This window comes from Anas acuta, chromosome 11, assembly GCF_963932015.1.
Source record: "Anas acuta chromosome 11, bAnaAcu1.1, whole genome shotgun sequence".
In the NCBI taxonomy this organism is placed as follows: domain Eukaryota; kingdom Metazoa; phylum Chordata; class Aves; order Anseriformes; family Anatidae; genus Anas; species Anas acuta.
In genome coordinates this window covers 18,212,773-18,356,951 of record NC_088989.1, presented here as the reverse complement: position 1 = coordinate 18,356,951, position 144,179 = coordinate 18,212,773, and the positions used below count along the sequence as shown (strand labels likewise).

General features: G+C 39.1%; 4 protein-coding genes across 23 annotated transcripts in view; 3 read left to right on the top strand and 1 right to left on the bottom strand.

Moving 5' to 3' along the window:
• The window catches only part of IQSEC1 (IQ motif and Sec7 domain ArfGEF 1), a 341,882-nt gene extending 324,321 nt beyond the window's left edge, over positions 1–17,561 (top strand). For 14 of the 19 annotated variants that reach the window (XM_068694437.1, XM_068694436.1, XM_068694434.1 and 11 more), the window contains 4 exons: positions 2,691–2,864; positions 4,099–4,275; positions 11,442–11,491; positions 12,810–17,561. In XM_068694437.1, coding sequence (XP_068550538.1) covers positions 2,691–2,864; positions 4,099–4,275; positions 11,442–11,491; positions 12,810–13,415 — 1,007 coding nt within the window. In that variant the 3' untranslated portion in view covers positions 13,416–17,561. The remainder of the gene's footprint in view (positions 1–2,690; positions 2,865–4,098; positions 4,276–11,441; positions 11,492–12,809) is intronic. The other 5 variants (XM_068694438.1, XM_068694435.1, XM_068694442.1 and 2 more) reach the window with 2 other exon arrangements.
• Positions 17,562–25,010: 7,449 nt separating this feature from the next.
• On the top strand, positions 25,011–45,687 carry ACAD9 (acyl-CoA dehydrogenase family member 9). Its single transcript, XM_068694456.1, has 18 exons — positions 25,011–25,197; positions 25,965–26,058; positions 28,505–28,606; positions 31,169–31,275; positions 32,595–32,695; positions 33,807–33,885; positions 34,689–34,863; positions 35,447–35,520; positions 36,993–37,068; positions 37,765–37,835; positions 38,212–38,331; positions 38,982–39,110; positions 40,386–40,465; positions 41,039–41,165; positions 42,866–42,943; positions 43,751–43,879; positions 44,950–45,022; positions 45,393–45,687. The coding sequence occupies exons 1-18, from the start codon at positions 25,072–25,074 to the stop codon at positions 45,491–45,493; spliced, it is 1,842 nt and encodes a 613-aa protein (XP_068550557.1). The 5' UTR covers positions 25,011–25,071; the 3' UTR covers positions 45,494–45,687.
• On the bottom strand, positions 43,147–127,445 carry CFAP92 (cilia and flagella associated protein 92 (putative)). The gene is made up of 20 exons (XM_068694453.1): positions 127,304–127,445; positions 81,898–82,207; positions 81,444–81,640; positions 79,817–79,879; positions 77,871–78,078; positions 76,326–76,457; positions 72,741–72,822; positions 67,772–67,935; positions 65,546–65,644; positions 62,857–63,041; positions 60,377–61,263; positions 58,420–58,614; positions 54,948–55,245; positions 52,925–53,089; positions 52,035–52,247; positions 50,387–50,516; positions 49,079–49,260; positions 47,579–47,778; positions 46,416–46,546; positions 43,147–44,796 (listed from the first exon to the last, which is right to left on the bottom strand). The coding sequence occupies exons 2-20, from the start codon at positions 82,130–82,132 to the stop codon at positions 44,756–44,758; spliced, it is 3,807 nt and encodes a 1,268-aa protein (XP_068550554.1). The 5' UTR covers positions 82,133–82,207; positions 127,304–127,445; the 3' UTR covers positions 43,147–44,755.
• On the top strand, positions 86,465–143,393 carry EFCC1 (EF-hand and coiled-coil domain containing 1). Of its 2 annotated transcripts, XM_068694454.1 has the most exons (8): positions 86,465–87,236; positions 88,573–88,979; positions 125,257–125,402; positions 127,400–127,532; positions 127,836–128,001; positions 135,228–135,386; positions 138,683–138,752; positions 140,334–143,393. In XM_068694454.1, exons 1-8 carry the CDS (start codon positions 86,538–86,540, stop codon positions 140,465–140,467), a joined length of 1,914 nt encoding a protein of 637 aa, XP_068550555.1. In that variant the 5' UTR covers positions 86,465–86,537; the 3' UTR covers positions 140,468–143,393. The 2 variants fall into 2 exon arrangements, with proteins under 2 accessions (XP_068550555.1, XP_068550556.1); XM_068694455.1 differs by lacking the exons at positions 135,228–135,386; positions 138,683–138,752.
• The last annotated feature ends 786 nt before the right edge of the window (positions 143,394–144,179 follow it).

Genomic DNA, 144,179 nt, shown 5'->3' with positions numbered 1-144,179 from the left:
TTTGCATGGTACACAGGGAGACGGTCTGTTTGACCTGACTTGATGGTTTGCAGTCCAAACCTTGACATGATAATGCCCAAACCTGACATGATAATTTGGATACAGTTCAGTGTGGCATTCAATAGTTCCTGTGCTTTTCTGTTGTGGAAGGTGGGTAATTTTCATTTGTTCTTGAGAATGTGTTCCAATGCTCATTTCATTCAAAAGAATTTGCTGGTTGTTTTGAGTCAAAGCACCTGGAGATTTCAAACAGTAGAAGTTTGTAGAGCTCATAGCAGTGATGTAGTGTGCAGATTAGTTATATCTGTATGCTTTCATTTTTTCTTTCTCTCTCTTGTGTACATATTATATAATATAAAATTCACTTTTAGAGAGGAATGCCAAATACTTCTATCATGGATTCTACTCTAAAAGAAGAATACTTATTTCCTCTGATGTCAATTAAAAAAATAAATAAATCACGTAAGCATGCCAAGTAGAAACACTTTTATTCTTTTATACTAAAATATCCCCAGTGTAGGAGACCTGTGAGACTAGGTTTCATTCCTCCCATTGAACCGTGCGCATTTAACTGAGACATCCAGTAGACATACTTGTGTTCCTCAGCTAAGCCATTCCAGAAGGTGAATCAGTGAGCTGAGTGTACATCTGGTAGTGGTGGCCGCTAGCTGGAAGTGCAATGTAGTGTTTTTCAATTGGGAAAGAGAAGTATTCTTCCCTTCTGGTTTGTAAATTTCATATTCTCTGATTTCCCAGTTCCCAGCAAGCTTTGAGGTATCATGGCAAGAACCATAATGCCATTCAGTAAATCTGTTTTTAGCAGCTGTCAGGATAAGCTGATTTCAAATGAATAACATTTAGTGTCATTAAAGCAGAAGCAGGAAAAATACTGTTTTGGCTACTGGTGTGGAGTAGCAAAGTGCTTGATGTTGAAAGTAGAATTCAGTTATGTTAAGGGGTGGGTGGGCTCTAAAAGGAAAAATAGTGACACTTATCTCTTGTAAATAAAGATGAAAGTGTATTTTACGTTTTTGGTCAAAATCACTGAAAATACACAGGGCAAGTAGATCATTTTATAAAGAATATATCTTAAACCTATAAATACTTATGTAATACTTCCTGATGCTTAATTAATATGATGTAGAGAAGTATCATCTGCTAATGAAATATTTTGTTTGTATAATATGTGAATTTTTCTTATTGCTTTTGCTTGTTCTTTTGTGAAGGTAGTCCATGTGACTTTGAGGTTACTGAGTTTCTTTGCTTGTTGAGTTTCATAACCATCTTTATCTCCACAAACTTTATAGAGGTTGCTGCATATCCATTTCCAGTGTTCAGCAGATGCTATCCGCTTCTGTTTCTTTGTTTAGCAGCAGACCCCACAGTATTTTTGATCATTTGTCTGTATTCTGAGCAACAGCAGCTGCATACATGTCAAGGCAACTGTCTTATTTGATTGAAGGTAGATGCTATTGTCACGTGTTGAGGAGAAGCAGATCAGCAAGAATTTGCCGTTGTGCAGGATGCTAATATCAGACCCTGGCAGAAGCCCCCCCCAAAATCTCTCATTCTTGTCTGTGTCCCTTGAAGCTTGTGGTAGTTGGCAGGTTTTTTTCACCTGAAAAAAATGGTAAATTACCTTGTTTCACTTTTTGTTGTGTCTCTTTGATTTTGAAATTGTTATCTTTTTTTTTTTCTTTTAAGATAAAAAAAGAGTAATATTTGCATTTGTTAGTTAATATTTTCAGTCTATGTATTGTTGAAGCATAATGGCTTTGAGGGAAGACACTATCTAATATCACCTCCTGGTTCTTGAGTAAGTGAATTTTTAGTACATGGGAGAAGTTGGACTTCAGGTTGAAAAATTAATTAAATATTTGGGAGTCAGGCAGTGAATAAAAGTGAATTGGGATGAATGTTTTGAGTTGTTCTGACATCCTGTTTCTACAGGTCTGTGATTGAAGCAAAGGCTGATTCTGGTTTTTGTAGCAGAACATATCTTCTCTATATGCTGTCTTTCTGTGAATGAACCTTTTATCTCTACTACGAAATATTTTTGAACAGCTGTTAAAATCGGTATTCTTGAATGTCCAGTTAAAGAGACAAGAGAGTTTACTGAAAATTCTGCCTTTTATGTGATGATGCCCACAAAATGGGCCAAAAAGGGCAGGGGGGACGATCACCCTCTTACTTCTGTGTCATGTAATTTCATAGATAATTTTAAATTAAAAAACAAAAAGCAAAGAAGGATGTCCAGGAACAAAACCTAATAAGAAATATTAAAAGCTGTACAAGCTAGTGTGTGTGTCTGTCTTCCTGCAAATGTTGGGTTAAAAATACAAGACAGTTTCTAGTACTTAAGTACTTGAGATGTATTAGAGTAGTCTTTGTTCATAGTTTATTAAGGCAGGTAATGTGATCCATTCCATGAAACAAAAATCAATCTTTTTTTTTTTTTTTATTCCTAGGACTTTTCTTTTATACTGTGCATTGTACCTTGGGGGTAACAGTTGAATAAGGACTCTCAATATTTATTCTGTATTTTGACAGTTAAACAGTTCCAAAATATGTTACAGATTTTCATTCTTCTGTGCCCATTGACTTTTACTTCCCTGATTTTGTCCCCTGTATGAGTTAGAGAAATGATCAGAGCTTCAGTATTCATGTTTTTTCTTCACTATTTCTTCTAGATTATCCCAATGGTATACGGCTCACATCAGCTGTTCCAGGAGCAGATATCAAAGTACTAATAAATTTCAATGCACCAAATCCTCAGGACAGGAAGAAGTTTACAGATGATTTGAGGGAGTCAATTGCAGAGGTTCAAGAAATGGAAAAGCACAGAATAGAGTGTAAGTACAAAGGTACATATAATAGAACATTTTCAAACTAATCAAAATAAGAAAAGTTTTAATGTATGTATAACCAATTAGAACTTTTCAAGTGTTCAAAAGAATGTGAATTTTTTTTTTTCTGTGGCTTTGCTTCCAGAAAGAGGAAAAAAACAATTATCTCTTAAGCTCCATTTCAGTTAATTTACCATTATTTAGCACAGTGTAGATGCAGTGGAAAGTTAGCATGAAGAAACAGTAAATAGCAATGAGCAGGGGGGAGGTGGATTTGTCATTTGTTGTATAATTACAGTAAGAATATTAGGGATAATTTCCATGGCTCTGAAATTTTTAATGATGGCCCTTCAAAGAAATTTCCACTGAATTTGTTGATGTGATGGAGGGAAGGGCTGCCACCCAGAAGGACCTGGACAGGCTTGAGAGATGGGCTCATGCAAACCTCAAGGAGTTCAACAAGGCCCAGTGCAAGGTCCTGCGCCTGGGCCAGGGCAATCTCAAACACAAATATGGACTGGGCAGAGAGAATGTATTGAGAGCAGCCCTGAGGAGAAGGCATTGGGGGTGTTAGTTGATGAAGAACTCACCATGAGCCAGCAATGTGCACTTGCAGCCCAGAAATCCACCTGTATCCTGGGCTGCATCTAAAGAAGCGTGGCCAGCAGGCCAAGGGAGGTAATTCTTCCCCTCTGCTCTGGTCTTGTGAAACCCCACCTGGAGCCCTGAGTTCATCTCTGGGCAATCCCAAGCATCAGAAAGGCTTGGACCTGTTGCAGCAAGTCCAGAGGAGGCAACGAGGATGCTCAGAGAGCTGGAGCACCCCTCCTGGCCATGGCAGGGGTTGGGACTGGTTGGGCTTTAGGTCCCTTCCAACCCAAACCATTCTATGACTTTATGATTCTGTGAATTGTTCTTCACTTCTACATCTATATTCCCATATTCTCTTAATTAGGTGACTACCATACAAATCCATATGTTTTGCTGGATGTTATGTGGCAGTCTAACCATGGAATTTTATCTGATTTTATCTTCTGATTTTCCAGCAGAGGAATAGCCTTTGATCCTTCAGGTTGTGCTATTAAGTTGTTAGTACAGAGCTGAAGTTCCTGTCTGGCATTTAACTGCCAAAATGAACTCGTACCTGTTGTTCATAGTAATACACTAATACACATACGTAAATTGTGACATTACTGTGTGCTTCACTGTAGCCAATAACTATGAATTGCAAAATCATTCTCTTTTGTTTCAGCTGAGCTAGAAAAGCAGAAGGGGGTGGTGCGTCCAAGCATGTCTCAATGCTCCAGTCTGAAAAAAGATTCTGGCAATGGGACACTGAACAGAGCTTGCCTGGATGACAGCTATGCTACTGGGGAAGGACTGAAAAGAAGTGCTCTGAGCAGCTCCCTTAGAGACTTGTCTGAAGCAGGTAAGCACTGCCTTTGTTTCCTTGCACTGAATACTGCATGCAAAGATGTGTGGATGATGCATATAAGGCCCAGCTCGCAGTGGGCTTTGAGAACTAGTAACACTGAAACTTCAAACGTTCTTAATAGCTCCTCTCTCATAGTTTGTGTTTAATTTCTGTTTTTTGTTTTTTGTTTTTTTTTTTTTACCCTTGTTCTATTGAGCAACAACTATTTGAAAACATTTAAACGATTAAATTGCTATAGATACTTAAAAGGAGACTGAAGGCAGAGGAAAAACTGTAAGTGTTTTATAGAAAAAAATGGTTGACTTCTGCTAGGAGTAACCCACTTAGTGTGCTTTTCTCTTTTTCTTCCCCTTTGCTTCTTCCCCTTGATAAAAGTAGGATGTAGGATTAGGAAAAAAAAAAAGGTCTCTCTACCACAATAATTGCTTTCTGTGTATTTTGTGCTCAAGTGTACCTGTGTTACCACATTGATGAATGAAATTGAGTGAAGCCCTACTAAATTGTCCAGAGCTACGTAATTCAGTTATAGTGTCCCTGATTCTATTTTATCATTTTGCAACACAAGATAAAGTTCATAATTATTACAAAAGAGGTTGTTGTGAAATACTGTTGCCAATAAAATAAAAGAAGCCCTCCTGAACAAGAATACTGATATCCTACAAACCACTGACGTGTCTAAGATTTATTAACTGAATAATATAACTAAGGACTGGAAAGGAGTGGTGGTGGGACTTCCTAGCTAAGGAAAAGCTGGGGAAAGTTTGGTATGTTTTATTTTGTGATTTGCCTCTGCAATACACAACTGGCATGCCCATGGTAATACAGACTACCACGGGTAGTAACCTTCTGTTTCAGTGTTAAGCATGATTCCTGTCATTATGCAAATCATATCTGAACACCATGCCCAGTATTCTGAAAGTACTTACAGTGACAGTAGCAATTTTTTCATTTATTTTTATTTTTGAGTTCATAGTCTATGTTGCATACTCCGATTTGTTCTTTTAAATGCAGTGATGTATGTACAGTGCCAGTATAGTCATACTTTCAATGGTATGTATATCTTTGGTAGTAGACACTATGTCGTTGTTTGTGTTTGTTTTTTGTTTGTTGTTTTTTTTTTAAGTGAAGAAAAGATTCTAGTTATACTGCAATAAATACAATTTTTGTTAACTGAAATTATAGCCTGTGTTTTGTGGGTATGTGTATATGTATACAAGTATGTAGAGAGTGAGTTCTTTCAACTGTTTTATTCTCAATTTAGACTTTCATACTCATATGCCCATTTTCTTCATTTAAAAGACTTAGGACCTTGATCCAAAATGAAGTTGAATATTTTTGCTTGATTGGCTTCAATGGATTTTAGATCAAGTCACTAGTCTTCATCACTGTTATGTCTCAGATTTGAGGATACTTTCATCATCCCTTTTTGTTGTTTTGTTTTTATTTCACTAGAATGAGAACTGCCGTATTGTTAAATATGTGAGTTCAGTGGGTGTGTTTACACATAAATGTGATTCCTGATTAATTTTTTTCATCCCAAAGGAATTTTTCATCCCAATCATTCGAACATTGCCATGTATTTAAATTCATTTTACGGGTTTTATGCAATAAACAAGTATTCATAACCATGAAAACATCACATTTTAACAGGGCATGCATACAGTTAGCATGCTTATTACTGAAAATAACTTTTTTCCATTATAAAAAATAGATATCACTCACAGACTGGAGGGTTTATCAATGAGTTTGTTAAACCCAACTAAACTTAATTTTAACATGAAAGAGTTGAGAATTATGGAGAGTTTCTGTTTGATCTTGTGCAGTGCAACAGACTAGAAAAATGACATAACTGTTACTTGCTTTATTTGGTATAGTAATTTTAATGTGACTATACATGCTTTTTCCACCTTTCCTCAGAGAACATCTTGAGTGTGAGGTTAATTTTATTTTAATAGGGAGGAGATGATCTACAGAGAAACAAAGAAATCATTTTCAGTTAGCAAGATACTGTGTCCCAGCAATTATAGCATAAAGTTACTTCTGTAGTGAGTTCCTGAGCAAGGCTGCTTCAGTTATTCTTTTTGTGCTATGAAACACTGCACAAAAAGGAGGAGGAACAAGAGTAGTGGGACTGTTTGTGGTTGTGTGTCTCTGTAGGAAAAGATTATTAAAGTGAGTTTTCAAAGGGGTGCTTTCTACATTAAAAATAAAAAATAAAATCTAATCAACATGAGAAAACTGCCTGGCTGCATATTTATGCAGTAAGGCACATAATTACCAACTGAATATTGTGAAAAATAATTGAAACATTTTGAGGATTGATTCAAGGAAGGAGAAATCTGATTGAGCAACATTTTGGTTGGATGGGTATTTGACAAAACTGTTAAAAAAAAAAAAAAATTACTCTCTGCCAGATGTCACAGTAATAAATGGTGGCTGTAGAACCAGACTTTAATTTTTTCTGGTGGAAAACTGTGTGGCTTGATGTTTAAATCTGATGGATGTCATCAGTACCCTGAATGATTCTCATCCCTAAGTTGTAAACCATAAGGAAAGACAAGATTTTTCTGTCAGGAAACAAATGTCAGGAATTGTTTCCTGAGGTAATTTTTCCCTGCATTGATAGCCATTGTGAAAGAGATGTGAATGAGGGCCTGTTGATTTTACAGATAGCATTGTTCATTGTGGGTTGACAATTACTTCCATGCAATAAAAAGCAGAATGGCAACTGGCTGATCAAAGATGTCAATGTGACAAAAGTACTTAGTGCTTTATTTTTTCTCAAAAGAAAAATAGACTATTTTTTATTACACATTCTTGAGCTATAGTTGGGGAAGAGTTTTTGTTCTAAGACCTGGAATTAGATTACTTAAAAATATCAGAAGAAAGATAAATTTCAGTGCAGTTATACCTGAGTTTTGTGAAATCCATTTGGATTTTGACCTTTTCACCACTTACTCGATATCCAATTACTTGACAAGGTTTAAAGGAAGGTGTGGAAGCGTTAAGTCCCATTGTAGCCATTAGTATGTGAGAATGATTTTGTCACTAAGGTAGAGCCTGGAGGGAGGATCAGGCTGTTTGAGTTTCTGATCCTGTGTGTCTGTCAGGTTACTTAAGTGACTTTAGGCTAGTCAATCTGAGTGCTGGTGATTTTGAGTTCCCGGAGGACCTACTAATACTTTCACATTGGGCTTGTAGTGGTGAGCATGTGTGGAAATCAAACTGTATGCCCCCCATCGCCAGTCTGAAAGGTGGTGATAATACTCATTGCATTGGCTGAAAAATTAAATCATTGGAATCTGCACAGTAGTGCAGGGTGATATAACGACTGCTATGAATATAAATTGCGCTTGTCTCATAACCTTCTGAGCTGTCTCAAAACATTCACAGACCAGGAGAGACCACTTTTAAAAACAGAAACAGAAAAATAGTCTAAACACTAAAATAATTCAAATATACATAATAGTATGTATATTGGATGTGATCTCATTCATTGATCTTTAACTTTTAAAAACATTTCTGTTTTAACACTTAAAACATCCACCTTCAGGAGAAAAGTAAAAGCCTCTCTCTCTCTTAAATACTATTTTGCTTGTTTGTTTATTTTAAATAGTATATCCCAAATTGTAGTGGAAAAGATTATGGAACTTCTGTGCACCATAATCCCCTTAAAAAGACTCTGACTTCATGCAATGACAGAGTCCCTTAATCTGTTACATCAATCTGTGATGGGCTGGTGCAATCCCTTGGCTCCTTCCTCATTTGATGCAGGCAAGGTTACTAGGTTATCTTCTGCTTCCTCTCTCATGGATTTTGCTGCATTGCATAGGATAGAGTATACTAGTGTTCGATTCCTCCCTTATCAGAAGAGCTTTCTAACCAGGAAGAGGTTGTGCCTGTGTCTTTCCTTGTCACTGTTGTTATATTTCCCTTTCTTCAGTGGAGTAGCAACAGTAATGAACAGGTCATACAATTTAATGATTTTAATAAAATAGATTTGTATGAATCTAATTTTTTGTGATTTGCCTATGTCAATACCAAATCATTCTCCAAATGTTGTATAAAGACACCCCACTCTGTGTGCAACCACCTTTGTATCAACAAATTGTATCTTCTGTCTTATGGAAAAGACACTTTGCTTTTCCAGTGAAGGAGTTCAGCGAGGTGACTTGTAATTATTGTCTCCTCATCTTCTGGAACTTAATCAGTATGCTAAGAATAATCTGTGTAAGATGCCAAGAAACTATTTTCACAACTGATCTGTGATCTCAAGACCATACCTGTCTCACCCAGAAAGCACGATCAAAACCTTAATGTTACAAAGAGGCTTTTCTCCCTGAGAAGTGGTCTCTCTGGGTTATGATCAAAGTATATTGTTCAGACAATTTTGAGCCACTTATGTTGGGTAGTACCCATTAAGTCTGTAGCTAGATTGTGGCAGATTCTGCTGCTGCTCTGAATACCAATTTCACAACCTGTGCAGGGTAGAATAATGATTCATTGCTTAGAGAACTGCTAAATTAGTTTACTTTACCAAAACCTCAATTTAAAACTTTTTTTTTTCCCAAAATCTTTTTCCCAAGACCTACAAGGCCAAATAATAATATTTTTTCGTAAGATATCAATGTACCATGTAAGCCAGAGATATTTCTGACACATAATATTTGTATCTAACTTCAGTGACTTATTTGAATGAATCAGAAATGCTTATAATAACTCAAATGTTATAAAAATAAATTAAAAACCCACACTAAGTAATGTCCTTAATTTCACATATGACAGAAGTGGTCTTCAGATTCAGTAAATACCACTTTGCTTTATATCACAATAGTTAACTAGTAAGCTAGTACGGAGTTATGCTTACGTACAGTTCTAGCAGAGTCACCTCACCATTTTCTTGAAATGCAATTTGAATGCAGCAGCTCTGGAGAGACATGTTTTAGATGGGATGCCATCTCCAAGGCCAGAGAACAGTCTCGTACATGTATAACCATACACTGATAGGGCAATGCTCCGGAGGATTTAGTTAATAGCTTTCATATCATGCTGTAGGCCAGTACAGAACTGGGTTCAATTTGTTTTCGAGAAAATAAATGAAGCCCTCTCTCTATAGGGATAATGCCTATCTGAGTGAAATTACAGGCATTTAAAGTAGGACTTCCTATTTGTTCTTGCCTTGTACTTCTTTGTCTTGAAATTATTCTAAGCAAAAATCCATCTGTCTCTTTCTGTCCTTTTATACTGTGTTCATGGTTATTTTATTAAAGTACTTTGACTCCTGCAACATGCAAATGACGTTAGATATTCCTGTTTTCCTTTTTTTTTGGTGGCCACATCTAATGATTTATGGCAACTGTCAGTCTTATTTGCAATATTGACTGCTAAGTTAAGAGGTGGCTATCTTTCTGTGGTTTTGTATCCGCAAAGTGAGAGTTAGTTGACTGTTAATCAGTAGTAATCCCACAAGCAGAGCGAAAAAAGATCGAAGCGTGACTACAAGTAAAAATAAAGGATTATTGAAACCAGTTTTTCTTGGAGGGTTCACACGATAGCACAGTTATGGTTTTGGTCAGGCTAAAACTTGCAGCAAGGAGTGTATGGCCTGGCAGGTTTGCTCAAAATTCCAGCAAATTTAAGAGCTTACTAACACGACCACAAACACCTTTCCGTGCATTTAATGTCGATGCAGGGGGTGTACTGGAGGATAACCCTCAGTGGGAATGAGAGGGGGGTTGCAGTAGCCTGCAGAGGTCAGTAGCTTTTGAGAAACTTGTGTAGCAGGGCTGCCTCCCATGACCAGCAGCGTCAAAGTTGTGCTCATAGCTCCAATAGGCAATAATCTTAGATCATGCTGATCTATAAGGCATATGGGTAGTCTGAACTGGTCCTTGAGAGGCCTTATCAAGAAAAAAGTTGAATCTCCCAGGAAGTGCTTAGAAACCAGTACTAAAATTCTTCTCTTTAACTGAGATACGCAGCAGATACTAAGGGGCTTCAGGACTTCCAAAAATGAAGTTCTGTGGCTTATGGGGTCACGATGCCAAAACCCTCACATTGCTCTCCAACACCGCCTGTTAGAGTAGAAGATTCTGAAGGCAGCTGTGAGCCAGTGCAGGGTGGAGATTCTTTGCTATTTGGCCTTGCAGGAAAACAGCTGCATTGAGAGAAATTCTGTTTCTAAAAAGACAGAGCTTTTAGGGAAGTTTTGAGAACCACTACTCTTCAAAGATTAGCACTGTTTAAACACCTTACCAGTATTTTGAAACTTCCAAAAGCATCACTCAACAAGCTGGCTTTTCAAAAATGTCTAATTCCACTGCAGCCACGTGCTATTCTCTCTCCTTTGAAATGAGAGTGAAAATCTGGGATCCTGTGTCCTGTATATAGGCACTGAGGCATTCTGGCTCTTTAGGCAAGCAGCCCGGAGTTTCATGTATAGTTTTAGGCAATGGACTTTGGCAATTTGAGAATGTTGGAGCAAACAACAAATGCATCAAACTTAAATACAAAGCACTGCACAGCTAAACAAACAAAATCTAGCCATAATATCAAGACAGATTCCAATTTTATTAATTAAAAATTAAGTTTAGTTTCTTTTAAACATCATGAAAAAAGGTTATATGAAATCCACTGAGGTTCAAACTTGAAAAGCAAATGATGAAACCAATGCCCCTTAGCCTCCCCCCACACTGAAGTTCAGAACATGCCAATATTAAATTATGCATTTAAACTAGTACCACCCCACAAATACCTATCAGTGCTACCAATCTTTAAAGAAAGCTTCACAACAATTAGATACCAGGAAATTGAACAATTTAAAATTGTTGCTGGTCAATATCATGACCATACCTCTAAATATGGATGTTAAATTATGTGTGTTTTAAGAGTTGTACAAATTAAAAAATCACACCCTGGTAATGATAGTTGATTCACAACCTTTTAAGTTGCCCTCAGGTACAGAAACTTAATATAACTAATGGCCTTTAAAAATCTAAGTTTCTGCCTTAGTAGCTACTGTGTAAGTCCAGTGCAATGTTAACCCCCTGCAGCCCCTCTAGTTGCATTTAGAAACTCCTGTAGCAATTCAGGGAAAGCAGCTGTTTTTCACCTGGGTCTTGTCTGAGTCTCTAATCTATGGTGTTGCATGTCCTGGGCAGGCAAGCGTGGGCGACGCAGCAGTGCAGGATCGCTAGACAGCAATATGGAAGTAAGTAGGAAGTTACTGATGTCTAGCTGGATGTGATGATGTGCATTTCAAACCTTTCTTTTATATACATATTTTTTTGCTCTTTTTTCTTCTAACATATAACCTGCCTGCCTCAAATAAAATGCATGCCTAGGCTACTCACTTTGTATTCTTCCAGCTTAAAAAGCACTGACAGCTTGTTTTAGACCAATGCCATTTTTGGTTTGAGCTAACCTTGTTCCCTTTGTTCCTGCAAGCATGGTTAAATGAATATGACGTGTCCTTTTGCCACCATTTCAGTCTGGTCCCAGCTTAAAAGCCCACTTGCTCTTTGTTACAAAGTACACTGTTCTTGCTGTTTGATATTTAGCTAAAATTATTGACGTTCATGCTCAACCATTCCCATTGCTTATTTTCTAGTTAAATTGCTAAGTGTATGCAGTCATGACACCATGGAATTGCACAGATAGGGCATGGGAGGAAAAAAATAATGAGACAGGTGAATTCAATGTGGATTTCATGAGATTTCATTCATCTTCAAACCATTTATATATATTGTTCATGTCTCTGAATTCAGCTTGCAGATTTTTTTTTCCTTTTCTTTCTTTTTTTTTTTTTTCGTTTGCTTTAGGTAGACTGCAGTTTAAATCTAGCACACTTTGCATAATAACTGTTGTGTCCCATAGCTCTTTACAAAATATAAACCCCAAACTTCCAGAAACTAAATAGACTATTCCAGGCTAAATAATAAAAAACATTGGACCACAGGTCAGAAAAACACAATCACATAGAAATGTTAGTGACAAAAGTGGTTTGGTTCTATTTAACACATACTTTAGAGGCAGGCTTGAGAAGCAGCACTGTGGTATACAGTAGTAACAAACTACTATAAAAAATTAAATACTGTTTTGAAATCTGAATTGTAACTGTAATACTTGCTGCTGTTTATTTAACTATTTAGGTTGAATTTAGCATAGTTTTTTTGTTTGTTTGTTTTTTAAAAAAAGCAAGTATGTTTTCTTTTTTTTTAAGTATTTTAAAATGTAATTTTCATTTAAAAACACACTCCTTAGTATTACGTCATGTTGCTTTTTCGTGACATTTTTGTTATTTAAAGCAATAGGTTTCAATATTAAAGTATTAATGCTTATAAACATCCCAAGAAGGGCACAAATACCTTATTGGCAACTTAGAGAAGGTGGAAGTAAAATTTTCCTAGAACTCTTAACATAGTCCACCCATGTGAGCACTGAAGGAGGAGTTTGTGGGTCAGTGTGAACTTTTTATTTTAAACATTTTAAGATTTTTTTAATTTTTATTTCTATTAATTTCTTTTTAGGGGTCCATCATTAGCAGTCCTCACATGCGCCGAAGAGCTACATCAACCCGAGAGTGTCCATCTCGCCCTCACCAGACTATGCCTAACTCCTCCTCACTCCTAGGTTCCTTATTTGGTAGTAAAAGGGGAAAGCCTCCTTCCCAAGGTCATCCACCATCTGGCTCATCACAGCAACCTCCGCACCCTCCAGTAATCCCACATCAGCAGCACTCACAGCATCCTTCCGCCATGCATCATGTAGGGCCAGCTGAGGGACAGACGCAGGCACAAGTGCACTCTCACCATTCGCAGTACTGTCATATGCAGCAGAACCCACCACCTTACCACCACCACCACCACTATCACCCTCCCCAGCACATCCAGCACCCACACCAGTATCACCAACATGTGCCACATTCCCAGCATGCGGCACACTCCCAGCATACTCCTTACATGCAGCACCCCCATGCACAGCATACCCACTCTCCTCATCCTCCGCTGCCCCCTCCGCACCCAGGGCACTCTTCTCATCCCCAACACACTCAGCATCACCATGGACCTCCACCACCTCCGTCCACTTCAGCCAGCACTAAGCCCAAACACAGTGGCATCAGCACAATAGTCTAGAACATATTGACCCTCCTAATAACTATAGTTTTAAACACAGTTACAAAGGCACTTACAGGAAGCAACAAATAATATTGTCATTTTTTACCTAGACAAACAATTATGTGAGCTTAAAGGCTTGCTGATACTAAGTAAAATAATTCAAGTTAGTGCAATCAGTACTGGTTTTACTTACTACTCAATAGACACTTACCATCCAGTTAGTTCTTATTTTCAAACTGCCTTGAAAACATGCTGCTTGCTGAATATGAGTAAAGCTACCTTTTACACCAAATCCCTTGACAATTTTACGTGCATAATAAAATCTTAGTCTATGAAAAAAGGAAAAAAGTGATACAGAACCAAGTGTTGCATTCTTGCTCTTTTATTGTCAATGGGCAAAAAATAAGTAGACCTGATATGGTTGATGAAAGTACGTAAGTAAACTTTATATAATATAAATATATACATACAAATATATATATACTGTATAGTTAACATTTGTGCTTGGAAAGAAATTTTTTCAGTCCACAAAACTAGCAATATAGACTTTACAAGGAATTCCACTTACTTGATAGGACAGTATAATAGATGAATAGCGTATGAAAGAGTAGACCAAAAACACTAAATGTTAGAAACAAATTTCAGACATTTCAGTATTTTCATTAGAAGTCCTCAGGACTTGCTAAGATTTCTAAGCAATCATTACTAAATGTGCCAAGTAACATAGCATTTAAATGTTGTAGTCAAATACTGCTTTGTATAAATCCTTATTTTATTAACATGATAATATCATACGTAATCAGTATTATAACTGCTCTGCTATTTCAGGTAAGCAAACTCGTTAAGATGCAGTAATTATACCATAGCAATGTAGGATGACCATGTACATGGTCATCTTCAAGCATTGGTCACACAAATTCTTAGACACTTTAAAGGCTGTGATAACTGTGAATTTACATGATCCACATTTCTTTTGTATGCATATGATTTAATGAACACACATGAAGAGTTACAACAGGTGCATGTATACACTGCAAAAACATTCATCTCAAACATGAAAATTGCAAACTTCCATCCTTTTCAGCTACCTTGCTTCCTGTCTACCATAATTCGTTATTTTTAATCCCCCAATTAAGCTGAATTCTAGTGTGAGAGTGTTTCCAGGTGGAAGCACTCTGAAATTTGAAGGTTTGTTTTAGAATTTAGTATAGGGTTTTTATATATATACATATATATATATATACACATGTAAATATATATGTGTGTATATATATATATATATATAAAATCTGTAATTCCATGTAGCCATGCACTAGCAACAAAGTGGCTTTACCATTTTTACTCATCACATTTGTTAGTTTGAAAGTACCTAGCACTCAGCAGGCTGAGTTTATGCTCAAACCCTCACTTTCATAGTCCAGTTAGTTGCAAGACATCACATAAAAACAGGCTGTGCTGTTGTTGCTTATGTGTTATAATCAAACCATTTGCAAATTTATAAAACTTTTATCCCTAAATACTGTACAAAGTTATACATGGCACCTACTTTGTAGTTTCAGCATTTTGAGCCACTGCAAGGACTTTACACCTAAACAGTAGAGACAAAGGAATTGCAACTGCAAAACTGTACCAGCCTAAAAGCAAACCTTGAAGAGGACGAGCAAAAAGTTCCAGTATGAGATGGGTAAAAGTAATAATAATCAGTCAATTTTTTATTTAATAATATTTTTCAGGAGTAATGAGGAAATCACATTGAAATTGAAAGAAATTGAAATGCAAGTAAGAGAGTAACTTTTCATTTGGTCTTGCTCATGGAATCTCTAATATTTGGGGTGTTTGTAATTTTTTTCCCCTTTCATACCATTGATATCACAATACCAGCAAAACTGCAAACTGAGCACTTTGTTAACCTCCACAGAGAGCAAATACAGCAATCTAGAGTTTAGCCTTCTGTTTAAAGCTGTCCACGTTTGTTTCCCACATGTGCAATATGTTTTCCTGTTCTGTCCTTCTTTAAATTATCTTCATGAAAAAAACAAGTGATTACATTATTATTTTTAAGTATCACTCACACTATTCTAAATTCTGCGGCTTACCTTAAGAGGGCTCATACAGGTCCCCTGAGGCTCTGTTCCTTGCAGTTTAAAAAAATATATACTGTTCTTAGAAGGGAAAGTAGAACTGTCTGCATGTCATCAAATGTTATTAGTGTGAGGCTACACTCTACATATTGTATATTTGCAAAATATATCAGTGTTACTGTTGATATTAGTTGAAGTAAAGTGATAACATATTTCAATATGTAGACTTTTCTTCATACATCTGTACCAATAGTAGAGTCTAATTGTAATTTATAGGTTGTTCCAGAAAAGATAAAAGAGTCATTCAGGTACAAGCATCTTTCAGAAACTGCATCATTTAATTGAAATGGAGGTAAGAATGGTCCTCTTCACTGAGTGACAGTCTGTACTTGTTTCAGATGCAGAGTTATAATGTAAGTAAAATTGCCTGTGTACTGTATAAATGCAGAATACGCAGTAGCAGTTGAGGGGAAAATCTGACTCTAGCTGGGTTACTTAGTTAGCAATGAAGACCTTAAATGTCCCAGATCTGCATTTGCTTTGTTTCAAAACCCCTTTCATTCATTTAAATTAGTTGCATATAAATACTCTATACTTATACTGTAAGCCACATTTTAATGCTTGGCCACGGTTTTTCCACATGCAATTAATTAAATGTTCAGAAGTTGTTACAAATGTGCATGCAAAAAAACATTTGCACATGATTTCATGTACACCTGGGGAAAGAGTATGCCTACCTTATAGGTGCTTTAAGTTACATGTGTAAGATCACAGACCATTTTGAGAATAGTTTAAAAAAAAAAAATGGTCATATAAGAGCACAGTAACTGTAAACGCGATTTCAATATAGTGATGAGAAACTGCACTTTTTTTTTTAATTGTGTTTTTACGTACTTAAAACAAACAAATGTGTCTTGGTGTTAGAATAAGTCTTAAGAACTTTGCTGCTTATCTAGGGTTGTAGTATAACCTCTCTGATTCCATCCTTGGTTAACAATTGCTTAGAACAGTGTGGATCGTGCCTAGAATAGGAAAATGATAATACATTAACACTGTGTGGTTAAGAAAAATTATTTATTTTTTTAGCCTGCAGGCAGGAGTAGAATTGAGAGGGTTTTTTCTCAAGTGCCATTGCCAATTAATACTGGTACAGAACTGCTTGGAGTGACCATGGTTCTCTTTTCCCATAAAAAAATGTGGCAAAATAGTAATGCTGATTTGAAAAAATGAAAGGGAAGCCTAAAGAGTGAAGGTGTGGCAACTAAAATCTTTTCTGGGACAACAATGAAATATATATTTGGGGTTTTTATTTTTTTAAGTTAAGAATGAAATGTACAACAATGTAAAAACAAAACAAAAAAAAAACAGTTCATCCTAATATAATGTACGTCTTGTATCGCTAAAAAAAAAAGTCTATCATACAGTGTAGAATGATTTTCCCATCATGTACTGCATGCAGCAGAAGCCTCTTGTTTCTTGATAAAATGAGCTGAAAGACAGTCAGCAGATATTTAAACAATGAATCTCTAGATGTTGACTTGCTGTTCCATATGAAGCTGTGTGTTTTCTGCAGTTGAGCATGCATTTTGCTGTTCCGTTGTAAAATATCATCGCACTTCTTGCCTGCGAAATGGATTATTGTGTATATATTTAAAAGAAAAGTGAAACCAATAACAAGATTAAATTTGGAAAACAGAAAAGGGGGTGGTAAAAATGGGACCAAGTAGGGGGAGTAGATAATTCTCTAAATTGTACATAGTGTGTAAATTAGTATTACTTTAAGTCTGCAGTCACTTGGAGGTTGCCTACAGTACCTATCTCCTGCTAGGAACTTACATCAGCTTTGAGTTGTATTAAACTGTTAGAATTAGGTCTTGAATGCAGACTGTTACAGACTTCAAAAAACATTACACTTACAAGAAGCTTCTGTTCTGGGGAGGCTTGAGACCCCTTTTGTAACTATGGGGAAGAAAGGAGTGCTTTCATTTTAATATGCATTCTGTTTGTAAGTAGTAACAGACCCTATTGATGTAAAACTATAACTGTGATCATGTGGAGAAATCAAATAAATCATTTAAAACTATTTGTTTCTCATTTTGTGTACTCCAAGAACTTCAGCTCTTCAGACTTGAAGGAAATTCCTTCTGGAGTCAATTGGAATTTCTGCTACTCACTTCAAAAGGGCCAATGTTTCAGTCTTCATCTCAAATTAAAGATAAGTTGATGGAAATAATGGTTAGTACTGTGGAGACTGTGACCACTTCTCAATAGGTTTTGATTTCTTTTGGTGACGCTGTAAATATATTTAGATCCAAAGAACAATAAATGGTAATAAATACAACACCTAGATCTGCAGACAATGAGAGAGAACACAGAAGTGGTTCTTGGGAATTTGGTAATATTTAGTAATATTTACCAAAACACTTTAACATTGAAAAACATGAACCGGATTTTGAATCTTTTTAAATATGAGCTGTCCAGCATGTTAAACTGATCCGATTATTCTTTTGGCTATCACATTTCCATAGGAGTTCATGTTAAGATGATTGTCTTCCCCTGACTCTTAAGTGTTTCAAGTTTGTCCTTCCCAGGAATACAGTCTTTCATTTCGTAATTGTAACCTACATTCTTTGGATCTAACTTTGAGAGTATTCATCGCGCCCATTGGCAGGGAACATCATACTTCAGTAAGTGATGTAACTGGTTAAGTGTTAGCCAGTTGTGCCCATACTTGTATTTGTTTGCTGTGTCTTAATTTACACCACTACAGAGGCATATTTGCCTCACATGGCCTTCACAGTATTTGATGTTACACTTATGCAACTTACTTTAGGTAATAACCTGTGACATTTTCAATTGTTTTTATACTACTTTTGTTGATTTCCTAGATTTCAAGTGGATTACAGTGTGTCTAAAGTCTCAGTTAAAACTCATGGTTAGCTGTCAATTTAAACTAAGTATTATGTTTGCTTATTTTTTCTCTGAATTTTAGGAGATTCTTGAATTGTTTTGAGGGAATAGTCAACTATGACCTATATCTGAATGGCTGTTATTTCAGAATGTACATCTTGATCAATGATTTTTTTTTTGATAGGTAAGTACCCATTTATCACTAGATACTACCAACATGTCATCTCCTTGAGCTGTGTGACTCTCTGGAGGATAGCTGATGCAATCATACAAGCATTCTGTTACTGGAAATAGAAAAAATTGCAGTGCTGTTCTTTAATGGTCCTTCTATTCCTGTTTTAGAAACTGATTTTAAGAATTTTAAGACATCTGTCTTTGGAGAAGCCAAGTACTCTGTCTTCTTTAATCTCTAAAAGCCTCTAAATATTGCTATTATAAATAATCTGTCTTTATTTCCTGATCTGTCTTAAAAGTGGGATGTAAATAACGTCTCTAAATAATGTCTACCTAAACTAAGACAAGAGTGAAAGCATTTACAATCTGGCACTATTGAAGAAAATGTAAAACAGCTAAAGAAACCTCTGCATAAATTGTCATTTGTGGGATAGATGGGCACCAGTTGGAGTAATGCTAGGTAACTTAATGAAGAGAAGAATGAATGTAGGTTAAGCATGTGATAGTGTAATGCTCAGTGATTTTTTTCTTAATTTTAATATCTTTATTTGTGATGCTCATCTTAAATCTTGATGGAATTGCCTTCCTCTAATCTCTGATAAAACTTGTATATACATACCTAGTAAAAAGCGCCTATATTGCCTTCTTACTGAAGATGGCCAATGTAACCCTAAGATAAGGAAAAGACCCAGGTTTTTTGTCATGACTTGTAATTGGGAAACACATCTTTTGCAAGTCAGAAGTCTAATGTTTGAAAACTTTTCCTAAAAATTGTTCCATATTTGTCCATTGTCTTTGTATGCATTTGTCAATAATACATTAATTACATAAATGAATTTTCATGCAATAAGAAGCTACTTCAAGCTCTTCTATACAGCATCTTTTTAGCAGGGGGTAACTTTCAGATATTTTATGTGTTATTTTAGTTCAAAGAAAGAAATCCAATATTGAAATGACAAGAAAATGAACTACAGATCTTTATATGTTTTAACGCGAAGATTTATGCTTTATCTGTGTCTCTTCAGGTTTTTGTTGATTTTACAATCTGATGAATCATGAATTCTAACTTCTTTTTTTCCAGTTTGCCTTGATGGTTGATTTTTTTATTCATAAAGTTCATAAAAACAGGTGTAGTAGCATTTTAGCGTATATTTATTTGGAATATGTTAAACAGTTGCTTAATGTTGAACTCATCAACTATGACTTGTGCACGTGAGATTTGGGAGCTGCAGTTTATGTTATTTCGATTAATTTAATGTAAGTATGTCCTGAATATCTTCCTTAGTTGTAATGGGCACTGTTGTTTATCCTTCAACATTTTAGGCTGAGCTTGAAACACTTTAAGCCAACTTAATGTCTTTTCTGCAGTTACTCAAACAACTGTCAGAATTATGATGCTGCTAGAATTGTGTGATAAATTATGCTTAAGCATGGGTATGTACTGACAAACGTATTTGTATAAGACAAACACTGTTCTTACCGTAACATGCAACAATATATCTGTACTGGTGTTATAGCTGTATTATATACACCTTTTCCAAAAGGAAGCATATTGGATTTTTAGATTGTTTACTTTAGATTGTTTTTCTTAGTGATTTTAGCCACCATACTTTGTTGATATAAAATTTGATAGAAACATCTAAAATCCCAAATGATGAAATAACGATTTATTTTAGATATATTTTAGTAGACTTAATTTTTGTTTCCTTCAAGAATTACAGCCAAATCCTGAATTACTATGTAAAACTAAGTCAACTGCAGGATGAGACTGATTGTGAATGTTAGGAAGACCTTAAATTAAGATCTTTGCCTGAAGTAGCATGCTAAATCTAATTTAAATGAAAGTTGTGTGGGTGAAGCTGACTTGAAATCATCACTCTTCCAAATGCTTAGATCTGTTATTTTTGCCATATGTATAAATGCGTGCTTTTAGGATAAAATGTTATGAAAAAAAGATCCCCTTTATTTAGCATTTTGCAATAACTGAGATGTGAAATTAGCATCATGGTTCACAAGACACAGCCAGCTCAAATAAATCACACAAGCATACAATTTATCAGGTGCGTTGTAAAATGGCAAACACAACTTCAGTGTTCATTTGTTTCTTCACATTTAAACTCAGCAATTTAAACAGATATGTATAATGAGCAGAGAAAAAATTAATCCACCTTTAATAAGATGAATAGAGTAAATTCATTCTAACTAATGAAATGTTATGCATGCATAGTGAAAAATGCTTTGTCTCTACAACTTCTCATTTTTGCTACAAAATAATACCTTAATGTGCTTGACAAAGAAATGTGATTTCTTTTTTCATTTTTCTTTTTTATTTTCTTGTCTAGGGGAATAAAAAGTGCAAGGACTATGCAAGTGTTCTGAGTTATTCAGCAATGGTATCACAATAAGCCAAAGCTTGAAATTAATTAATTTCCTAACTACCATAATGAAATTGTTTTTAATTAGGAAGCAATCTGACTTTCAGACATTCGGATCCAGCTGTACTGAAAATGTGCAGCCTTTCCTATGCGCGTGATCACTGAGCAGGAGCACATCATTTCCCAAAGCTGTCCAAACCAGTGGTCCCTCTCCCTCACGAGGTCCCCACGTGCCACGTGCTGAGCTCTAGGTCACACAAGGGAACAGGAGAGAGAGCATGGTGACATTTGTGACTGCACAGAAGGAAATACTGTGATGGGGTGATTGAGGAGAGAAGCAAAGGAGCATGACTAATGCTGGATACATGACCTTGACAGGACTGTGCTTACGCAGGGGGGTACAATTCCTATGAGCACCTTCCTCCTCGATAAGCTCACCATATGCTCTTGATTGATCATTAACTTCATGTTATTGGCTGATACTCCTTTATATCCCTCTTCTCTGACAACAGAGAAGAAAAGTTTGTAAAACACTTTAATTTAACATTTTCATCCTGTATGTTGGTTCTTCATCTTTTTGGTAACACTGTCTCTGCTTCTAGCTCAGACCTTAATGTGCCAAAAAAATGGCACAATAGCCATAGTTTGAGATGCTTCTATTGTGCTGCAAAACTCATTTGATAAATCTTAGAGTGGTGACTCCACAGTGTAGCCCAGTGGAAAGTTTGTACTGAGTATTCAAAGTTGGACAGCAAAGACAATTTTGTAACTCTTCATTATTTGAAGTAAAGTACTTTAGAAAATAAAATTCTTGGATGAGATAATTTAATGCCTCATTTTAACCTAAAATGACAGAGCTAATCGGTGATTTGCTTGTAAGTGCCAGTGTAACTTGTGAGGAATCCCTTTCATTAATGATATGTATCTATTTCTTTTTTCAGGTACTTCTTATGATAGCCACAGTACAATAATTCTGGATGCATGCTAACCTGGACAAACGTATTATGCAGTGACAGTGTTAACATCTGTATTTCATTACTTGCATTACTTCCACAGCATGTGACTGGGAACCAAAGTGGAAATACTGGTTTCTGCTCTCACCTTTCCCAAGATTTAATTTGTAAGCCAACTTTCTTTAAAATATTCAGAGACAGGAGAGATGATGCAATGAGTACATCATCACATGCCCACCCCAAAAGGAAGACAATTATGAATTTCAAGTGCAAAAACTTTCCTACTGTCTGACTGAAAAGGAGAAAACAATAATTTTATAAAGAGAGGAGTGGCTACTAAGAGAATTGTATCTATTTTCCTGGCAGGACTGCAAAGATTGACAAATATTTTTGTAAAGCAATTTAGGCCTACAGTGGCACTTTTTCAGTAAGTAAATTATCCACCTCTCAAATACCTAAATACTATATTATCTAATACCAGTTTTTAAGTAGTTAGTGAAAAATAAGGTAGAGTAAAAAGGAAAATAAAATTGTAGGGCAATTTCATGATACTCATTTACTGATCTGTATATCTGTTGTGTTAATTCCTTCTCAAGAAAGCAATTCTGTGTGGAATAGACTGAAATGGACATCATTGCGGCAATCATGTTGTTTACAAAACGTGAGTTCTGGAGAGCTGAGTGGCTATCTGTTCCAGGAAGGTAGTGATAGTGAAGAGTGGTCTAGCAGTTTCAAAGGAAGCTGAAATTATATGAACATGTGGATGTATGGCTGAGTGGCAGAGACAGCAGAGGTGAGTTTTAAACAAAAGCAGGAGAAGTATGTTGGGCACATTGCTAAATCAGAAGGGGGGGAAAGGGGTTTTAGCAGCATATTGTGCAGTTCAATGCAGTTTGAAGATGTTTATAAGTCAGAATAATGGAATTTAGTCTAATGGAGAGTTGCAGAGAACTGCAGCTGCCAGGAGGGCACTTTCAATTGTGTGTACAGAGAGTGTTAGCAAGAATTGCAGGAATGGGACAAAATAAAACGGTGTGATACAATACTGATGTGGACTTGATTTCTCAGTACGGAAACAAAAAGGATTCTCTGTCTGCAAGTGATAGGGCTTCTAGTTTCATGCTGTGGATCTGCTGTCATCCGCTGTGATTTGTTCAGCAATTGGAAGAAAAAAATTCTTTACAGGTATTTCTTCTAGGATATGATCACAGTCCCATTCTCATACTTAGCAAATGAATGCAAAGGGTAGAGCACTCAGATGTTTCAGTTCTTTTGAACTTCCCAATGAGGCTTCTTTTTTTCTGTTGTTTCCCAACTGCCTAGATATGTTTTCAATGTTGTGGATCATATTCTTCAAGCAGTCTGTTAGTGTGCTCTTTGTTTATCCTTCCTTTAATGTTGCTGGATCACCTCCACCAGTACTGGCCAGAACCAGTCTGACTTGTCTCAGTAGAGGCTGGCCTCATCTTTGTTATTAGTTTTTGCACTTGCATCCTTACCATATTTAGTGTGGGGAGAATGTCACCGTACCCAAACCTCCTCTCCTGACCTGCTGAAGGATGTCTTAGCTACCACCACCTTTATCTAGAAGTGGGTTGTGGCACTAATGTGGCAGCATTCTCTCTTCAACACTTCATTTCACCCTGGTGCCAGCTTGCCTGGTACAGGTTCCCTCAGTGAGGTAAGGTAAGAAGGTGCCTGCTCCCTTAACCCCGTGTGCCAGGAGGCTAAGCAGAGCCTATTCTCTCTCACTATCCATGCCAGAAAACAACTGCAGATATAACCACCCTATAGAGACAGTAACATGTTACCACCCCACCCTGATTGCATAGTGCTGGAGCCATCTCAGTGTTCCCCACCTTTTTTTTTTTTTGACAAGGCTAGACATTGCCTTGTGCTGTTCCATCTTTCAGTACTGAAAGAAGTTTGACAATTTCACTTAACCAGAACCTAACATGCGGAGACTAGAAGCTCAGGATTTTGGTAGTTGCCGCTCCTGTATTCATAGCCATGAAAACATGAAGGTTTTGTAATCTTACAGAGAAGCAGGGTCTCTTTCTATTTACAGGAAATACAGAAATAGCTACTTCTGTAGCCTTTCCTATCTATTGCTGTGAAGCCCTTTAGCAGAGGGCTAGCGAAGGGGGCTAGCTCATCTCGTAAATAAGGTATCCATGTTCCGTACAAAGACAAGTAGTTGGTACGGGTCACATTACGCTTTCAGAGGCTGTAGCAAAATGAGCACCAGGGACTTGCATCTTCTCCCCAATTAATATTTACAATTAATGGAAGTCAGGAGCCTGGAGAGGAAAACCCTTCTTGGTAAAGCTTTGTTTGTATCCTCAGAGTGCTCTATGTGTTTGGACTTGACAGCGTGTGGCTGACTCACCAACAGCGTGAAATGTTCCTTCCCTCTTGCCAGACGCACGGCAGTACGGCCCTGCGTGATACCTCCAGCTGTAGCCGGGCTGCTGGCGCACAGGGCTCCGGCACATTGCTCATCTGCTTGTGAATGCTTCGGGTTTGAGGATTCTCACTATGTGCTTACATACAGATTTAGATATATATATAATACATATATATATATAAAATACTATATATATACTATATAGCATAGTGTATATAGTATAGACTATATGGTACATAGCCTGTACTATATATATGCTTACCCCTTCCCTCCCCCTCAGTCCCCTCGGAGTTATTCCTGAGCATCTGGGAGGCAGCTGCAATGGCAATTTGTTTGAATTACGGCATTCAGGTTTTTGCATTTTTCAAGTCACAAGTAAGTGAATTCCATTGGTCTTGTGTGGGCCTTTAATACTCGTTCTTTTGTTCAATTTCTAAATGTCAGTTTCTCAAATTCTGAGTACTTGAAAGTCTCTTGGGGAAGCAAGCTGAGGGCAGAGAGGATGCACTGGTGCACACGAGGTGCAGGCAGCGGTGCGGCCCCTCACCCCCTGCCCCGCCGGTGCCGGTGCCGGTGCCCAGCCGGGTGCCTGTGACCTGTGGCAGCGGCAGCGGGGGGGGGGGCGGGGCGGGGCCGCCGGCTGCCGGCCGTGTCCCGTCCGGGCCCCTCCCGCCCCACGGGCTGCGCACGAGCGCCCCGCCCCTTCGCGCGGCCCCGCGGAGGCTGCCGGGCCGGGCCGGGCCGGGCCGGGCGGGAGGCCGCGGGGTAGCGGCCATGAGCGGGCTCCTGCTGCGCACCCTGCGCTCCGCGCTGCGCGTGCCCGCCGCCGCGCGCCCCTTGCGCACCGCTGCGCCGTGCGCCGCCTTCGCCAAGGAGCTCTTCCGGGGCGCGCTCAGCAAGGTGAGGGGCGAGGGGCGCGCGCCCAACGGCCGCCCAACGGCCGCCCAACGGCCGCCATCCCCTCGCGGCCCGGCCCGCGCTGCCCGGGGCTGACGGGGCCGCGCGGGGCCCGGTGAGGCCGGGGGGGGGGCGCGGCCGCCCGGCGGTGCGGGGGGGTGCGAGCAGCCCGCAGGGACGGGGGCAGCGCCGCAGCCTCCCGGGCCCCGCCGCGCCCAGCGCCCACTGCCCCCTGGAGCCGCAGGCGGCGGGTGCCCGGCCTGCTGGTGGCACCCGGCCTGACCCCTGGGGGGAACGCGGCCGGCGCTGCCCGGGCCGGGGCGCGCCCCGCTCCTCAAAACGGGACGGGAACGCGAGGAGCTCGCGGCACGGGGCGATGCCGGGCGGCACGGACCCGCAGCGCGCTGCCAAGGAGCCGTGTTCATGGCCTGGGCTTTGAACGTGTCATAATTGTAATCGATCCTGATGTGAATGAGTCACCTGTTGTTTTTAATTCCAAAATGGGCTTATATTGACAAAACTCGTGGTTAATAAAGGATTTTTGTATCCATGTAGTCCTTAAAATCTCTTTATTTTCTCTCTAATGCTTCCAATTTGTTTGGGTGCGTAGTGTACTTGAATCCTGTACATCTCATCAGGTAACACTTTTGAACCTTTCCCACAAATCCAGATTTTCACAGTTTTTAGAACCTAGTATTTGAAAGGTGTATGTTCTTGGACTTTAATTCCAGTTGCATGATTCATGCTTTTTTTAATGTCTGTTATTTTAGGAAGAAGTTTTCCCTTATCCAGAAATTAGCAATGAAGAACTACAGGAGATCAACCAGTTTGTAGGACCTGTCGAAAAGTTCTTCACTGAGGAAGGTATAATTATTAGTTTCTTATTTGTGCAAGTGATTCAGTGATTGCAAAATGATTCAACCATAGCAGTTATAATTGTGTGTTATTGTTATAATTTAAGTCATTTTATGCGTTTGTTGCCAGTCATAGTGCTTGGTGATGCTATAGGCATGTTGATTCATGGGTTTTTCATATAGACTACTTGGATGCTGATGAAAATAAATAAATCTTGAAAACAAAAGAAAATGAAAAATACAGAACAAGAAGGGAAGTGAAAGAATTCCAAGAGGTAGGATTTGAAATTGTTTAGCTTGGTTGTATTATCGCCATTTGCTACTTACTGTATTGTATTTCTTTTGTGAAACTTTTTACTTGTACTGTAGTGAACCTGTTCTCAACAAAGCTTTGTAGAGATAAATGGAGGATCTTTGAGAAGCTACGAAAAATCAGAAGTATTTATCATTTTTCAGCTACAGAGTAATGATTCTGCCTGGGAAAACTCATATTAGCTGTATGCATTCCAGATAGGGTTGCAGGGTGTTTCTTCTATTAGTGCTGGAATAGAGGAGCCAATTCGAGAACAGTTGTAGAAAATTGCTTTCTACAAACAGCAATTTCTGAGATAGTTAAACAGTATTGTCTCACATCTCCTGCTGACAAAGCCACTAGGTCAAGATTGCCAAACACTGCAGGAGTATGAAGAAGCCAGTGGTTGTCACAGGTGACAGTTTATGAGATATGGGTAATTTTAACAATAATAATGTAGCATTGCTCACTGATGGTAAATTAAGAATTTATATAGATTACATTTTGGGGGGGAACAGGATTCATTGAGTGAAAAAGATGATATTTAAGGGAGGATTGCTCATCTTTGTTTGATTTCATTGCTATTTTTGTTTAGTTACTCAGGGTAATTTATGTGTACAGGATAAAAATAGGTTAGGAGAGCAGCCCTAACCAGTTACAAACTTGATATGGTTGGCATTGCATAAGGGGATTCATCTCAGCAGTTATTCTAAAGCCTAACGATCTGCAGACACTGTAGACAGAGGTCTGTATGGGCATAATAGAGGAAGAAATCATTAAAAAAAAAAAAAAACTTTCTTCCCCAAAACAGTTGGTGACGTTCCACAGATATATATTATATACAGTATAGCGAAAAAAAATTACTGTGGAAAAACATTTTTCTATACATATCTTTTCTTTCTGAGTAACTTCAGTCAGAAGTGCAGCAGAATGCTTAGCTGCGTCCCTCGGTTGCATTTCATACAGACATGACAGCATCATTTAACTGTGGTGAACGTCAGTTTCTTTAGCAATGTGCTGTTGCTTCTGAAGAGTTACTTCTTTTTGAGAACTTTTTGGAAAGATGGCTTATAGTCCTTTTGCTGCAGCTTGCATCCTACCCTGGCTGCCTAATATGATTCTTGTATATTTTCGCTGTCACCACACAGAACTGCCCTGGTAATCCCTCAAGAATTTAAGTAACTCGTAAGAACACGATTTTTGTAATTAGTCCGTTTGCATACTTTTGTTCTTCTTTTAATCCTAATCCTTTAAGCTCCAGAAGAAAATCCTAGAAATACCAAACAGAACCAGCCATATTCTCTCCACAAGCTGTGCACATAGAAACATTTGAGATAATGATGTAATGATCAAATCTTTCCCATTTTCAAGTCCTTTTCCCATATCTGTCATCACCATATCATTACAATCTGTATGCCTGGGACCTTCCAGTTGTTTCTGACTTTCATGGTGTCATGAGGTGAGACACTTGTGTGTAGATTCCATAGCAAATTAGTTTTTTCTTAACATCTTCAGCTCATTTCACGAATAGACTAAAAAACAGCCATTGTGAAAAGTGATGGGCTCAGGTTAATTTGCAGCACCCCTCTCCTGAAGGACGAGGCATTCTGGAAATGCTTTTTTTTTCTGGAAGCAGAGTTGGGACTTCGGGTGGAGTGTTCAGGACTTACCTCAGTGGTCATGTTCAGAGTGCAGAAAGTCGGTAATACACCTTGCTGGGAGGCAGACTGGTTGGGGCCCCAACCAATCTGATGTACTTGTAATCCTACAGAAGCTCGTTTAGGGATTGAGACTCTTCCAACTGCAAGGGGATGTTGAAATAACAGCAAACACTAGAAAGAGCAACTCTTGTGAAACTGGGGATGAGATGTACATCTGTATCTGGTGCAACAGGCGCCGTGTCTTTTTACTAAAGATGCTTTAGTAAGACTACAGGGTAATTACAGCGGTGGGGAGGTGCAATGCTCCAGCAGCCCCTTTATCAATAGGTTATTTCAGTTCTTCAGCTCTGGGCTCTCAAACTGGTATTTAGGTTAGAGGTCACAGGGCTGCTCACTCAGAGACACAGTGACCTGGGCTCTGATTTGAGAACATTGCAGTCTCAGCGATTTTTTCTGCATTAAGAAACAAGGTTTTTAAATTGTAAAACCGTCTGTATCTGCAGTGGACTCCAAGAAGATTGATCAAGATGCAAAAATCCCGCCTGAAACTTTAAAAGGATTGAGGGACCTGGGTCTCTTTGGCATGCAGATTCCAGAGGAATATGGTGAGTAAGTGATCAAAAAGAATAACTATCTGTATCTTTTGTGTCTTGCAAAATGTGTCTGTACTATCCTGCCTGTAGTCATTTGGCTTGGACGTCCACATCAGGAGCTCGGGCTTCCCCTCTGGTGAACAAAGAGATGCAGGCACTGACAGGTGTCAGCTGGCTCCTCAGGGAGCTATGGATAATCTTAGCTCAGGCACCTAAGTTAGACAGCTAAATTTAGATGGTGTACATTCCCCTCGGCGTAGCATTTTCCTTTCTGTTTGTTTTCTGGATGCAGCAGAGTAGCGTGATGTTTTATGGGACTTGCAGTACTAGCTGATGATTTCTAAAATTACACCAGGTTCAAACATGGAACTGATCTGTCAAAGCTGTCAACTGTCATTCACAGATAGGAATGTTTGTTTGACCATACAAAGGTATCAGAGTATAATGATGACTTATTCAAAGTACAGCTTTTCTATAAAAACTTTTTGTGCAGTACTGAACAAAAAGTTTATGTCCTGAAGGACATTATAGTATAAATTGGGGTCAAAGACATGAGTTACTCACTGGATTACCCCTTAAACTTGCAAAGGCATTTTTAAGAAAATTCTAATCTTATTCTGATGCATTTTAAAAATGGGATTGAAACTAATACCTAATATGAAATATGTAAAGTAAGATCCTCGCATTGTCATATTGTCTTTTTGAAGAAGACAACTTTGTCTTCTGAGTTGTTCTCTTCAGAACTGTGATTGCCCAACGGCAGACACTAGTTTCAGTGGTGAGGACACCTAATTTTTGAAGAGAATAGTATGAAACAATGTATTTGTGTTGGTAATTGCACTAATACTGCATAAAGCTGGAGACACACCTCGGTATTTATTTTCTGTAAAGCCATACCCTGTTTTTCATAACATTTTTTCATTTGTTGTTTTATTGTATTAGGCAACATAACTAGTGTTGCTGTGCTGCACTGATTTCAGTTATTTAAATAAAGCTACTTTTTTACTGCACCATAACTAATACACTGCTAACAAGGTTATTTCCCATTTTCTGTTGTTTAAACCTGCTGTACTTCTGTTGGTGGTGCCTGTCATATTTTAAAACTCTTCAGTCGTACATAGGAAGAATACCATACCATGAACTAATGGGTTGTAGTAGTGGTGTATTTGTTAGAAGCATTATAAAGTGCAGAACTTCAGTGGGAAAATGGAGCTCTTGTAAATCATAACAATGTAAATCATGTAATAGTGGCTCTCTTAAAGAAGTAACAGTGGGACTTGTAATTAATGTAAGGGTGCTGTGAAAGAAGAGGGTGTAAGAAGCACTGATTTGAATGAATGGCAGTGAGGAGGCTTTGCTTTTTTATTTATTTGACATACAGAAAATAGTAGCACCATTGAGACATCTGCTGAAATAAGGTGTCAGATATTTATACACACTGATAAGGTCCCCACCCAGCCTTCTCCAGGCTAACCAGGCCCAGCTCTCTCAGCCTCTCCTTGTAAGAGATGCTCCAGGCCCGTCATCATCTTTGTAGCCTCCACTGGACTCGCTCCAGAGCTCTGTCTCCCTCTTGTTCATTACCCTGATTTCTGCCACTGTCAAGTAAAGAATTATTAACCTGGACAAAAGATTCTCTTGATTAGATAGAATTGTTTGTTCAGCAGTAATATATACAAGAGTCTTAAGCTATGGGGAGCAGGACTTCTAATGCTGAAAACAGAAAGTCCTTGAACATTAGACTCATACAGATGTGACTTTGATTTATCCTTCTGCTCTTTTCAAGCTCCTTACAATTAGTCTCTGTATTTGCAGCAGCAGATCACGGAAAGGTGGTGCTGGGGTTGAGTTTGTTTCTTGATATACTCACATTTTTTTGATTAAAAATGTCTTTTGAAGTGTTGTATTTTATTCGCCTTTAGTACCTGTTTAGAAGTCCGCATGGGGAACTGTTCCATGTCAGTTCCGGGTCGTTTTCTGCCCTGTTTCCACTGCAGCTGGGTGCAGCCGGGCTGCTGGCGCTTGTCTTTGTGTCGCTGCCAGAGCCTGCCCCGACTGAGACATGCCCAGCACTGCTCCCTCTGCTGCTTGGTCTACAGCCGGGCAGCTGGGAGGCTGCACACGGGTTAATTGTCTGGGTTTGTAGGATCGCACGGAGATGTCACAAAACATTAGTTTATGCTGGAAGCACAGAAATTCAGAGTAGAGCAATTTTTACACCAAGTCTTTTACCATTTTCACGTGCAGAGTGTTTAAACAAGCTTGTTTTCTACCATTTGCTGGATTATGCAGTGTTTGCTATGGTTGCATGCATGTGTGCTTGAATACAAACAGACCTGCTTTTTGATGAGTACTAAATTCAGCACAACTCAAGAATTAAAAAACTCTCGGTTTCTAAAATGTGTTTTCCTGTCACAACTGCAGCAGTGTGGTTCTTTTTTGTGGATGTTGTCTATGCTAAGACATCCCCCAGTTATATTTTTGATATTTCTGTACTTGAAAGGGGTTTTTGGGGTGGGAAGGGGCAAGTTAAATCCTAAAGTATCTGCTTAGAACAAAACACATCTGTTCCAGGTGGTCTTGGCCTATCAAATACCATGTATGCACGCTTGGGAGAAATCACTTCTCTAGATGGATCCATCGCAGTTACACTGGCAGCTCACCAAGCTATTGGGCTGAAGGTAGAGTTCTTTTATGTCAAGTAGTTCTTTGCATCTGCCATAGAGAAGGTGAGGTGAAGTTTGGTTAAGTACAGGGTGAGAGTGTTGTGACTAATAATAAATAAGAATTAAATGATCCCAAGTTCTGTAAATTGAGCCAGCTTGATAAAAACAGCTGGAAGAAATATGGAAAACAGTAAAATATCAGTAGTAGGGCTAAAATTACAGGAAGGTGGTGCAGTCATGCAGAGAATTCAGAAGGGTGCAACTTTTTCCAGCTGAATGAGGCTGCATATTATATTATGGGGGGTAAGAGATGAAAACATATCCAAGATCAATGTGTTGTAGCCAACACATGGATTTTAAACTATTTTTCTGTATAATATAGCCTGAGGAACCTAACTTGTAACAACTTCATGGTGGCTGGGTAGTAGTATTCTGAAGCTTGAAATAGCACAAAGGTCTTTATAATAACAAAAACATTATTCTTGGAATTGAGTGGATAATGCTAATTAAAAACAAGTGTTTATTCCTCACTTTGCTTCCCCATCTGTAGAAGGGGGATACTGAGCTGACCTGATCTGTAAAGCGTTCTAATGAGGACTGTAGTGTAAGCTGTGACGACTGTTCCTCTTGCTGTGGCCAGTTTGGGTCAGTTGTGGTTAATCCTTCCTAAATATGCAGAGTACTTGTATCTTAGCTATTTAATCATAAGAAGTCCCCTGTTTAGAAAGTAAATACAGCTCTGTACAATCAGAGATAATTAAAATAAGTACACTCAGAAAAAAAAAAAGTTGAATGCCTTTATAATGAAATAATTGAGAAATTAGGCAAATCATGTGTTCTGTTCTCCGATTAAGAGCTTTTAAAGTTGATGCTCTTGATTCACATAAAGTCATAATGAAGGTATAACAAATTATGGAACACTGTCTCGGTGCTTGTGCCTTTCCAAGCAACAATTAAATCTTCATTTACAGCATAAGTATAGTGACACCTCCCCTGGAAGGCAATCTTAACAATAAGCCATTTCCTATGGGCATTTGAATAACTATTTGCTGATAACTTTGACATATTTTGAAGTCAGTTAAATAATAATAATAATAAATATTGTTATATAATAGGATTATAAAAATATGTTATATATATATTATATAAAAAATTAAAACACTGCCTATATATATAAATATTATATATATATAATAATTGTTTCTTAAACTCTTTAAATATTACCTTGTAATACCATATAATTTGCAAATTAATGAATAACTTTGAACTTGTCAAAGTTTGTCAGCTTCCTTTCACACAGTTTGATGCTGAAAAGTTTTCTATTAATTGTTTAGGGGATTCTCATTGCTGGCACTGATGAACAGAAAGCAAAGTACCTGCCGAAACTGGCATCTGGGGAGCACATTGCAGCTTTTTGTCTCACTGAACCTGGAAGGTACTGGTTTTGTAATTATGGCAAATTTGTAAAAATAAATAATAATAAAAAAATTAAAAGGGTGCTTCAGAAAGCCAACACTAAAATGGTATTTTTTTATTGTCTTTGTTGCATTGGTTGTTTGGTTACTGCGTTAAATATTTACTGTTTTGCGCCTGTGTCCTCAGTGTATATGTCAATAGCTATTTTTAAAATCACGCATTGTGTTCATGGCAGCGTTCATGAAATCACTAACTGGTGTTTGATTTTAGCTGCATTAATTTTCACAGTTGTTCCCATCTCAGCTATTCATCCACTTAATTTCTGGTATTGCTGAATATAAATTAAAAGGATACTTTATGCCATATCTCCCTAGGTGCTAGTTGTAGCACACAGAGCAGTTGTTTTTAGAGCTGAATTTTAGAACTCTGACCCTATTAAAGAATCAGACGAGATCTTGGTGTGCCAAGAACTTAGCAACTGTCTTCAGCTGAAAGCCCAAAGTGAGCCATTGTGGCATTTTAATTTGTGCAAGAGGAAACTTGCTTCAAGGGGGAGATAATTATGCACTTAGTTATGTAATAAGGTGATGATTGAAGAGAGTGCTTGAACTTTCAATCACAGAACATAAACTTTAATTGCTTTGTTGTAATTGAACATCTAATTCTGCTCCCATGGAAAGTATGTGATGTGCCCAAATGCTCACGGATAAATACTGTCACAGGTTCGTTTATTTTTAATTTCTGTTGAACCTTTTTTCCCTTAAGATATACAACTAGAGTAGAGTTTTAAACTTGATTGTGATTTAGGATAACATTCAGTGTATGGTCAAATAGCGCCAAGTGTAGCTCAACAGAGTTACTTGTATGGCATTCTGAACACTTGGGTCAGATTGATAACATACATGTTAATCAGCAGAAATGGCCCTGCAGGGTAATTTAAGTAGATTTCATCAGAACTATTGAATCTAGTAAGTTTCCTTATTACTAAAGAACTAAAATTTTCATAGTACTTTTTAATGCAACTGTAAAGACTCTTTTTTTAAAGGATGGGAAGAGGGAAAAATATAGTTCTGTTTTTTAGAGCATATTTATTTCTTTAAACCCTAACCAAACACTTGTTTGGCTTTTAGTGGAAGTGATGCTGCATCCATCCAGACAAGAGCAACTCTCAGCGAAGATGGGAAGCACTTCTTACTAAATGGCTCCAAGGTATCCACTCACAGAGTGGAAGTACTACGGTTCTTCTGTTACAAGCTTATAGAAAGCACTTTTGTCTTTTGCAGCATTATAATTCATTAGTTTTACTAGGTAGGACTCTAGCTTGGTAACTGCGTCAGGCTTTTGGGATTTCCAAACTAGCGAAGGATGACCATGTTAAAAAGACAGCACGTTGGTTTAGGACCAAACAGAAAATAAAAATACACCGCTCAGGGAATGACTTTGATGGAACCTGGTGAGCAAGATAGGAAAACATCCTCTTAAGTTCCTTCTCTGTTATCCCCAGGTCAGAGTGCGCAGGTTTTTAGGGAGGGTTAGTTAGTTAGCTCTCCTCTGTGGCAGCACAGGTGAAGAGAAACCTGAAACAATGTTTTCCCCTCTTTTCATTTTTCATCATGCTAGATTTCCTAGGTATTTTTGAAAGGAAAGTTGACAGTGCTGCTTGGAACATTCTTGCTAAAAGCAACTGGCAGAATATGCTCTTGAAGATACACAATGTACTGGATACAACAGTGTTTGATACTCCTGAGGACTTGATCTGTTATTGATATACTTGTCTATGATGTGAAGAGATGCAACCTGTGTCCTGCTTTGTAGTATTTTTCATCAAAGGTGAATTATATTGGGCAGTGGATGTAGAGGCCCTTGTACCCCTCGTGTGCCATAAGTGACAGGATGCACAAGCTTTTGTGAAAATGCACCAGATCTTAATTTAATTGAACCTCTTTTTTAACCACTTGAGAACAGTGGTTACAAAATCAGAACAAATATTTTTCTTTTTTCTCTCAAAACAGGTTTGGATATCAAACGGTGGCCTTGCGAGTATTTTCACAGTATTTGCTAGGACAGAGGTTGTTGATAAAGATGGACAAGTAAAAGATAAAATTACCGCTTTCATCGTAGAGCGAGATTTTGGCGGAGTCACACATGGGAAGCCTGAGGATAAGCTAGGGATTCGAGGATCCAATAGTAAGAATCATTTAAAATTGTTAATAGAAATTGTTTTAATATTTTAATGTTTTAATTTCTTTAGGTTATCTGATTTCAAAGGCAAATTAGTCTTTTCCATATAAGTTTCATGTTTCTTTACCTAGCTTTTCTTCGGAGTCCGTCCTAATGCCAGCTCTGAATTAATAAATCCGTATTTATGGACACCTGAAGCTGCACTTTCATGCAGTAAAAGAAATAACTCAGAAGATGAAGCAACCACTTTAATTTAGAATTAAGTTTTCTCTGTCAGCTTACAGATGATTGCAGCTTTTGACAATCTATCATTTGAACTTGATTGCTGTATCAATTCCATAAAAGTCAAAACTGCAGTTCTCTGTTTATACAATGTGCATTAATTGTATTTTGAATATTTCACATCAGTAATTGATGTAAACCACAGTCTTTTCCCAAATCTCAACTCCTTTGGAAGTTATCATAATTCTGTCATTCACAGTGCATTAGGAAAACTTTTTTTTTGTTGTTATAAAAGTCAGTTATGTTCCAGAATGTATTTTAAATATTTTTACATCGTAATTGAACAACAATTTACGCTGTGTTTCAGCCTGTGAAGTACATTTTGAAAATACAAAAGTGCCTATAGAGAATGTAATTGGAGAAGTAGGAGGAGGATTTAAGGTAAGCAGGAAATAATAATTTTTAAAAGTCTGAAGGAAATCTATTCTTTCTTAACTGTACTGAAGTTTCCTTATGGGTAATATCAACATTGCCAAGCTGAAGAACACCAGGGGAAAGACTTCTCAGTTTACCTTATGTGCTTTGTATTAGCTGGTTTCACCAGAACATAGCGCATGAGCGTGCCGTAAGTTCAGGTTCATATTTATTTCTTAATAAAATTGTACAGCAGATTCTGTTATTTGCTTGGCTTTTTAAGATGCTTTTCATGGTATAGGAAGCATACTGTTCTCTTCTGAAAAGGGAGGATTTTTTTTCAACAGAACTTCTGAACTAAACTCTTCTCTATTTCTACAACCAGAATTGTGGACTGTGTAGAAAAGGAGAGAAAAGACTGTAGCAGGAAATGGTTTGAGCAAAGTCCAGACCTGTCAGGTGGTTTCCCAGGATCAGATTATAGCACAAGAAAAACTGGGAGGTCACTGAAAGGCTGTCTCTGGCACTGGTTCCTCCGCATTGCACCACAGAAATGCGAAGCATTTCTTAACACTGTTCACTTTGCTGTTGTAACCTTTCTCCAAGTATGAGTTGCAAAGCTGTTCTTAATGGTCCTGAGTTTTCCTACGCCTTCAATAGCAGGCAGCTCCAGATTGAAATGCTAAATAGAATAATTTCCTTTGATGTAATAAACATATGAAAAGGTAATTTTAATAGTTTGTTCTCCATGGAATTACCACAAGTTGAGAGGTAGGAACAGTGACTTTTTGCTGGAGTCCTTAAGACTCTTCGAAGACTCTTAAGTTCTCTTTGAACTAGGTCACCTGTGTTTTCTTTGTTAAAAAAAAACAGCAACACTAAACTTAAAAATCTATTTGTGTGCACTGTGGAGCTGTATTTGTACACCTTTCGCTCTCGCTCCCTTTTCGTGTATGTTGCTGGAAGACTCAGCAGAATTTTGATGGTGAATGATTGTTTAAAACAGACATATATCCAAAAATGTCGTTTGAATGCACCCAGGCATCTTATTTCACCAAAATTCTGCTTTCTGTAGGTAGGAGGTTCTTTATTTTGCTCCAAGATTACTATTTGAAAAGAATGAGTTAGTTTTACCAGCTTTTTGGATGGCTGTTACAGTCTGTCCACGTATGGCTGGCATAGATAAGAATAAGACTAAGGTGGGACTGTTGGATGTAGAGATAGAACCGAGTAAGGATTCAGTGGATCATCAGTACCAGAAAACTACTTCAGGTATGAATTGGATGTAGTAGATTGTCTTAAATGCTTAGTTCTAAAGCATTTCTGTTGGGATGCTGAATGCTGCACTGACTAGAATCAGGGCTGGTTTCACAGGATAGGAAGCGTAATCCAGTGATGAATGAAATCCAGGAAAAGCACTAAAAACATGAAGCTAGACAGCAGTAAAAGTTTTGTGGCAACAACACAGCCTAAAAAAAAACGTTCGTTTTTTTTCACAGGTTGCAATGAATATCCTAAACAGTGGAAGATTTAGCATGGGCAGTGCCTCTGCTGGAATGATTAAAAAATTGATAGGTAGGTGCATTGGGTGTTTTGGATTGCTGGATGCAATGCAAAAAAAACAAAAAAACAAACAAACAAAAAAAAACTGATTTTCATAAGATATTTAACAGTGCTAATTCAAAATAGTAACACTAGTCTTGATCATAACATCACTGTTGTTAGTCATAGCATGCTTTGACATCTTTAAAATACTAGATTTTCTTGTTAAACATTGTGATTAAAAACCTGTAAAACACTGAAGATTTCAGTTGATACATTGTAAAGCTCTTGCCTCTGTTAAATTCATTCTGCAGTAAAATACATGTATTCTCAATAAGTGAACAGCGTATGTAGTGCTGCTTTTAGACCCTATAGAGTCTTTTAAAACTTCAAATTGGCTCAAAGCTTGCATACAGTAACAGGTAATAAAATTGTCTTATACCAACAGTTACCCAAAATACTAACAGGCGTCTCTCACAAAAAAGCAAATTATTAGCACTAAAACATGCTTCCCACAAAAGTACAGGTTTACACCTTAGACTTGTGTTGTAAAGCCTTTGGCACAGTATTCCCAGACTTGAGCAGCACTGTCATTCTTAGGGTGCTTTTCACATTGCTGAAGCAGTAGGGGTTGGTCAGGCCATAGAACACTATGTACAGCAGGCATGAGATGTCACAGTAACAGTTGTGCTGTTCTGAGATGGATTTTTTTTTATTTTCTTTTTAAAGAAATGACAGCAGAGTATGCGTGTACCAGAAAACAATTCAATAAGAAACTGAGTGAATTTGGATTAATTCAGGTAATTAAAAAAAAAAAAAAAAAAAAGAAAACCTAAATGTCTGTGCTTTGTTTTGACTAGTGCTAGGATGTAGATTATGTTGAGGTTCTTTTGGCTGTACTGGTTTAAAAAACTGCTGGAGGTATTGAATTGATATATGTTTAGTGCAGACTTCTGTATGCTGATCTTTTAAATAATTTTAAGTGAATGATAAACATGCAAAGTATTTTTTTAAGCATTGTCATGATTGTTTTGCAGTAGCACTTTTTATTAAACATTATTTTATTAAATGTATAAAAACTGCAGTTATGCTCTTCAGTTTCAAACTTATTGCAGACTTAGCTATGCATTTCTGCATCTGAATCAATGTATAAACCCTCTCACCACTATTTGACAGGAGAAGTTTTGTTTTATGGCTGTGAAAGCATACGTAATGGAGAGTATGGCTTACCTCACTGCAGGAATGATGGACAGGCCAGGGTTTCCAGATTGCTCTGTGGAGGCAGCCATGGTCAAGGTAATGTTATTGAAAAACTTGCCTATGGCCTTAAGCTAATGCAGACTAACACCTTTCCTGTTTTGCAGTCTACATTACAAATTGCTTAGAGGCTTGGGTATTTCTTACAGACATAAATACAGAAACTTCAGCTAGATTTAAGAACTAAAAAAAGACATTAGTTTTTATTTCCCCCACATTATAGATTACCTCAGATTCAAAGCTTGTGTCACTATACAGAAAATAAAACCTGAATACAACAGGTTTGGTATATTGTAGTCCTCTTGAGTGCTGTTTTTATGCAGCGTCACACTGCTGGAAATAGTGCTAACAGTTTTGTTTCCAGCTGCAGACCTGGCTAAGGAGTTTGAGTCCTGGCTTGAACCCAGAATCAGTTGCAAAATACAGAGTGAGGCAGGCCCACTCTGATGGAGCACCACAATTTAAGGGATTTCTGCAGTGTCAGCCAGGGGACAGATGCTGCTGGCTGGCAAAGCAGCCTTAAGAAGAGCTCACAGATGTTCATCCCCCAGTGATGGTCCCTTACGGTGTGGGGACGTTGCAGTAATGTCACAGTCCTTCTAAAGGTCTATCTTGAGGCACAGTAACAAAGCTATGTCGTCTGCGTGTACTGTGTGAAACAGGGTGATTAAAATACTGTTCAACAACAGGTGTTCAGCTCTGAAGGTGCTTGGGCTTGCGTAAGTGAAGCACTGCAAATACTTGGAGGCCTTGGCTATATGAAAGATTACCCCTATGAACGCTTTCTCAGAGACACAAGGATACTGCTGATTTTTGAGGCAAGTATGAGTATACTGTTTTACCATAAATTGAAATTAACTTGCTCACCTTCTGTGAACCTGAGGTGAAACAAATCCAGCAGAGTACTCACTTAAATAGGTCTTCATTCAGTTAGTTGTGAAGTCTGCTATAGTTTGAATAACACTGAAGAGCTATTTTTTCTTTGGAGATAATATTGTCCTATAATAAACTAAGATCTGATGGATTTTATAGATTAACCACAAAGTGTGAGCTTCTCTAGGAACCGACACTAGCAAGTGTTTGTATGTTTATCTCACACAGCAAGGAAGAGTCAATTTCATTATTGATTAAAGAGCAAAACCAGCTAACCTTGAGTATCATCATCCTATATTGTGGGGGAGTTAATACAGTTTTGACGGATATTTTGAATGGTAAAACCAGAAATAAGCAGCACCTTTTAGACCTGTTGAAGTAGAGAAGACCTTTCATACTGGACTGACTATAGGAAGACTTGGTTAAAAACAAAACCAAAAGCACTAGAATTCCTGTAATTCATCTCATTTTCATACTAATCCCAATAGTTCTGTGAAGTTATTTTTCAGCCATGTGTAATAATGTATTCCAGAACATCAAATTTGTACAGTCTCATCTTTATTTTCTGGTTTGCTTTTGTTTTCCAAGCAGGCACGTTGAGCAGTTTTACAGTTACAGAACATATAAGTGTTCCTTTACTGGAACAATCCAGAACTTAATTTTTCATCAAAACACATTTAGTCTGGTTTCTTTTCTGTTTTTACATATGTGTGTGTAATAGTGAGAGGCTTGACATCTTCACAACTAAATGAAGTCAGCATTTTATAACTAAGCTAAAACAGAAAGGACAGTAAGCATGTATGGATGGAGAAAGAGTACTTTTTGGTATTAACTAAAACAATGGAACATTAGAAAAGGAAGACAGGCCAGCAGACCTGCTTGGAAAATGTTCAGAAAATGTTCATTAATATTGTAAGCCTTAGGTAAGTAAGTGGTTAACAAAAGAACCTCTCTTTAAGACTGTACATAGACCTAAAAAAAAAAAAAAAAAAAAAAAGTCTTTAGTTTACTGTTGCCTGCTTCCAGTGTCTATGCCCTCTGCAGCCATACCTCCTCTAACCTCAAGGAAAAGCAGAGCATGTAAGTTATTTACTGAAAGCAATTTTGAAACAAAAATATGCATAAAAATATTAGCACAGCACATCTATTATTTTTTTTTGAAATACTAAAAATATTTTGTACTTGATACTGATTTCAGTATGTATTATGTTTTCTTACAGGGCACAAATGAAATTCTGCGACTGTATATTGCTTTGACGGGTATGCAATATGCAGGCAAAATCTTAACTGAAAAAATTAAGTATGTTCTTTTTTATTGCTAATAGTTTTTATTGACTTAGACTGATAATTGCTAAGCCATAGATAAGGGGGAAACTGTAGGAAAAAAACTGCTGTATTTCTAAATATATTGTCTAAAGGCAGTTCAATGCATAGGGGTCTTTTTTTTTTCTCTTTAATTGACAATGGCCAAGATTCCTAAACACATAAAACAATTGTGTCTTACCTTCTAAGGCCAGCTTGTATAAAATACTTTCTTACAAGACCAGTAATTAAAATTGCATGACTTAAGATTTTATAAGGAAGTGTTACTGGAAAGGCAGCTATAGCATACCTCTGGAGTGTATATACTGGTCTCTCTCTAATTTATTGTACAGTTGAAAGGAACTGGGTGTGAACCATGTTGTATACTTTTAAGGCTGTATAGTTGTTCTCCAGACTTCATGGTAAAATGGACCAAATGACGTCATGCTAGATAAACTGTAGATGTTTTGGTAATGTTTTTAAAATTTCAATTGGTTATCTGAACCACCTGAAACTTCCCTTGCAAACCAGCAAATATATTTTAACAGCTGTTGTTTACCCAACATTTTAGAGAAATCAAGAAAGGAAATGTAGGAGTGGCGCTCGAGGAGTTTCTGAACAAACTACGGGACTCGATGGGTAGAAAAGTGGACTTTGGGCTAGCTGGTGACCGTGGCCTGGTGCATCCCAGCCTCCAGGTAAAGGGGTGGGAGAGGCAGGAACACAACACTCCTTGATAAGAGCCAGGCACTTGTCTTTCATATTTGATTCCCTTTGCTGCTTGTCACAACTTCATAGCCTGTTTATGCCAGACAAAGTATATGCTTACGTGAGATTTACAAACTTAAGCAGATTTTTATATTATTTCAGGGATAACGACTTGAATGTTATAACTCTGTATTTATACCAAATCCAGGTTTAGATCTATTTTAAGTAATTGATATATAAGTTGACCCTTCACAGTATTGAAGTCATTCCTTGTAATGGTTGGTTGCTGCTGTACATAATAAGCTCAGTTACAAGATACAATGCTTCTTCTTTCTTTTCCTGTTTAATAGTAATATAGTTTTGGTGAACTACATATATACTTGCGTAATCAATTCTTAGGGCAGAGAAGTAAAAAGGTACTTCTGTTTCTTTTGTTAGAAAAAAAGTATAAGGTGTGTTCTGAAGAACTGTAACAAAATGGTATTTTGCAGTATACGTGTCCTCTAGGTCAGCTATTTCAGGCACACAGGTAAGAGGATTTGTTAGGATTTACTAGTAGTATTCTGTGCACATAAGGAAGCTCAACAGCTTACTCCATCGGGTAAATACACCGTGTTCTGCAGTGCCTCCAGTGTACACGTGTCAGTTAGTTTAACTATAGTGATGCTGACCTACCCGATACACTAGATTGGAACTTCTTCTGAATACCTCAAACCTACATACTTGTGTTCAGATTGCAAGAATTATCATAATGAATTAATTGCATTTAAGTATTAATAAAAGCCAGATACGACACTGGAATTTTTTCTAACTCCTTACTACTAGAATTTGAAAATATTGATGAATTCATCCAATAGTACCACATAACCTTCACTTTCAGGGCTTTTGTGACCTGCAGCATGTAAAATGAGAATTAGGGTTGTTGTGCAGAACACGTGGAAGATATCTGTCGGATTATTATTTGCATAAGCATAAAGAAGACTGTATTGTAAAGTTACTGAAGTAAAAGCCAGAACATTTTAAATGCCTGTTTTATGGCAAAAGAAAGGTGCTTTAACTGGCTTTCAATGGGGTGAATATTAAGAACACAGTACTTGCCAAGAGAAAATTCTGGCTGGTTTTGGCTTTCAAGATAATACAAATGCAGCTAAGCAGTGGTTTTCTCCTCAGAAAAGATTCAATATTTTTTAATTCCATTCCTTTTATGTACATAGGCAAACTTTCTCTCCTTTGTAGGTGAGAAGATACCAAATGATTTAAGATTGACTTGAATGGAAATTCTAGTTACTGACTAGAAGTTGGCATCATTACCTTTAGCAGAAAATTGAACTTCCATGTTTGAGGGAAAAGGTGGTCTTTCTTGTGTTGGGGCACACACATCTAGGGATTTCTACAGCATTGCATTGCCTGTTGGTTGCTCACATTCCTATATTCCTTTGTTCTGATCACTGTGCAGGCAGAGTAACTACTTCCTCATGCAGCAGGTAGGCTCATCCAGGTCAAGATTTTGGTTTATGGGCTGGGCAGCATAGGAGAAGCTCATACTTTCCAGTATATGCTTTGCCATGTATTTTTGTTCAGAAACATCCCTTTTTACAGTTGGATTTGTTTTTTTGTTTGTTTGTCTTTTAACCTGATGAAATTGTTTAAATGTATGGAATATCTTAAATATGTATATTCTGTCTTATAGGAAAGTGGCAAGAAACTCGAGGAAAACGTTTATTATTTTGGAAATACAGTGAGAGGCCTACTAAGTAGGTTTGGCAAGGTATCAGTAGTGTTTTTTTTCTGTTATCTTCAAGTTGTATCTTTGAGTTTTTCTTCAACCACGTTGGCCTCACTAGAATTTAGACTGGACTGTGTTGATATGACATGGGCTAGGATTTCCTTTACACACCTGGTTTCCATTGACTATTAAAAAAATACTGAAATTCTGTAATGGACAATTTACCTTGTTTTTGTTTTGTTTAAAAAAAAAGTCTCTGTGAATTAGCTGTTTTCTTCTATCTCTGTTGCCACAAATCCTGCCTGCTGCAGTGACTATTTAAGTACTTTAAGTACTTTGTTGTATGCAAGCAGTCAGTGGAAGCCATTTCCACTTTCCCAAATGAAGAGCTATACCAGCACAATTTGAATTATGCTTATTCATTAATATTCTAGAGCACGTGAATCTATAATTATGCCATTCAAAGTGGTTTAGTGAAATAGGAGAAGCCAAACTTAGGATACCCTGGATTTTTGAGAGTTACCTGATGTGTTTTGAGAATGCTTATCAGACTACACCATGGAGCATGGACAGATTTTTTTTTTTTTTGAGTAGACTGAATATTTTGGTACTTGAATTTCAGTGATTTTGGTGTTTAACAAAATGGTTTCAAGACACAGCATTTTTACGGCTAGCTGCAAAGGCTGGAAAAGGTAGAACATAGTTAATTTGTAAATTACTGACTTCGTAGGGGTAGAAAATCAATGTAACAACTTACCTGTCTATACTAAATAAGGATGAACATAAATACAAACTATGGAAAAAATTATTTGATTGAAGTCTGCAAGTTAATCATTTTTATTCTTCTAGACAATAGTGGATGAGCAGTTGGTTCTGAAGAGAGTGGCAGATGTAGTTATTAATCTATATGCAATGACAGCAACTATATCCAGAGCCAGCCGGTCTATCAGTATTGGCCTGAGAAATCACGACCATGAAGTAAGTGTACTTTAATAGCAGTCATATCCATTTATCAGCTACACTCCATGCATCATGTACCTTAACAAAACAGAATTTATAGCTATTCTGCCTCGTTATATTTTTTGTTGTAAGAGGCACTGCGTATCTTCAGACCTTGCCCTGAAACATTACAGCCTGCATACATTTTACAAGTCTCTAACCAGCTGCTTGTCTTGATTAGCCAACTTTTCCCTCAACTCTGAAAGATGCTTGTTGCCTTCTTTGCTGCACAAGCACAATGCTGTTCTAAAAGTGTGCTAAACTATCAGACGGTGCATGCTAATGACTCAGACTTTGCAAAATTGCAGTGACAAATAGCTTTCATTACACTAAAACTACACACTGTATGTTAGGAATTTGTATCTATTGCAGCAAACTCTCCTGTAAATGTGATACTGTACCAATTTGTTTCAAAACTAATCGGTGCAAGAGTGCAGTAACGACGCCAATTACCTGTCATGTGAGCTGTAATGTTGTCCAAGTATTTAAAATATTTTAACACACATCTCTGAATGAATTCTGAATTTGCATGTTCTCTTAAACCTGCTAATACCATGCTGTTCTTCCAAAATGCTTTCTAAAAATGCTTTATAATTAGTAATAATGTATAACAAAAACAGTATTTTGTCACTAAATGTCTTGAAAGTAAAGGGAAAGAGTTTGACAGCAGGTGATTAGGGTAGATCATTTAAAATTTCATGTTAACAATTCTGCTACATGACAAGTAAATTTGCTACAATTAAGTGTGGAAAAAAAAATCAGACTGATTAAACCTCAGTCTTCAGTGGTCTGGAGACTTACTTCAGATTTTGTGTGCATGTGCCCCTTCTGGATTTACTACCACCTGTCTTTTCATCAGTTTTGAGTGAGGTCATCCCAACTCTGAGACTCAGTAGCTGTGGGAAATAAATAACAACTAAGCATAAATTATTGTCTTACAGGGCTCCATATCAGAGATACAAAACTAAAGATTCAGAAGCTAAAATATTTTTACTGCATAAGTTTGTTCATTTAGTAGTTTTTAATTGAGTTTTCCTACTCTTTCTCAGGTGCTGCTTACAAATATCTTCTGCACAGAAGCATATTTCAAGAATAATTACACCATGGCTCAATTACAAAAATGTAAGCTCTATAAAATATATAAAGTATTTTTTGTGCTCTTACGGCTTTTTATCTAAGCAAAAGTGGGTATTTTTGATATGACTAACAGAATTTTCCGCAGCGAGGAGGAAAACAGGATCTATCAGTAATAAATTCTCCTGTAAAGAATACATTAGCTAACAATCAGGTATTTGACCTATTTGTCTCTAAGTAACCATTTAGATACTTTTACTGTGAAAGATTCAGTCTGCAATAATCAGAATCTTTTTAGAAGATGCTGAAATTTTCTGCCACTGAAGTTTAGATACTTGTCTCCTAAAATCCTTTTTAAAAGAAAATTAGAAAAGCTGTATACTGTACTTAAGTTACCTTTCCTTTTGCTTTTCCATAGATGCAGAGGAAAATCTGGATGACTGCATTAAAAAAGCTGCAAAGCATGTGCTAGAAAAGAGAGCCTATACCTGTTCGCATCCACTGGACAGGACATTCTGATTACTTCACTGACAGCAAATTACTGATGAATGTAAAATAAACAGCAACTAATTTTCTGTAACTCAAGTTTTTGACACCTTAAAAGTAACTATTTCATGAGTTTACCAAATATAATCAGCTGTATCTGTGTAAAATAAAACTAAAACCAACTTCATATAAAGAGGATAAATAAATTTTATTTAATTCTCAAATGATCTCATTAGAGTTATGTCTGTTTCTTTTGATGCTAAATAAAAGCAGTTGAGATTCAGATTGAAATATGTTTTTCCTGGAAGGTGATTTTTTTTTTTATTTTCATCTTTAAGCTTAAATCACCTACTTACTGGAAGACCATTTACTTATGACTTTTGCTTGGAGGGGACATAGGGAAGTCAACTTGCCCAATGCAGTGTGAACAGCAGGGCCAAGTGCAATCAGCATTGCCTTGTCCAGGCAAGCTTTGAGTCTCTCCAAAGATGGCTGTTGTGCTGTCTCAGCTCTCGTTTAGAAATTATTCCCTGTACTTATCAGAACTTCCTGTTCTGTTCTCTCATGGCCCCGGCCTTACACTTACTTAGCCATTGTTGTTTGTTGTGTTGTTTTTTTTTTTAATAAAAACAAACTTTAAATAAAGATACGTTAGATATCATCTAAACAAATGTCATGACAATACATTTTTCATAAACATTATTCAAACTCAATGCCTATTTACACTTTTTTTTTAACCTAGCCTCTTAGTAGTCTCCAAATACAGTGTAGTTACCTCCTACCTCAGCAAGTCAGTTTTATCCTGTGACACAGGATAAACACTTAAGAAACTGTCCTACTTGGCTTAGGGAAGTATATGCTGGCCAGATTTCATTAAGAAGGCAATTATTTTAGATCACAGGTACATTTACCAATACTCTGGCATTTGCTAAGTGCTTTCTGTTTACCAAGTTACCTGTATCTAGAGTAACAGCTGGCTCTGGCATTTCATTCTGGAGAGGATCTTCCTGTTCTGCCCTGTAAGCAAAGCGTCCTCTTGCTGATTGGTCACGCTTGTAAATAAGCGAATGTTTATAGCAAAATAAACTGGAATGGAAAAAAAAAAGTCACTCATATTAGGCTGCATCCTTTAATCTACAGGTCTCTAAATTAACAATTGTGACACTTCTTCAGCAAACAAACACATTTACCAAACTCCACTGGATCTGTTAAATTTGTGGTACTACCCAACAAGCTTGCCACACATATCAATTACTGTGTTACTTCATTCCTGTTGCTTGACTCAGGAGCCATTGCTCAGTTCAGTCTGCTGTTGAACCTACTAGAATATCAGGTTCAGCCTCACAACTAATGAGCAATCGGTTTGCAAGTTGACACCTAAAAAGCTGACGTCTGACCTCATTTAGAATGACTTACAGGAAGTGTGGGAGTCTGGAAGAGTACAGCAAAAACAATACATGCATGAAGCACAGCAGTATCTTAGAAGATGGGCTTGCATGAGAGCAAAATAACAAATAATCTCCCACACTAAGGAATAATACACGCATTAAACCATTTCACATTCCTTCATATGTAATGAGTTAGTAACTAAAAGTTTCCTGTTAATTCTAGATTTGTTTGATGGCCTAGTCTAGAAAGGTCAAACATGAAATGTGTTCAAATGTCTAGCAGTGTAATTAAACTATAAAGGTAAGAATTGCTCGGCCAGAACAAGGCTTTGTATTACTTAGATTAGAAAGGCTGCAGACCACAGCCTCCACTGTAGTCTCACTTAAGTGTAAACTGAAGTGCCAGTGCCACTGACAGTACTGTGGGAAGAGCCGGTGACTATGTTGGTACTGCACAGTGACACCCAGGGCAAGTAATGACCAGTGGCAAACTCTATTCCTTGATTATGGGGTTGGACATCAAAGGTCAGCCTCCCAGAAACACCAAGCTGTCTCCTACAGAACTGGTTCCATTTGGATACACCCTAAAATTAATCAACCTAGCCATGTATACTACACTATCTTCATACTGTAACACCTGACATACAGTATGTAAAATGATTTGGGAGCCTTTAACATAGTAGGTCCCTTTTCCCACATTCAGTGCTTTCTAGCAATTAGGTTGGCTTACTTGAAATCTGCTCCTTTGAGTTTTTCAAACACCTTCCGCTCTCTGTTGTGGCACGGAATAATATTCTTGCTCCACTTCAGGCTGTGCTGACCTTCAGGGCCTGGTACAAAGCCATAACAGATGCTCTTCCTCTTGCCTGGTAGAACGGCCACAATGTTTTGAGAGGGTTGATTGTCCAACACCGACAGGGCTGGGATAGGCTAGGATAAGAAAACACACTTGGTTCTGGAGGGCCTCCACTTCCCTTTTTAACCCCTCTCCCTCCTCACTTGTTTCTTAGCTAGTAGACCACTGGTAGTTCTTGCCTTATGAAAGGGATGTTTTCACAAATCAACAATTTTGTAACAGGACAGAAATGTCATCCTGTGGGCTACACCAAGAAGCCTTGGAAATGTGTTTAAGAAACACTGGCTATGACAGACTTGTATGTCTGATAGCCATAAGTAGAATGTCATGAAGTGCAAGCTGTAACTTATATAAAATAATAGTATTATTTATACACAGACTAGCATAAAAAAGGTTGTGTATTGAAATTACAGGAAACAGGCAGAGTCCAAGATGAACACATTTCATATTTTGAACAGCCAAATCAAAGCAGAAGGCAGAGCACAAAGCAGTATTCAGTTCAAAGCCTGACACTAACCTGAGGAGGCCAGGCAGCTTGCTGCTGTGTCCATTTAATACAAGAACTGGCATCCAGAGTATTATTTAAAAAACAGAAGGGGAGGCATCAGCCTCAGAGGTTTAACTCTGCTTGTGTTATGGACATTCTCATAGTTTCTCTGGTTTTTTGTTTTGTTTTGTTCTTTTCCTAGAGCATTTGTAGCCAACAGTTTCACACTCTTTGATCAAAACTGGCTTTAAAAGCATGCTCAGTGTTTGGTTCAGTCATTTATATGCAAGTAATGACTATGATTCAGCCAACAAAAGAACAGTTAGGTGCAGGCCACCCATACAGCTTTTCATATTTATGAGCACAAATCCTTTCATCTTCCTAAACTGAGGTGTCTGTGTGTGATTTTTGCACCACCAGGCTGATATGCAATGCTCAGGAAGTCTATACAAAGCTATGGTAATCAAGAGAGCACATGGTGGGGCATTTGGCATGCAGCCAACAGAAGTCCCTTAACCCCTAGATTTCGTTAGAGGACAGTACAATTTCTTTTAAAGCTGCTAAGCCAGCTGGCAAAAAACTGTTCTTCCTTCCTCGCCCTCTGCATGCGGACAGGCAAGTTAGTTAACTGACCAGAAATCCTCCCCCATACTCCACTATCTCTGACTAAAATAAAAATAATATTATTTTTCTGCCCTGTCTGATGTTTTTCTAAGACTTTTGTAAGGTTGAGTCAACCAATCCGATCAGCATCAATTTAACAAATATTTTTACTTCAAAAGCTACTGTGCTAAATTGTCATTATCTGCCTGCCACAAAGTACAGGAGTGCTGTTGCTGCACAAAGGTAGGTGCCAAGATCAGTACCCACAGGCAGTCACCCTTTACCTTCAAAATTAGTCCTGGCTTCCTGAGTGAGAATTTCCGAGGTTCATCTTTCAGAAGTCCTTGGAGCTTCTGTAGCTGACAACTGGCTCTTGGCCCGCGTGTGGATAATTCAGCTGCAGCAGAGAAGCGGTGAACTTTCAGCTTGGTATCATCAAATGCAGTTTGCACAACCTGAGTAGCATCTTCACAAGGTCAACAACAGATTGTAAAAGAAAAAGCAGACAATAGAAAGCAGTTAGATGGAAAAGATAAAAACTTTTAAATGTTTGAACAAGGATGCTAAAAGCTTGCTATTGCCAGGAACAACCTTTCTCACAAGGATTCAGACAGAACAGCTGATAATGGTATTAGAATGATGGCTACTGCCTCACAGCAAAGACAATTCACAGTCCTGTAAGCTCCATGAAACACATGGAAGTGAAATTAATCCTGTCTAATTTCAAAAGCATTTCTCTGACAGAAGCACTTGAGAAGAACTGCACTAACCAAGCATTTTGCAAGTTACAGGGTAATGTACCACCAGAAAACTTGTCAAAGAGCAACAATTCCAGTAACAATGATAAAGCTATTATTTTCTACACTCCAGTGACTCTCAAGGGGTTCTGGACAAAAAGATACACATGGTCAACTTTTCAAAATACTTTTGAAACACTAGAGTACAATTCTAGTGTTCTAGAATTAGTACCAGATACTAGTTCTAGTATTCTAGAATAGTAGCCTATTCTATTTCTAGAAATAGAGTATTATTACATTCATAATTAAATGCAAATTTTTCTTTCACTGTTTACAGGTGAACAGGGGGTTACATACACCGACCACTTCACCAACGCACACACTCCAGGCTGCTGTGCTGATAGCAAGCAAATTTAACTGGCTTGTCTCAGGCCCCTCTGGGCTCATTTTCTGATATTGTCATCTGTGAGGTAGCTTTTGTCTGAGCTTGATAGCAACAAAAGCTGATTGTTACCAATCCCTACGTACAAAGGAAGATTGGGCAGCCAACAGATCTAGCTTTACAGAAGAATAAGCCAAGAAGGCTCTGCACCCTTCTGTCATCCGATACTGTAGACAAAGGAGCTCAGGCTAAGAAGTTAAGCGATTGGAGGGGTAAAATTGGGGTATGGTGAAGGCCTTACATCCTACGTTTCATTTGCTTGATAGTGGACATTTTTGCAGTCCATGGATCTCCCTGATAAGCCTCTTGGCATTCACACGTCTTTTAGATGGCAGAACTGAACAGGCTTCAGGACCGTATGTCAGCGCTTCAAGTTGAAAGCTTTGGGATGAGCAATTCAACAGACACGTTACCTGTCAGTGGGGCTGTGGTCACGGGTGGCTTTGTGTAGAGATCAAAATCAATGTGCCGTTTGTCCCAGCTCCATCTGTCTCGTGACAGCACTGGTTCCTTGTTAGCATACAGAACATTCGCCTGCCATTTCTAAATTAAATTTGAACCCCATTAAGTAGCCAGGCTAAAATCACAAGGGAGGAGTCACAAAAAATAAGTTAGCTAGATTTCTGGGCGATGAGCTAACAGGTGCCAGACTTTGCTACACAAGACCACTCCTCTCTGCAAGCAGCTTTTCAGCTTGTTCTGCGTACACTACAAACGTGGCAGGAATATTCATCCTCACAATGGTGAAACACAGCTCAACTTTTTGTGGCCCTCTGACTACTTGCTGATGAAATACAGGTTAGATTAATCAGACTAAACTATCCTTCCTAAAGGAATTACTTACTACAAAGTAATTCCCACTCTGTTGTTTGCCCCGTATTTTCAATGTTTTACCTAAAACTGTGCAGCTAAAGAATAGCTGAGCAAGTGCTGAAACTGCATGGCAATATTGTAGGAAACTAGACAAACTCCAAGAACCTGTTTACCTCCCACAGATGTGACAAATGAGGCACACATTCTGTGTTTGACAAGAAAAACAGAAATGTCTGTAGAAGCAATGTATGGAAATCAGACTGCTTCCAAATGGGATCCTAGTTTTCTGCTTTTGTTTGATCCACCTTTCTGGTAACACATAAATTCAGAATCAAACTCCATTACCAAAACAATGCTGGTCATGTCTGTGAGGTCCCTGTTTGAGCAGAGGGAGCCTCCTTCCCACTTTCTCTCAATGTCACGTCTGGCACTGATGCTGCCCAGCTACTGACACTGCCAGGTTACACTTAGTGTCATTCAGGGTACGACATCAGCTCTCTTCCCCTCTCTAATCCCACCCATAGGTGCCAATGGTCAATACCAGGCAACCCTTAATCCCACACCAAACGTCACAGTCTCCCATTTACTTCAGTTCAGTAACTCTGGAGTCAATCAACGGCTCCTGCACTGTAAGCCTGCTACTCATTTTGCTACCCCCTTTTCAGCTTGTCAAGTTTTCCATCCTGTACTGCCCAGCTTCCCTCCTCTGTTTCACCTCTTCAACAAAAGGCACCAAAAATTACACCACACTAACTTGTTTCAGTTACTCTTGATCAGCGAAACTTCTCTCCCCATCAAGAGAAGGTACATTCCCCAGCACCATAGGACAGAAGAAAGCACTCTGTTTTCATGAGCTCTTTCACTTGAGCTACACTCTAACCTTTTTGAGAAACTATATTCATTTGTAGGAAAAAAAGTGTGGTAAATAAAGTCTGAAAAATTAAATGACCCCACTTGTACATGTAAATCAAAACATCATACACTCTGTTAATACATATTAAAACCCATTTAATACTGGCAAATAGGTTTTGTGTACATGTTCAGAGCATAATTTGTGTATCCAGACAACCACCTGGGTGAGCTAGGTTCTGATGTTCCCAAACTGCAAATACAGGTGTCACCCTCAAAAAAGCTTGCCTGGGCTGTATCCCTCAAAAGCAACTTCCAAATGCTAAAGCAGTCTACCTCTTTCAAGTATCCTAAAACGCTTCAGTTCACTTTGGACAAGTCATTTAAGTTTATTGTTACCTGGCTTAACTCCTCCAGACGTGCTTCATCAGGCATCCGAGGGTGCAGGTTGCTTTCAATACTGCTCTTAAATCCAGGAAATACAAATCCATGTGGTGACAGCCACATGCTCTTGGATTTTGCAAAGGATTCCTTACAGGCAGCAACCACATCAACTGGGTCAAATGTAGCTGACAGGTACTCAGGACAGTAAGTGAATCTGTTCTTTGGTTCCTACCAAAAAAAAAAAAAAAAAAGGTTTGTTTTGGTTAATGTGAACTTCCCTTTGCTGGGAGAGGAGAACATTTCCCTGAAAAGTACAATCTAAGACAGAACCAGCACCATTTTGTTACTTAAGGCTTCTACTAATCATAGATCAAAATTATACAGGGAGAACCATCATGAAATACTCAGAAAAAAATAATTCTTAAATTTTGTTCTATTATGATCCAAGAATCAATTTACTATCAGGTGTTTTAATGGGATCTCTGAAAAATAATCACAGAATGACAAAAAAAAAAAAAGCAGATAAAAATGTGACAAAAGCAGATAAATGTGACTCTTCAAATGTATTCTTAAATATATTCTCCAAATCACTTTATATTGCATACTTCAACATTGCAATTACTCAAATTCTCCCACTTACAAATGTGTGGGACTCCAAACTGGAAAGATTACCAAAGTCCACACTCAAAATTAGAGTCCAAGTCATGGGGAATAGACAACCTGACTATAATGCACAACATTAAGAGCAGAATTTCACACAGCAAAAAAGAACACCACATCTGGTGTACCAACTTCCCACTCTATGTACTAATACAGAAGTTACCAATGTATACCTATTTAATTCATCTCTCCTTTAACACTGAACATGTCAAGCTAAGATCTTCCATTTACATGTCTCAGTTCACCTTTGCCATTTCTTGGCGAAGATGTTTCTTTGCAAGTTCTGCAGAATTCAGGCTCTGAGAGCTGTAATTATGAACAGATTTGCCATCAACAGGATAAATCCTGAAAGCTTCAAACTTTGTCTTTTTCATCTTTCCTTTAAGTTGACATATTGCATCAATGTTAGCCTGCAAATAGAGATTACATGTGAGTTCTGCATGAATTGGGAATGCAGAGTGCGACAAAAAAATTACAAACAAGCAACCAATACTGTAAACATTAAAAAACTTTAAAAAGACATTAACATTTTAAAACCCTACATTTATATATTTACTGCTCAAAAGTTCTTTGTTATTAAAATAATCAATAAAAAGACTTTATTTAAAAAAAAAAAAGCATATTTTTTCCTACAGATTAGTCTCTCGTTTCATCCTTGCACATGATGTGCTGTGAGACATTAGTCAGTGCATTAGCAGTGCACTGGAAACAAACACTCACAAGAGAATGACTTCTACTGCAGATCTAAAGAGCTGCTCTGGAGCAGATGCTGGTCTTCGTCAGATGAAATAAGATTAGTTCTTTCATTTCTATGATTTTATTAACACCCCAGCAATTCCAGTTACATGTATAACAATATTCATTATGACTCTTCAAATTTCTCTGCTGACACGGTGTAGTTAAACCCTCATACCTTTTCGTTCACTTAAGAACATTATTCAGCTGTGTTTACTGCAGTTATGGCTTTGAATTCAGACTTTGACACAATAGATAATGACAGCAAAAGGGGTAAACTGCATTTTGGATATCAGCTCCCTGTGACAACAATGAAAAGCTCCCTAATCTATTCAGTGCTTTAACTTGAAAATATTTTTTTAAATCAAAAAGTCTGAAAATGTTACTTTATCAGCTATTAAGAGTATTTCATATTTTCTCATCTACAGAGGACTTCCCAGTCCTCTTTCTCTCTTGATTCAAAAGCATGTTTAAACTGAAAACTGGTTAAAACACGTATACTGGGAAGGCTGCAAACTTCAGAGAAAAAACAAACAAACAAACAAACAAACAAAAAACAAAATTACCTTACATATAACCTACATAGAATACTTGGGCCAAAGAGTGCTGCTGCTTGCATCCTCCTGTGATGGTATAAACACAAGTACCAGGAACAGTTAACTTAAGATTGTTTTCTTTTCTAGCCTCATCTGATACTCCTTTACCAACTGACCAAATGTGAAAAAGGAAATACTCGGAAGTTAAATGTCTCTCAGTAACTCCAGGACAGTACCCTCATGTAGAAGCATAGCTTTTGATGTCAGGGAAAACCTCTTTGTATTAAAAACATTCATGACTATTCTTCACAAACCATGGGATGGCTAGAGTCCTCATCTAAGCAATGTACAAAACACTTCAGACTCCCTAGAAACATACATTATCTTTCTTCTTGGATGTCTGTTTGCACAGGAAAGGTTTTAGTTTCAGTGTGTTTTCCCTGAGGCAACAGGAGGCTGCTGGTAACAAGCCAGAAGATGTAATAAAAGTCTTCAAAATTTCTTTAAAATTCAACTCTGGCTGCAACTGCTGGTTTTATTTAGTTATTCGTTCTGGTTGTCCAAACACAAGTAGGTCTTTTTCAGGGCAAGAGAAGGAAACAGAATTTTTATATGGGCTTAGCTGGCCTGGTTCCACACAGCAGGTGAAGCCCGTGTAACACACTAAAGTACACTGGGGGAGCTATGGAGAAGAAAAGGACAAAGAAAAATAGAAACCAATCTCAAAATGAAAATGGCAAATCCTTTAAACAATTAGTTTCCTTACCACTCACACACCATCTCCTCTCTTTACTTTAAGCACTAGAATTGCTTTTCCCCTTGAGAAATGGTTAATATGCACAAAAATTTACTGTGCACTTTTTAATAATGTTGTTACAATACCTACAAAGACCTCAGAAAAGTTTTTAAGTCTAATGAGCCACTGTTTCAAGAGAAGGAGGAGGTGATTAAGGATATGAAGTTTCGCTAGGCTTGCTTCTCATGCCTCACTACTCACCCTAATGTGGTTTCTCTCAGAAGACATTTTTTCTGCCATTTCTTTCTTCCACTGCACATACTTTTCATTGTAGTTGTCTAATGAAGAACATACTGTCTTTTTCTCTCTGCTAAGTTTTCCCAATAGTATACAAGCATCAGAGGAAAACAAGGGCACAGGAGGTTTCTGAGTGAAGAGGTCCTCATCAGGTAATGGTACTCCATACTCTTGACTCAAGACTGTGATCATTTCTGCTGAGGGCAGCAGGTCCCCGTGAATCACATCCCTCAACCTCTTACACTGACAGAGGTAACTGAGCCTACAAACAGACATCAACACGTTATTAGTTTACAAAATTTTTACTGCAATCAAATCATTACAGTTAAAATTACTGGGAGAAAAACAACACAACCTTCTTGAAATATCTGTTACGAAGTTCAGGTCAGCTCAGTCATGCTAGTATTTGGCAGCAACAAAGAAGGTTAACAGTTAAATAAAACTATGAGGAAGAGTCTAGGAATGTTGCTGACACTAGAATTAGCTACAAGAGAAATGATTAATTGCTGAATTTCTCTACTCTCCAACTGGAAAGGCAATAAAGCAAACTCTTCATGCACACTGGTTCTAGTGCATGATCCATACTTATGCTGAACACCCACTATATCTACCCTGCCTTGCCTCTTTTACATCTCATTCTGATCAACATTTATCCTATGTGCTATTCATGATATTTACCTCACACGAAAGTCACATTTAATTTCTTTTCAGTAAATTTGGCCTGCAAAGCCTAGCATTAATGCGAAGGTGGTTCTAAATACACGACAGCTACAGAACACCATGCACACACACTCTGCACAGAGTCACATAAATTCCCAGTCTCTCTGGCTCAGGCCATAGCAAAGGCCATGAAATAGCAATTTAGCTGATAACTCAACATAATTTTAGGATTGCTTCCTAAAACTGGAAGTTTATTCACTCTTTTCTTACATAACCATTTATTTCGGGAGAGTAACTACAAAGATCTGCATTGTAAAATTGCCTCAAATGCATTACTTCCTTATCATTATTTCAGAGCAATATATACAACTAATGAAATACATTAATTTCAAAGTTGCATCAGCATTAATAACTGAAACTGAGTTTATATTAGTACATAAAAACCGAAATTGACGACTTTGCACATTAAACATGTTTGTTAGTGTTTTTGGCTAATGCTAGCAGAAGAAAATGTATCAAGAAGCAGCAGTTTCTACTCTGCACACATTAAAACACGGACTGACCTCAACAAACTGAAAAAAAAAAAAAAAAAGCCATAAAAAAGCTGTCCTGCAAGTTAGAGACTCTCTTGAACACAGTTCACCATCTGCATATGCCAGTGAAGAATTTGTTTGTATTTCTTTGCATAATTACTGACACAGAAGAACGAGGCTATGGCAAAAAGGACTGACGTGCTAGAAGCCTGGCGGCTGTCTCTTCCACTCAGTGTGGCAGACACAATTCACTCATCTGTGATGGCAGGTTGCTGAGAAGAGTGTGTTTCTAGAAGAACACTGTTCTTAGCTACTGAAGTAGCTTAACTGCAGCTCTCTGATTTCATAGCAATGACTGCTATGAAGTATAGTGATCATTCTTGCAGCCTCACCTCTTTCTATAGGAAAAATAACCACTTGCATTTAAAATTACTCCATCCACCCCAAAACCTTTATTTTCAGAGCTGGAACCTCACCTGCAGCTATCTAGCAAGTTGTGCACAGCAGTTAATGTGCTGAATTTTTTTCCCCTGAAAGGAGATACTGCAATAAAATTCCAAAAGGAAATTAACCACCAAGTATCTGAAATATGCAGCATTACATTATGCTCTACCTCAAATATTTATTTAGCCAGTACATAGCTAAAGAAAGAAAGGTATCTGCCAATCACTGCTGAAGGGAAAAAAAAAAAAAATAGAAAGGACTTTTATGAACACCACAGTGATGGCCACCAGTCACCTTTTTACTGCATTCTTTTCCTCACTATCTCCTAGAATAAACTTGAAACAAATTACAGACGTGAAAAGGTTCACCTGCTATGCGCAGATCATTAAAATGAGCGAACTTCAGAACTTTAAGTGTAAAGTTAGAGGTTTTGCTCTTTGTTATCTCAATGAAGTTAAATTTCATTAGTCATCAGCAAATAAATATCTGTAACATATGTGGGTCAGCCAACAGGCAGAAACAGACAGGTTCATTAAACGAGCCTGCCAAATCAAAGGTGTACCGCATTTGTTTTCCAGCAACTGCCTAGGCAGTGTGACATATGCAAAATACAACTTGCAGTAGGTGGGTAATCTAGACATACCACACATTACTGGATTAGTTTTAATAAAATGCAAGTATGTGGGAGGGCAAATGGGAAGGATGCTATGAGTTTGCATGTATATTAACACATTAACTATCACATAACATCACATTAAAATATTTTTTTTATGAAATCAGATTGATGTCTAGGAGACATTTGCTCTTTTTTGTCTCAGGACTGAATATCCCCATTTATTTCCTACAACCTTTGCTGAATTTCAGTTCAGAAGTTAATTTAAACAAGCCAGTCATTTAATAGCAAGAAAGAAGGCAATCACAGTACATCTCTGCTTTCTAAACTCAAATTGCTTATAACAAAGATGGATGGGACCTTTTCCTACCTCTCAATAGATGTTTCTTAATTTACAAAGAAACAAAAAGACACGCACATAAAACTTCTCATAGATTTATAAATTATATAGTGTATGCACGCGTGACTTCATCCACTCCTTTTTAATCCATCTCACAAGACGTAATGTCAAGATGTTTTAAGGCTCATAGCTGCAAACAGTTGCATGCTGACAAAGTGAGCAACATGGCAGAGATCCAGCAATAAATCATGCAACAAAACTCCAAAAGAGAAAGCCAGGAAGAGGAAATAGATTCTCTTCCACTCACGTTGAACTCTTCCTTTCTCCAATTACCTTACCAAAACTATTGGTACCGTTGATCCCCCACAAAGCAGGAAATTAAGAATTCCCCACTTAGTTCAAGTGACTTTCTGGATCTATCAAGTCCTCCTCCTTTACTCAGTCCTATACCACCTTCTCTGAGAGAACAGAGCAGAGAATAAAATCCTTACCAGCTGATGCCTCTGACACCAGAATTTTCTTTCTTCTATTTCTGTTACAGTCAGGTATGTTCTGATCACTATCCTTCTGATAAACCCCTCTTCTTTTCTTTTGTATACACACACACACACACATATATATATATAAATACTCACCACTATCCACTTAGCACTACATCGGTATTTAGTAAACCATGCTCTTCTGACTTACCATATCTCATCTAGAATCTGAACTACCCATCATGCCCACAGATTGCTTTCATCAGGGAAAAAATGAAAGAATATTACTATTTATGTGAAATATTCACTCTGCTTTCATAATATTTCACTTTTTAATTTCTTCACTACAAATCTAGAAGAGTCATACCTGGACAAGGCTTGGAAACATGCCCAAGAAATCATACCTCTGACATAAAGCAGAGGCTGTTTTACTATAGTGAAGAGGGGCATACAGAGGCAGAAATGATAAAAGATAGCTTCCAGGTCTGTATACAGGCGTTGACTGAAAGACAGTTGTGAATTATATAGTATTTCCAGTTGTCCATCTTCATGTCTGTAAGTCCTGTAACAGAGTACCCCAATGGCAAGGTTAAATCCATCAGCCCGTATCTCAGGTTTCCTCAGTTCTACAGTACAATTACTCTCTCTCATGAAACTGCCTTCCTTTTGTCCTTTCCATGGAATGTCTTATTCTACAGCCTTCCCTTCGCATGAACTGTTCTGAAAAAGTTACTATGGACAAAATCATAAAGACAATATCAAAATCTTTATACCATGAATGGTTTGAACAGGTTTTCTTTTTAAACCACATCTGAAAGGAAGCTCATCTCAGTTTCATCAGTGCTATGCTCCTTAACAGCCTTATTATAGCTATACAAATGCATTATACAAATATTTCTACTAAATATATCAAGATTCACACTGCAGCAGTAAAACAAAGCATCAGTTTAGGTTACAGGTGACCACTCACAAGATGTGACTTTTCATGCAATAAATAATTTCAGTAATTGCAGTGAAGTGACTTGCAATGGAAAAAAAAAAAAAAATACCAGAAAGCTTCAACATGTTACAGTGCTATATAAAAAAGATTATTTTTTAAACATGAGATGTGAGGGAGACCTTCTTTTTGAATTTCTCATATTTTCCCTAAACATAAAGGTAGAAAAAGCTTGAACTCCAGCTTCCTCATCGTGACTTTGCTTTAGATCCTATGAAGTATTAGCAAACAATGATAGATATGATAGACGACAGATTTCCCACCATGCTCTCCCTTGGCCAAATTCAACTAGAAGTGTGTTTGTGTGCCCAGGACAGAGGTATGTGATGAACGCAAAAAGCACAGGGCTCCACATGGGTGTAAGTGATGTGAATTACGTTAAAACAACACGTGCTATGGTAGTTGGGCGTGTACTTTGCACATTGTTTCTTTAAACTGTACTGCCTTTACTGTTCAGATGCATCCTCAAGATGTGAAGTGCATTAATCTCATTTTTAAAATAGAGTTTAAAGGTGTTTTTTTTTGTTGTTTTTTTTTTTTTTTGTTTTGTTTTGTTTTCAATCATTCTCCTTGCTTTCTCTTCCAATTACATGTGAAAAATTGCAGAGTTCACTTTGAGAAGCAACATCTTTCAGCTGCCTGTTTGGGTTTATAAGTACATTCTGTACCTTGTATCCATGCATCACTATATAGTTGTGATAATAAAACAAATTGCCTAAAGAAGATAGCTGTTGTGAAAGATTCTTTATATAATTTTACACATTTACTTTGTCCTCTACCACTACTCTCAAAGAAACTAGAAATTAGAACATTTCATAATTAACCTTATCTTCTTTCTTATGCATGCATACTGACTTATTACTGTAGCTAAGAGGAAGTACTACTAATAATTCAGTACACAGTTTTACATAAATTATCACCAATAAACATACATATCATCTTTATCTTCTGTTCTTTTATGTACAAGAAATATACCTCTCAATTACAAGCCTCAAGTCTAAGAACATTCAAATTAAACTTTTGAGGTTCATACCAGCTCTGAGCAAAATAATGGCCAGGATGAAAAAAAAAATAAAATAAAGAAAGGAAGATTAGGACGTTTTTGTTTAGAATTGTCAGACTACGGTGTTGTTCCCACAAACCATGTAGCACCTTAACAAAAAAAGTATGCTATGCCTCGACAGTTTTGAACTAGTCACTGAGACAGACATTAAATATCAGCTATGTACTTGACCATGTATCTTGTAAAGAAAGGGATGGGAGAGGTATAAATTAAATTAAAATCCCTGAATCTAAGGAAATACCCAATGAAAAACTTCCCTCTTACCTTTCAAAGTGCCTATCCCAGAGTCTCTTGATTGCCTTGTCTTTTAATCCCTCCAAGACAAAGAGATGAGTTGATCCATCCAGTAAGTGAAAACCAGTAAGAACATCCAACTCAGAAACCTTCTCAAGTGTGGTTTTCAGTATTAATGCAGCAAGAGCCATTCCAATCCTGTGTACAGGATAACTGTGCAGCTGGAGGGCATTAGCATTGATTTCTGTAATCTCTTCCACCAAATCATGTAATAAAGATGAATTACTGTAGCCAAAAATGTAGATTATATAACCATATGGACAATTTGTGACTTGGACATCAGCAATTTCTGCATGCATTCCCAATGGCACTGCTATTTCCACTCGTACTTTCAAAAGTGAGTCTGATTGTAGATAATGTCCCATAGGTAATAGAGAAGTATCAACAGATTCTGTTATTTTCTCATTTTTATCCTCCTTGTTGAAAGCACCTGTATTTGGAACTGAACAGCTATGAATGGGTGCACTGATAGCCAAAAACTTTTTACCCAACAATAGATCTGTTAGGCTGACTTTAGCTACCCCATGTGGATGCCACACTTTGCTCTCCGTAAAAGAATTATAGATCGTAGATTTGAAAGCAGGGAGGCTCACCTCACCTACTTTTTTATCTGCTTGATCCTCCCCAAACAAGCACGGCATTTTTGTGTTGTCTTCCATGATTCTATCCCGATCATGAACTTCAATTTCCAAAGGTGGACCTCTAAGATACCTCTGTAATTCCCCAGGTTTCATTGTTCCTGTTAGAAGTACATTTACATCTTTAAAATAAACGTGAGTTCCATGGATTTGCCCATGAGTTTGATGAGGTGGAAAGTTGTGAAATCTGTATTTGCAGTAGGTGGGAACACACAATCTCTAAAGAACAAAGAATAGGGAGAAACAGGTTATTTGCAGATTTTTGTTTTCCTCTTTCTTTTTAACCTCACAGAACCATCAGCTTTTCTTCTAGAGAAGGTAGGGGGGCAAACTGTGTGTTTCAAGGTAGCAAATAGGTCATTCTACATGCCTGGATCTTGGGTTTTGGGAATTATCTATGCCCTTCATTTGCTTGTCCTTTTTTGCTATTATCCAAAAACAAACAAACAAAAAAACAGTCGCCTTGTTTCTAGATCATTAAAGAAGCATGCAGGAGGGAACTGCAATGGTTCCTAGATCTCCCCACCTTCCACCACCTCACATTCATTTGTAAAGTTTGAGGCCTTAAAATAAATGCTTATAGCTTTAGTTAAGAAAATTCAACAGTTACCCAAACATACTATAAGGAATGGACAATATGATCTCTGTTATTAGGCATTTGGTTACTCATTTAGGGGGTAAATAAAAGGATCCATTCCACAACACTCATGTTTTTTCCATTTAAGCGTTCATCAGCATTCCAGCAGCCTGCACGGAGCGAAGGCTCCTTGTCAAGGGCCACCCTGACAACTCCTGGCTTTCAACAATTCATGATTTCACCACATTTGGCAAGGGAAACAGTCAACTTCTGTGATCACTCTGCAGACTGCAGAAACTATGAAAGATTAGAAACCATGCAGTGAAATATTTTCCCTGTCACATTTCATAAATGCTAGACCAATTTGCCTAGTCTGTCATAAAAAAACAGCAATATGAAATTATATCACAGAATTACACGCACTTTTATAAAGTTCCTGACTTTAACATTATTATACTATTTTCACTAAAACAACAGAACACGCTATTAACATTAAGAACCAGGCTGATGCAACCTGAACTGGATCTTTCATATACTGTTGCCTTATAATTCCACCTTAACTGGAGAGTCAATGAAACAGCTCCTGAAATTAACAATCTTTTAATTTTAATCTCACTTTCACATCCACTATACACGATATTCAGACAAGAGCCATTTTTTTAATAGCATTTCTTTAAGCCTAAAACCCCATACTTTTGACAAGAAAACATATTTTCTATCTCACCACTTAAAATGTACAAGCATAAGACCAAAACCCTTGGACTATATTAATACCAATATAGACCTTTTTTTTTTTTATGCACAGCATTTTTCAAAATGTGAAATGTTTTTGTTTTGTTGTTGTTGTTTTTAATCCAGTAATATTTTTAACACAGTTGTTGTTCTAGACGAGCCAATCAACTTGTCAGCAAGTGGTTTTAGGCAATACAACACAGTGACTGAACTACCTCTCTGGCTTACTCAAGATCCAATGCTCAGAAATCGAAATATGATTACTATATATAAATTATTATCCTTGGAAAACACAAGGACTGTTTTTTTGTTGCCAGTGCCTGTGATACACAAGCGCTAATCTGGCCACATCTCTTTCAGGAAATCTTAGTCACATTACCCAGTGTTGTTACTAGTAAGGAAAGCTCTCTTTAAAACTATGTCCATATTTGAAGCAAAGATACATGAGGGTAATAAAGGATAACAAAGGAATTCCTCCAGAAAGAAATAATAGTGTATGTTACCTGCAGCACTTCTATTGGTACAGGGGTGTTTGGGAGACAGGTAGCCGAATAAATCTTTATAACCAGTGGGTTCAATTCATGTCTTTGTCTTTCAGACAGAAGAGGTGTTTCTACAGTGAAAGTCACATAAGCATCTAAAACTATTGGATTGTTTTCTTCCAGTCGACTGATCACTGATTTTTCTCCTTTAAACATACAAGATGAAATACCATTAGACAAGCAGTCCCATCAAGGCATCAATATGGGATTGTATTAGTAAAAAAACCCTCCACTGAATCTGTATTAAAATAAAAGTATTATCTTAACTGCTTTAAATATTATCCTTTACAGTGAGGAAGTAAATAGTCTCCAAAACCTTTAGCACCCCTATTTAAGCTATCTGTTGAAAGCACACAAGTTTCTTTTTGAAGATGCAAATCTACAGTTCACATAAACGTAAATATTAAAGCAGTTCCAAGACTCTTCATCAATCAAACTCTTTGTTAAAGAAGCACCTTTAAATTCTTTGCTTCTGATGGTCATTGCCACTCACTATTTCAAGACACATCGAATTTAATTTTTCTCTTCTCTTCCCTTGCTGCACAAGTAACAGTATCTTACCTGTTAATACTCTGCTAGCCAAAGACAAGGTCAAATTCTAAAATGTGCTGATGCATGCAGCAACCTCTGAAGATGTATGCTTATCTTTTTCTTGTATTCCTGTATCTAAATCAGATGTACATTATGCCACATGTTTTTAATGAAGTGGTTCTGGGCAACTGGATCTAGGTGGCCCTGCTGGAGCAGGAGGGTTGGACAAGACAACCCCCAGAGGTTCCTTCCAACTGCAACCACTCTGTGATTTTATGACCTGCTGTTTCTTTGGAGGATGAAATACACACGTATTGCTTCTCTGAAGGATCAGAGAACACAAACACTGTGAACAATACTGTGGAGTATTTTAAGAACTGCCAAAACACAAGCTTACATGTTTGGCAGGATTTTTATTACATTACACAAAGGAGTAATGCAACAATCCTATTTAGAAAGTAGCATAGCAGTCACCCAGAACACTTCTCTGCAGAAGCTTCTTCCCAAACCTCTACTCAGAAGTACATTTACTTAATATCCTATTCAAATAAAATACAAAAGAGACTTGAATTTTGACTGTTTTTGAGTTCAATGTATGTAAAAGCACATTCCAACAATGCTGTCATGAAAAAAAACACAAGATTTTTTTTGCCAGCCCTCCGAGTGTTGAAATACCTGACTGTTGCACAGTACACAGTGAGCTGAAACACTAGCATAGAATGACTGCATCTGGATCCACTTGGGCATCTACTAGTGGTTGTGAGCTACCCTGTACTTCGACTCTGAGGTAGCAGTGATGTGCTACACAGTGGCAACCCATCCCCTCTATCACAAAACATTATTGTCTGTAGATCCAAAGGTTGGATTGTAACTATGACCAAAAAAAGTTAGTCTCAAATGTGGATTATGTGAAACACCTCAAGTAAATAAAGCTGCACATCTATCTAATAGCATGTTTCTGTTACAACAATGTCTGCATAAATCAGAGTATTCATATACTTCAGTAAAGGGGTAGTAATAGAGAGAAATGCGAAAAACGAGTCTGAGAAACTATAAATCTACCCCTGTATCAGCAGGACAGAACTACAGGCATATGCTATAAGAAGTTACTAGGCATGGTTTTTAACATCTTTGATGCTATGGAACGTAAATAGTGACTCAATCTAAAGTTTTTTGAGATGTCTGCCCCAAACCAGGTATTAAAAAAAAAAAAAAAAAAAGGGGGGGGGGGGGGGGTGGAATACTTAGCCAGTTAGATTACCTTGGCTATTTTCTCTCAAATTCTATTCCATGATTAGTCACCCTGGTGTTACAAGAGGCATGGACCACAATGCAGCAATGTCACAAGCTGATCTTTCAATCTTATGAGGAAGAGCTGTTCTTAGAAACTAGCACAACACTTCTTCATACCAAAACATATTTCTTCCTGGCTGAGTGCTGGTAGGCTTAAAATAAACAGAAATTGATCTGATCACTCACTTAGATGCCAACACAGAAGGATAAGAAGAAAGGGTGTTAGACATGATGAACAAATGGAGAAGTCACCAGATTTTAAAAAATAATAATACAAAATTGTAGCTCTATGTGACTTCAGTTCCTGTAGATGCACTTGAGTTAGCCATTATGAAAGCTGTGTTATTGCCACAGAAACGGCTTCACCACAAGTGGCTTTGCTACCTTCATATGTACACACAGCAGCTCATTCTTTGCTCTACGACACTTAGTATTTCCGTCTATATGCATAGAATAAAGGGGAGATTTAATTCACTGCACACCAAAATAGCATAACACATTAATACTGAATGTTAACCTTGTTACAATCAGAAAGTCACAGAAATAACCTACTTTCCTCTAACCAACATCCCAATTCTAACACGTTCTGAACAGAACAGGATACAAGAACTTACATGGGCACACTGATGTCAGCCTCCCCCAGATCAAAACCAAATCCCAAATCTTTCTTAACCTGCCAGCTTTGAGACAAACTATGAAATTCTCTAAGGATCTTTCCAAACAGTTCCCAGCAGCCAGACCCACCAGCATAGGTGCTTCCAAGGCAGAGGCATGCAGTACACCTAGCATGCTACTCCCTGCCTGCCTCTTCATTGCAGAGTGATACCTGAGAGGAGAGGCATGAGGTCCAACTGCAGTGAAGCAACATCGTATTTCTTTGCTGTAGTAGCATCAATGTCTTCTTTAGCAGCAGAACCTCTTCTACCTGTTAATGGAGGACAGGGTTAGACTAAATAGTAAGGAGGAAACATCTTGTTGCCATCACTCAAAGAAAGAATTTAAAATTTACTGTAGTAGTAGGGTGACACTGAGCTATGCCACATTAAACACTTTAAAACTGACGTAGGCTATTAATTCAGTATGTTTAAAACTCCACTGCACAATCCACTGTATTATATATATAATCTCTACTTCACGAGAAATTGAGATTTGCAACAGCAGGCATTAAAATGTCATGGTATTGCCAAAATTTACCTTTGCCACCTTACTACTCTTCCCTTTCATATATGCATTATTGTTTCTTGAAACCTGTACTTTTTGACTCCACATCTACAAAACAGAAATGGTGCCACTCCTTTACCTCGCAAGTGTATCATAATGGTAAACTTATCAATTTTCATAATTTACACAGATGCTAAGCAATTATTCCCTAAAATCTTTTTGCCCACATTCAATCTTTACCCAACCAGTAAAAGCACAACCAATCCCAGCCACCACTTATTTAAATCCTATCCTCAGATGCCTTGCTCAACAACTTAACTAAGTAAGCACAGAATTTCAGCAGAGGTAGCTTAATCATAGGAAAAAAAAAATGCAGCAAGTGAATGCAGCAATTTAAAATGAAAACTATAGAAATATTACTGCTATTGGTCTTGGTTTATTGTTATTCCTATAATAAAAGGAATGGAAGAATGTTTTAATTCCTTCACTTTCTCTTTTTTTTTTTTTTTTTAAACACCTAAATGGAAAGAGAGAGAGGAATGCAATGAGTTTCTGAAGTTTTTTTCCCTTTTAATAACAACAGTTATGTGACAAGAAGTACTAGCACTACAAAAATTACATTGGTGAAAGAAAAACAGTGCACTGAACATAAGCAAAATGATATACAATACATAATATATACAAATATACAAAATGAGTTAGACAACTCCCTGTGCTATGTGTAACCATTCATCAAAAGCTTGTAAATGGAAAGTTCCAACTGCCTTAATCATGAAAAGAATAGCAAGTGGAAGTTTGAGAGAGAACTGTGTAGAACAGATCATTTAAGGCATGGGTCTCCAGTGTCATGGGAAAGAAAGACCTAACCAGAGCCACAAAGTAAACAGGGCAGATGTAGTTCAGGGTTCAGCTCTTCAAATAAATTCCTGGGCTGCAACATGAGCAGCCTACCTCCATTTGTGCGCAAACAGGAAGCCTCCAAAATGCCTGCCTATTTATCTGCATGCCCTGTTTTGTATTAGCGTTTTCTTTCCTGCTCTCCGGAAGGTCTTCATAAAAGCAGGAGCACCAAACTCGGCCAGTCAATGGCAAGAGAAAGCAGTCATCAAGCAGAGATTTGGTTGACACTACTGTTGCATTCACTTATCTTGACAAAACTACAAGTGAGTGTTATCATTCCTTCCCAGTGACGCTTACTGATAAGCTAATGTTTTTTTTATAACGTGTACCAGGGCAACATGGGCAGCAACCCTGTGATGCCATGATAGTTCTTGGCCAGACAAGCCTGCTATTTAACATAGGTGATTCAATACATGCTTTAGTACCCATTGCTGCTGTGGTTATCACCTCCTCCTCTGTCTCAAAGGGCCTTAGTCAACTGTAAGCTACAAATGAGAGAACAAAACATCACTCAGCAGGACTGTGCTTTTTCATTTAACAGCATGAACAAGCACTGGAAATAAACACGGGCTGTAAACCACAGATGACTTCTTGTGGTAACAGCAACACAAGTGATACGAAACAACAGCTTGTTAAGTTCTCAATTGTAATAGCTGTTATAACTCCAACATTAATTTTTAAATGCTTTACAAGTTTCATCATTGCACACCTGAGTCCTTTGCAAATACGCATCACTTCACCCCTGGAACAATGAAGTGGTGGGAAAAGCCCATCATCATCCCTGCTTCATAATACTAGCTAAGGAAACTGGAAGTTTGATTAGCCATCGGAGAAATGCAGAAAGCTAATGGCAGGACTGAGGCTAAAACACAGGTCCTGTAACATTCACTTCTTTGTTTTAACTTTGAATTCCTTTTTAAAAAAATAATATGTAAACAGAATCCCATATCTACCTTTTAAAATCTAGTCCATAATTCCATCCAGAACTTACCATTAACGACAGCTATTTTGTCTGCTTGATACATCAGGCTTCCCACATTATTGGTTGTTTTTTCAGCTTCTTCTGAAATTATATTTCCTGGAGGTCCAGCGACTGCTTTCTGCGTCAGAAGTTGGGCCTCATCCACAGATCTGTCTTTTGCAAATATCACACCTCTGAAAACATGAAAAAGATATGGTTATTTAAGAAATTAAAAATAAAAAATAATAAAAAAATAAGAATAAAAAAAATAAAAAAGAAATAAAGCCCTGACATAGTGATGATTTCACCATTAAAAAAAAAAAAAAAGTCAAGTCTAAAAGAGTTCAACTGCCAGAATATAAATATAAAGGTGACAAAAAAAAAAAAAAAAGACAGCAACAAGATACATGATCTTTCTCTTTTCAGTAAGAGACCAAGTAAGTACCTGAAGAGATGCATTAAGTAAAACACGTCGTAGTACATACTGCAATGCTTTACTTACAGATTTTTCTCTGCATCTGCTTTACTCTTCAAGGAAAGAGAAATGTGTCTATTCCTGTTCACATTTGGTATACACTGATACAGTTAGACCAGAAATCTGGAACAAACACAGTTTTGCTCTAGTATAAGAACAATTGTCTTCTTAGGGGACAACACAGATAGCAATGCTTTTGCTTAATTGTAGCATTAACCAGCTTCCTAAATTTTCATATCATCAGACAGCACTGTAAACGGTTCTTCAGGAGAAATTACATATTTTATTCCCTACCAATCTGATGTGTTGCTGCTGCTGAAAAGCGAGGATTAATCAGAAACAATAAAAAAAGTTGTTTAAAACATAAGATTCTAATTGCATTTTAAATTTCCTGAATAAACAATTTTGTTGTAACTGTCTCCAGTTCTCTGTTATATACTGCAATACAGGTATATATATAGTTATATATTGTGTATATATATAGAGAGAGAGAGAGAGTTGTAGGGTAGCAGCACAGGACACCATGGAAAAATTGTTTTACATGTGAAGGGCACATTCAGCTCTAAAGATTCCTCACAACATGGCAATAGCTGTTACAAAAATTATATATATATATATTTTTTTTTTTAAGACTGTTTAACCTAACGCACATTTTATTACTAATAACATAGACTACCATGTCATCTAGTCATGTCCAAGTAAAACCAGAACTACATTCTTGGGACACAAAGTATAAGTCTCCCTGACTACTGCCTCCATAGCTTCTCACAATGATTACTCTAAAGATTTCTGGTGTTAAAGACTATTTTCGGTTTATCATATTTAATCTATGAATCTGTCTGTATAGCATTTGCTTTAAGATTTATTAATATGTGCAACATCTTCCATTTATCATTGACATTAAATCATTAATATGTCTTTTATTCCTCCTCCTCTGAGGGACTTTAATCTCGGAGGCCTAAGTTCTTCAGTTGCTTCACAAACTTTATTTCAGTTCAGACAGACATGTTCAGTAAGCACCGAATCAAGACTGTGGAAATAAAGCTGGGAAGACTGCATTTTTATAGCACTAAAAATAAAAATTCATTATACAGATTAAGTCAATAATTTCCCACATAACTCTACCTACCCTTAAAGATGTTTCCTAAAGGATCTTAATAATAGCTGGGAGTGGGGAGAGAGAAAGCTTTTTGTGTGTTTTTGCACCTCTAAAAGTGATCAACATTAAATATAGTTTTCTAAGATCTTTACATGCTCATAAAAAATACTGTCAAAAGCGTTTATGTATGGTTACCTAAGTATTGAATGACAGACCATCAAAATAATTGCTTGGGGAACAAAAATCTAAATAAAAAAAGTTTACATGTGGTTTTAAAAGTAAATGACCATCCTAAGAGAAAAACAGACATGCTAAAATTAAAATCAATAAGGCCGTTTCTGTTGTATCAATAAAAGATAATCACTGCAAAGGGTCTGAGGCCCTAGAGACCATCACAATATATAAGAACTGCCAGGTGTTGGGACTAAATGAAGGAAACTGTACAGTGCAGTTCATGGAGGTAACTCAGAATTTATTGCATTTGTTGGAAATCTCCCCACTGCTCACTGAAAAGGCATACAGGATATCAGAACATATGTGGGCATTTACAACAGTACTGAGAATTTTTCTGGAACCAATTTGACTAATTTGACCAATTATTGTGACTATCATACTTCCTTGCTGTAGAGTTTTGACATAAAATGAGGGACGAGGGAAAATAATTCTTTAGAAAAGGAGACTCTTTTCCAGATATGCAAAAAATCGGCAAAACTTTCCCAATATAAAATTGGTAAAATATAACCTTCTGGATCTCAGACTTGCTTTCAGAGTAAGTGTAGGCTGTCTGTCAGATAACTCACTAGTCCTTCAAAAAGAATGATCATTGCTGTAATAATAGTTCTTTGAACATGAAGCTGGAAAGAAACATCATTCTTAATACAGATGGAATAAAACTGTTCAGTTATATGACAGAGCAATAGTGATGTACAATGAGATAAAATGTCCATTCATTTTATCCTGTTTGAGCTTCACTTTCAACAGATACTCTTTTCCAGAAGAACTAATATCCTGTTAAATATTCCTACATAGCTCATGTCATTAGATTGTAACACCTCTAAATATGTTTCCAGTAACCATTTTTTTTTGTCTTTAGAAGTTTTAGAAATAGCATTCTATCTAAAAAGTATTTATATTCCAATTAATCTGTAGTGAAAATTAAATTTGCATGAAAGCTAAACACACGCTCCTGATTTTGCAAGACACTGATCTCATTTGTTCTTGTTTTACCAGAATGTTGTTACTAGCATGGCAGATGGTACAAATACAGGGAGGCAAACAGCAGCACAAGGTACACTTTAGGAATTATACTGGAAAAATATCTTTATATCCTATCAATAAAGATGTCTACAAAATGTGCAGCAAGTCCAAAGGTAAGGTAATGCCCTGGATTTCTACATTAAATTTTACATAATACGGTCACTCATTTTTGAGCAGGAATGATGCCTTCATGGGACACAAAGCAGCAAAAATTCACACTCAGAAATACATAGCTAGATTTCACCAACACTATTATTGGAATAAAATACTTATTTTCAACAGCATCAACTCACATTTGTGATTTCTGAGCACCTCTTCCCATAAGCCATTACAAATAAAATCCCACCATGAAAGTTTTTTATATTTCTATTATGACAAACAGATATGTAAGATATAAATACAATAGCCCAACTGATTCTGGTAGCTATAAAGCTTCAGAGGCCCACCATACATTTTATCATGCAGTCTAACAGTATTTATTCTGATATTCAAAAATATACTGCCGAAGGAAATAGCTCAATTAAGAAAGTCTACAATATGGTAGTCGTGAACAGGGAGTGTCTATTTAGTTGCTAAGCAGGAACTGAGAACTGTTAAAAACAGAAGAGGCAACAAACTAACGGTTACTGAAGGTGATGTAGAAAGGCATTGATTGAGAATCAGCACTCTCCCAAATCAGACAACACAGCACCTTTGTCAAACACCATCCAGTAGCTAGCAGCTCAAAAGAATACAAGAGAAAAAAAAAAAGAACCTAAAATATGGTGGATGGATTTTCTAGATGTTGTGAGAATTTTTTTTAAGGATAGTTTTAGACTTAAAGGAAAACTATCTGAAATATACCAAAGTTTTTGCTTCTATGTTCAATTTAACATTCTTGTAGAATTTTTTCATCTCTACAAATGCATGTTTCTTTTCTGCCACACAAAACCCATACCATCTGAACTACAAGATTCACTTACAGATGAACTGAGTTCATAAAGCTGTGCTGAAGGCATTAAGAGTCCTTTCACTGACTTCATTATCTTTTGATCAGGGTAACCTGACTAAATCTTGTTCAGGAGAAATTCTTAAACTTGCATAAGAGTGTAAAATGAGAAAGCACATCACAGAATACAGAATTGTATTAGTTTGTGCTATTGACACCAACGCATTTTTTAGAAGCAGATTGTGACCCTTGAGAAAGTACTTAGAGAGGGTTGGTTTTTGTTTATGTTTTTTCAGATGACATTCTGGATTATGTAATTTGAGAAACACCCTATTCATGATTCATTTCTATTTCAAGTGCAAAGTTTTCCACTACAAATAATACCCAAGAAAAGCATGGATTTTTTTATTTTTTTTTAAAGTTACGTTTCTCAAGGCTTGAACCCTTTAACCTTTCTATAATTTTAGAAGGTTGTATGCTGATTGTTAGAAATTTACCACTGGAAACAGTTATTGTTTGTTAGAAGAATGAATAACTGTTCCTAAAAACAGAACAGAAGAAATAAGGAATTATGCTACTACAGCACTATAAACTCGGGATTCTCTCACTTCTTTTGGAAAAATAATGTCATGTTTATATCAACTTAATTTAGAGAGGACTTTGATCCAATATAGATTCATAGCTATAGCACTGATTCACTGAGTTCACAAGCCAGCAAAGCTTGCTTTGCTAGCAAACTTTTACTGTTGAGCTTACTTTACTTTCAAAAAGAATTAAGTACCCTGAACAAACCCCTCACAGCTTCCGCTGCCAGCCACTTCTCCACACCTTCAGTTGAGCAACTAGTGGTAGACCAGCTCCCAGTTTCTCCTCCATCTAGTCTCAGTGACTATCTTACCCCACAGATCAGAAGTTACAAGATACAAGTAAACAGAAGAAAAATATGAACAAACAGGTAAACTAAGTCTGCTCTTTTATGTATTTTTTTCATAAGCAGCTACTTTACCCCAAATACACTGTAACAAGTTTGATGTATATCAAAAGGGGCATTGACACTTTTGCTCCTCTCCTACCATCAGCAGGCATGACTGCAAGAAGTACTAATGCAACAGTTAACCACTTCTGAAACTATGGTATAATTATAGCAAGGTTAAAAAAAAAAAAAAAAAAAGAAACTGAAAATCATTTACATATGGTCAACTATAGTTTTAACACATTTTCCAAAGTGCAACATTCTTACCTCACTGTAAGGACATCATCTATCTTTGAAGGATGTGGTAAACCATAACTAGATGCTCCTGCTTCATCCCAATCTGTTTCTTCTGTGGAATTAAAACAGGTTTCACACTTGTTAATAAGTACTCTATGTTTTGTTAACTCACATAAGACTAAGAAAAGCATCTGTAAGCTCTACTAAATAACAGCAAGAAGCCTTATGCAAGCTGTATTTCTAACTCAAAACTATGATCCATTTATTTTTTGTGTTCGTGTCAAGGATATGCTTTTCCAACAGCTATCTTAGTGAAAAAAATAATAACAATGATAATATTCCCAGTGTCCAGATCTCTTACACAGAGCACATGTAGAAGTGCCCTGACATTTGTTCAATGTTCATATATGCCAGAAGTTTGGTATACTGTACCTCACTTCAGATGTCATTTATAGAAAAGCAGTCACAGACCTAAGTGTTAATTACTCAACATCTAGCATCACAATGTATCAGCCTTAATTAGAGTGAGATGTATGTCTTAATTACAGTAAGATTAGAGCAAATCAACACTGTATGAATGGCAAGAAGAATCTGCACTTAAAGAGCTGAATAAATTCCACACTATAAAGAACAAAATTTGCCACTATTTGCAAGTAAGAAAAAATGGAGCAATGGAATATTAGGTTTTTACCTACTATATAAACAGGACATTGAGGAATTATAATTACTTACCTATTTTACACAGCACAAGTAGTTGTACACCAAATAGTGCACACAGTTTTTCAAGGTCAATGAAAAGAAACATAAAGAGACCTTTAGAACACTCCTTTCTTCCTTAAAGTAGGATGGGTTTGCATTGAACCAAAAAAATTGGATTTTTCGATTCGTCTGAACTGTAAGCTAGGTTCCTGTCCTTATCTCCCTGAACACTTCCTACCTTTGCAGACTTCAGCATTTGGTCCACCAGTCCTCTCTGGACCCATCACTAGATGGCACTACTACCAAAATGCAGATACATTCTGCCAGCCTAATTACACCAGGAATTCACCTGCTCCTACTTTGATGAAGCATGCCATGAATCGTTAGAAAAACAATTTTAAAAGGCAATGAGATGAAGCCAGTGACACAGTGCTCCCCAAAAGCATACAATGAGACTTTCATCAGATACTAATGTAGGAGGAAATCATGTTATCAACTGAATCTCCAGAACCTTACTGCAGTTACCTCTGGAGAATTCTATCTAAACACTTGGCAAGTCCCAAGATTTTCTGTCTGTAGATCAAACAAAATTATAGACATAACACACAGAGAGAATTTAGGTCTTAGTTTTATTTTCACCATTAAAATACAAAATTAAGGAAAAAAAGTGTTTTGATCCCATATGCTTTCTGAGTTCACAGCAGAGTACTTTGCACAGTTCAACAGTGCCCAGGCACAAAGAGATCACAGGGGCCAGCTCTCCAGCTAAGGGACTTAACAGGGCCCCAAGAGAAACAAAGGAACTACCAGCAGCATTTAAGCTTTGGCTACAAAAAACACTGCCACTAGATGGAGAGTTTTTCCCCTTCTTTGCTTAAATGATGCTGTCACTGCTGATCACTACACCAGATACTTCTATTTCTATCTAGCTGGCCAAGCCCCTATCCATCATTTATCAGCAGTCCTGGCTATCGGGGGAGGTCCCAGCTGACTGGCGGCTAGCAAATGTGACGCCCATCTACAAGAAGGGCCGGAGGGCAGACCCGGGGAACTACAGGCCGGTCAGTTTGACCTCAGTACCAGGGAAGCTCATGGAGCAGATCCTCTTGGGAGTCATCATGCGGCACTTGAAGGGCAAGCAGGCGATCAGGCCCAGCCAGCATGGGTTTATGGAAGGCAGGTCCTGCTTGACGAACCTGATCTCCTTCTACGACAAAGTGACGCGCTGGGTGGACGAGGGGAAGGCTGTGGATGTGGTCTACCTTGACTTCAGCAAGGCTTTTGACACCGTCTCCCACAGCATTCTCCTCAAGAAACTGGCTGCTCTTGGCTTGGACTGGCTCACGCTTCGTTGGGTTAGAAACTGGCTGGATAGCCGGGCCCAAAGAGTTGTGGTGAATGGAGCCAAGTCCAGTTGGAGGCCAGTCACTAGTGGCGTCCCCCAGGGCTCGGTGCTGGGGCCGGTCCTCTTTAACATCTTCATCGATGATCTGGATGACGGCATTGAGTGCACCCTCAGTAAGTTTGCAGATGACACCAAGCTAGGTGCGTGTGTCGATCTGCTCGAGGGTAGGAAGGCTCTGCAGGAGGATCTGGATAGGCTGCACCGATGGGCTGAGGTCAACTGTATGAAGTTCAACAAGGCCAAGTGCCGGGTCCTGCACCTGGGGCGCAATAACCCCAAGCAGAACTACAGGCTGGGAGATGAGTGGTTGGAGAGCTGCCAGGCAGAGAAGGACCTGGGAGTGATGGTGGACAGTCGGCTGAATATGAGCCAGCAGTGTGCTCTGGTGGCCAAGAAGGCCAACGGCATCCTGGCTTGTATCAGAAACACTGTGACCAGCAGGGCTAGGGAGGTGATCGTCCCCCTGTACTCGGCTCTGGTGAGGCCGCACCTCGAGTACTGTGTTCAGTTTTGGGCCCCTCGCTACAAGAAGGACATCGAGGTGCTTGAGCGGGTCCAAAGAAGGGCAACGAAGCTGGTGAGGGGCCTGGAGAACAAGTCCTACGAGGAGCGGCTGAAGGAGCTGGGCTTGTTCAGCCTAGAGAAGAGGAGGCTCAGGGGTGACCTTATTGCTCTGTATAAGTACATTAAAGGAGGCTGTAGCGAGGTGGGGGTTGGCCTGTTCTCCCATGTGCCTGGTGACAGGACGAGGGGGAATGGGCTAAAGTTACGCCAGGGGAGTTTTAGGTTAGATGTTAGGAAGAATTTCTTTACTGAAAGGGTTGTGAGGCATTGGAACGGGCTGCCCAGGGAGGTGGTGGAGTCACCATCCCTGGAAGTCTTCAAAAGACGTTTAGATGTAGAGCTTAGAGATATGGTTTAGTGGGGACTGTTAGTTTTAGGTCAGAGGTTGGACTCGATGATCTTGAGGTCTCTTCCAACCTAGAAAATTCTGTGATTCTGTGATTCTGTGATTTGCAGCAGCATTGCAGCAGTTTCTCAACTGGCACAAGGAAAGATCAGGTCACTAAACTGCATAAAATCGGGATTCCCACTTATGTCAAAAATGTATTTTCATACTCCTCCACGCACTAGCAATTCAAAGGAAACAACATTCTGCTGATGGACCTCAAGTAACTACCAGCAACAGAGAAACAAGAATCTAGAAATTTATGGTCTACACAAGCTTCTAGATGTTAACGCAATCACTTACAAATGTGAAGCAGCAGAAAAACCCTCATGCTTTTTTCTAGTGTCTCTTGAAAACGTTCCATGAGCTAAATCTCTTCTGTGTCCCAATTCTCTTCCAAAGCTATTAAAACCTTGCTCCGACTATAATGTCCTCAGACTTACTGCAACACTTTGCTCCCTCCGTAGATCCCTGAGTCCTGTTCCTGCTCACCCATTCCTCAAGGTGCCAGTTACATTCCCACTCCCGTTCAGCCCACAAAACAGTTCCAGCTCTCATATACCTTTGACAGGAAGGGCTGAAGACTCTTTCTGTGCTTTGGATTTCTTTGCTTCTTTAATTTTTGTGCAGCTGGGTGGTGGCTGACTCTCTTCAAATAATTTTCTTTGCAATAGCACTGTGTGTTTTACCCCACCTATCAGGACAAGGAAAAAAAAAAATCTGTGACTGGGACTTCATTGCTTACTCTGCTTGAGATACTCCAATTTTGAGCAATTATTTTCCCCTGGTACATGTTCCTCTTTTCCTACTCTGTAAGAAACCACTCCAAGATTTCAATTCTGTTAGTCTGGAAATCAAAATCAGCAGGGTTACCTCAAAGCCCACAGAAGAATCTAGCATAAAATGTTCCCCCTGTGTATTATAAAACAATGCACATTTAGAGGAAAATGTTGGGGCTGGTGAGGTTTGCAGCAACTCCCAGAACACTGGGCTTGCACACAGGGCAAACAGCCCCAGCAGTGTGACAAGTGGGACCTCTGCATACACACTCCTCTGCAACAGCGCAGCTTGAGGAAGGAAAGCTTTCAATTCTTTGTCTTGCCTTGCCGCCATTGCTAATCTGTACAGCAGCTGTTCAGAAAAGAACAGCTACAAACGAGTTTCCACTCCTCAACAACAGCTACTGAGGTGCTCAATCTCTCTTACAGACACAAACCAAATGTTGTCAGAAGTTTCCATCAATTGCAAAGCCCATTTGCTCACAAAGCCCACCACATCTGAGCAAACATTGGTTAGTATCAGTTCAGTTACAAAGAAACCCAAGCCTGTATTAACTGGCATTTGAAATCTTGTAACATCACCAACTCTCAATCCATTTATACATACGGAAAAGAGAGTATTACAGTACTCAACTAATAAATTCAGCATATTTTAACAGTCAAATTAATTTCAACAGTAGTTCAGACTCTTCAGAACAAAGGATACCCTACTTCGTACATATTTTATCTTATGGTTAGTTAACATAATAAAGACTGAGATCTCATTTAATACATGTCCATAAGGAGCTCTAACAAGGTCTCTCTCCTCTAATTAAATTAGCTTAACTAATAAATCAACCAATAGAAATTAGCTCAATTACAAAATAGTTGTATTTGACACCACTGACCTACAACCAAAATTGGCCAAAATTTAGCCATAGATATAGAGTTGTGGGGGGTAAAAAGAGAGAGGTGAAACAGAAAGATGTGCAGCACAAAAACACAGCTGTACAAGTTTCACTTCTCAGGACAACTACAAAAAAAAAAAAAGAAAAAAGAAAAAAAAATGAAAAAAAGCACACTCACTGCTACCACTACTATCCAATAGTCTCAAATACCTCTTTAGTTTACAAAGATTTAGATGATAGTCCCAATTGTATTTTTCTGCTATCAAAATTTTCAGATACTGATACATTCATTAAAGTACATCAAAGTACAAACAAGCCAGAATTATTTTAGTGAGAATGACATATGAATAATAATCAAACAATCTCATTGACGACTTATTAATAGGTGCAGTCACTGTTTTAACACACATTTTATAACATGTCTGTTTGCACTAGACTTACCAACAGCCTCTGCATCTCTTTCTAGTGAGGAAAAAATGCTTGGTTTGCTAAGCCTTGCTTTTGAGGAAACTTTGTCCTTGGCATCCCAGAGTTTTAAAGTTATTTTGTGATCTCTTAGTTTTATTAGATATTCGTTGGTGACATTGATATCAGTACTATGGTTCCATGATATCCACATCTGGTCATTTTCAAACCATGGCATAATAGTCTATGAAAACAAAGATGAAAGTCTTTACAGAAGCTGACCAGTACAGAGGAAATTATATTCACATGCTGACCACTGTCACCACTGCTCTCAAAGTATACATTGCTTATTTCTCCAGCTCATGCTGGATCTTATGTGTATCCCCTTTCTCTGTTTCAGAGCAGCATATTTTGCTGGATTCATACAAAGCAGTCTTATCAAGCCAAAGTCTGATATGAGACATGAGGTAAGAAAAAACAGCCATTAACTGTTGTTCAGCATGACATGGCAGACTGAATGCTTAAAGAAATACTATGAAAGCTAATATATACTCTTTAAAATACAGAATCAAAGCACAAGCATCAAACTTCATATATAATATGAATGCTGGTAATCTCTATGAACAGAACGCTCATCAGAGTTGCCACTATAACATATTTCAATCAGAAATTTCACAGGAGAATTTTGTTTAATAAGAATCTCAAACTTATACTCAGAAATAATCAAAGTGGGCCGTTAGCCTGATTGTCATGCAAAGACAAAACCCGAGAGCATACAGTACTAGAAGATCTCATCAAATCTACTTTGTAAATACGAGAATATACGATATGGTGAAAATCCAGTAAGTATTCATGTAAGAGAAAAAAACAGAACTTTATTCTTAATGTCATTTTACATGTCATCTTTCATGCACATAGACACATATACAATGTGGACAGATAGATTCACTTGCAATTCTGTATTACAATGAAACTGGGGCTGATGTGCCAAGACAGTCTTAACTTCTGAGGTCAGTGTGCTATTCTGCTAAGTCACAACTGTACAGTCTCAAGCTAGCAATTCTTATTTACATTTATCCATTGTGATATGTTTGGTATTTTTCTTGACTGTTCCTTTCTCTTCCCTCACTTGTGTTTTATTATACTACCAAAATAAGCCTCAGTATGTCACCTAACATGGAGAATACTTCTTAGAAAAGTCTACTTTTTGTTTCAGAGGATGATTCTTTGCCATCCAGATACTTCTACCTCCATTGCTTTTTCTCCTTCAGAACATTGCTTTTCTTATGCTTCTTTTGTAAGTTATTCATGCTTCAACAGCATTAGTTACATAGTTAACATGACTGTACTAGGATGGTAAATATACATGTTTACCATATAAATATATATATGCCTAATAAACAAAAAAGATACGTGTGTTATACAGATTGTTTTAAGTCTGTACTATAGGCTAAATATTGACTGGCTTGTTACATGACATTTTACCTCTACCCATCCCCATTTCAGAGGAATTTTCAGTTCCTGCTAGTATTTTCTGAGGTCAGATTGCAGCGTATGGGGTTTATATGTAAACAATTTACTGTGTGTCCCTCATCTTTGCACCCCTTGAAAATTCTGCTTCAAGTAAGCTATCCTTCAAAGCTGGAACTGACAGTTGGCAAGGATATACACATATTTTTTCCTGTTACAGAAGACTTTAATTAAAATAAAAATGAACAAGAAAAGTTCCTTACCAGAAAATGTCAGAATTCAAAAATGAAAGATTCACAGTCACTTAAGGTTTAGAACATAAATGACTTCAGTGAGGATGATGCCTTTTCAAAGGTCAAACAAGTATTTCTGTGTGCACTTGTGTTACAATTAGAAGATAAAACTATGATGGAAACAAGATTTCTATGTTATGTGAGCTATTAAATAAATATATACAAGAAAAATACACAATGCCTAACTTATTATTAAAATTATCCTATATGCTCACTCACTGAGGAAGTTAGCCCAGCTGTCAGTTTCTTTTCATGACGTTTGGATTGAGCCCCTGGAGCTGTCTGTTTACAATGAAGAGAGAATAAAACTCCATGAATAGGAAAAAATGGAAAACAAATGAAGTTGTGTAATAACAAAAAGAATAATATATAAATGTAATCTCAAAGGTAAGAAATATGACAGGAGATTACAACAGTGGATAAATGGAAACAACTTAGCTTATTATATCAAAGTAGACAACAATTAATATCAGTGTTTAAAAGACATTTGATCGATTATATTTCTAACAGAATGCTGATATTTACACAGTGTTTCTACATACTTAAAAGTTAGGCACAGTTGGCAAGAAAAAGACCTGACCATGTTACGTATCATACCTCAAGTTCTAGGAATGGCGTGTGACTCTTAGGTTGTATTCATTGCTGATCAATGATAGGGAAGTGAGAAGAGTGGACAGTCAATTTAAAAGTGTAAGGCATTTTGACTAGCAAATTATTTTATCTATTAATTCTTTGTTAACTGATTCACTCTTTTCCTACAGGGAATTAACACACTCATTTCAGAAGGCAGTTCTTCCAAAATTGTGCTTTTGCAATAAAAGCTCTGTGACCTGTACAAAAACTCTGGCTTACTTTATGTTCAAACTTTCCTTCTTATGTTCATTGAGCCATAATAATAGTTCTAAAATGAATTAATAGAATAATACTACAACCAAACATGTACAATAGTGACTTAACTAATTGAATCATCAATTCTGAAAACACAAGTAGTTTTTACTTGCAGAATTTTCACCAAAATAATAGAACCATGTTTGTTAATAGTAAGTAACAACTTTGTAGCTGGCTTTTTTTTTTTTTTTTTGGTAGCTGGTTTTTAGAAGACAGATGCAACAAACCTTCCAATCGATAATTGGTCATTAAGATTTAGGCAAATAGAATGTAGTCTCAAGTCTTCTAAGCCATGTTTATTCAAATAAATTCAGATAGTAGGATACAATGTTTGAAAAGCAAGTCTTTTTTCAGATGATTTTAGCACTGGCTTTTTAGAAATAATTTCTAAAAAATATAAAGCATATTCAGCACAATGTATCTAATTTTTATGTTCACAGGTTTGAATGCACAGGACTCAGATGTGTCTGAACACACAAAAAAAAAAAATGCAAAATTCTTCAAGTACCTTAAGATCTTTTTCTCCTCAACAAAGATCAGAGGCATAAATTTCAGTTTTTCTTCATTTTAATCGAATGATATTGAATATTCATGATATTTATCATAATTGTTGGAATATAAGTAGTTGCTTTTGAATTATTATGTTATTTATTATCTTGGTACTTAAAAGTTATAATCCCAACTTAACTGATAATCTAGGGGAAGATAAAAGTATTTTTCAGCAGATAAAAATGCTTTGAAATGCATCAGCCTCTTACTATAAATTTAAGAATTTTCTGCTCATCCAGATTAGGAGCATCAAGTTCTAACCTCATTATCTGTCTCTGTATCTGTGAGTGCAGATAAGATCTAAGCAGTTGTTAAACCAATATGCAACTAAAACAGTCCGCTGTTGAAAACATTCACCTATCTCCTATATACAAAATTTAGGATTACCCTGTGTTACAGTATCTTTTACCTTGGAATTACGTTCTGCAAATAGCTTTGCAACCGTCCCAAACACCACCAAATCCAGTTTTCTAGGAACGTGATCGTCTGGTAAAAGGAAGTACTCCACGTGATAGCAGCGTTGCGTTCTTAGGAGAGCTCCCGATTCATCGGCTGGAATTCTCTTTCCTTGCTTATCAGGCGGATTGGGTATCTTCTGATTTTGCTCTACAGAGAATATTGAAGTTATCTGGAAGTGCCAAATGATATCAAAGATGATATTCATGATATTAATGCTGTCTGCAATGATCAAATGGTAACAGGAGTTCAAAAGTGCATTTCTAAGCTCCTGAGAGATCTACCCAGGAAAATCCCAATCAACTAACATCTTATCTACCACTACCTCCTTAAACCACTGAAGACTGCCACACAAGTTAGAGAGTAATGAAAAAGGTTTCCTAGGAACGTCTGCATCAGGTACATACTTGTAGCCAAGACAGGGACAGCTAGTGAGACCGTGAAGGTGCAGGTGACAGTGTGTGAGCCATCAGGTTCCAGCGAGCTTTCCTCTGACGGGACACTCCTGCCGCTTTCACCCTCTGTGGCCAGAGCACCACCAGCCCCAGGCACCCCTGGGCTTTCAGGCTCCAACTGTTCAGATGTGCTTTTAGAGCGGGCGGTGTTCGGGTCTGCCATCTCTTCTTCATTTTCTTCCTCCATCTCCTCTTCCCCCACTGCCTTCTAATCCTCACACTTTTGCTTTGCCGTTGCGTAGTCAGACAAGCGGCTCAACGACTACGAAAGGAGAAAAACAGTCTCATTTCAGTGCTGCCGTGCAGAATGAATACAAACCCCTACAAGAACCTCAGCAGCAGCAAGGCAGGGTAGCATTAGGTGAACCACAACGTTCCCATTTCGAAAACTTTGTCGAGGCAGGGACACCCCCAGACGCGATGGAGCCGCCACCAGAGCCCTCAGCAGGCGGCGGGGCCGCCCCCACCCTTGCCCCAACGGCCGCGGGGCTCGGCCCCGACCGTTACCCCCGGGCCCGGCGCTCCCCGGCAGCCGCCTCAGGGAGGGCAGCGGCGGGAGCGGCCTGAGGGAGGTGGCGGCGGGCCTGGCCCCGGCAGGGCCGGGTGTGGGCGCGTCCCCGTCTCGCTCCGCTCAGGAGCATTTCGGTGCCTGCTCCTAACAGGAGTCAGAGCCTTGTGGCCGGGCCCGCACTGTGTCTGCTGCCTGCAGCCCGCACCAGCACTGCTGACAAGCGCACCGGCTGCGCACTCCTCAGGGACTGACTGCAAGCCGTGTTCTGGTCTCACTTTACTATTGCAAACTTGCCCTTTTCCCCCTTCATCTACTCTGAAATTTGTTCATAAAAGACAAACATCTACCCCATGAGCACCACTAAATAAAAGTTGAAAGCAGGGGATTTCTTTTTCTCTCAGTAAAGTAGAAGAGCCTTAAACTGTTCCAGATGCTAAATAGCTAAGAAATGTCAACTAAAACATCTGGGTATTCTGCGAGCTGCAGCTGTTTCCTCTGTAGACTACATAATGTGCTGTTTCTTCCCTTCAAATGGTTTAGACCAAGAGAAGGACCACAAAGGAGTTAGCAATAGCATGCTCCCAGGATAAAATCCAAATTGCAGTTGGGTTCTTGTGCTGGCCACAGTGGTCTCCCATTAGGTCCATAGCAGAAGAGTCTCCAGACACCAGTTCACGTCCATTTTTAATATATACATTCTTCTTACATTCAGAAGCTTGCTAAGATTCCCTAAAGTAGTTTCCGAAACTCTGTGTTGTATCCATCCCATACGCTCTCCGTGCAGCTAAACATACAGAACATCTTTGCGGCTTTTTACACAGCTGATCAGAATTACCTACATGCTCACCAGATGTGTATATCAAAAATCTTGTATTAAATGAAAAATATCTGCGAGCAGTAGCAGAACTACATGACAGATAGGGACGATCAATTACATTTTCCTTCTTTGTCTTACTGCATACACAGAGCTGTTCCAAATATGCAGGACCCAACAAACAAAAAGCCAACGCCTAACATTTCTGGAGTTACAAGAAACTTAAAGAACATGCCAAGAACAACATCACACCACTAATATTATTTTAACTTATCTCTGAAGTTCCTTGTGAAAGCAACCTTTTCATAAACACCAAACAAATTTTAAAAGTATCTATAACATCACGGCATGACTTTGTTGGAAAGGATTTGAAAAACAAATTTTAGGTACTAAGCACTACATTTTCACTTTTCTCCTTGAGAGGAGGAAGTCTGGGCAGGGTAAAATATTTTTTACAGTAATGAAGTGATCTTTGCTGTGAGATGAGCATTCTCCAAAGCCAAACAGTTCTGGCTGGCTCTGTGCAGCGCTACTGAACGAAAGCCCACCACACAAATGAGGCTAGACAACTGATATCCTGCAATGTGAGACACAAAAGCGAACTGTGCTTGTCCTTGGCCCTGCCACATGTATGAACTGTGAAATAAAATAGGAACATAGTTAAATTAAGTGCAAAGCATTTTTCTCTATAAACACAGTTTATATGCCTTTCCTAATCCCACCACCATCTAATATAATTTAAAACAGTATTCCATCTATGATACTGGCAAACTCAAGTCTAATTGTGGCAGCTGTCAACCTCTTAAAATAAAAATCTCCAATTAATTAATTCCAATTGCAGTATTTTAATATACTTCTAATTTCCAACTATTATCACAAGACCGTAGAAACAGTCATTCCCTTCAAATCATGCTTTGCCATCAGTGCTTATCTACGGTCAGAACTCTTCCAAGATCCTTCAATGACAGAGTGTACTATCAGAACTGGTAACAATGTCGTAAAATAGTTTTTGAATACTTAATAAAAGGTTGCCATGCCTCTGAGCAGATTTAGAGAATAAGTCAACAGGCAAGCCTTGTGTAGGCCAGGTAAGATCTTAGTCTTGCTATAGTCAGGAATAAACACAGCAATCAGTGCCATTACACTGCTACAGGCTTTTCCATACCACTGCTAGCAGTAGTGCTGCAATGGAGAAAAAGGTTAAATATGTAGGGATTCATGTTTTAGAGATTTGTTTTGTTTTTAAAGGCAGGTTGCAAAAATAAAGCTTATTTCTACCAATCCAAACCTCATGTTACAGAGAGGCTTAAATGACATTGGAGCTTTCTATTAGCCTATTGTTTCTTCAGTTGTCCAGTGTTTTTAATTACTGGGTTTGGTGGTTGTTTTTTTAGAAAGTGTGATGCAAACATCATCCAGCATCAGAACTTCTTTCAAAAAAGCAAATAAAATATATAGACCAAATATTTGTTTGTTGTTTTTGGTTGATTGATTGTTTTTTGTTTGTTTGTTTGTTTTTGCTATTATCAAATGTCTGCTTTCTTTCAGAGATGAAACTTTGGTGAATTGCCATCATTCTGACTTACTTGTATCCCTGTTGCCATGATAACACAAAGTCAAATAAGTCAAATATTCATGAGTTTGGGTCCTTCATTCTTGTGAAGCAGAATAGGAGAAGACAGGCAATGAGCAATTCAACAGAGGCACAAATGCTCCCCAGTGCCATTAACAACACCTTTCTTCTAGCCAGAGATACCACCAAGACACCCAACTGCAAACGGTAGTGCTGACGTAAAATTTGTGCTGGCATCTTTATAGCCTGGTAAAGATTCTGTCAGTCTTAAAAGCAATTACTTCCACCTGATAAGTATTTTTACAATTTAAACTAGCTAAACCAAAACAAGTTTAAATTGTTGCATTGTCTAGCTTTAGGTTGTTGGGGATCAGCACGTTTGTTGTGTATGGATAACAGATGTGGATTTACATAACATCTGCTAAAAACATTCAACGTGTATGTTTTTTCTTTCCTGTCTTTCTCTCTGACACTGCACATTCAGTAGACTCAAAATCAGTTTCGTGCTATGTCAACATTATCAGTCTGCAAAAACTTGAAGTTTATAGGTATACGTTTCTATGATAGTGTAAATGAATATATATATGTTAAGCATGAAAAAACCCTATCAGGTCACCCAGTCACTCTGCAAGTCAATCAGAACTGTAGGACACTAATGTGTCAATTCAAACAAGAGGAAAATGAGAGAAACACTCTTTAAATGTATAAAAAAAATCAAAAATAAATAAATAAATCCATGAAAGGGACAGGAGATTCTTAACGACTGCAAAATAACAAACATGTTACTATTTTGTATAATAAACACACAGAAGATCATTGGTGGATAAAACTCAGCGTTTGAGAATAAGGAGCCTGATGTTTTGGAACACCAAGTACCCTGAGGGAATGTGGGGTCTCGTAACATAAAAACCAGGAGATCTTCAGCAAAACAGCTTTTCATATTGCCAGTCTACCAAGCAAAGTGATAAAAAAATCTGTTTTTTGGAGGCGTATTAAGAGATTTTCTTGTAAAGCATGCTTTTTCTGGATGATGCACAGAACGTGAAATCCAACCAGCATTCCCATTCAACTATGGGAAGCAAAAGCAGCAGCAGGGCCCCTAGCAGACCTCACCCACCCTGAAACTCCTCAGGTGGGACCCCTGCCCTCGCTCCATGCATGCCCAGCCCAGGCCCCTGCTGCTGTGGCTGTGCCTGTCTCTGGTCCGTGCCCAGAGCCCTGGCGGCACCTTGGGGCCGCACCGCAGCCCTGGCCCCATCCGCTGCTGCTCTTGACAGGACTTCTTGGGTGGCCCCGGGACCCGGCTCGGCACCTTGCCCTGCCGCCCCACGGCACAGCCAGGACACCCCCGGCCCGTGTCAGTCCCCGCGGAGCTGTCGGGGCTGCGCTCACCGAGAGCCGGCCGGAGGCTGCTGCTCACGGGGGGCAGCGACAGCACAGGCGGCTTCTGAGCGCTGGACGAGAGCTGCTCGAGACCGGGCACCCCTGTCGCTCACACCTGGTTTTTAAAGACCCCGAAGGAGACGGACGCCCCGCGGGACGGACGCCCGGCTTTGGAGAGCTGCCTCCTCCGCGCCCCGCTAACTTTTGATGAACTTGGCGGGGGCGGGCGGGGGCGGGCCCGGGGCGGGGGCAGCGGCAGGGAGCGGGGCCGGGGCCGGGTTGGGGCCGGTGCTCGGAGAGCTGCGGGCGCGATGGAGCCGCCCGAGGGCTGGGACCCGTACGGGCGGCCGGCCCGCAGGACGCAGTGGCTGGTGAGCGCCCTGGCTTACCACTACGGGCTGGACCGCGGCGTGGAGAACGAGATCGTGGTGCTGGCCACCGGGCTGGACCAGTACCTGCAGGAGATCTTCCACCACCTGGACTGCGCCGGCGAGGGCCGCATCCCCGGCGAGGATTTCCGCACGCTGTGCCAGGTGCTGGGGCTGGGCGAGGAGGCGGCGGCCGACCCCGAGGAGCGGCTGGCGCTGCGGGAGGGCCTGGCGGCCGAGCTCACCTTCCGCCAGTTCCACGCCCGCCTCTGCGGCTACTTCAGCACCCGGGCGGGCAGCGCCCCGCGCCGCGCCGTGCCCCGCCTGCCGCTGGGCCGGGAGAGCGAGCACATCGAGACCCAGATCCGGCTGCGCAGCCCCCGCCGCCGCCGCCGGGACGCGGCCGGGGCCGGGGCCGGGGCCGGGCAGGGCTCTGCGGGGCGGCGGGGAGGCGGCGGGGGCTCGGCGGAGCGGCGGCCGGCGGCGCCCTGCTCGCGGGAGTGCTACGAGGAGATCGTGGCGCTGGAGCAGGCCGAGGACCGCATCGCCAAGCTGGAGGAGGAGAACGGCAGCCTGCGGGAGCTGGTGGAGGACATGCGGGCCGCCCTGCAGAGCAGCGACGCCCGCTGCCTGGCCCTGCAGGTGAGTGCCCGGGGCCGCCCCAAAGCCCTCCGGGCCCGGAGGGAGCGGGGCGAGGAGCCCGGGGCAGAGCTGTGCTGCTCCTCTTTGGCGTTAACCCGTGAGCCAAGCTGGGGGGTGGTGGCCCTTGACGTTTCTCCGGGACTCCTCAAGCAGAAGCACTGTGCTTTCACTGCTGTGCCAGGGGCTGCTTTTGGTACAGGTGGGCAGGGCATTGATTCAATGCCTTGATTTAACTGATCAGGTGGCAATAGCGTTTAACTGATATTATTCATTCAGTGCACTGGAAACCATCCTGCTCAAACTGCAAAAGCCTTACAAGGCTTCAGTGTAACACCACTAAGTGTGTCACGCTGCTTTTTTCTGCTGCACATCAGTCCGGCAGTTACACAGCAATCACACGCTGCTGGGGTTTCTCTCCAAAGAACAAACCTGTGGATGCTTACCCACACACACAGCACAGGTTGTTACTCACTCTTACACCTCTTACACGCTTCAGAGCTTTACCTCAGAAACACTGGCGGTGTGTTTCCTTCTGAGTGCAGCCGGTAGAGCCCAGGGCAGGAGCCAGGTGTGTCACGGGCTGACGGGCTGTCCCTGGCTCCTTGGCAGGGCCCCTTTAGTTCTGTGGCCTCTTTCTGCTGTATTGGCATGGGTGAAACAAGAACATACTTAACTGCAGTTAAACCACTCTGGCATGAAATAGCATGGACCAGGCAAAGCACCCAAGGCTGTTTCCCAGTTGTTCTGGTGCCTCTAGTCAGGTTGGCTTTAACATAACACAGCACCCATGGAAATTTGCTCCACGTGTGCCATTGCCATTTGGTGTTAGCTGTCTGTCTTTACAATGCCAGCATGGCAAGTAAATGATACTTTTACCAGTTTCAACTGGGATCACCAGTCAAAGGCCCCAGAAAGAATGAGAAGGGGACAGAGGTCAGGGCTCCAGACCACCACCAGCTGCTCTCTGTCCTCTTCTACTGAACACAACTTTAAAAAATATAACCAGAGGTGTTTTTCAGAATACTACTTGCCTTTTGAGAACAGACTAAGATAATGATGTTAAAGCTATACAGAAACATGTGCAAGTAACAAATTTTCCTTTTGAACAATTCAGAAAAGTAAATTTATAGACACATATTTAAAAAACTCTTTTCAAGAGGTTGTTTCTTTGCCTCTGTATTTTGCAAAGGTAACCAGTATATTAATTGCTGTTCAACTATATGTAATTAATAACCATAACAACAACAACACAATCCAGCCATTCACTCTTGATTAAAATGTCATTTGTTTTAAAATACATTAATTTGTCCCTGCTTTATGCTCCCGTTCAATATAGGTAGGACTGCGGAAAAGCCACGCTAACCATAAGGAAGAAGGGACCTGTTTTATAGGGAGTAAGAGACAGTTAACACAGGACAACTCCCAGACCAAGTGCCTTCAGAGTGTCCTGAAAGAAGTGGAACTCATCCGGAGCTCCAGGGATGGGCAAATTGAAGAAGCCATTAGGTTCAACCAAGAACTGGAACGAGAACTGAAGAGCTCTCAGGAAGCATTAGTCAATCTGGAAGACTGCAACCGTAACCTGAAGAGGGAACAAGCAGAAATGAGGAAGAAGGTTGAAGAGGCCAGACACGCAGTCCTTAACAGTCTGGGCAAAGTGAAGGAGCTAGAAGTGAAGGCTAACGAAGTGCCACACTTGCAAATATACATTCAGCAGCTAGAATCGGAACTGCAGCACTATAGGTAAGTTTAAGTCTGCCAAATAACAGCTATCAAATCACGGTATGTCACCACATTTTAGCTTGAAGATCACTGGTTGTAGCTTAATGAGTGTTCCCAAATACATCTTCTAAAGTACAGGTAGAGGAAAATTAGGAGCTACTTATCAGTCGTGTTGATAGGGATCCCAACTGGAACCTGCACGTTCAGTAGACGGTAGGCTAAAATAAGGGAGAACAGACAGCTGAAGTCACCCCTCAAACATGGGTAATAGGACTCAACGTAGTAATACTTCAAGAAAATCTCAACAGAAATTGCTAATGATCCTTCAGAATCTGTTTCCAAAACACTTACTTTTGACTTTAACTAACCATGATAAATTCAGTCTTTTCCCATTAGTTAAGTCACACATACAGAAACAGCTGCTACCAGGCAGCTGATGCTCCGTTTCTTATTGAAGTTGTTCAATTTGTCGTATGAATTGGAGAAAAATGCACAAGGCCAGTTTCTGCTCAGCTGGCTTAAACTCTGCTGTGACGTTATCACTTGTTTACTTGTTAGAATATGGAATGCTCCAGAAGAAAAGTTAAAACACTTCCATTAAACCATGCAATAATGTAGTGGAAGTCTCTAGCATAAACTGTATCATCCAACTAGAAACCACTTTTGTGCAAGCATAAATAAATGTTTCCAAGATTAAGAAAGTTGACCACAAATTTAATGATACACTGGTTTTGTTGCTTTTTATCTCAAACTTGAAGCCATTGATGGAGTGCTAGGTAGGCAATTCTGCCCAAGTTTCAAATTGACCTGTGGAATGAAATGTTGTTTAGATTTTTACTGACCCAAAGTAAAGCTAATATTTATATTTTTTTCAACTGTACTAAAAGTAGTGTTTTAATACATTGTCTATTCTGATCTCCTTGTCTCTTCCTAAACTGATACTTCCTCTGTTTGCTTATAAGAAGAATTCGTAGTGAGTTATTTGTAGCATCATGGCTATTGTACTGTTTTATGAAGTGAGGAAATTCTAAAAATAATCATTTTATCCGGTGTCTTTCTATAAGCATTGTGTATGTTAATATCTGTGTGGTTGCAGAAGATAAAAGCATTTCTTTAAACGTCTATAGGATTTTAAAAACACCATCAAGGCACGTAATGTCCCAGATGACTAACTGTCATTTACAGGGATATCTGGATGAATGACACTACTATCCATGCTTCTGAGATTGCACTGGTTATCTAGTTTATCAAGTTCTCCTTGGCATGAGCAGAAAAGGCTTAAGATGAGCTCTTGTCCTGCAGAATTGCTTTTCCAAAGTATGATGAAGCATTAAAAATCACTTTTGAACTGGTAAAAATAAACTAATTGAAGACAACAAGAAATGCCAGCTGGGCCTTGCAGAGCAGGAACTTTTACAGGTCACACCAAAACAAATAGAGGGAGTTAAAAAATGGAAATTTTAGGGGTTTGTCTTTTTTTTTCTTCCGCATGCAAGACCCTTTAATGGTTCTTGATTCCATGTCAGTAGCCATAAAGCATTCCCATCTCCCTGTCTATGTAATATGGCTCCTGACTTAAACAGCTCAAGGACAGAGCCACCTAATGATGATTGTGACTTGCATGCCTAGGATCATATTCCCCAGTGCGTGGAATTCTCTAATTCCACCTATTCCACAGAGCAGTGCAGGGATGCCCATGCAAGCAGAGAACCAGGTGAATGAAGCAGTGCAGAGCTCTGAGTTACTGCGATGGAAGAGCTTACCACTAGCTGGGCTGTCTCCACCCTCTGTAGCCATTGGCATCAAAGCTTGTCCCACTCACTGTACTTGCTCACAGGTGCGCTACAAAAGGCAGAATACTTCTGCTCATACAGAATCACATTCTCCTGTTGTGCAGCAGTCCAAAACCCACAAGCATAAGTTCAGGTGAGGTGCAAGGAAGCACATGTTGAGGGTAAGACAATGAGTTGGCCAAAACATAGAGATGGAGAAACAGCTGCTACATCCTGCAGGTTTCTCAGACTGTCAATGGACAAATGGATTTCTTGTAATTTTATTCAAGTTACTACTCCGGTGAGTGGTTTCTCCATTTCTATGTGCCACAAAAAGTTTGTAAGCATATGAGCAGGATATCTAGGTTTGGCAAGAATTAATGCTGCAAGGCAGCAGCACAGAGAAATGCATGGGGATTTGAGTACTGCAAAAAGCACGTAAGGTTGCAGATTTGTCTCCTGAGAATTCACCTTAATTGGCTTGGTGTGGCCACTATTTTACTCCAGGAAAAGCCTAATTTCTTTCAGAGAGGATCATGTGCAGGAGTGAGACTTCTCTATGACTTTTATGTGCTACTCCTCTTTATACTTTCATATTTCTAAAGTGAAGAATAAAGTAATTCCTCCTTCAGGTTCAGAGTTTCAAAGATCTATAAACATCTAAATCCCACTTCTAGAGTGGGATCTTACACCAATTCACTATCAGTGAAGCCTGGAGCCCCATCAACCCTAAATTATAATGCCTAATTCAGGAAACAACTTCAATCCTGAAACACTTTCTTGAATAGATGCAAACTTTAAAGTACCACCAAGTGTTTAAATGTTTTTATGAATTGTTATAAACAACTGCCCTTTCTGCTTACAGATCCATATTGCTGTAAATTTAATGCAAAAACTTACTATGAATCTGTTTGGTAAAAATTTGCTAACCTGTGTGACAAACTTTTGATTTGTACAGTTGCCTGTATCACTGTTTAAAATGTTCCTATCGTGTTACAAGGTTCCTAAGCCAACCTAGTAGACCAAAGACTTTTCTTGCCTTAAGTTGCACAATGTATTCTTACAACACTCCATGCACGCCTCAGGTTTTAGTCCACTGTTTCTTCCACCACTATAAATTTTTACTAGCTTTTATTTTTAAATGCCTACCAATTTAATGAGTCAGTTGAAACAATTTGAAGGTAAATTTTGAGAAAATTCCTTACTGAAAAGCATCAGTTAAATTCATTTCAGAGGAAAAAAAAAAAAAGTCATAAGAAATTGTATTCTTTATCATTTGGTATTATGTCAAAAATGTGTAATTCAGAAGGCCAGTACACAGGAAAGTTTACAAAGTTAGGTGGGCCTCATTTCTTAAGCAGTGCTGTTCAGAGTTACTCCCATTTTGTACTGGCACACTTGATTCCATCTTCCTAGGTATAGGACATTTCATTAGTTATTACTGACGCTCAGCTCTTTCAGTTTTGCACTGCTTTCCCGGTTTCTCAAGATGACACCGAGACTAACCTCCAAACACTCATGCCTTCTCAGCCTGATGTCAGCTGCACTCCTGCAAGTTAAATGCATAAATGAAGGTACTGACTAGGGCCCAGGACACACTAGTTACCTCCACCTGATATATCCTCTTAATCAGAGAGCAAATCATTAACAGGTATTCCCTAATTTTTTTCCCAGTAAACTTTGTTCCTCCTCAAGGTGACACCATCTGTGTATTCGAATATAGTTTTATGATTTATAAATATTATTTATAGGAGTGTCACATATAAAAATGTTACTACAATATAACTGTCACATCTACTACTCCTAGTTATCCATTCAGCCATTTTCCCTGTCAGAGAAGGAAATGAGATTGGTTTGACATGAATTGTTCTTGCCAAATATAAGTCGTCTCTGTTTTCTATACTACATTGTAGGTGGCTTAAAAATTGAACACTTAATAAAGTTTACAGATTTTTTTTTCCAGTTAATAGCGTTAGGGGGAATAATGGAATTTAACAACCTTTTTCTTTAATCCCAATGTAGCACATAAAAGGAGAGGTCATTTAAAATTGAAACAGACTTCATAATGGAGATGTTCACAGAGGTTTTATGTTGCCCTGCTAGACAGCAGGACAGTAATTACATAGGTCAGAGAAAGGGGTCATAAAATACCAAAAATGCTTCCCATACATATGGTCTGTCTCCCAAATTACTTAATTATCCATCAGCATTTATATGTGTTAATGAGCAGGAATCCTTTTTACTTGGAATGCAAAGTTACTTGTTTTATTCCCTCATTCTCTTAGCATTATGAAAATGAAGGCCTCCAGCATATCTCCCCCATCTATTTCTCTGACAGTCAGCAATGGTAGTTTTTCTGAATAGTTATGCTATATGTTATCCTACAACAGCAGTAGTTCAAATTTTCTTCTCTTCTAGGAGACAGTGTCCTGCTCTTTTCAATAACTTCTCTGATTATCATTACTCTCTAAAGTGTAGCAAGATGGAGCAAACAGATCCAAATCAATAATCCAAGGAAAGGGGAGGAATATGGAAATGTTCCTACCCGATACAGAATCGGCTCTGTTAAGTGAAGAAAGAAAAGCTCTAGGAAAGAAACAGTATCCACAAAAGAAGGTATATGTAGAAGTATATACAGTAGGTTATTTCCAATCGGAATGATAATGCACGTCTTATATTTAGGCATTCTAGAACTGTTATTTTATTTAAAAATTAGACATTAAATAAAGAAAAACTGGACAACTTTCTGCTTGAGTAGTGTCATCAATGTCAACTACTTGCTGATTGTAAAGTGAATTGCACTTTGGAAATTTATCAGATGGCACAAAATTTGAATGGAGCCTGTGTGTGTATATATGCTGGACTACAAAAAAGACTGCATAGATCCACAAACAATAAGTACATCCTTGGACAAGAGCAATGACGGCCAGGGAACAATGACTGATGACAGTCAATAAGAACAGTGACAGGAAACTGAACTCAAGAAGTTCAGAGACATTAAATAAACTTTTTTTTTTTTTTATAGCCCTTATCTGTAAGAACACTTTAACAGATAGCTTTAGATGAATTTGTCATCTCATTTTATTTTCTGATTTTGCTTATATCTAATATTCTACTCAAGACTGAGAAGTTATAGATTACATAGAAGTCTGCCAACAAATACAGAATTTCAGAAATTTTTCAAGAAGTTAAAAGTATCAGGTTATTATGTGCTCATCATCTGAACCTTAGACCACTTGCATATCCCTAGTCATAGAAAAATCATAAGCCGAACAATCAAGTCAGATTACTACTCTTTTGAAATACTTTAAAGGAAAATCTTATAATAGAAGGTATTGCTTTATATGGTAGAAAGAACTGTACAGAGCAATTTAAATATTTTAACTTTACACTGAAGAAAATGTGTAGCATTTTCTCAGTGGTTTTTGGTTTTGTTTTTGTTTGTGGTTGTTTTTTGTTTGTTTGTTTTCCAATAATATTTGCTTCCCCTTGTAATAGCAAAACTTTTACTTCAAATCCATTCAAATTAATGCAAGTGCACTTATCCACACAGAACTTTGTCTGCTAATTCAGACAGTTGAAATGTAGCCAGTTTTCTGGCCTTTTTCAGTGCTGGGATCATAGTTACAGTACATTTGTCCTTGGAAAACTTTCCCTGGTTTCTCACTAGATCCTCCCTTTCATCTGACTTGCCTTATTTGCTGTGTTTGGAGTAATTCATTGTGAGCACAATAGCAGTGGCACATCTGTGGCCACCATGCATTCACTTGGGTGGACGTGCTTTTGCCATGTCCGAGGCTTCTCTGTAGCTCTGAGGAGGAACCATTTGTTGAACTCGCTGGAGCTGTCACTTGGCAACCCCCATTGTACGTCCCTTCCTAGAGACTGAGATGGCAAAGTGTGCCACAAGCCTTGCTGTAGTCAACAGTAACAACAAGGTAGTCCCAGCCAAAGGAATTTGGTCAGAAAACCAATGCCTTCTACTGCCCAAACATCCCAGGTGATGTTACGTATTAGCCATCTTGGGTTATGCTAGCAAAAATCAATGATTAATTTCATACACTAAGACAACTCCTTAAATAAAAATAACTACTTTCCCATACGTACACCTTTCAAATCATTTTGTGAAAATGCACTCCCTCCCAGAGGCAGCGCACACCTCTCTGAACGCACTGTTACTGCGCTCAATCTTACTGCAGCAACCAAAAATAAGGAGAAACACACCTAGATCATGAATGGCTCAGCTGCACCCCTCTGGATTGCTGGGGTCAGCTGCTGTCCTGTACCTTTCTATGCCAAACAGTGGCAGTGTGTCACTTTCTGCCACGAAGGCTTCTGCCTGGTGGCTGTCTGGCCAGTGACAGGACGTCGCTGCCCTGTGCTGCTGTCGTGCTTACAGCCCTTAGAGTTGACCTTGCTACAGCCTGGCTCGCAGACACTGACACTTCAGATCCCACTGCGTACAGATACAGGCACAAAAAACTCGATGCATCAGGGTTATTCTGGGACTGGAGTTCGCAGCTTGACAAGACTGGAATTTATGCATCTTTCTTGACCTAAAAGCAAGCTTGCATCAGTGTATGAGAGCCACGTAATAAGAACAATTATATATTACCAATAAAAGTACACATCGCAGCCTCCTGTCACAAAGTGCTGCAGCTCATGAACCTGACTGGGGAGCAAGGAGGACTGTGGCACCTGCACAGTCGCTCACCTTGACTCTCACGTGCATCCTAAGCAAATCTGACAAGTTTTTAAGCTGCTTTTATGCAAAAAGAGCATCTGCAGGAAAGGAAACTGTCCCAAGCATTTCAGTTATTCCCCATCTCCCTAAGAAGTTCTGTGTGAGTGGGTCTCCCTGTGCTGTGCCCTGCTCATACACTAATGTGGCCAGACCTGCTGAACTCAGCGGGGACGTTCCTTTGCTTATAGGACTAATGAGATCATAAGGAGGCAACACAGTTTTTACAGGTTGAAATTCTACCAAACCTTCCTAAATGATGCTTTAAGGAGCCAGCAGTGTTTAAAAAATCATATTTTTCTTCAGGTTCTTAATCCACAGATTTGTAAGATATCGTAATGCTATATATTAAAGTAATATATAAATAAATATAAATATATAAAGCTATATATTAAAGTGTTAAACCTGGGTCTGCTAAGTTCATCTCCCTGGACATCATAATATTGAAACAAAAATACCAGGGTCTAGATCCTGAGAGGACCAGAGCATTGGCAAGTACTTCAGGCAGGCCCTTAAACACGTGTGTAGTATAAAGCATTCAACGGCTCCACTAAGGCCTTTCAGAGCCTAAACTGAAACAAACAAGCCAACCGTATCTCAAGTGGTTTTCGTGCACGTCAGTTCCGCCATCAACTCACATAAACTACTCTGAAAATCAAACCAGGCTGTTATCTATACTCAGAAACTAGCAGGGAGTTCTGCATTCCTTTATGCCTTTTACTCCACTGGAGGTAAAAAAAAAAAAATAAAAATTCCTTCCTTTTTAATTTTCCTCACAAAACCTGAAAATTACTTCATGAAAATGAGGAGAGGAGGAATTCTACTAAACTAGTAAGAACCAGTTGTTTACTCTTAGTTCCCCATCCCTCTGTCAGTATACACAGTAGGGTAGTTTGTAAATAGATGCTGATCACCCAAGTTTTCAAAAAAATTAAATGAATTTGTTCAGCTAAAATAGTCTGCTCCTGAAATACAGAGGGATCTGTAGGGGAGGAGGCATTATCTCTTGAATAGATCCCCAAAATGACAATGATGTGACAAGATATGAAGTAATCCCAGAACAGTTCAAGGGAGATCTGCACATTGTAGCTAAAAGTCCTTTTTAATTTATGTGCCAGGAAAAATCATGGAATCATGAAACTGGAAATACCAGAGGGAAAATCCCACTTGAACCTTGCCTTTGATTTGTAAGGAGGACGTTCTGCTTCAGCAGCTTCTGTCAATGTCTGCTGGGGTTAGCCACCAGGGAATGAAATTGCCCTAGCCTCTCCATAGGCTCACCTGCAACCATTCTGCTTCAATCATTAACTTAAGTTCTCAAAAATCACCTGTATGTAATGTAAATATTAAGTTATCTGGATACCCAGGGAAGTATCTAGAAAGCAAAACTAGTTAACTCCATGTCTTCATTGAGAATGTGCCATAACAAAAACCCACAGCCCAGCTAAGTTCTTAAACCCCATCCTTGGGATAGGAAAGGCAAAATCAAAGGATCTGCAATACCACTGCGTTGCTCAGCACACTGCAGCGGTACTCACATAGAGGTGGACACTCACTGTGTGTATAAGTCTGCGCAGACTCGAAGCACACTGGGGGGGTGAGCTAACATGTCACTGATGGTAGGAAATACAATATAGGCAATTTCTGTGTTTTCAATGACAGAATACCATTATTTAGCACCAGTGCAAATATTTACTGAGAGCCATGTTCTGTTTGCCTGTCTTCTCATCGTAGTCAGAACTTGTGTTGAATCACTGGCCATAGTTAGCCTGTACCGTTCTCTTCATTCTCTTGTACGTTTTTTCAACTTTATCAGCACCTTGTCTGCATATCATACAAAGCAATTAAAATCTAGACTGATATTTGCCTTTCTAGTGGCTGGCTGAGGGTCTTCTCTTTGCGATATTTGCCAGATTTACCAGGTATTCTGCATCTTAGCTGCTCAGAACTGTGGCCACTGAAACAACCTAAAGAAAAGTGCTGCCCTCAAATTAGAAAAAAAAAAAATAGCTAGAAATGAATGTTCTGTGCTGTAATTAAAACTTTGACTAAGCAGTCTCTGCATCTAGTCTTAAAGTTTTACATTCTGAAATAATTCCTAACCGAAAATTCAGGAAAAAAAAAAAAAAAAAAAAAAGGAAATTTCTAACTTGCATTTGAAGGAGAAGAGAGAAAGATGTGGATGAGGCTGATCAACTGGTCAAAGTATTTGATTCAGTCCATTATAAACAGAAAATATTTCCCCAGTTCCAGATGTGTAATTAGCTGCGTGCTCAACTCAGGCAACCTGGAAGGCGTGAGATAGATTAAGAACATAGCTTCCAATTTTATTCACAAAGATAATTCTGTATCTATGGGAAAAGGCACTTTAATACTTTTATATAGCCTTCCGTATTGCTCCTCTGAAAAGCTGAAAAATTTGATAATAATGAATAGATACGTGTGTCCTTATAGGATCACAAAGTTTTGGATCAACTTCAAAGACATGAAAACTTAAAGCAAGGAGCAAAATTTGTTCATTATGGCAGGTATCTGCATGGCAGGATACTGACTGTATTCTGTCCACAAATGCCATTCCATTCAGTACCCTCACAGGAACATTATAAAAAAAAAAAGGTCAGAAAATAAATGTCAAATGTAAGCTTTGAGCATGACACATCTTTAGAAATATACTTCTGTAAAACAAGTAACTTCAGCCTTCATAGCATAGTCCTTAAATCTCCTTGAAAAAAAAAAAAAAAAAAAAAAAACACAGCATAAGGGCTGTGACTGGCTGTTGCAGTCCCTCCTTGTTTGTGGAAAAAAAGCCCTCCAAAGGGTGCCTGAGTTTCTAGTGCTAATTGCCATCACATTACACACCACCCATTTCAAGAGAAGAGGTGCCAAGTGTTGGGAATCAGCTTACATCAGAAAGACCCCAAAGCTGTCAATAAATCCACAGAACAAAATCGGGCCCTGTGCTCTGCTTTGTGAGAAGTCTCTTCCCCACATAGTGTTTCAGTGCAGGTCCACGATATCACATTAATCATAGCCCTAAAAAGCTGGTATGCACAGCACATCTGCTCCACTTTTATTCTCCGTACTTGACCCCAGCACATGTCCTTGGCATTAGTTCTCATAACATCAAAGTATCTGGTACTGCATATGGTGAGCTCAGCCAAGTCGAAAGCACAACTTGGTCAGGTTTAAGCTGGGCTGGGAACGCAACATTTCCACACTGCTGAAGCTCTAGGTCTAAGCAGCACTCTGCTTCGCTGAAATTCAAGCAATCAAGACAAAGCCAATGCTTATGAAAACCACAGAACAGTAGGTTCCGTTACCCCTGTGTGTCAGCAAATATCCAAGGGGGGGTTTCCAGCAGGACACATGCAGCTGGGGGTACATCCATACTTTGGGGCACAGCAGTGTGTTGACTCCCAGTGAGTCTTCTCTGGAGCAGAGGACAACGTGACATCAGCACATCCAAACACCAGCTCTCTTGAATTAATTCAAGTGATTTTTACACCACACAACATTGCAACACCCTTAAAACCATAAGTCTGATAGATGGTCTCTGCTGCAGAACCAAGAGGAAACAAGGGGGCTGTTTGCAGTGGTTTAATTTAGTGACAGATCTGGCGTGAGTGAGGTAAACAGATGGACTGCTCTGACAGCAAGTGCTCCGAGTTAATTCAGACCCTGGTTGTGATGAGATTGGCTCTGCAGTAAGGGAAATCTTCTGGCTGTGAAATATTGCCACCACTAGAGGAATATTCATGGGTGAATGCACTGGCTTTGAACAAAAGACCTTTCAGGGTAGCCAGAGTGTTGATATCTTTCAGAAAAGTTATGATTGATCTCCATACAACAGAGTTATTCTGGGGACATCAGTCTTGTACTTGCTACTTTTTGTCCCTTGTCAAAACAAGCAGTTTCTGCAGCATGGTGTCCTTCATAGAGGTTCTGCAGTATTTTCTCTTGTTCTCTCCCCTTTTGTTATCTCCTTGCTTTGCTCTGATTTTTTTCAGTTTCCAAGTGATGTTTTCAAATGCATAAAGTAGGAAACTTTAAAAAGTACATAAATTTAAAGCTTTTTAGATATACAGTATGCAGTAAGTGAATTATTCAATGGGCAACTATATGATGCTTTGGTTAGAAAGCATGATAGAACATCAAAAACATTTGATGTTCTGTAAGAGCAATCGTGGCTTCCAGCTATCCACCACAGAGCCTGTGGGGCACTTCGTTAGTCAGTCATATAACATTAACACACAACAGAGAGCCCTCCTAGCCCATCAGGAGCTCACAGCTCACAGCCTGGGAGCCCCACGCATGTCTTTCAGTAGTTCTCTGCCTACCCCCTTGATCTCACCCCTAAAGGTTAAAGAAATAAAGCTCTCAGCCTTCTCTAGTAATAAATAAGCTGAGGGACATGAGAGAGCTCCTGACTTCCCAGGTCCAGGTGCAAACACCAGTTACATTCCTGGTCCATAACACAGGCATGACTACAGAGGGTAAAATATTTCTTCCCTCTCTGTGCTTGTGCCAGAAACCTGGCAGGGCAGATGAAAACAGTCTGTGGCATGCTGGGGCTGATGCTCAGCAAGGTGCCTGAGAAAGCACAGGCACTTGGATGTGTCATGCTGATGTGCACCCGCTGCTTGCTCTAAATGTGGCTTCCAGAAGGGAGGAGGAACCATGGGGGCAAAGTCTCCCACTGCTTTTCAAGTTTTCTTCACTAGTTCTCAGAAGAGGCAAGGAGTCCTGCTGCTCCATCAACACTCAGGCGTCTACACCAAATCTCAGCAGAGAGAATCTCTCCATCTCCCCTTTCTTCCTCAGCCCTAAAATCTGGCAGTGGCCAAGAACATCCTGTGTACAACACCATACAAATGATAATAGAATAATAATAGAAAATCACAACCTTGATCTCAACCTGAATGTCAGTGAAAGGGATGCAAAGCTGTCACTTCAGTGCCTAAACATGGAGTATGGTAGTTCCCTAGTGTCTCTGGCAGACCCAAAGGCCAATCTGTGGAAAAAAAAACACAGTATATTTGAGAATACTTTGCTGTGCTCATGGCTAGAAGTTGTTTTCCTGTTCTCAGATGTCCCGGTGGTCTTAATGAGAAGAGTAATAATAGCGTGTTTTGTTTTCTGTTCTATTGGATTCTCATTCGATTTAAAACAGGTAGATCAAGGTAATGAGAATAATTACTTTTATGTTTAAGGTGTAAAATGCTGAATTATTAATTTAGTATATATAATAAGCACCAATGTCTAGAAGCTGTACAAAATAACTTTTATATCCATCAATATATGCCAAAGAACAAATAAATTCCATAACTAAATTAAAAGAAATGCTAACTCAAAAAATACTTGCTGCCCACCCATTAAGGCTTGAAGTGCAAAAGCGCAGTCCTAGTCTTAACTGCATTATGTAGAATCCTTCTGCAGTTGCCTTCAAAGATCAACAAAAACCGCGAAGCGAGTTGGCTAGCTCTGGACTGGGACAGAGCTGCTCCAGTTCAAACAACACAGAATCAGAATTAGAGCTTGCCAGTGGATTTTGGTTTTTATGGTCTAGGATCTGAATTCACATCAAATAATCATGATTTAAGATCTGAAATCCTGAAAGCTTGGAGGCATTTAGATGTGTACCCTCCATAAATCAGAGAAATGGTCAATCCCTAAGGCTTGGCACTTGTTGTGAAGTAATAAAAGTCATTTATATTTAAAATGGATTGTTGCAGTTCTCCAGCCTTATCAGTTAAGGCTGTGGTTTTGAAAACAGCATAGTCTTGCATCAAACAAGCATTTTCTTCTAGTTAAGATACAGGTTGCATATAATCTACACTGTTATTATCATTATCATAATAAATTAATAATAATGACCTCTTATATCAAATGAAGTTCTTTTTAGGACAGAAGATTATTAATGCTGGAAAGGGAAATGATTATTTTTTCTGCTTCCAAGCAAAGTGCATCTGTGGCAGCCTCCCTTGGGCTACCTAAATCAATGGTGCTGTTTTAGGAGCAAGCATGACGCACAATACAGAAGTCACTGGGAAGCAATTGATGCTTTGCTGCTCCACGTACCCAAGTCGTAATTTCAATTCTATTAATCTGCGTTTACCTGTCAGTACATACAGCAAACACAGAAAATAACCCTGAACACAGCAATGACTCCACAGCAGAGCTCACAAAAGGCCCCCAGAACCCTCCGGTTTATCTAGTCAGTCCCTGAAGGCAGAGCCGAACTGACAATTTCTTTCCTTCGTGTGGCTCTGTAAAGAAAAGGCCATGGTGAGCAGGAGCGGAGGGAAGAAAGAGCAGTTTTGCTCATTACCGTGAAAAAGGAGCTGTCAAAGTGTCACCTTCTTTCATCCTTCCTCCCTCGCCAGCCTCTTTTTGACCCAGGGAATGGAAGCCTAAATCAAACAGTCAGGATGAATGATGGAACTGCACGGTCTGTACCAAACAAAAAGGGAGGCTGTTGAGGGTGGTAAAAAGGGGGCCCATCCGAAGGCAGCAGACAACACTCAGCTGTTTGTTTCCTCCGTTTCATTATGACAGAGGCTGGTGCTGAAACAGCCATGGTGGGAAGCTAGGCCCCCTTCGTTCGGTATCTATAAACAGTGTCTGCAAGGTTCCCGCATGCATAAAATGAACTGTAAGGCATGGATATTTATTTTGTGGTCAAAGGGAACAGGATTAGTAGGAGGATCAGTGTAACAAAGACCTATTCTATCAGTCAGGCTTCAGAAAGGGTCAGAGTGCTGGTTTGCAATAAAATTTTAATACCGGCAATACAAATGGCTAATTTTACTGAGGTTCTGCATTGCAGGGAGAATAGTGTCACGGCTCACAGCAGGCAAGATGAATGTGAACTGGGAGAGCGGCTGAACAGCTGAAACACAGACAGAATGCTAGGTACTGTACTGCTTTTAAAATCGAGTCTTTGAATTATCCATCAGTTCAACATGCAGATGGCCTAATTCACTTTCACAGCTTTATTATGGTGGTGAAGTTAAACCAATGCCTCAGAATGTTTGTTTAGTGTTTTAACCAACCTTCAAATAAGCACCCCTTTCCAAAGACAAGAATCTTCACAGGACTCAGAGCACACGCTTCTTTGTCGTGCTACATAAATTACAGACATTTTCCATCACTTCGTAAACAAAACTGTAAAAACAAGATCTGATCCAGAATATAATTACATGGTTTAGCCTGAGTATCCTTAAAGACCGTTCTTCCCCACCTCTCAATCAAACAAATGCATACTGCATACATCACTAATGTATGTAGTGAGTGATACGCATTATACATTTTTTATTTTGAAAATAGTAAAATGTATTAAAAGAAAGGGTGCCCTGTTATATGTTAACAAACATGATATCTCAAGATATTTGTCTCTTATTAAAAATGCTGCAGAAGATACCATAGTTCAGAGGCAAGACTGAATTCATCTCTGGAATTGAAAGCAGTGAGGTTCCACCTCAGTAACTTGATTCATCTCTTCACTGAAAAGCAAACTTCAGTCACAAAGCTTGGATTCAGATCAGAATATCTGCTGAGGGGGAGCTGGATACAGAACTTCTGTTTCTTCCCAATTCTAATCATGACTGGTAGTCTGCCTTGGTTTAGTTCTTGAAAACATTTTTTGCTTAGTCTGTATTTTAGTTGGAAAGACATGCTGCTTTATATCACATGGTAAGGAAAGCTACAATAATGTGGTTATCATTTGATTCTTATAGAAAAGAGCAATGAAACTTAAATAAAAATGACTGAATTATTCGTGATGTTAAAAAGAAGGACCAGCTGAAGACAAGCTGAATGATCTTAGGATATTGAGCGACTGGATGATAAAATGGCAGGTGACACTTGCCATGTTTATAAAAACTGAGGCACTTTAGAAAAAAAACAGTTCCAGCTTCACAGATACAGTGACGGACTCTGAGTTCATTATAACCATTCAGGAATATCTTTCACTCTAGGAGCCTATCAGTTCAGTTGCTGAGTTGCAGTGAGGACAGCAAATACAATATTAAAATTAATTAGGAAAGGAATAGGGAACAAAAATATTATGCAAGCTCCTAAAAACATCAGTAGACAGAGAATTTTGATCCTTGCATCTAAAAAAGATGCACAGAAAAGGCAACAAGCACAAAAAAAGGCATGGAAACTATTTTGTCCATCTGCAAATTTCAGCCTGAAAAAGAAATAGCTGAGAAGTGCGATGAAGGTCTGTAAAATTTTCATCAAGAAGGTGAGTAGGGGACAATTGCTCAGTCTCTCCCAGTGCCAGAACTATGGGCCGTCATATGAAAGCAGGAGGTAGATTCAAAGCAAACTACAAAAAAGTGGTTCTTGCCTGGCAGGTGAAGCAGGTGTGGAATTCCTTGACACTTAATATGACAAAAGGTTGCATGGATTAAAATAGTAACTCAAATATTGATTTTTAAAACTCTTCACAAGGATTAAATAGAAAGATGACATCTCTACATGAGTCACCAAGCAAGTCCACACACATACCACAGCATAACAATGCAACAGAGTATGTGATTTTTAGGGGAAAACTATGTGGAAATATTCTCTTTGACCTTTTAATACACATAAAATGACAAAACATAGTTTGATTTTAAGGGTGTCTCTAACATCACCTTGTATTCATCTGTAGGAATTCCAGGTTATTGCTTTACAAATCATGCATACCTCACACATCTGCAATTTAAGAGGGCCTAATCTCTAAGCTTAGCCCCAACTCACCCTTCAGACCGTAGTTTTGGAAGAATCATTGAAATTCTTTCCTTTGCATCAATTTCTCAAAAAAAAAAAAAAAAAAAAAATTATAATGACCGCAGTTATAGGCAGCTATTACCCACATTATTTAATGGTTCTAAAGTTTCCTTTATGTTGAAAAAGATGAACAGCAGATTTACAGATGCTGTTCAGTTATTTGTGCAACTGAATGCGAGGTGGTTCCAAGTATATTTCTGAAGTAGTGTTGCTACCAAAGATCACTGATACCTGGAGATTACCAGGATTAAAATGAACTACTGCTCTGATAAGAACTTCTGAGTTACAGCAATAAATATTAGCTATAATTTTGGAAAAATCTGTCCCCTTTATTTCAGTATGTTAGCGAGACTCTGACTTTCAGCTTTAGTTGAAATTTTCCCATTAACAATCCATCTTGGGATGTCTTGCACAGTCCTCATAAGTACCTGTCTGTGGGACATAATGAATAGGATATGGGATTAGATAGCTGAAGAGTCCCACCAAAATCTATTATGACAAAACCCAGCAGAAGTCCCTGCCTCCAGGTCATGCTTTCACACTCCAGACTCGGCTTGACGGATGCCTATTGTCCAGTCTCAAATCACTTAATTCATTTCCATTCAAATCGTAGAAGTTCCCCACTGAGCTGGAAACCAGCATACGCTATTCAATGGAGTTGTCAGGTTTTGTGTAGGAGACAACCATACCAATATTGCAAAGCTCCTCTTTATCCGCTCATGCACACAGCAAAATTTAATCCGAAAATCTAGGCTTAGAGTTTCTGACATGCTGGCACAGCAAATATTTTCCTGCATGTAGCCAAATAATTGGAAAGGATCATTTGTAGGAGTGTTGGCCCACTGATCATCATCGTAGTCTAAGAGCTGAGGGCAAGCAGAGCATTTTCAGAATACTGTATCTTTATTGGAAATAGAATATGTGCTTGGAAAATAGGGAAATATGTTTAGTTGGCCTTTGTGCTGTTTGCAGCTGCCCTATTAGCATGTTGGTATTGCTATGCTGACATTTTCTCACTTATTCCTGGTTGCTTATTATGCACATACGTATGTGTTGGTAATGATTCTCTTCAGTAATTTAAAGGCCTTTGCAGTACCTTACACTCACTGTGCATATGCGAGTGTATCACCTGTACCTGCCCAGAACTGCATGTCTGACTTGGTTTCTCGCATGCTGCCACAGTCAAGGGGACAAAATGGTGATCTATAGGTCTGAAAGAGGGATTATTTCAGGACTGTCTGGACTAGAAATGAGAAATAGAAGAAATATAACATTATAACTAATTGAAAAAGGAACAAAGAGGTTCTAAAATGCATTAATGGGGAATCCTCTCCCCCTTAAGAGCTCCTACAAGGATATAAGAACAGGCTGACTACACAAATGGAGGAGAATCAGATAGCTGTCCCATAAAATGCAAAGCTGAATGAGATTATGTGATACAAATTATTAAATACATGGCACACCTTCAGACCACCTGATAATTCACTTCTGTCTTTAATATTCTTTAGTGAAGAACTAATTCCAAACTGAGACTAATATCGCTGCTTAGGAACACAATGGATTTAATTTTAAATAGCACTGCTCCAATACCATTAGGCTTCTGTTAAACACATACTGGGACCACTCAAACTGTACCATTGAACTTATTTTAGCCATTGAAATAATTCACATCACCAGAATAGTAACTATTACATTGTACACAGATAAGAAAGAAACTTTGCATAATAGATCTTATTACTTTGCTCTGTACAAAGGTGGCCAAGGATATTAGCATATTTTGAAATCAGATTATAATGTTTGTTATTTCAGAGATCTGTTATTATAGAGGGCACTGTATCTGTTAGACTAGAAGATACAAAAACACAGGCCATACACGGTAAAGGATGCAGCTCTATTTGGAGCGTGACAAAGTGATAATTAAATTAATACAAGAAATATCTCATCTAAGATCTGTTCCTGTCAGTGTATGCCTTGGGGAAGGCTGCGTGCCATGAATTCTGGAGAACTCCCAGCATGAATTTCAAAATAGACATTTTTTAAAGTGAGTAATACTTTAGAAGAGTTCCAAGGATAATTCATCAATTTTGCAAATACTGAACTGTAGTTTTCCCCTTTTGGTAACTTAATTCTTAAAAATTAAAAATATGTCACAGAGATGCAAATCTATTATCCACAATTTAGGGTTTTTGTATGCTTAGAGAACTTTATCCCATTGTTATAGGTGCTGTGCTGACAAATACGTATAAATACATAACATCATACACTGCTTTCCTAAAATATTTTAATAGGTTTTATATCTAATGTTAAAATTGAGTTCTAGAGCAATTTTCAGATGGCCACAGACCCATAGGTAAAGAAAAAGCATTCAATTAAACTAACCTAAACTTGGATTCCAGTGTTGTTGCTCAGGAAATGAAGCCATGCACTAGATGAGACTGGATTGATGGCAGTTTGAGATCTGTCTTGGCATTACGCTCAAAGTTTCTGTTCTGTTTTTATACAGCTTGTAGAGGAATTAAGTCAAATATATCATCTCAAAATGATGTTACTCTGATTTCAGTGTTTCTTACATAGGATTAGAGAATCTCTTAAAGAATATCAGGCATCATTTGGAGAGGTGCTAATCATCCTCAGTGCCTGCTGGTACTCGCAGTCCAGTGACTGCCAAGAGAACGGGCACCTCTCAGCTGCCTGTGGCAAACGCATTGGCCACACGAGGTGAGGCAATCCAAACACGTCCACAGAAGACAGCCACTAGAGACAGGATGATCTTTATGCTTATTATTTACAGATTAAGAAAACAAACAAAATCTTTAGGAGGTTTTTAAGGCATAGAAAGCGAGTATCTTTCAAGCTGGCCTCTCATGAATGCGTTAAGATTTGTGAGCTTGTTTTTTTCTGTAATAATGTCACGAGATGACAGATCAGTAACAGGAAGAGCACCAAACAGGGCAGCACCATAGCTACAGCTCGAAATCCAATTTTCCTAATAGAAACTGACAAAACCTACCAACTAATCCCACCCTTGGGGGCAGGGGGGGAAAGAAACAACACTGTTCTGCAAGCAAGATACCATGTGCTCAGATGCAGTCTTTAAAATTCAATTGGAGCTTGGAAACAGTAAATGGGATTTCTTCCTTAAGTCCTCTGTGAGACCTCTGGAGCCTCCCCACCCACTGTACATAAGCGCAGTTGGGTTTTATTGTGCCACGAGCAGTGGAAGCGGTCTGTCTGCTCAGCATGAGTTGCTGTCACCTGTCTGCCCGCTGTTGTGAAGTACCATGAAGTTTAAGAACTATAAATTCTTGTTAGGCTTACATTTTATCCAGCTTTCTGTAACTTGTTATTGTATTAGACGGTGATGTAACATCATGACTACTACTTAAGTCAGGCTCCAGCAGGCTTAAATGGAGCTACTAATATCATTTTATGATAGGAAATTTGGATTCGATGTTATAAGCCCACCAATTGGGAGCTTCATCTCTGTTTAAGAAGGTATGGAATTTAGATTACCATTTTTATTCAGTAGCAGCTGAAAATCTCAGTGCTAGCTGGGCCCTTAAATCAATTTTACAAACAACCTCTGCTTCGGGACACTTCCATAGTACCATTCAGTCCCTCACACAACTATTTTTTGCTTCATAAACAAGCCATAGGAAACAGACCAAGAGGAATATCACATCATTCTGGGCTTCTCTGTGAACATCACACCATTTTTTCCTACACAAGCTTGTGTCTGCTTCACATGCATTATGGTGGGCAGCGCAACAAGGACACCTTGGGTGCCCAAATACTCTGAATGCACAAGTTTAGGGAGCAGTTCTGTCACGTTACAGGGGTGTCTCTGGTTTTAGAATTGTACAGTCCTCAGTCCTTCCACAACTTGTGCTACAATTTTTTGCATATAGCTCATATAAAATACAGGAAAATTATGTTTCTTTGAAGCGGCAGCCCTAGAAGAAAGGAGATAAAGCCTTACTTGATCTCTCAGGTTTTGAGCCAAAAGAGTACAACAGCAGAACTCAATTACAATTTTCTACACACTGAGACATCACTGATGCTAGCACAATTCAGTCATGTAAATCCTGTCCACACCAGTAGCACACACCCCTCAGACTGTGACTTGCTGGCACAGCCTCATTATTCCAGGAGCAACAGCATCATTGCAGGCTCTGTGCCAGTACTGACACCAAATACAGTTAGCTCCAGCAGTCAGAGACCCCAGATTTGCAGATCTGATGGAGTGGCTCCGCTGAGTTGCTGTGTCAGTACTGGAAGGGTAAGATGCAGTGAACAATATTCCAGTTGTCTCCATCTAATAAGCAGCACAACATGCGCAAAGCAGACACGTTAAACAAGCAGCTCTTGTTCTACCAGCAGCTATCAGAGCCCTACATCTAAGTGTCATTAGCAACAGGAAAGTTGTAACAAAATCAAGTGGAATATTAACGTCAAATTGCACATGACCAGCAAACAAAAACAACTATTTCCTAGACTCTTGCACAGTGTAGTTTGGAAAATACACTAATGGAAACACCTCCACAGATTCAAAGTGCCTGGACTTCATTAACAGGCTGCATGCAAGAAACTCTTTGGAAACAAGGGCAGGCATTGAGGTTCTGCCATAAGTGAAGATGCTGCTAAAACCTCTGCTAAGCAGTAACGATACACTCTGAAGTAACCTTTGATGCAGCATGGCCTTTCTAAGACAGGAAGTAAACAATGGTCTTAAGGGATCCCGGGAACTTGTAGACATGCCTTCATGTCTTTCCTACACTGCTCTGAACCCAGAAAGCCCAATTCTCATTACCCTGAGGAGTGTATTTAAATAACACTATTTAAGGCAGCTGCCAGGAATCTCACCTCAAGATATTTCCTGTCATCACCAGTACAAGCACCCGAAGGCTGCTTCAGGCAGGCATGCATGATGTGATTTTGAAGTCACCTGAGCTAGATCTGCATGTGATATATCCGTTCTGTCTGTTATTAATCATGTATTTTGGTTTTAACTACAGAACCGAGAATGAAGGGCTTCACTTCTCACTTTTAAACAAATGCTTCTGCTAGAAAATGAAATTTATGTACAAGTTTTTGGAGGGATGTTTTTCCCACCTCCCCCCTCCAGCCTAGATCTTTCATCAAATCTGGAGCCAATCACTTCTCAAACAAGCATTAATGGTGGCCCTTACATCTGAAACTAAGGTCATTTCTATTCCCAGTAGGATGTGGGCCTGCAAACAAGCTGTATTTATCCTAAATATCCCAGTTCTGGCCAGGATTAATGCAAATCAGTGAACCCTTGCTAATGCAAACCAGACTTCTGCATACTCGTGAGCTGCTGTCGTTAATCCCTCAAGGACATAAATGTACAGCTGGCTTAGTTTACTGCTAGCATCTTTTTCTTTAATGACCCTCCAGATATATGACATTTATGTACTCATGCCCTATTTCAAAGAATTTATAACCAAAAGTCCAGGCAGAGCATGTTAAATTCTGCCATTAGCTGTTATTGCCAGCCTAATCACCAGAGAGTATAAAAATTTGCTGGTAGAGGATTATTAGCATCTCTGTTACTGAACAACATGGTACACTACACAGCAACAAATCACCATATAATGAAAGACTGTTGCAAGTTCCTTCAAGAAATAAGTACAATCAAGATAATTTTAATAACTATAAGTCATATATATATATATACATGAGGGTTTGGAGGGGAAGGAAGTATCTACTTAAAAGATTCAGGATGAATGACACAAGTGTGGTACTTGGCACTGTATTGATTTTCCCCTATTTAGTATTTTAAAGCATCTCCAGAGAACAAAACCAAGAAAAATCTGCATTCACTGCAGAGATACACTACAGACAAACAGTAGTAGATCTGAACACAAATGGTATCTTTAGGTCCTGTGTGAAGTGTACAGACAAACTCCGGTCAGTTCAATAGCTTTAACTCCAACACATAAATAAAAACAGCAGGCTTTGTTGTGGCACTGAGCTGAGAGAAACATGGAAACACTGCAGCATATCAGGCCTGTTTCTGCTCTGATTTCAATGGGACTGTTTCAGATCTACAAAGCCTCTTTCACTCAGTCAAACAGAAACTTTAAGGAGTGTAATGCCATGCCTGAAATGCTTCATGAAGTTCTGGTATGTAGGTAGGACAGCTTTAATATTTAAAATAGCAGCATTGCCAGCTAAATGGCATGGATAAAAGGCTGGGGTTTGTGTCTGGTTTTTGTTTTGTTTTGGGGAGGTGTTAAATTCTTTTGGATTGTGAAAATTTTGAACTTTATGTCATATAGATCTTGAAACATGATGCTTTTAGTTACTAAAAATCTGTCAATAAAACTCAGGAACATATTCTGCTTTCATTTTTAACCATTTGTGTTATTATTATGTATTAAATTAGCACTGAATATTTCATCCCTAATGTTCTCACATACAAACACCACACTGTGAAGGCCAAACCTAACTTTTAAGGTGGAGAGCTACAGAAAATCTTCCCTATCCCTTTTCAGTGCTTGCAGCAAATGTTAGAACAACTTCTCCAAGACATTTGAACTCTATGGGAGTTTGAGGATGGATCAGGAAGGAATTTTGATGTGAAATCTATAGATGATTTTCTTTATCAAATATTTCTACATGCCAAAATTCATCCTGTCTTCCTTCTCGTAATACAGCCACCAATCCCAGGATACAAAATTATATTGTAGGATGTGAAAAAGCTGAGGGGAAAAAATTAGGTCTCGTATTGGATGCAAGAGGGATGGATCAGCATTAGGAGTGTGGGATCCCTTCCAAGGCTAAGGCATATGAGAAATTTCCGAAAGAGTTGCCCAAGGCAATAAAGTAGAAAATATGGTATAAAAACCTGGCCCCAGAAGTTTAAATATTAGTCATCTACTAAGAACTAAAGGGAAAGGCTAACCATATTTTTTTTTGTAAATACCGAGGATTTTTATTTTACTATAACCCTGTGATGTTAAATTTAATCATTGTTTTTACGGTAAGATAATACAAGTGGTATCACCTACGGTTTCAAACAACTGCATTTATTTTAAGTCTTCCTTCTAGTGCTGTGTTACAGTTGTCTGCTTCTAAAAACTGTTTCCTGTTTTTCATACAGATTTCCCTCTTTTCCTGTGTAAATCTATTGAGGAAACTCTATGAAAACAAAAGGAAGTATCTGCTTCCAAATACCTGTAAGACTGTCCAAATTAATCGTCTTTGCCCACTACGGGGCTCCTGTTGCAAGTAGGGGCTGCCTGTGCTGCGAGTAGCACCGCGTCCCATGGAGGTAACTGGCAGCCCAGTCTTGAACAGCCCCCGTCTAGCTGATGCAGCAGGGCACTGCAGGCAGGAGAATCCAATAAAAGGGAAAACCTTGCACTTAACTACTGTTGTCTTAAAAGAAAAAAAAAAAAAAAAAAAAAAAAAAAACAAGAAGCCAAAGCCTTTTGTTAAAATAATCTGGAGTAACATTGACTGGGAAAACATGAATCATGGTTACCCAACCTTCCTACGAAGAATTTTCCTAGCAACACATTCCATCTGCCCCCTCTCCTTCACCTCATTTATTAGCTCTCCTGCTTGAGAACTGCAGTGCTGCACTAAGGTCTGTGACGTCCACTTCCAACCAGACATTTTTCAGTAGTAAGACACAGTAGCACTGAGTCCTGCATGATTAGAGATCCTACCTAAATAATGCACCTTTTAAATACCCTAATGTTAGCAAGTTCTGTAATACCTTAAGTATGCAGCAGCTGAAATGGAATCACTGTCAGAATCATTTTTGCATCACTTCAATTATCTTTAACATATCTCTGATTTGCTTTAGACATCTATCTTTCCAGACTGCAGAGCTAGAAAATCCAAAACAAAAATAGAAAATATATTTCAACCTAATTTAGTGCGTTTCTGGTTTCTGATAGTCTTCTAGGCTCCACAGAACCTGATGATATTTGTGACTTAAGCCCTGCAGTTCTGGTGGATGTATGCGTATTGCAAAGAGAAGCAGAGCAGCAGGCACTGTGAAAGGATGGAAGGTGGATTTGTTTCAACTTTTCATACCCTTTTTAAATAATCCATACACAACTTCCAGCTCAGCTCTTATTTCAATCAAGTTTTCTATTTGTTCATTTATAATGTAGCTGAAAAAATAGGGAGGAAAAAATCAGTTATTTTAAGTTACTAATAAAATCTACCTGATCCTTTCTCCCCAAAAAGAAAGTCCTTTTATCATTTACATTATAAATAATTTGTCTCAAGGGCTCCTGTCAGGATTTCATTGGGCTGTTGTCCTAATAAAAAGGGAACGCGTCTCACCTGGGTGGCTCTGAAGGGTCTACACACAAGTTTAGAATATTATCACAATCATATGATATGAGTGCTGGATAAGGTACAAGAACACTAGGTTTTGCTCTCGCTAATAAAAACATTATTAATCTAGTCTTTATCCCAGTAGTGCGTACTGATTTCAAACAGATTGGGTCATGATTTCCTTACACTGACACAATCTAAACACAAGTAACATCGTTTACATCATGTGGCACCAGTCCTGTGGTCTGAAAACAGTCACTTTTTATAAACCCACACACATGAGGAGAGTATCAGAAAACCAGCCTTAACAGTGTAATGACATTTCAAGAAGTGAGAAACCTTGAAGATCCAGCCAATAACCTATACATTTCAAGCAACACTGTCTGCTTCTAGGGACTCAACCAATGCTAATATGACCATGATCACATTTTCAGTCCCCATCTTTGCTGTCTTGTCACATACCCAAGTTACACCTCTTAGCATCTTTTAATGTATGCTTATTCCATAGCCTATTTGTTTAACCATTTTAGCTCACAGTACCTTGAAATTCCACATTTTGCCCACTGAAGTCATCCATAAAGCCTAGAATTTTAAAATACACTCATATTAACCTGTCTTACATATATGACATCTATTTTTTTTTCTGAAAGAGACAAAAAAGTTCACCATACCTTTTGTCCTCCATTAAATATTTGTGGTAATTTATGTTGACTTTCTGATAAACTGATAGAAGAGAGCTTTTCCTGGAGGAGTACTAAGCATTGCCTATGCCCCATATGAATCCCAATACTATGTTATTGAACAGCTGAACAGCTTGGAAATTAATGCCTTATAACCATATCACAGAAACTGCAGAACAGCTTGTAAAGCAAAAGCTTGAGGAATACTTGTCTAACTAATAACCTCAGCTTGGTCAGGTCAATTGTTTGAAAATGGCAATAATGAAATTTTAGCAAAACGTTTACGGAAACATAACTAATTATATAAGGATTGCAAATGATACTGTGAAATTAAACTGTAACTTTAGTTTGTTTTGTGTCAATGAGACTACACATTTGGTTGAAATTACACAGCTGCTCAAGCTTTGCAGTTGTGGGAATAGGTATCATGTAAATATAAATTTAGATGACTTTTAAGTAAACTTGACAATAAATACAATACAAGTGTACTTGGCCTGAGGTTCCTCAGATGAAGAAACGCATCAGTTGAGGTTATGCTGGGATAAGCAGAGATCCACCCATGGATAATGCAGCCAAGCCAGAGTGCTAAACATGCAAAGTCAGAAATCAGTTCTTACACAGAGGGAGCGGCTGTGTACGGTTATGTTGCATTTCTGTCATTGGTATTTCTGTTTCCTAATCACATTTCTTATACAGCTATATAACCAATAAAAGACTACATAGAAGCTGATGTAGTTGTTGTCAGAACGTGTCTAATAGTGCAGGAATAATAGGCAATCTTTTCAGATCTCTCTGAACTGGCAAATAATTTACAAACATTTAGGAAGGAAAGTAATTATTTGGAGATTACTGTAAAGGCAGTGTTATTTTTTGCAAGTCACCTACCCAAACATGAAAGCTCAAAGGAAGCAATGGGCATGCTGCTTTCAGGAAACTTAAAACCGTTTCAAAAAAAAGCATCAGAATAGCAGGCACAGAGCTCAAATATGAAGGAGCTTGGATAATTAAACAGTATCTAGTAAAGAAATAGCCCTCTCTAAAGATCTGAGGATGTTTTGAAAACATTAGTGGGATAGAAAACACAACGTGGTGAGGTAATTGTTATTCTTGTTTCCTGATACAGGATCTGAGAAACATGGAAGCTGTGACTTCCCCACGGTCACAGCAGAAAGTTGCTGGCACCAAAGCTTCATGCTCAGGTCTCAGGCCAGCTGCTCCCTTTGCTCTCCGGGCTCAGCATTCACTGCAGGACAGCTCCTGTTTGTGGGGCACCTGCAGGGACCAAACGACTACACAGGCCCGCATGTAATTTCCCCATGAGAGCTTAAGTATCTGACAGATACAACACTGATGGTCACTGCCCCTCCTGTTAATGTACATTAACATGATGTTTTCCTAAATGCTTATTAAGAATTAGTCAGAAATAACTTGCAGCCAGCTTAAGGCACATCTTCCTTTTCTTCCTCTCCAAACCCATGAGGCTCTAAGTCTACAAAGCTCTGAGATAAGAACCAAAGGAACTTACGTGCCAGTAAATACAGATTTTCAGAGTTTCTACCACTTTAGGTGGTACAGTCTTGCATGCATCAAACAGAAGTGGAAAAACAATGTTTTATCAAATGTTTTAAGCTCTAAAAGCTGAACTCAGTAGGATCTCCACCCTACTGATAAGGACTCCCTGACTCTTCTTAGGAAGAAGACTTTTCTTTATCTAGCAGACACTCAAAAGATCACAGGATATTTGATCTTTACTGACATACACTGTAGCACTTGGGAGATAAGAGAAGGATTCTTTGGGATTAAATAGCACATGTCTACGTGATGGAATATGTGAGGTCTTTTTTGTTGTTGTTATACAAGCAATGGCAGAAGATAATTATCTACAGCACACAGCTCTGCTGCTCTCGTTTATCTGCCTTATATCAAGTATCTTTCGTATATCTGTCAGTGTGTTAGAATTTTGTCGTATTTTAGTTACTATTGTTGGTTGTAGGCTTTCAAGAACCTGTAAAATATGAGTCAGGACACCAAGAGAGAGAAAAAGAATTCTGAAAATTAAGGGTTGCAGATGAGGAAGGAAGAACAGACTTAGCAGAACACATCCACAACTCATCTACGTGCAGTTATGTAGCTGCCTTTTGTTTTTACATGCCTCCGTTGTTTTTTGTTATGGGCTGGACTGAAAGGAGATATCAGAAGAGTCCAGCAAGAGGTTTTACCGAGGGGACTGTCTGTCTGACTAGAAGCAAAGAGGACTGTAAATCTTGCATGAGAACTTGTTCTCAGACAGGCTTCAGCCTCATTTCAGACCAATACTTCCTGATTACAAAGAAGCAAGTTTACTTGTACTGCTTCTCTGAAATGGAGTTGTAACATACTGCCAGGAAAGCATCTTCTGCAAACTCTAGGCAGAAGAATCTATGTCCTATGAACCTAGCTGAGAGTATGGTTGAAGGATGTTGACCTGAGGAAGGGCAACCCATAAGATGCAATATCTATTAAAGGATGAAGCCTGGCTCAGATTCAAGTGCTGAAGTGACAGCCAGCAGGATGGATCCACACCCATGGGCCCTCTTCTCCATCCAGCCCTCTTCTCTGCATGAGGACCAACTGCAGAAGTCTTAATGCACCTGCACATAGCCTGGTGCTCCTAAGCCCTAATGTACCCTGTCTGCTGAGTCTTGTGGGTTTGGGGAGTAATTCTAACACTGCCAGCATAACACATACTGCAGTTATACTAAATTAATCGCTCCGGTACAAAAGGAAAGGAAACTCAGAGCTGCATGCAAGATAAGAAAAATGGAGTAATGGGTCTATGGCCTCCATTTCCATGCCTAGTTGGAAAGCTGAATCCAGGTTTTCACTCACATTTCCAAGTTTTGGGGAGGCTTTAGCAAATAGCTATTGTTCTAATAGTTCAATCAAGAACAAGTGATACTTGAGTTTTTCCAGCTTTAATTAAACTTGCGTTGTGTGCATCCAAGCTCCTGAAATTCAGAGATTTACACTGTCTCGCTAGCAGGGTGTGGCAATAGAGATCTTTATTCCAGTGGATCAACATCTGGAAATCATTTCCTTTATTTTGTCACAAAAGAATTCCTTAGGGAGGCAGCAGTATCTGAATGACATAATTCCAAAGTGATGAATGCTTCTCCTGGACAATTCAGTAACTATTAACCATAAAATACCTCACACGGAACAAGAAAGCCATATTCATCTTATATATATATACACTCAGAACTCCCACCACATGATATAATTCCTTGCTAGGTATAGAATTTATAAGAGCACCATAATTACCTCATCTGTTTAGCCTAATTATCAAATATATCTTCCATTCAGCAGCCCAAATGACCAACAGTTTATGAAGATTGTTAAGATTCAAAGTCAAACAAGGTGAAGGAAATATCAAACAGTGAGACTCGGCTCTCAAGCTGCATTTCAGAGCTGAAAGGAATGTATTCTGCAAGTCACAAGAAGAAATCTGTCCATGCAGTTTTAACTCAGCTTCCTTGTTCATTTATTTGTAATAAATATAAGAATGTGTGAGTATCCATGCATAAAAACATCCATTTTGTGCTTTGGTGGGTCTTGCTTAACGCTTAATTCATCTTTACTATAAAAGTGGCCTGAAATGCTACCCTGAAAACAAATGACTAGTTCCTCATCACAGAATAAGATAATAGACAAATATTACCATAGAAGTCTTCAGGTAATTTTAGGTGCTCACTCTGACATATAAATGTTCACAGTACCCACTACTTTAGAGCAAAACACACGAATTATAGCTTCAGTGATTCCATGTTTCAGATACAGTTTGCATACCCTGTAGTCTTAAATTTCACTGACAAAAAAAAAATCAGGATCCAATTATTATCTGCGCACACTAACACAGTAATTATGTGTAAAAAGCCTAAAGTAATTTGCCTAGTATTACACAGGGTCTCCAGCAGAGGCAGGAATAGAATCAGCTTCAAAGGAGCATTAATTGCTGTACCAATGGCACTAACCATTCTGTTCCTGCCTGTCTCACCTGACTTACTACTGACACCTCTGCGATAGGAGAGAAAGGAACCTCCTGTCAGAAGTTTCCTTCTCTTCACAGTTGTTGTCCATCCACAGAAGTCATTTATCCCCTGCCTTGAATGAGCCAAGGGTCACGTAGGAAAAGCAGACACTGATTTTATAAATAATCATAATATAATGGATGTGCTCCTGGGGTTAAGGCAACCTTCTGACATCTTGTAAACTGAGAGCTTTCAAAGAGAAAAAAAAAAACACGCACACACAAGCAAAATAACAGATCTGCTTAAAACACAAGACTGTGTCAGATAGCACCACCATGGACTACCTGACATCTGTGTTTTCCACCACCAGGGTCAGATTCTCCACATTCTCTGCGTAGATTTCTTCTCTGGGATAACCAAACAGCTGACAGCACAGTAAGTTACCATCCTCCAGGTGGACCTGCAGTCAGGGAGGAGAAGCTAATTTGTGGATGCTTATCCCAAACATTTACTGATAGGAGAGCAGTGGCGAGACTTCAAGAACCTGAATACCATACCAAACTTTATCAGGGAGCATGCCTGACCCTTAAGCACCTTTTTCTACACATATCATTTTCTGTGCCTTTCTATCTCTACCCCAGTCCTGTCTCCTTCATGGAGAAGTAGCTGTTGTAATTTCACTTTATATTACCTTCACCTTAATCACTGTGCCTGTTCAAGGAGTAATTCAACTGCATACATCTTTCGGCAGTAAAACCTGATTGAAAGGTCTCCCCCCAGCCTGCTCACTCCTGTCACAGCCCTGCATTTTTGCACCTCCTGAAAGACACAGCTCTTAGGATGTTGATCCAAATTTTAAACTTGTCTCCAAAAGTAAGAGGAAGGAGATGCTTTAATACACCTTATTTCAGGAATCCAGTTCATAGCAGCATAAGCACTTGCACAACTCATGAACATTATGATAAGGAATGATAATATGGAGAATGGGAGCAAGGTGTTAGGGGTACAAGACTAAAAGAAAGGGAGATGATTTTTTTTCTGAATTTATCTTGGGCTACTCCATCAGGCCTATGCAGCTTCTATGGTCTTCCCTGCATCAAAGCCACCACCCCCTGTGCCAGCAGCTTTAGCAGAGAGAGCACCAGGAGTGCTAAAGGGACAATCTTCCTGATCTCATTCTTGGCAGGTAATGACATCTTGCTTAAGGTAAACTAAAGTAAAGACAAATGTTGGCAAAGTTTATATATTTCTTCGTGGCTATGGGCTGGAACATGTTCAATACTTTAGAGTTCTTAAGAACAGTCACTGCTCCAGACAAGGGAGGTATGAGGCCTTTTAGGAATGTCTTTAATTCTGTTGTTCTTGCTTACCTGAAACCTGAAAGATCAGCTTAAGAAATGTTTGGATTGGGAGAAATTCAACTCAAATGGCATAGGACAACAATATGCAACTGAGGAACTTGGCATCTGGATCTTTGAGAACCCAAAGTGTCAGGAAACACCCATGTACCACCCAGAAAATCTAGTTTTCTAATGTGATCTCAGATTATAAGTAGTGGAATAGCAAGAGAGCAACTGACAAATGAACAATAAAGACCTGTACTAAGAGCAGCTGATTTCCAAAAAACAGCTTCCCTCAAACAGTTTGAGCTTACACAAGTTGCTCTTTGGAATGGGACAGTACAGACAACAAAAGATATGTTTCTTTTCAATAATTTCATTATGTCTGCACAAAAGTTTGATTTGTCTCAAAAATGCTTGAAATCATCACAGGAATTGCTGCATGACAGCAAGGAATAACTCTGTTACCCTCTGCTAGTGGCAGATTTGCCTGGTTACATGCACTGTGCAGAAGATGGAAACATTCAGTGATAACACACATTGCCATCAGTGAGATGATTTTTCCTAGAGGACAGTGATTTTGGCAAGAAATTTAAAGTCATCAGCCAATAACAGGAAACCTCTCCAAACTGTAACCAGCATTACAGAGGCTCTTAAGTTACAATTTTGTTCTTATTTCAGCACAAATCAGGGATATTTAGTTATCTTAATTATTTATAACAGATTCATACTTGTAAAGTTGTATGTTTAATGCCTTACAGACCAAGCATTTTAAAACCTAAACTGTTCCTAGAAAGTTCTTTCAATATGATTTCTGCTGAAGAGATCCACAGCTTAAAGTGCCAACCAAAAGCAGATGTATTCAGTAAACCTACAGACACTTCGATATACTGTGAAAACAGATTTAAGCCACATGATGTATGAGAAGTCATAAATCAAAATATGCATACCCCGTGAGCTCTGCAGTTCCCTGTTGGTGATGAGCCAGAATTGAAACTGTTCCAGGTTCCCTAACCCTGTACTATTTTTACCCAAACTGTCAAAGATAAAACCACACCTGATTTTAGATGAAAAGACCAGTCACACACTTTTAAAATGAAGTATAGCTTAGCTTGGCTAACTATACTTTAGGCCATGTACATTCCTTGTTGATACAGTTGCCTGATCTGCTCTAAATAAGTCTGTAAAAGGGACTAGTTAAAGACCTATAAACATGAAGCTAAATAATTCCTCAGAGTTATTTTATGATTAGTCAGGAATTATAGAAGTTATAAATTTGTTCAGCCCCAGAAGCAGGTGGTTTTTGCTGCAGTTTGAAGTTTCCATAACAATAACAGGAGTACCAATTAAAAGCCAATTAGTCACGGACGTTACGTTAAGGTCCAGTACTTTCCAACTCTCCACTCTTGATTTTCCCTCTCTGGAGCTGCCCATTATTCTCAGCACAAAGGCTTGAAAATGCATGTGGGCTGCTGGCCTGTCACCACGGAAACCTCGCCACACCGCACCGCGCACAGATGCTTCCCAGGCATCTTCCAAACTACTTCCCCTCTGATCTTTGCCCTAAGCAAACATGCTGTTTATTCACTCCTCTCATTTATGAAGACCCATTAGATGTTGTATGAATACTGATGAGAAAAGAATTAAATCTATGGTTAAGAATGAGTGGAGATTCCCCTTCTAAGAACCTCCTGTGACAGTGAGGGCATGATGGTTGGCTTGTTTCATTATGCTCGTCTTTAAATCCTGAAGTTTCTGCCAGTTCAAAATTAAGAGTCTGGATTGGGCACTAAGTTTTGCTGAACAATAAAAATCTCCCAGATAGGAAAAAATGACCTAGTGGTTAAAGGACTTGAGAAATCAGGAGATCAGGGTGTTTCAGTGTTCCACCACCAAAAAGCATCACCGTGCCTCCATTCATGCCTCCACCACCTCACTTTGGGATGATGAATTGCTGGGTACTCCAGCAATGAGAACTGAGGAGCATGAAACAACCTTCTGTTCTGGTTGGTTTCCATCTGCTTTTAAGTCAAAACCAAAATTGTTAGAATCCAGCCAGAGAAATTTACTGTCTTCTTGAAACATTCTCCAAAGTCAATGTGGGATCCTATGTCCATGCAAAATTGTTTATATATATATACACGTATGTATGTATATATATACACACACACAACCTTTATTCCAATAGACAAAGATTCACTACTATTGCACATTTACTCAGCTAACTCTTCTGTGCCCAGTCTCAGATGAGAACCTTCTTTGATCCAGCTCATATTCAGTTCCTACTTATAAACGAATGACATGCTTCCCCTTTATGTGAGCAGTAACAGCAACTCCCCCTCCAAAGCATACCAAAACTACAAATTTCCAGTGTATTTATTTCCCAACAGATCCTTGACATTAAGTATTGTAGCTCTGCAAACAAAGTCTCTTTGGTGTTGGGTGCGTGTATTTGCTTACTTTTAAAAACATCCATAATTTACTCATCTTGCTGCTTGCATTTTTCCTTCATTTTTATCTGGCACAGAACTGCTCTGGAATTCTGGCTTGTCTGGCCATATGTTCCTTCATGCATGTTTAAAATATGTCCCATTTTCAGATACCTTGAAATAATTGTACTTACCATGTTTGGTTCTAGAAATCGAGGTTTAATTTGTGCCCTTTAGTGCATAACAAGTTATAATTTCACTGTATTCCTGTTGGAGAAACCGAGGCACAATGTGATTTGACGCAAATGGCAGAGCCTGTGCCAGCACTAAGATCTTAGTTCTGGAGCACCTGTGTCTGAAAAATCTTGCTCAAAATTCCTTCCCCCCCCCCCCCCCAGAGAGGAATGATATGGCTGTCTTTAATCATATATTGAGTGGGAAGACCTAACAAAACACACCATCTGAATGACCCCCTTAATTTCCCCATAATCAAAGAGGGCTGATGACTTCCTCTCAGGAAAATTACTATAGAATGAATAATCACAGTTTGTGCTTTGGACCTGATCAACTAATTTTAAGTTCCCTTATAAGACCTGCAGAGAAGTAAAAGCACTCTTTAGGCCTGTTCTGAATCTTGTCCAAGTGGATACAATTATTATTTTAAGTCCTGCCAGAGTGCACTGAATTTTATGGGAAGGATTTAACATTTATTATTTTTTTTTCAACTGAACTTCTCAATGTTGTTTGGACTGCAAGCTAAAGTGAAAACAGGTTGCCAGGTATAAGACATTAATTTGATCTGTTGATGGTGGTATTAAACATTACAGCACTAACCCACTGTTAATAGAGAAGATTTTCATGATACTTGAATATTCTTCTCAGTCTTTTTATGGGTTAAAACCTTAACCAACTTTGAAACAACAGTTAATATTTAATGAAATCTCAATATTGCTATATTATGCAACCTAGCTCTAGAAATCTCTAAAATCCAAGCAGTTGTAATTTACGCCATTGCTCAAGTTTAAAAGAACAATCCACCAAATACTGGACAGACATCAAAAACTGTAAACAATTCCTACTGAATATCAGGACCCAAATTAGTTTTCTTTAAACATGAAGAAAAGTACCACATTTTGGAAAACAGAATGTGATATACTTGTTAAAGGAAATGCTCCATTCCACAGTACTGTCCAAAGCACTGAAGTACAGCAAAACTCTGCAGAGATCTCAGGAGCTTCCATTTTGAATGCCCAAGCTTGCTATGTAAGGTAGCTTTGGAGGCCACCGTATGATTCCGCCAGAGCTAATGTGAGCTAAATGACTAGCCAGGCTTCATGCCGGAGCTGCTATTTCCTTTGACTGATCAGGAAATCCAACTGTTGCTAAGTAATGGCACAAACTGTAAACAAAATACATCATTAATTTTCATGCAGTCAGTGCTACCTGAGGCAGTAAAAAGCAGTGATGATTCCTATGCAAGGTTTGCCTCACTTTGTGTCCCTACAGATTTTTGAAACACTGACATTTAAAAAAATAACTCATGATCATATTCACTTAGTGCACATATACTTTCAGAAACACGAAGGAAATTAATATCGGTGTGATTCTTCAGGAACTGAGAGCAGCTGTGTTAGATTAAACAAAAGCTCTTAGCAATACTTATCTCGAGCTTGGCACCAGCTCTTCTATTACTACATCTAAAGTCCCCTTTCTAGCAGGGGTTGAATTTACTGGCAGGAAGCATTTAGATTTGTACAAAATGGTATTATGCAACTTGTTTCAGTAGAATCAATTTCCCAAGTGTTTTAACTCTCATTTTATGTTGATGAATATTTACTGTGTTAAGTGCAACAAATATTCATCAAACCAAAACTAATCTTAGGAAGAGTTCAGAAGGAGATTAATTTACTGGAAAGCCCCTGAAATTGGTTTGCTTTCTTCTGCATGTAGATTCTTTGTGAACTATATGATGGCTCCTACAGGGAAAACAATATAATCATGCTATTATACGGTCTAAGTGGGAAAATATGCTGATGTAACTACTGAAAGTAAACAAGAAAGCAAAGGAAAAATACTCTATATGAAGTACATTAGTACTTCACATACAGCATACATGTGAAAAGTACAAAATCTTGTAATGGACTGAATCCTGTTCATTTAGCTCCATACCTGAGAGGTTGCTTATTCCTAGCTCTGAAAATAGTTGATATAAATTTTACATATGGGGACTGATACTCCAATTTTACATTTATCTAATGTGAGGGTTTTTTTTTTTTTTTAATTACAAGTGTCTGATTTTATAAAACCTTCATAGCGCTAATTTCCCTAACATTTTATGGAATAAAGTTACATATGTACAGTGAAAAAATGAATGCTAAAAATTCACTGTTATACTTAATGAAACTGAGATACAATACTTTTTTATTTTTTATTTTTTTACTGTTTTATACGTAAAATTCATTTCCTTTGTCTCCTATATTGCAAACTGTATTTTGTCTAAAATAGCAATGCTGTCTTCCAGTATATTTATAAGAAAGCACAGGTAGGAAAGCCAAACTGAACCAAACCAAATGTCCTGCAATGAGAAGAGAGAGAAATTCACATGTACTTCACATTATGGTCATCTCACATTCCATTTCCATTCTTTCCAAAACAGGATATTTTATTATTTTGTTTTTTTTTTTTTTAGAAAATAAATTCAATCTATGTGAGTACACTTGGTAGACTTTGCTTCATGTACAGCAAAATTCTCCATTTTACTACACAGAATGGTCTTTAACTCTTAGATGCCTGGGTCGTCTTCTTGATCGGATAAAAACATTTAAAACTCAACTACATGAAAATACACTCCAGATTATTCCTCCAACACATGTTACTTCAAATTTCATCACAAGTACTGCGCCAATGCTCTCCATTTAGGTAACTATCAATTCCTCAGTCTGAACAATCATTGTCCTTCACATTGAATTAAATTACTTTTTTAAAAAATAGTTTTGATGGACAAGTTTAAGGACTTGAATTCATCAGGTTGTTTTTTTTTAAATCCAAAAATAATTCTACTCATCTCTAATGTAGCTGATATCAAAGTATTTTGCAATCTTTCTTTTTTAATCTGAGTACCACATCTTGAAAATTGTTTCCTTTAAGAAATGGAGAATACTATATTCCTCTCAAGAAAAAAAAAATACACAATTTCAAATGAGATCGTTAGTAATTCAGAAGCACAGTGCTCACCGGTTTGCAGGTGCAAGACTCCATTCACATATCATTCTTTTTGACTTTCCAGTAAAAAATAGCACTTGGGAAACTTAGACCTAAACCACCTAAAAGACATCTCCCTGATGTCTTTTGTTATAAATAACTGAGCAGAGAATTCAAAGACAGAAGTACTGAATACTAATCTTTGTTTTTGAATTAACTACATAGTCTTGGTAAAAGGTCTTGATTTGGTCTTGAAAACAAACTAATTCTGAAACCTTGGTCTCACTGAAATAAACAGAGCCAACTTTCCTATATCTCTGTGAACACAGACCATAAGCTTTGTATTTTTACATCTGTAAAATAAGAGGTGTACTTAAATGCCTCGTAAGGGCAGTATGAAAATCAGCAAGTCAATATGTATGTGGCGTTTGAAGCTGTGAAACACAACACCGCTGGCTATTAGGGCTGTCCTCTTCTTGCATCCTAGAACATGACGAACATCCCAGTCCATGTAAAGGGGCCACAAGAAGTCTTTAATACTGTTCTTTAGACTAAACTGAAGCTTGGTTCAATGCTGAACCAGGCAAGTAGCCTGACATTTGTAAATGTGAACACTGCCCTAGGTGACAGGATGCAGGACATGCTACCCTAGCTATAGCTGTGTCCATGTTCAGAAGTTAGCACGCACTCCAACACTGTCAGTTGAAAACAGACTCCAAGAGACATGGCCAGACTAGACTGTTTCCACATATATTGTCCAGATGTCTTTGAGATGAACTAAAAGCTAGTAATATTTAGTTCTTATTACTTAACTCTAAGAAGAAAATCTACCTTCCTTTGATTCTCAGCAAAAACAATGAAAGGCAGCCCTTGGCAGTTTGATTTCACAGGCACAGAAGGTAAATGACCCTGTTCTTTTGTGGCACGCCTAAACAATTTCTATTATATGCTACACCATGCACATTCATCTTTCTTTTTTGTTTCCTTTCAAATTTGGTTCAAGTCCACTTTATTTTACCTTTCTTTTCCAGATCAGGATTTGTGAAGTTTCAGCTTCCCTCAGGGAGCAGCCCAGAGCAGAAGGATGCAGCAGCTGCACCAGATGGAAGATACTGCTCATCCCTTGTGCAGCAAGATCGAAGATCTCCCACTGGCGAAGCTGGGATTTCTGAAAATGGTATCAAGCCTAGTATCCAAATATTTTATTTCCTCACTGATTTGTAAGATCCTTAGCAGAAAAATAATATAGATATTAGTCCACCAAAGCTGCCAATACATGTCTTAATACATCTTGAAACCCTAGATATAAATAAGGGGTTAAAATCTCAGTTTTTTACTTCTTCTTCCCCACATAAACTTTGTTTCATACAAGACTGAACATGTTGCTTAGAGCTAAGGTTTAGAACAACTGTGGATTTTTGTTGTTTGTTTTATATTCACCATACCAAAACCTTTTTCCTGTCTTAAGAATACAAAGTTTTTGTTGTTGTCATTTTTTAAATAAACTCATAAGTTCAGCTGAAGTCATTTCCAAAGAAACCATTTGCAGTTGATATTCTGTACAATGACAATCTTTGGAAACATTCTGGCTGCTTCACAGCTCTGAAGAGATGCAACCTGCTTTGTACATGGAGCCCTAACCACTGGCATAGCATCACTCACTTCTGATTTCTCATGGGACTGCATGAAGCATTCTTTGAAATTCTTCTAAAGTCACAGAGTTTGCCTAGACTAGTTCTAATTTAAAATGACCTGGACTACAATTTACTGGTACTAGAGCTTTCAAAGCGATGACAACTTTTGGTGGATCATTTAGCTGCTTTAACGATGAGAGGCATTACGATAGTTATCTTAGAAGCCAAACACCTTCTCTCCCTTTGGTTTTCCTGACCATTCTTGAGCAACTGCAAAGTATGTTTGGTAAAACTGACTTACCTTCAATGAATTTTTGAGATCTCATTCAAAGGAGACCAAAAAAGTTACCTGACATTAACTCTAAGTAACAACACATCTTTACTACAGACTAGAGAACTGTATGTACTGACATAAAATTTGATTTTTTGTATTTATTGAACAGAGCTGACAAACAGATGCTCAGGAATGAAAAAATAATGATATTCAAATATAGTTTACTTTGCAGCATGTTCTGCCTTTGGTTAGACTTACAAAATTGAGCTACTTTCACAAATACGTTATTCAATCAAGCACTTTTGCCAGCTCAAAGACAGATCCCATGTCTAATCTATGTTACCCATATTTCAAGTTCAAACAGCTTTTTAGCAAAAGTTACTCAAACATATTAACTGCGGGGAGTTTTTTCAATCTTAAAATGGGAAGAAGTGTTCCATCAAATGCAAATAGAAAAAAGGATTAGTTACACAGAAAAGAAAAGAAACTGCAAAATTGAATGACTACAAAACTGTGTGCACATTTGGGATAAACCTAGATAAGCTATATATGTAAGCCTAGGTACAAATTTATTTATAAAATCTTTAGGTAAAAATTAATAAATATTATTTCTTTAGAGCAGAATAGTCATTGCATCAAAGGAATATTGTAAATTATTCTGCATTAGCCAGATGACCTCTTACTTAGCACATGAGGAGACATGAGGTTTACAGTAGACAGGTAAAACTAAGCATGAGATACCTCTAGGTCTAATAATACAGTTATTATTAGATTATAGCATCCCTTCAAAGCACAGTAAGCAAATGAATCAGAGAGTATTAAAATTAAATTCCTGAACTCTGAATGCACATTTGGCTGGTTCAGTGACTACACAAAAAACCTAACACAGTACAGGAGTTTCTTATTCCTGTTGAAAAGTGTATATTCAATTGCATCCATGAAGAACAATTGTGCTAATAATACGTTGACCCTTCACCCTTATCCTTGCATTTGACTAAGTTAAACAAAAGTAAAGAAAACAGCTCTATGTTAACTGCAAGAAGGTGCTGAGATGTTCAAGGTCCTTTTAAAAAAGAAGAAAAAAAATTTACCTTTCCTGAGACTACTCTGCCCTAGATTCAGAGCCCCCTTTCCACAGGTGATGTTTCACTGGGGAGTTTAAAACCTCACCTGGTGTTTTCTGGGTCTGACTGGTTTCAATCAGCACAGCTGCAGCACATCAGGGTGGCTGTTTGGGTGCTGAGCAGCTGTTGATTTCTCGAGCAGATGACCAGCTGTTCCGCTCTGTGGAGGGCCAGGCTGCCTCTGATGAAGAGGAGGAGAAGTGGGCAGGAGACCAGCAATCCCAGGCGGCCCAGGTGAAGAAAATACTGGCCAAGCTCCCTTGCTGTGGCAGCGGGTATGTTTCTGAAACGAATGCTACCTGAGCCCTTTGAGAATATTTCTTCATGACCTGAGGGCATCATGGCTTCTGTGTAATATAAGCTGTAATTCTACCTGGCAACATCAGCAGGCCCAGCCTTTATAGCAGGTGGGAAGCAATGGCTTAAATACCCACACTTAATCCTAATCAGCATCAGCTGGGACACCAAATTATTATCTCTGCTGACAAAAGTTTGGTGGGAAAGCAGGCTTTGTTTTATTTTTTAACATAAACATTATGAGTGATATGAACTTTTTTTTTCTTCACATATATACATAGATGTGATGAAAAACTGCAGAAGAAGTTGATGTCCTACTTGGAGATCACTGATGCTGATGGCTCTGAGACAGCCCCTGCAGAGCTGGAGGAGAGAATCACCCAGCTGACAGAGCAGCTGGAGCTTAAGGGACATGAAGTGAAAAAACTGGAAACAAACATGGAAGAGGTAACAGGTGCCAAGCATAGTGTGAAGGAGTTATTTATGCAACTTGAAGTGGCTACAGCTACATCCATATGCATTTACGTGTATTTTTGTTCGGGCCTTCCCATGTTCTGTTGCTGGTATTTCTCACTGTGCCGTGAATGTGTTAGCAAAACCACATCACACTTTCCTGTAACACCTGCATTGCCGGTGTGGCTCCTGCCTGAACCTTTGTTTATTTGGAGGATGAGATGTGCACCAGCTGCAGTCAAACCCAGGCTCTTGAAACACCACCCTTTATTTTAATGGCTGAGGGCATTCACTGATGCCATGTTTGGGATTGGTACTATTGCTGACCAAAGAGCTGCCACACACATTAACTCTAGGGTTGTAACATACAACTTTGGTTCCTCAGCTCTAGGTGCCACGCTCCTCAAATCCTAAGACCCCCAGGCCCTGCAACAACTCTTTGAGAAATCCCCCCAATTGCTCACCATTTTGTAGTCCTTAAGAGGAAATCATCCGGTTTGCTTTGGTTGGTTCTGAGGATTAAACCAAGATATTTTTAATGAAAAAAAAATAGTTCTCAGCTTTAGCAGCATGCTCATCTTTGCTTCAGCAGGGGTTAAGACTACAGTAGTTAAAAGTCTCAGTGCAGTACCCTAGTAGTCTTGTGTGATATTACCGTTTAAATACTGCAAACGTCATCCATTGATGGCCATAGATCTAAACGCTGCCAATCTTTCTACAAAACAAGATAGAGTGCCAACTGACTGCAAGGTGAATTTAAAATCAGAAGGATGAATCCTTTTGAGCCTGACAGAAATTTATTCTTATCCTCCCTTACTTTTATTTACCTACTATTTATATTGCATGTGCAGTGTTTGGTATTTATATTTGCTGCAAAACAGACAAGTAGCAAGTGATTCCTTTCAAAAGGGTGATTGTTTTCGTAATCAACAACAAACAAATTGAAAGATTGAGAAATTTACTCTTTCTCTAACTTGTAAATAAGTCTATTGGTTTAATAAACCACCAAGAATACTTTCTCTGATGACCTGACAAATGTACTTTATACGTTACCCTTTATACTTCTGTCTGGACTTGCTCAGTGCTGAAAGATGAGATGTCAACAAAGCTAACAAGTAACAAACCCAGCAGGAAAGTGAAAAGCAACAGTCTCAAATACTGATTTACTAATTGATTTCATCTAAGACTGTAAAACCAGGGGATAAAACAGCTGTGAAATTTTTCATGTCTTGAAAGTTCTACTTTCCAAAAACTGAACATTTAAAAATACTTTCTACTGAAGAGAGGAGGAGGAAGATGTCAGGACTGGGGGATAAAAGATGGAGAAAGCATGAGCAAATTCTAAAAACAAAGCAAGATGCTGCCAAGTGTAGTGTTGCAAAGAAATGATTATCGTTTTCTATAAAAACTCACATACAAACTCTCAGCTTAATTAAAGACAACTAGTTCATGGCCTGTCACACAGGGTCAAATGAAAAGTTCATCCTAATATCACGCGCTTGATGACTACAAGCAGCTGTTACTCAGAGAAAAGGAATGAGAAGCAGTCCAGAGAACTTTCCTCTTGGTATTACTCACCTGGTTTCCAATAAAAGACGGGTAGATACATCTTGAACTGAACTTGAATGAGAAGAGCTGAAAATGTACTTAGAATTCAAATGTAAACTCATCGTGGTGTAATTGTAATTTTTGTTTTGTCCTTTTCTAGTAGAGTCTAGCAAGTATTGTTTTGATCTCTGCTGACCATGGAGCTATTTCCCAGAGATTACAGCTCTTAGATCTGATCTCCTTGTTGAGCTGCAGTCATAATCACTGCATAGATATGACGTGTCCTTTTCCAACATACCTTATTTTGCATTAGCAACACTGAATTTCATCTGCTCTATTACTGCCCAGTTATTCAGTCTTGTGCAATCCAGTTATAATTCTTCACAGGCAGGTCTAATTTTGATTACCCCCCAAAAAATTGTACTGACAGCAAACTTCAACATTTTGACATTCACCCTTTCTAAAAATCATTTCTGAAAACGATGACTAGGTCTTAATCCAGACCCTAAGGTCTCCCTTTCCTGTGAAAACTCATCCTTCAGTGCTGTCTGCCTGCCTATCAGTCACGCTGTGCTCTGCCCCTCTCTTTTAACCAGCTGTAGGTCCAGGATCTGCAGGATCTGCACTACTGTCCTGTGGCAGTTACATTTTTTGAGTCTTTGGCTATGCATCTTACCAAAGCTTTATGCACATTCAAAATACATTCTGTCAGCTGAATTAACACTCTCCATACATAATCAGAGATGCTCTCAAAGAAATTGAATAGATTCTTCACTAAGTTCGTCCATGTGTTCACCGAGTCCTTTCTCCATTACAATTTCTATCAATTTCCCTGACAGCATTGCTGGAACTCCTCGGGTGATTTGGTGTTCCTCAGAACATCTCTGCAGCATCTGTTATAAACTGGTGCTACATTTGCCACCCTCCATTCCTCTGAGGGTGAATTGATCTAAGACAATTTGTGCAGCACGGTTCAGCACTCAGTGCCAGAGTCCTGATACTGTTTTCTTCCTGTTCTGAAAAAGTTTCTCAGCGTCACTGCTTGTAAACAAGACTCTAAAATGAGCTCCTCCTTCACTTCTGTAGAAAACACAATGGAGTGTTTTTCTCTTACATCCTTAAGGGATTTTTATACTAATTACTTTGATACTAATTATTCATTGTCCTAGATGTTTTTGTGCACTTTACTCCAGAGCCCAGATTTTCCCCTTGGCATCCCCCCTGTTACAAGAGGGCTGCCTATCAGCAACTCCCTTACTCTCAATATTGATGTGTAGGAAGGCAGTGTTTCCATTTCACAGATCCCAAATCAGGCTATGCTGAGGGACTGGGCAGAGCTAAGAACATAGTCCACTCCTCTGAGCCCTGTGGCCTAACTACTGACCATCCCTCCTCATTATCCATGTTTTAAAAATAGGTCATGCTTAACTATTGTCATTAGCTTATTTGCAAATGTTAAGGTACAAACAGGTGCTAGATGTAACCAGTCTCAGGAAATCCGTCTGGGAACATGCTTTAATGCTACGCTGAGACACTGCCTTAAAGCACAGTCAGATGAGAAGAAAAGAAAAAAAAAAAAAAGAAAGAAAGATCTTCCATGTTCATACATATAAATGTATGTAAATATGAATGTATCCAGAAGCGAGCATCCCTCCATATGGCAGGGACTATTATACTACAGCTGCTGTGAGAAGTGGTTTGCTACTTGCCGTAGCCTAGGAAATACAAACAAAAAGGGATTTGTAGGAGCAGTCAAAATGAAGAAGAAAAGAGGCAGCAGCAGCAACAAATGCTACAGCCAGATACCGCCAGGGGTGCTCTCAGCTAAGCATATTGCCTGTGCTCTCCGTAAAAACCGAGCAGCTGGTCATGACAGCACCCAGCGACGGGGAACTCAAGTGGCACGCACACTGAAGAGCCAAGTTAGTGCCTCTATTCATGCCTGTGTAGGAGACCTGCTGCTCAGCCTGCAGCCTTTCAGGAGCAGCCAGCAGAGGACAGAGGAGGCTCTGTGCAGCTTCGCGATGTCAGTGGCTTTGCCAACATCACCGAAGCAGCAGCTAAAAGCAGCAGCTGGGTGACATTGTGGGCACAGGGGCAGGGTGCAGGACCGGGATAGATGCGCACCGGTTATGAATTTCCGTGAGCATCTGTCTAACTGCATGTTGAAAAAGTCCATTTTACACATAAAAGTAATGACCTTTTTTCCTCTGTGTTATTTGGGCTGACACTGCTTCAGCTGTGCAGGGGAGCAGAAGTGCTGCCTGTGTTCCGTACATCTCTCTGGCGGGTGGCATTTACGATGTGGAGGCATTCTGCAGTGTAACAGAGGCGACCCCATGGTTAATTCTCTGCAGACCTCACGCAGCCCCTGGAGCAGTTGTTTGCCTCAGCTGGACTGCTGCCGCAGTGGTGCTAACAAAGGTGGCTCCACATACAGGAAAACGTTACCTTATTCATCTAAAAGGAGCGTTCAGGCAGGGACGCTGAAATCACTGGCAGATGGAGCAGATTCAGTGGTCCACACTTCTGTAGCTGTTGGACAGCTCAGAGGAGCCAGAAAGCCTCACAGAGCAAAGCTCAAGGAGAGTTAATGTAATGACAATTTCCATATGGTGGGGGAATTAACACATACTTTTAGCTCTGTCAGAAACTAAAACAACCTTCTAGAAGGTTCAATGTGGATCAAGGTTTATTTTCTTTTTCCACTCTGATGACATTTCTGTTTTAAGGAACTGAAACTCCTTCCCATATACATGTATTAAAAATGCACTAGGATACAGATTTCCAAAAATAAAATCTGTTAAATACCACATATACTAAGGACTGCAGTTCTCTAGTTCAGCTCTCTCTAAAACTAAATAAGACTGCAATAAAGATAAAAGAAAACAACAAAAAGGGCCCAACAGACCCAGTGAAATTGTCATCTACCAGACATAATTTTGGTTTTCAGTGTAATACAAATGAATATATTTACATTCTGTTTGCAACAAGAAATTACAAAAAAGGATAACGTTTCAGAATGCTGGGCACAGAATGAGAAATGAAGTTTATTAATAAAATGGAAATCTGTCAGTGCTCATGAAGATCCAAAATTAATATATATATATATATATGTATATATATATGTATATATATACATGTGATACCTCCACAGGTAGGTCTAAGAAAACCAAGTGGGTCAGTTCAGCTTCAGAAGTATGAGGAGATCGCTCCTGCCTAGAATTTCTGTAGTCTTCAGATCTTGGTGAATCTGGGCCTTTTTGTGCTTAGCTGCAAACCAGTGCTTCACCAAGCAAGCAGGCCAGTATTGGGCAGAACCAGAATCTTACGGATCATTCTGTAAAACTTAAAAAGAAAACAAACAAAAAAAACAGCTTAGAAGAAATAGCTAATTACCTTCTTGTTTCAGCAAATACACGGATGATTGATATGTAGAGCTACAAGACAAAAATACGGTAACATTGCTGAGGACACACAGTTATGTATAGAACAGTTATAATCTTTAGAGGAATATAGCTCGTCTGGAGCTCAATCTGGCTACTGCCGTTAAAGATAATAAAAAACGCTTTTATAAATACATCAACACAAAAAGGAGGACTAGGGAGAATCTCCATCCTTTACTGGATGCAGGGGGAAACTTAGTTACAAGAGATGAGGAAAAGGCGGAGGTGCTCAATGCCTTCTTTGCCTCAGTCTTTAGCGGCAAAACCGGTTGCTCTCTGGATACCCAGTACCCAGAACTGGTGGAAGGGGACGGGGAGCAGGATGTGGCCCTCACCATCCACGAAGAACTGGTTGGTGACCTGCTACGGCACTTGGATGTCCACAAATCAATGGGGCCGGATGGGATCCACCCAAGGGTACTGAGAGAACTGGCAGATGAGCTGGCCAAGCCCCTATCCATCATTTATCAGCAGTCCTGGCTATCGGGGGAGGTCCCAGCTGACTGGCGGCTAGCAAATGTGACGCCCATCTACAAGAAGGGCCGGAGGGCAGACCCGGGGAACTACAGGCCGGTCAGTTTGACCTCAGTACCAGGGAAGCTCATGGAGCAGATCCTCTTGGGAGTCATCATGCGGCACTTGAAGGGCAAGCAGGCGATCAGGCCCAGCCAGCATGGGTTTATGGAAGGCAGGTCCTGCTTGACGAACATGATCTCCTTCTACGACAAAGTGACGCGCTGGGTGGACGAGGGAAAGGCTGTGGATGTGGTCTACCTTGACTTCAGCAAGGCTTTTGACACCGTCTCCCACAGCATTCTCCTCAAGAAACTGGCTGCTCTTGGCTTGGACTGGCGCACGCTTCGTTGGGTTAGAAACTGGCTGGATAGCCGGGCCCAAAGAGTTGTGGTGAATGGAGCCAAGTCCAGTTGGAGGCCAGTCACTAGTGGCGTCCCCCAGGGCTCGGTGCTGGGGCCGGTCCTCTTTAACATCTTCATCAATGATCTGGATGACGGCATCGAGTGCACCCTCAGTAAGTTTGCAGATGACACCAAGCTAGGTGCGTGTGTCGATCTGCTCGAGGGTAGGAAGGCTCTGCAGGAGGATCTGGATAGGCTGCACCGATGGGCTGAGGTCAACTGCATGAAGTTCAACAAGGCCAAGTGCCGGGTCCTGCACCTGGGGCGCAATAACCCCAAGCAGAACTACAGGCTGGGAGAGGAATGGTTGGAGAGCTGCCAGGCAGAGAAGGACCTGGGAGTGATGGTGGACAGTCGGCTGAATATGAGCCAGCAGTGTGCTCTGGTGGCCAAGAAGGCCAACGGCATCCTGGCTTGTATCAGAAACACTGTGACCAGCAGGGCTAGGGAGGTGATCGTCCCCCTGTACTCGGCTCTGGTGAGGCCGCACCTCGAGTACTGTGTTCAGTTTTGGGCCCCTCGCTACAAGAAGGACATCGAGGTGCTTGAGCGGGTCCAGAGAAGGGCGACGAAGCTGGTGAGGGGCCTGGAGAACAAGTCCTACGAGGAGCGGCTGAAGGAGCTGGGCTTGTTCAGCCTAGAGAAGAGGAGGCTCAGGGGTGACCTTATTGCTCTGTATAAGTACATTAAAGGAGGCTGTAGCGAGGTGGGGGTTGGCCTGTTCTCCCATGTGCCTGGTGACAGGACGAGGGGGAATGGGCTAAAGTTACGCCAGGGGAGTTTTAGGTTAGATGTTAGGAAGAATTTCTTTACTGAAAGGGTTGTGAGGCATTGGAACAGGCTGCCCAGGGAGGTGGTGGAGTCACCATCCCTGGAAGTCTTCAAAAGACGTTTAGATGTAGAGCTTAGGGATATGGTTTAGTGGGGACTGTTAGTTTTAGGTCAGAGGTTGGACTCGATGATCTTGAGGTCTCTTCCAACCTAGAAAATTCTGTGAAAATTCTGTGATTCTGTGATAGGGATGCAATGGGTTAGAAAAGTAGATAGGACTGCTAGTACGTAACATTTCTGAACGATCTGCTTGTACCCAGTGTTGAGTGAACTGCCATTATGTGTGAGCGTGAAGCATGCACTTCCTGGCAACTACTGATTCTTTGCTTTATATAGTACATTAAAGAAATGTACTTTTCAAGATAATCTTCTGGAGGGAACTGACATTTACCAGATAGAGAGGAAAACTGAGCTTTGCAATTGTTCAGCAAGAAAGTGAAAAGCTCCAGTGCTCTTAATGCCCTGTGTCATTATCCAGATGAAAGGCCCATTGCTGACTGAACTGCAGCAAAAGGTGGAGGAGACCGAAATGCTGAAGATGGAGCTACAGATGTTGGAGACTGAGAGAGTTAGGCTGTCGCTGGTGGAAGAAAAGCTCATGGATGTTTTGCAGCTTCTTCAACAGCTTCGAGACTTGGTATGACAAAGCAGTGACTTAGGACTGTTTTTGACTGTGTCCTTTCCAAACCCCAAATGGTGTTTATACATTCATTCAGTGCAAAGTCCTTTACACCAAGAAACATTTTTACGTGTGTTTGCCCTTGGAACTGCCCAGCAATTGCAGAAAACTTTCAACTCCCCATGGATAACTTTACATGATAAGCCTAGAGATCTCCTTGGATCTAGATCTTGAAGGTCTCGTTATCTTCCAGTTAAAAAGTTGGAGGAAACAAGGAAAACAAAAGTGCTAGTAATCAGAAAGATTCTAGAAGATTATTTTTCCTTCTTGAAGATACTTTTTGCTGTCAAATTGTACACAAATTGTAAATTGATTTTATGTCAATTTACCAAATTTTAGATGTAGGCAGCGTTCTTCATGTGCTGTTTCACAGCATAGTTTATATGCTCACGTCATACAAATCCAAGAGTAGCTGGGCTACAACATGACATTTTCATGAAGACTTAGAATAAGGCTTTCTTTATATTTATTTATTGCAAAGCCCTGTAAGCGAGCCTTTCCCCAGAAAATGAATTATCTGCTCATGGTCACAGAACTCAAAGCTGGCACTTCCAATTTCGGGTGCACACAGCTGGTGCTGCCGCACGGGGTCAGGGTGGAGAGGTCCCCTATGTGGTACCTCTCCAGTTCCTGTTCCCTGCCATGGGACCACTTGTCTTCACAGCCCAGCGATCCAGCCTCTCCCCCCTTCTCACAGAGGCCACAGGGCAGTGCTGGGAACGCACCCTGGCATGGCATGGGACGATGGCAGCACGACCTCCCTCACGGCAGCAGAGGGGCTGCAGCAGGGCACAGAGGCTGGGCTATGCAGTCAGAGAGGTGCTGAAATGCGGCAGCGACACAGTGCTCTTCAGCATGGTACATGAAGTATAATATAGAAGTAGGCAGAAAACAGCTGCCCAGGCAGGAATTGGGCTAAAATTTAGAGTTAATGCTGCAGTCTCTTATTTCAGTAAGATGATGAAGTCTCACACACTCTAAGGTACCATTTTTCAAGTCGAAGATGTAGAAAACTACGGGGCGCACCTCCCATCACAGGCAGCACCAGGAGGGCTGGCATGGCCACGCTACCAGGACACGGAGCCGAGTCTCAGGCCCTGCCTTTTGTACAGCGCCTGCAGTCAGCAGCAGCTGCCGGAGGCACCCTGCCCTTGCAGGGCACTGCCTCCAGTACCTGCCGAGCTCAAAGCCCCAGGCTGAGCCCACAGCCAGCGTTTCGCAGATGGACAAGAGTCCGGCTTCTCCTTGTGCAAACAGAAAGAGGGGTGCAACAAAATAATAAGGATAAAAAAGCTGGGAACCTTTAATGGTATCCTGCAGTAGCACTGAGTCAGTATTAAAAGCAAAATACCCTTCCTATAGGGGAATATACCCTAAATAAGGTATTTTTCTGTGAGAAGCTTCTTACCCAATTAATAATCCAAACATGGATTTACAAGAGCTGATACAATAACATCCCAGAAGTACACGGCCAGTATAGCAGTCCTTTAGAAAACAAGGTTAAATCTCCTGCTTGGGGACTGATAATGGAACAGGGTGGCCAAAAGACAGGCTAATTGGGTAATCTGCAGGACATGCTGGACGCTGGGAGCCAGGCTGTACTGCTGGGAGCTGATTTCTCCGGTAATGACTCAGGATTCTCCTCAATTTTCAGCTAAGCTTTGCCTAATCTGTGTGAGATGAGAATGCTTCCTCAGATGCTCACTTTGCTCTGTTTGAAGTGTGCTCATGTTCCACTGATGACTCGAGGGAACAAGTGCAATATCTCCTAATTTGGTACCTTGTTTTAGCACTTGACATGGAAATTCTGCTTTCATATCGGAAGTCTGACACATGCATCAATAATGATCCAGTGCAGGATTAAGCAGGGAAAGACTCTGACTGGCAGCAAGCGTAACAAACTTTTGTGTCAAGATTTCAGCATGTCATTCCCTGGTCAGTCACACTATCGCACATTGTCTCTGCTCAGGAGACAGTCCCTCACCCCAAGTGCTGTGTCTCCGTGATGGTAGCACGTAATGCCAAGCACTGCTGGAAACGCCACAGAACGCTGCCAGCCTCCATAGCACAGACACAGGCAGCGACGCTGTCACGAACAAGGGAATTCCCAGCGTTCCCAGCAGAGTTTAGCAAGGATCCCCTAAATCCCTAATGGGATATACTTCAGGCAAGAGAAAGCCTATTCAACCATAACTGTGGTTTTAAGTGTCATTTCACCAGTGTATTCACCTTGATGTTAGAAATACCCCAAGTATGTCATTTGCAACAGAATCTACTGCAAAGCAATGGCTGTCCAAAGGCAAAAGCACTTTGTCAGGACTATGAAAACCTCACAAGGCATTGCAGAGGTCGTTTGTAAACCCAGGCCGCCACAAACTGCTTTCCACTGTGCCCCCCAGGGGCAGGGGAGCAGGAGGCAGGCGAGAGGCAGCAGTGAGCAAGGCAGCGCTGCTGAGCTGCTGCCTGGTGCCTCGGCTGCTCCCCATTTCCCCTCCTGCAAGTTATAACCAGAACATCCTCTCCCTACAGATACAGGGCCTCGAAGTGCTAATTAAACTGATTGCACGACCATCTCCCAGAAAGCAGGCATTAGTGTCTAGACGGCAAATTAAGAGTGTTTGTTTTCCAGAGGCGTTATGGAACATCCCCACAGATCTCTGATATAAAACTCCCACTGAAACAGATCGTCCAAACCCAAAGCAGTTTTACAGCCCTCTCTGGCTTGTATTTATTACATCTCAATATATAGCTAAGAGTGGGCCTGCTGCATGGTATATACAATCTCTTCTAATTTGGCTGCACCTAAAATGGAACCCAATGGACCCCAGATGGGTCAGAGAAGCCCCCTCCTGAGGTAACACCACAAAATGTGCCCATTTATCTTTCAGCACAGGCTTAGCAGAGGCCTGAACAAGCTTTCATCATGCTTGCCCTACTTACACTTCTTGCCATCTAGATTTGTTTAGGCACAAGCTTTGGAAAACTGTATTTTCCACTGAGTAACTACAGGTTCTCTTGTTACAGACATACTGAGCAACTGGGACCCTCTACAAACTGCTGTTATTTCAGCAGTATCTAAGTTAAACAATTGAAAATAAAGCCACATCAGCCAATATAGGGTCTTGGATTACCAGGATTGGGTTTTGTTTTCTTTCAGTTTTCAAATGCAAATACATTGTGCATAGATTTTGTTTGCATACATTTAAACTTGTGAAGAACATACCTGTGCCATAATATTGTTTTATTTTTTGAAGAACATATCTAAACGAGCCTTGGGGAAAATCCTGCTGAGCACTTTGGAATCCTGCCGTGACCCCCAGCACGGTAAGAAAGTAAATCATATATGAAGACCAAGAATCATGAAAAGCTAAAGGGAAAAAGACTAGATAATGAACAAACAAGTAGGAAAAATATTTCAAATACTGGGGGACATGATGGAGAGAAAGAAGTACTATACAACAAGATTACCAATAGACAGTGATGCTTTCTAGCCTGCAACACTTCAGAAATAAAAACATCCAGGGCTTCTTTAGCTAGATTTTAATTAGAATTTGGCCTTAGGGGGACAATTCAGTACCCTACTTTTGTCTGTGGGGCTTCATTGATACAAAAGCATGTCACATCAGTATGCAAGCCACCTATTTATCAAGTTACTGTCCTGGTGTATGTTGTATTCCTCTTCTGCAACACAAACAATATTTCTGTAAAGAAACTTGTTCAACCTTGCACTCTTCTAATAATAACCTTTCACGTTCCCCTTATGAAAATTAAACTTGCAATCTCCTCTCCCTTGACAATGGTCCAGTGTGCCAGAGCTGCCTCTGTAGGAACCAAAGAGGGATCACAGCCTGGAGGTTTAGATTTGATTACTTTGTTCCTATTAGCAGAGCATTTGTACTTACCTTCAAGAAATGAACATCCTGTACCAGGCCAAGAACAGGGCTTATAGGTGCTTTTAATAGCAGACCACATTCAAATACAAGATTATAGAAGAGCAGATGTGGCCTGAGGGCTTGGTTTTGGAGAATATTAATAACAGTGATTTAGAAAGAATAACATTCAAACCATTCTGGTTTTTCCTGTTCCAAAGCCTTGTTGTTATTAGTGTGCAGCAACTGAGGGCACAGGCAGCCCAAAGCTACGCTGTGCTGTTCCAGCATGGCTGCAAAGCAAGGGAAAAGAGGGCAAAGAAAGACCTTTATTGGCTCCAAGACACCAGCACAGAGAGAAACTATGCCTGACCTACGGATCAGATACTTTCTTGTCAAACACAAGATAAAAGGAGCCTGTTAGAATACACATGATGTATTGCCAGGCAGTGCTAGTACTTATACTGTGGAGAACACTGACTCCAAGTGATGCTGGTGAAACAAATTACCTCCTGCAGTAACTGCAACACATCTCAGCTTCCTAAAACATCACCAAGGAGTTAAATAGTGAAGTAGCTTTGTAAACTGCCCGACCATTCTGCATCACCATTGCCATAAACTGTTCATCTTCTCTGCTTTTAATTTGCTGGCTGTGCACTTGATGTGATGTAAGCAGCTTTCTTAAGTCTTTGTAATCAATCATTTTCTTCCTGTTTGACAAAACTAAGCAAGGGAATGGTTGAATTAGCAACTTTTTGTTGTGATATGAAGTAATCTTTGGTACACATGTATGTGAGAACTCAATAGGTAGTGAATGAAGCAAAAGAAACAGTTAAGGAAAACAGGCCTTGTACCCAGTTCTACTCTCATTTTTACAGGAAAATAAATAAATTCATTATTTGTTCTCAACATTTAGGCATTTTATGTTAATTACTTGCAATGGCAGCTATGAAGAAGAGAGCTCATGTTATGATTGTTAAAGTGCTAATTTCTGTCTTTGTTCAAATTATAACATTTGTGATTTTTCTTTTAAAAGGAAAAGCCCACCTATTTGAAGTCCTAGATACTCTCTACCAGGAGCTGACAGCCTGTGAACTCTTACAAAGCCAGCCCCTGGAGAAGGCGCAGAGTTGCCAGTCCTTGTCCAACCCACTGGTCATCTCATGCTGAGCGGCAAGCTGCACGACGAGCTGAACGCCGGCCCTCATTCACTCACCACGGGATGGATGACTGAGACTTGTCCACTTCGAAGGAGCTCAGTAATGGAGAAGAGCAATAGAATAATTAAACCAGGCTGTCAAAGGTATGCTGCTTCCAGGAGGGGCGCCAGTTCCTCAGCTGACAGCAGCCCGCCCTGACGTGCACAAGCTTTCAGGTTACGTGAGCATTACGCAGCTATGCCCATCTCTGACAGCAGCCTAACCATCCTTGCACGGCCCTGGGACTGTACTGGTTAGCCAAATAAAAAGAATCCCAAATACACCGACCTGACCTGTGTAGATTTACAGCCCCGGTTACATGCTGCCGGGGCACAATTTCTAGCTTTTGTGATAGCTCTGTTCAAAAGCAAAAGGCAGCCTGTGTATTCACTGGCAAGTAAACTGCTTCTCTAACATACAGGTAACAAAGTGAGTGCATTATAAACATAGACACGGCTCTATGCCAGTAGTGAAAGCTTTAAGGACTCATGTATAAAATGTATGTGTGTGTGTCTGTATATGTGATTCAATTATTCATCTTATTTAAAGATAGATTTGTTATTGCTCTGCTGAATTTTATATTTGCAATTATAGAGATGCCTTAGAAATCTGCAAAAACCTTTGCCAATTATAGGTTTGGATTTTATATTAAAATTTACATTTCATTTCTTGGAAAAGGTACAATGCAACCTTCCTCCCAGGGAAGGACTGACAAATTCACTTTGCAACAGCTGCCATTGCTGCATTGGCAAACGCCATGTGCAGTACCTGACTTCTCTCACTGGCTTTCCCTCAGTGCAACTGGCCACAAAGCTGGGCCCCACTTGCAAACACATTAAAGTAAAACACTGGGCCTAAGCATGGTGCCACGTAACATCTTAATCAGCAACAGAATAATTCCTGGAGGCAAAAATAAAAAACCATGGGCTGCTTCCCAGATGCTTTCACTGTTTCTTTCAACTATCAAACACAGAAACTGAAGGAGCAGAGTTCTGAAATCATCCAGATGGATTTATGTTATTAAAAAGATGCACTGGGGAGCTTTTAAGAATGTGAATTGATATGCCAGCAATGAAATAAGACCAGACAATTCAGAACTGTGCATGTATGATTTTGTTCCGTGAAAATGGATTTCTTAGTAGAAAAAGATCCTTACCACAATCCGATCTGGGGAGAAAGAGGATTTCTATTCCCTTTTATTCAGAAAATGTTATATAAGTTTTATATGCCTCCATCCAAAATTGCACTACATGACTTAGCATCTGGAAACCCAAAAGTCTATAATATATATTTTCATTTCATTTTAGAGGGGGAACAAAGATGTTTTGCAAGCAGTGGAACAGACTCTAGTCAACAGAGTTTTACCTAGGATTTTTTCTGGTTTAATAGAAGATTAAAAAATAGATATGTATTTTTAATGTAGATTTTTCATATAGATGTTAGACATGACAGATAGATTTAGTGCAATATTCACTCTGTAAGAAAGAAAACGTATACTAATACTAAGTACAATACTAACATAATACTAAGCATAAGATACTATTACTTAGTTTATACCAGATTTATGCTACAAAAACCATACACTAAATGTGCAGCAAATAAAGGTTAAAATGAGAGTGCAGTTCCCTGCTGGAGTTCATTTTCTCCCAAATCAAGAACAAGTATCTGCCTTTGTGCAGCTCTCTTGGACTTTTCCAGGAACATATAAAGAGAGCAAATGTCAGCAAATCATAATCATAATCAAAATCATAAGCATGATCTATGTGTATATTTGGCAGTAGGGGCACCTCAGGAATAGGTTTGTAATGCAAGTACAATGCTGATTATGGCTGCCTTCATGTACTGCAGGATTCTTTCAACACTCAAATCAATATTACTTACTCCATCCATTCCAGATATACACATACATGTCAGCTCGTATTATATACACTTATGTATGCCTTAATAGAGCTATGCTAACTGTATATTTTTAGTATCTTTTTCATCACTGAATTTCTACTTCTAATATATTTCTGGAAATCTAAACTTAAGTAGAGTGCCGTGCTAATGACAAAGCAGGGGAGGAGCAATGTAATCTGAGGGAGCAGTGCCCAGCTTACCCAAACTGCAGTTGAGCTGCATTTGGAAACTGGAACATGTCACTGGCAACCTGAGCTGTTGTTAAGGGAGAAGCAAACAGCTGAGGTAAAAGGAAGCTTTTGTGAATAAATAAACATTTAACTGATATGAGGAAAAAAAAAAAAAAAACATACCTTGTTAAATTAGTTAATTACTAACATTTGTATTTCTTTACAAAATGGCTATATCAGAATGATTTTTGATACATCAGCATATCCTGATTAATCTTTTGAATTGGATTGGTGGTGCTTTTTTTTTGTGTTTTGTTTTGTTTTGGCGTAACTGAAGAGAATGTTTCAGTGTGGCAGCAATCCAGGTGCATCCAAAAAAAGATGTTTATTTTAACTTCAAAGAGCAATTAATGTGAAGGAAGTCAGACTTGCAGTATTTGTGGGAGAAGAATGGATCTTCAGGATGGATCAAGAGGCAGCCTTCAGTCAAATCCTTGCTGGAAATCGGAGGCAGAGCAAGGCATTGTACTTTGAAAGACCTCCTTTGTTTTATACTGTAGCCTCACTGTAGCTGTGGCTGATAAATATTTAATATGAAGCTGTATAAAGTGACTTTAAATCAATGTAATTGAGAAATTTCTAGCTCTGCCTCAAAAGCAGGTAGGCTTCAAGAGTTGGATCTATTATTTGGAACCCATTCAAATGAGACTGCACAGTAATCTTGGGAAGCAAACCCAAATCCCTCTGTTTTCTGTAGACCTAGTTCCTTCAGTCTAGTGACTACAGTGGATTTCAGCTACTTGTTATTAAATAAATAGATAAACCTTGCCTTTTTGAGTATTGGAATTTTTCCCAAATAAACAGCTAACAGAAACACCCGACCAAGTCTCCTTAATAGCTTCACCGTATTTCAAACAATAACAGAGAAGCAGTTATTACCCCCGGTGTTAACTGCATAAAAAAATTCCTCCTTTGACTAGTCCTCACAGTAACATACCGTGCAATTGCCCACCGAGCACAAACTTGGTGTTAGATTTGCACAAAGCAGTACTTCATGTTACAGGGAACACATTTTGTAAAACAAACTTCCCTGTATGGCAAAAACTGAAGAGACAACAGTGCGCACTGAGCCCTCCATTCAAAGGGTACAACCACAAACCCAGCACCCCACATCTCTGCAAACACTTTTTTTCATTGTATGCTTACCACAAAGTAAGAAATGACCCTTTGCTTCCATGTTGACGTATCAGTAAAGTAAAAGATCACAGGGAGAGTGCATGTGCTGTAAACACAGCAAGTGTGATTGCCCTCCTAAAACTGCTTAAGAAGTCCAAGCCCATCGGAGCGTGCCTTCCCAGCGCTTCTTCAGCCAGTCGGCAAACCACGTCGCAGGAGCACATGTGACAAGTTACCAGATGAGAGCAGAGCCCTGCTGTACCGTTCTGGTGGGGGTCACTTAGGTCTTGTCTGCAGAAGAGAAGCACACTACTTTGATTTTCAGTTAAAAAGCCCATGGGCATCTACAAAAGGGCTAAAGCAACTTAATTATGCTGTTTTTGAGGCATTGTGGTTGAACTCTGGCCTTACACCATGCTTGAGATCTTATCCTCTCCC

Coding starts and splice junctions, on each gene's coding strand:
- EFCC1 (XM_068694454.1), top strand. CDS start 86,538: ATGGAGCCGCCCGAGGGCTGGGACCCGTACGGGCGGCCGGCCCGCAGG. Junction 127,533..127,835: donor CTCCCTTGCTGTGGCAGCGG/GTATGTTTCTGA, acceptor ATATATACATAG/ATGTGATGAAAAACTGCAGA. Junction 128,002..135,227: donor TGGAAACAAACATGGAAGAG/GTAACAGGTGCC, acceptor GTCATTATCCAG/ATGAAAGGCCCATTGCTGAC.
- ACAD9 (XM_068694456.1), top strand. CDS start 25,072: ATGAGCGGGCTCCTGCTGCGCACCCTGCGCTCCGCGCTGCGCGTGCCC. Junction 26,059..28,504: donor AAAGTTCTTCACTGAGGAAG/GTATAATTATTA, acceptor CTGTATCTGCAG/TGGACTCCAAGAAGATTGAT. Junction 39,111..40,385: donor GGATACTGCTGATTTTTGAG/GCAAGTATGAGT, acceptor GTTTTCTTACAG/GGCACAAATGAAATTCTGCG.
- CFAP92 (XM_068694453.1), bottom strand. CDS start 82,132: ATGGAGGAAGAAAATGAAGAAGAGATGGCAGACCCGAACACCGCCCGC. Junction 52,248..52,924: donor TTCGCCAAGAAATGGCAAAG/GTGAACTGAGAC, acceptor TTTTTTTGGTAG/GAACCAAAGAACAGATTCAC. Junction 44,797..46,415: donor AGCTGTTACTCTAGATACAG/GTAACTTGGTAA, acceptor TATTTCCCACAG/CTACTGAGTCTCAGAGTTGG.